Source organism: Pezoporus wallicus, unplaced genomic scaffold, assembly GCF_028554395.1.
Source record: "Pezoporus wallicus isolate ANWC-B61680 ecotype Strahan unplaced genomic scaffold, APGP_CSIRO_Pwel_v1 contig_6732, whole genome shotgun sequence".
In the NCBI taxonomy this organism is placed as follows: domain Eukaryota; kingdom Metazoa; phylum Chordata; class Aves; order Psittaciformes; family Psittacidae; genus Pezoporus; species Pezoporus wallicus.
Window position 1 is genome coordinate 1,568,756 of NW_026638638.1, and position 144,179 is coordinate 1,712,934.

At 39.7% G+C, this 144,179-nt stretch overlaps 4 protein-coding genes across 9 annotated transcripts; 1 reads left to right on the forward strand and 3 right to left on the reverse strand.

Moving 5' to 3' along the window:
• Positions 1 to 5,104: 5,104 nt before the first annotated feature.
• Positions 5,105 to 21,023, reverse strand: LOC130600419 (cytochrome P450 20A1). The gene is made up of 13 exons (XM_057411736.1): positions 20,919 to 21,023; positions 20,265 to 20,314; positions 20,011 to 20,177; positions 14,657 to 14,802; positions 13,822 to 13,989; positions 12,902 to 12,980; positions 11,124 to 11,239; positions 10,655 to 10,709; positions 9,286 to 9,406; positions 8,294 to 8,405; positions 7,590 to 7,654; positions 5,633 to 5,722; positions 5,105 to 5,455 (listed from the first exon to the last, which is right to left on the reverse strand). The coding sequence occupies exons 1-13, from the start codon at positions 20,988 to 20,990 to the stop codon at positions 5,305 to 5,307; spliced, it is 1,392 nt and encodes a 463-aa protein (XP_057267719.1). The 5' UTR covers positions 20,991 to 21,023; the 3' UTR covers positions 5,105 to 5,304.
• On the forward strand, positions 20,831 to 28,327 carry LOC130600422 (alpha-aspartyl dipeptidase-like). Of its 2 annotated transcripts, none has more exons than XM_057411742.1 (8): positions 20,831 to 20,961; positions 21,331 to 21,415; positions 22,479 to 22,553; positions 23,061 to 23,140; positions 24,533 to 24,706; positions 26,163 to 26,222; positions 27,044 to 27,126; positions 27,703 to 28,327. In XM_057411742.1, the coding sequence occupies exons 1-8, from the start codon at positions 20,950 to 20,952 to the stop codon at positions 27,779 to 27,781; spliced, it is 648 nt and encodes a 215-aa protein (XP_057267725.1). In that variant the 5' UTR covers positions 20,831 to 20,949; the 3' UTR covers positions 27,782 to 28,327. The 2 variants fall into 2 exon arrangements, with proteins under 2 accessions (XP_057267725.1, XP_057267724.1); XM_057411741.1 differs by lacking the exon at positions 20,831 to 20,961 and adding an exon at positions 21,085 to 21,246 and having other exon boundaries at positions 21,327 to 21,415.
• Positions 28,328 to 34,153: 5,826 nt separating this feature from the next.
• NBEAL1 (neurobeachin like 1) lies at positions 34,154 to 113,616 on the reverse strand. 5 transcript variants are annotated; one of them, XM_057411708.1, is made up of 55 exons: positions 112,745 to 113,218; positions 96,410 to 96,501; positions 90,873 to 91,034; positions 89,478 to 89,559; positions 89,171 to 89,298; positions 87,059 to 87,141; positions 84,647 to 84,732; positions 82,826 to 83,132; positions 81,767 to 81,873; positions 78,281 to 78,367; positions 76,729 to 76,812; positions 75,118 to 75,216; positions 74,442 to 75,022; positions 73,840 to 73,972; positions 73,175 to 73,294; positions 71,571 to 71,874; positions 70,079 to 70,164; positions 69,572 to 69,661; positions 67,278 to 67,446; positions 66,117 to 66,250; positions 65,563 to 65,722; positions 65,364 to 65,466; positions 63,962 to 64,118; positions 63,223 to 63,381; positions 62,710 to 62,869; positions 62,353 to 62,441; positions 60,930 to 61,511; positions 60,158 to 60,333; positions 59,631 to 59,784; positions 58,016 to 58,144; positions 57,000 to 57,305; positions 56,748 to 56,897; positions 55,694 to 55,851; positions 54,884 to 55,008; positions 53,874 to 54,000; positions 52,278 to 52,426; positions 51,638 to 51,771; positions 50,635 to 50,736; positions 49,495 to 49,590; positions 49,244 to 49,368; positions 47,869 to 48,009; positions 47,639 to 47,769; positions 46,333 to 46,442; positions 45,654 to 45,771; positions 44,842 to 44,939; positions 44,415 to 44,531; positions 44,162 to 44,251; positions 42,889 to 42,998; positions 42,105 to 42,277; positions 41,751 to 41,845; positions 39,912 to 40,028; positions 39,077 to 39,238; positions 37,827 to 37,975; positions 37,030 to 37,165; positions 34,154 to 34,512 (listed from the first exon to the last, which is right to left on the reverse strand). In XM_057411708.1, the coding sequence occupies exons 1-55, from the start codon at positions 112,793 to 112,795 to the stop codon at positions 34,411 to 34,413; spliced, it is 8,175 nt and encodes a 2,724-aa protein (XP_057267691.1). In that variant the 5' UTR covers positions 112,796 to 113,218; the 3' UTR covers positions 34,154 to 34,410. The 5 variants fall into 5 exon arrangements, 4 of the variants coding, with proteins under 4 accessions (XP_057267691.1, XP_057267694.1, XP_057267690.1 ...); XM_057411707.1 differs by lacking the exon at positions 34,154 to 34,512 and adding an exon at positions 113,532 to 113,616 and having other exon boundaries at positions 36,623 to 37,165; positions 112,745 to 113,042; XM_057411711.1 differs by lacking the exon at positions 78,281 to 78,367.
• A 6,410-nt stretch (positions 113,617 to 120,026) lies between these two features.
• Positions 120,027 to 144,091, reverse strand: CUNH2orf80 (chromosome unknown C2orf80 homolog). Its single transcript, XM_057411702.1, has 12 exons — positions 144,024 to 144,091; positions 143,103 to 143,184; positions 142,520 to 142,602; positions 142,285 to 142,372; positions 141,791 to 141,862; positions 135,851 to 135,938; positions 135,174 to 135,289; positions 134,315 to 134,471; positions 130,200 to 130,958; positions 128,023 to 128,115; positions 120,980 to 121,194; positions 120,027 to 120,457 (listed from the first exon to the last, which is right to left on the reverse strand). Exons 1-8 carry the CDS (start codon positions 144,062 to 144,064, stop codon positions 134,382 to 134,384), a joined length of 660 nt encoding a protein of 219 aa, XP_057267685.1. The 5' UTR covers positions 144,065 to 144,091; the 3' UTR covers positions 120,027 to 120,457; positions 120,980 to 121,194; positions 128,023 to 128,115; positions 130,200 to 130,958; positions 134,315 to 134,381.
• Between the last annotated feature and the right edge of the window lie 88 nt (positions 144,092 to 144,179).

Below are 144,179 nucleotides of genomic sequence, written 5' to 3' on the forward strand. Positions count from 1 at the left end.
CACCACTACTATCACTTATCTGTATGTCAATTATAGTTCAGATTTTGCTCCAAGTTACACTGGTTTTAATGCGGAATCCTATACGATTTGTCCTTGCAACTTTTTACTGGCCTAGCATTGATCTATTTAAACTACTTTTCCCATTAAAGAAATGATCAAGTGCTTGTGTCACAGGTGTTGGTGGAGATACAGAACTATGACTGATGCTTTTGCCTCCTGGAAGCAAGGCTTTTCTTTACAGGAGCATTAACATCAGAGCCATCGCACATACTTCATTTCTCTTGGGTTCAGGCTCCTCTGTAAAAGAAATAGGAAGGACCTGAAAAGTAGGGAAAAAATTCTTTCCACTTCAGCTCTCCCCAAATCTTTCTGTGGGAATCACAACTGTGTTTTGAATGCTAAAATTCACACAGATTTAAAAATACTTATCTTCAAGGAATGTTGCTATGGAAACTCTTATTTTCTCTCCTTCCCCACCCTCCATAAGCGAGGAACATTTTCTTCGTCTTTTTTTTCATGCATGTGGTAGTTCCTCTTCCCCGTCTGCTACTGCCACAAACCTGGCATTGAATCCTAAGAGATGTCAAACAGGCCTTTTGTTTAGTTGAAAAGTGATTGCTAAAAACAGTCCCGAGCTCAACTAGAGAGAGATGCCAAGATGGGTACATACTCTCAGGCTCCAGAGAAAGATGCCTGGAATATTTTCCACCAATTCCTGCTTTGGACAAGTGGAAAGGAGCAGCAAGAGCTGCCATGGCAATTACAACAATGCCACTTCCTGGTGACAAAACCCACAGGTGATAAAGATATTCCTCTCATTAAAAGTCTTTCTGCTCCTTTCTTGTCACTTGTGATAAAGGGGTAGGAAAGTGGGTGAATCCTGTATGCTCAAAGCGTTTCATGAAGGTACTGCATTACCACATTGCTTTTGCCCCAAAGCTACAAGAGGATCTGAGCACAAAAAAGAAGTCAATAAACTGTAGAGTGAATGCTGCTGATTAGGATATATCTATATCCAAGGGCCAATGTCAGGGAGCCCCTTCTGTAGCATTAACAGAAACCTCAGGAAATTCATACATGGTCCTGTTGAGGGGTGAGACTGTACAGAAATCTTCTGCTGTCAGTGAAAAACTGCACAGTACCCAAAACAGAAAGAGTGAGAAGGCAATCAATGCTGCTTACCAAAATGTTCATGAACAAACTAGACACTGTTTTCCCAGTTTGGACTGCCAGCAGCCCCAGGTTCACATAACTGCACAGCTAATGGGGGAGCTGGTACGAGAACTGACCAAGATATTTTAAATCAGCAAACATCCACTCTACCCAACAGCCACCATTTATTGTTGCAGCAAGGACAGAAGTTGCAAAGACATGCCTTCTATTTCATGATGGAAAATAGAACATACAGCCCCCAACTCTGTGCTGCATGCCCCAGCCACTACCAGCAAGTCCTTGAACTGCTAGGAACAGAAGGCTATTACTAATTCGCAAGAATGGCTCTATATCCAGCCCAGGTTAATTAAAATCTAGAGGTAACATCATTCATAGCTATTTCGGAGGTAGTGAGAAGCTAGCTCAATAAGCTGTCTCGAAGTTAACTGTATCACCAGTTGCCACCAGCACAAGAGGAAAAAGCATAAGGCTTTGTCAGCTAAAAAAAAACAGCCATAACAACCAATTAGTGATGGCCTGATTGCTCCTGACACCTGTGCTGGCTGCCTGCTTCTGAGAGCAGCAGGTTGTACAGGCACAGAGATATATTTAGTCTTCCACCTTCCGTGAGTTTGTAGCCCTCTGTAGAAGCTTATTCTACAATAAGAGTCCAAGGAATGAAATGACAGCTTTTCTGTATGCATTTCAAAACCATCCTGTGGAATCTGTTAAGCAGCTTTCTGGTGTAGAACAGAATATGAAGCATAGAAAGCAATAATTCCCTGCATTATAGAAGCAACCTCCCCCTCTTGGCTTTGTTCCTAGACTAAGGCATCCTGTTTTTCTACAGGCTGCAGTGCTTGCCTGCATTCCCATGTTACCGCCAGAAAGGAATTTCTGGGCTTTAGATGTGTCCTTAGTGCATGGGTCTGAGCAGCAGGACTGACAAAACCCTGTTCTCTATTGACTCCTGAGACTGGCTATCTGCTACAGTGCAGGCGCTGACTCAGGCTTTTCCCCACGCTAGCATCTCTCAATGCTTTGGCTTTGGCTGCAATCTTGTGACACATCTAGCACAGACTCCCTGTGCCAGGTCACCTCTCCCCACCTCCCTAAATTTGTAGAAATATAAAAGTGTTGAGATGTCAAACCCCGATTCCTGTCAAATGCAGCTGATTTACCTCAAAGGCTCAGAAGTTACTTCTTGTGAAATGAGAACGGGGAAAATGGTCAAACATAAGTGGGGAGGGGAGCACGTACTACAAACACAAGTATTACTTAAGAAATCAGGCCAAACAAGAACTAGACAACAGTACATGATGGACAAGGGGAGGAATGGTACAAAACCGGTATTTCAAGCTTCCAATCAAAATAGATTAAAACTTCATGAGAAAGCTCTGATCCATGAACATTCCCACACAAAAAAGGGGGTCTGCTGCACAGGAAAAGGATCCAGAGTTGGACTGATGAGTTTTGCACTAAATCTGCATAGTTAGGCTCACTGAAATGACCAACACAGAGTCAGGAATGGAAACTGATAGACTTCAGCAAACAATGTCGCTGTGACCTCAATGCCACTACAGCAGTGCATAACAAATGCTTGAGAGCACCTAACCCCCTCCCCCCCCCCCCCCTTTCCTTCCATCCTTAACACATTTCCTTAACTGATGAGTCAGGGTGTTTTTTGACAGCAGTTTTGAGCAAACACAAACTAATCACTTTGGACCACGTTCTTCTATCACTCAGGGACTCCTGTTACCACGCTTGGTTACTGGCTCAGCCTAAGAGCACAGTCTTACAGGATGCAATACCTCTGCAGACTGACAAATTATGGAGAATTACTCCCATTTCTGATTCTTGTAACTGGGGAAGGGCTGCTCTAAGGCATTTGGCCTGTACAGCTCCAGGAAGGCAGAAAAATGCCATAACAGAAGTCTGAACAATCACACTTGGGAAGCTTTTCTGGTGCTTGAAAGCTTCACCCCTATGACATGGCTACAGGAAAGCAGATCTCAGATCTTTGCCACTCAAATATACAACAGGCAGCTATTCCTTGTGCAGTTCCTAGCAAAGACAGCGCTACCCTACCATTTTTTCCCCCCAAGGCGGCAATAACTTAGCCTCCATTTTGCCTTGTCTGCACACCAGGGATGCTTTAAATTAAAATCCTTTACCTAACTGATTTCTCCAGAAGTTTTAGGAAACATCTGCAACCTTCAAGAAAAACAGGCCTTTTTGCAGAAGCAGTGAAGCAAAACCTAACATGAATCACCATCTGGGGACATGACCAACCTTCAGTTAAATGGAGGTCAGATTAGCAAGAGCTTTTTTGCAGTTCATTATAAAAATCAATGCAAGTCAGGCAGCAAGCTGAACTACACAACACTCCTTTTTCTACCCAGCAGACAAAATCCCAGTAGAACAGTATCTCTGTCCCACCTTTTCCCCAACAAAAACTGCACTGGGGTGGTGGAGATTTGAATCTCTATAGCTCCACCAAAAGCAGAGCTCACACATTAAACCCAAGAGCAGAATCTTCTTTGTCTGGTGCCCACAGAGGCTGGCATCAGATGTTACCCCATAAGAGCTGACAGGTCTGCATTTAGGCTGGCACTTGGCAGCAATATAAGAGCCAAAACATTTTTATAAGAGCAGCAGATTTCCTGACCTGGAAGGTGCCAGTGAGAGGAGCAATATCTGTAGAAACGGGAACTGCAGCTACCAGGTATGTGTGCCCTGCCTGCAGAGGCAGCAGAAAGTAGCTCTAATTGGAGCCACAGGCTTCCAGCCTGCTCTGTGGTGGATCGGTAGCTGTGTACACCACTGCAGTATGAACAACACTTCACCTACCACCACACAGCTTTGGGTGGGAAAGGGGCTAGGAACCACAGCTAACAGAGGAGTCAGGTGTATGAGGAAAAGACTTACAAAAGATCAGGTAAAGGGTGATCCTGCATAAGAGGAGTTAAAAAAAGGGAGGGGAGGGGGAGAAACACAACCTGAAAAAGAAGTCAGATGGCAATTACCCCAATGAGACAAGGAGGTAAGAGGCTCCTACCTCACAAGCTCTTCAGTGGGGCTCTGAAAAATCTCTCAGGAACTAGCCTATGATGGCCAAAAGAGAAAGAAGCAGGGAAAAGCATGTGAACACATGGCATGTGATGCTGCTTTGGCTGGCACCCATTTTGGAGCAGTAAAAAGATTCTTTGAAAGGCTTTTAAATTATTAAGTACAACATTATTCCAAAACCCTATAAAATCATCACACTCTCTTTCCAGTATTTGCATGACCAGCCTCTTGCTGACCCATGCTGAATGGGTCTGCAAGTGCTGAATGAACTGCAAGCATCTGTCAATTTCTGATGCTGATTAGATTAGACACTGCCCTCAGAAAAGTCAGGACAGAGAATCTCTCACAGCTTTGTTCTGCGGTTTTATTTCATTTCATTATATTGTTCCTGATGCCTCTGTTTTCTCAGGGGCCAAATCAATTTTATTCCTCTTGATTTACTAGCATTTCTCAGTCATCTGTTCTCTTGCAACCCCACAGCATGGCAAGATTACACAGCAAAAGAACTGGTGGTTCAATTCCCACCCTGCTTCATTTCCCTCTCTCTCACATACACTCACACATTTCACAAGATATATCTGCTCTTCCTGACAATTTTAGCTATAGCTGAAGGGAAGGAAAGACACTTTGAATAAAATACCTCTATATAGAGAAAGGATTTGTCCTTGTTTCTCCAAGGTCTTCTCTAACTAGGATCCATGAAGAAGCATTCCACTGGATAAGAGAAGCACTATTACCTACCTCTGGCTGCTGTAGAAAAGGGGCTAGATTAACCAGAGCTTTGGTCTTTGACTAGCTGACACCCAAAAGCTCATACATAAACCACTGCAAGTTTTTCTTGCTTCCTTTGCAAACAGATCCAAAAGCAAATGTAAAAAAGGCATACAGATGAAATCTACTTTAATATGACTGGTTGAGTTAGAAAAAGTACCCAAAAGAGGCATGTGGTTAAGAATGTGCAAGGTAATAAAATCTGGATGTAAAATTCCTTGGCTGAGTCAGCTTGGTGCCAGCATGATACCCCCTAAGACTCTTGGTCAGAACTTCACTGCTGGCATTTTTAGCCCCTTGTTATGCTCACTCTTAGCTTCTCTTAGACACTGTTATCCATGCTTCTTCCTTTGGTGAGGTTACCAGCTCATATTTTGTCTCCATGACTTGTCCTTTCACTGGGTGGAGAAAGAGTTTCCTTACCAGGACACTCAGGAGAACTGTAGCCACCATATAGGCAAACCTGAGGGAAGACGCAGGAGGGAAGAAAAAAAGAGTAAAACCCTTGCTATGATGTAAATCTGCCAAAGAACAACCGCCAGCTTGGACGGATTGTCTCAGCAGTAGCAGGAAGAGACTGAAAGCACCTTCTCTCCTGTCTGCCACAGTCACACACAAAGACCTCCTTCCCTGTGCTCACCTTAACTCCGGGCACTCCTGGCTTCCTGAAAAACCCAACAAGGAGAGGTTTTTCATGGCTGATTCCTCATTGAATCTCTCCGGGTCAAACCTACAAAAGACAAAACACACTCAGGCTTTCTATGTGGGCACAGGATTCTTTCCCCAGGCACATGTGCGAACGCACATGAGCAAAGAAACTGGCAACGAGATACTGAATCTCACTAATTTGCTCTCTCTAAATCATGCTGGGTAATTCCATACACATATATGAAGGCAATTGTGCATCCACTCCATTGACGTTCCCAGCTGCTCAGCTGTGTCCCAGCTTGGTCAAAATGCTGATAAACTGAGTTAGTGCAACACAGGGCTGGAACTAATATGCATTACCTCTCAGCAGTGCGTATTTAGCCTGTGTACACAGCTGAGCTGATGCTGCTACCTGCCCCCTATTCCCCTCCAGGGCACATACAATCTGATTTGTCATCTTTTCTCTCTCCCCATGTCCCTTCCTCTATCACTTCCAAAAATACTTCCCTTTTCAACTTGCCCCTCACGCTTGTCTTCAAACAGGTGGTGTGTGTATGTGTATGGGCTGGGGGAGGGAAGCTGGTGACTCATTCAAGTGAGAAAAGTGGCTTCCAGCATTAGGATGGTGAAGGCTGTGAGAAAACTATTATCCAAGGCTGCCATGAGTTAAAACAAGAGTCCCATAATCAACTAACTACAGGGAGGCTAATAAAATATAACTCAATTTAAATATATATATATAAAAAGAGCAATCAGGAAATTTGATGGATGGGAGTCAGTTCTCTTTCACTTTCAGCTAAATCTTTCTGCTTATACTTCAAGCCTTTGGCTAGCTGCCTGAACATCCAAGCTCTGCTTCTACCAAGGTGAAAAGGTATGTGGGTGCTGACCCTCAGCATCAAACTTACATTTCCCTGAACTGAAGAAGCAAATTAGAGATGTTGTAATAGGAAAGAAAATGCATTCGCCTAACAAAGAAATAGGGAGGGCAAACAGCCACGCACAATATTTTTGTACACTAGGTAGCTAGATAAAAAGATCACAAAGAGCTGATCTCTCTCTGTCACTGAAATACACATGTACCTCAGGCTAAACCACAACCCCCTTCTCTTCGGAATAGAAGTGTTCATAGAAGTGTTCATAGAAGTCCTCATGGTCCCTCCCACAAGGCCTCAGTAAACCCTTCCTAAACACAGTGCATGTCCTATCCTAGTGGGCAATCCCCAAGATACTCGCGAGTCAGTGCATCAATGCCTGACCCTTCTGTAAGAGCTACACTTGCAGGAGAGGACAAGTGCTGTTCTAAAGGCTCTATTCTTTCTTCTAAATCCCAGCTGTCTGTTCTCTCTGTCTGGAATAACTGACCCACATTTTTTTCCCAGCCCGAGTGAAGCAAGTCAAATACATGTTAATATTTGCCACCTGGAGGCCACAGCAGCTACAGCAATTTTTTCTTTAACCTCTGAAATACTGGCCTGGATCCAGTTTTGTTTTCACAGACAGAAGAAATGAGGAAGCATTTCCTTTCTCCTTGGGAAAATAAAACTTCAGACTGACATTTCCTCCTTTGTGTCATGATGACAAGTAGTGAGTCCAAAGCCATGCAAATCACTGTTTCTCTCTCACAGAAAACCTTAAAAAGAATTTACTGGCATTTGCCACAGAATCTGCATGCGTGTGTTCACGCAAAAGTAGTTTTTTATTAAACTATTACACGCACATGCACACACAGACTGCAGCACGTGTGACTTGAACTGACCCAAAATCCCACCCATGGAGACAAACAAACCAAGACCTTCATAAATTGATCTTCTTACAGACTCGCTTTCATCTCCAGGATCTGCTTAAGGCAGGTCCTGCAGCCAAACAGGCTGTGCTCCAAGATCTAAAGAATATTAATTAAAACCCAAAAGGAATTAGTTGCAATAAAAGTCTTTGATTTTACGTACTTATATGGTGACAGCCAAGATGAACTATCCTGCAGCATCACACCAAGAGCATAAAGCACAAGTGTCTGCAAAGAAAATTAGGACGTGTACGTCAGAGCAGAAAGAAACGCACAATTAAAGACATGTCTGGACAGCCCTGCTGGGTGACAATTATTCTGTAGACTACTCAGATTTATTAGGTGGATTAAAAAGATAATATGCTATATTCATATACAGATTTCCATAATCCATGGCCAGATGTTAGGATCTTAACTTCTAAGGCACATGCTGCAGCCATTAGTAGAGAGGGTCTGATCGCATTCCTCTACTCTTGAGGTCATGTGTGTATGGACTGTTTTATCCTCTGCAGTGGAAGGTACCACACTGTGTGGGAAACATGGGTGATATGATCAGGCTTGAAATTTTGCTCTTTTATGCACAACTGAGTCCATAAGCCCCTTCAAAAGTTGACTCGTCCCTGGTAGATGCAGAACTGGAAGCAAATCTGCTCAGCAGGAAAACATGAATCCACAGAGCCTCTCCCACAGAGGAACTGCAGGGCAAACTTTGAGCTAAACTGTACATGCAGATGACAGACAGCTGCTCAGGTTCAACTGCATCAGAAGAAATGGTCTTCCTGCCTCACCCCTCCACGGGAAAAAAAGGAAATAGCAAATTCCCCTACAGGAAAGGAGAGTGACCTAGTGCTCTCAGTATGGCCCTACCTCTTTGGGGATAGTATGCTGGTCAACTCTGCCCTCCAGCTCCTGCAGCTGTGCAGCAATGGGAGTGAGCTTCGCTGTCCGCACTGTCTCACACAGAACTTGCCGACAGTATCTGCAATTGGTAAGATTTGGTCACTTTAACCCTCACAGAGAAAAGCTTGTCCATGTCCTTGTGGCAGCAAGGAGAGCTGAGTCACCTGCTGTACTGAGGGTCACAGTCTGCTCTTGGAGCTGTCTCAAGCCACACTGAGGCACTTCATTTTTTTTCTGGCAAGGAGTCCCAACATGCTTGAAAGCAGCATTAAATCTCATTGTCAGCTTTTAGGGAAGGTTATCAAGATCTCTCTTTGCCACGTTTTTTTAACCAGATTTTAAACAAAAAAAAAAAAAAAACTCTGCTAAAAAGTATAAACACACCAGCCCCTTTGCCGGACCTCTCATGCATACAAGCAGCAGCAAGAAACCCACATATTCAGTACTCCCCTACTGAAACTGTAACACTAGTCCAATACAAAATACACACAGTTGCACCAACAAATGCAAAATAAAACAAAGGTACACTGCTTATCAGTCATCATCCTGTAGCCTTTGAAAAGAAGATTATTCCCTGCTTTCTCTCTAAATATGTCTAACACCAATCTAATCACTAAAATGATTACCTCTACTTTTGGAAAACTAGATCAGAAACAAGATAGTAAGCAAACAAACTGGCCTGGCAGCAAGGGCATTGATTCTGCTGATGAACCTAGAAGGTTTCCTACAGACACCCTGAAAAGAGCAGCCTGGTCCCCACATCCAGAAGCCCTTCAGCATATTCCCTCTGTGCTGCAAGTCAACTTGTGGTTCGATCCCTTCCAGACAAAAAGAAGGGAGTAGCTTTTGGACGCCTTCTTCTGGCCCAGTCTAGGCTGGACATCAGGCTCCAGCACATGAAGCCTCTGTCCCCACCACATGAAGTAACCTTCCTCTGCTGTTCCTTCCATGGGACCCACCTGAGCTGCTCGATTTTCTCATGTGTAATTGGTCCCTTCCCCAGAACACGGTCCATCTCCTTGTAGAGATTCTGCTGAATATCTTCTGAGGTTGTCAGGAAATAGACTGCCCAGGTACACACTGGGGAAGAAATCAAGACAAGACTGGACCCACAAGATTCAATCCTTTACAGACTGCATTCAGTTTTCTTACTTTCTGTATTTGCAACATTACTTCTTGACCCAGAAAAGAGTGACCTCTGTTCACAGCAGGCTCTACTGATTCTGCATTCAGTGGCAGGAGTAGAGACCCTAAAATTCTTTCCAATGCTATGAGGAGTTTGGGGAACTGTGCAGTGAGCCACTCCCCCTCACAGCTCTGGAGAAGGGACCACACAGCCCCACAGCCCTGGGGAACCAGGGTTATCAGACAAACCATGCAAATGAAAGGCTGGTTTGTCCAAAACATCAGAAAAATCCCTTATTTAGGTGGCTTCCCCAGCACATCTCAGGCAAGTACTGATGTCAGCCAATGTCTGGGGCTCCACTACAGCTCTCTGCAGCAGGCTGGCCAGCACTTGTCTCCCCTACATCTTTTTGTGAGGTACCTGACAAAAAGTATCTTCAATGTCAAAGTGAAAAAGAAACCTTGCATAAGAAAGAAGCATGTTAGACGCAGTTTCCCTAAAGCTACAAGGGAATGTTTCTACCAGTCCAAACCATCTATTCATGAGAACTATCTGGAATCCCTGAGGATTTAAGCCCCTTAAAATTAGCATATTCCTGGAGTACTTGGAGAGGATATTCTCTGGGAGAGTTTTATCATAGTTACCAAATTTACTCTGCACATTCTTTAACACCCAGCTGCACCTGAGAGGTTTTCTTTGGAGTCCCAGCCCCACTGGCTGAGATACAGCACTTGATAATCATCGAAGTAGCTCCTTTGAAAGTCTTCCACACATGGAACACACCTATCCTACAGAAATTCAAAGCAGCCAGTCAGATTCCAGAACTCTGCCTTAATTTCCCTTCCATGTGCCAGAACCTATTTTATAACATGATCTTTGTGGCTTACATCTCCTGGTGCTTTTTCATCAAATTTAGCATCAGTTGGTTCAGGTCAGAGTGCAAGCGAAACGCAATAGGAAGAAATTCTAAGGTTCACCAAAAGACTGGGAAGGCTGTCAAACAGCTTAGTTTCAGCTCACTAGCTGTGAATCTGTGTCAAGTGTCTGATGTAAAAATTAGCCTCTTCTATACACCCATAGCTCAGGAGAAAGAGAATGATGAATATAATTCTTTATTAGCCTAGAATAAGTGTCAGTGTCATCACACACAGTTTTAGACAGCTGAATGTAAGGATGAAAAGTTACCTACAATCAGTACTTACAGTTAGCAGTGATTATGCATCCTGCCAAGGAGAAAATCATTGTATCTTCTAGAATCTAGGAAATAAAATCTACTTTAGAGAATGAAGATTATAAGACTTAGAAGATCAAAAAGAAGTGGCACATTCTCCACTCAAGCACATGAAATCCCTTTAGTGCAGAGAGCAGGAAATACATCTAGAAGACATGGAATGAACTCTCTGTATAACTTCCACTGGAATGGTACATAAGACATGCCTAATATTAACATACTTCTGGTTTATAAAAATAGCAATGAAGCAGTGGCAAGGAAAGCTACCAAAGTCTAATGCAATTAAACATTGTAGGAGTGGAAAAAAAGAGCAAGAAACCCTGCTTTAGTAAGAAATCTGACTTAATACAAAAACCTAAATCAATCAAAGGTTGAAATGTAATGAGCTGCCCATCTAGCAAAACTCCATCACTGCATCATGATATAAAAGCTTCACAGACCTGCTGGTCACTCAGTTTCCCTTGCAGCAAGGTGTCTATAAAGACGTGCCTGTTGAATGATCTGCCTCGGCGTTCCTTTGTAACTTTCCTTAAGGTGGATTCCATCTCCATCAGAGCTGTGGAAGCAAAATGAAATGTGGCTTTTTTTAATGTGGTCATCCTGAGTGCTGCAGAGAAGCAAATCCATTTCCCCAAGCAGATTTTCAGACCAGCTGTCCCTGCTGGTCTCACGTACAGAAGCAGCCTCTGTCACACATTACTGTCAATTTGGAAGGTGGTATCTTCAATTTAGTTGAAAATGTAGAAACCAAGTAAGACAGGTTGACTATAAAAAGCCATCCTTACAGGTATAACTGAGACATGTAATCTATGAGCTGAAATCATGTAAGGGGCATTCAAATAACAGTTAAGTGTTGAACCATCAGAGAATGTGATTAATCAGCCCCCATATAAAATAATGGTTGAGGCAGATAACACCAGTTGCATGGGCTTTAGAGTTATAATTACTAAAGTGTGACAGCACCTCCAGCCACTGACACTGTCCCTTTCGCTAGGGGTTCTACAAGCATGGTGCAAGAGGATGGTTCTGTGCTTAAGAGTCTGCACAGAGAGAGAGAAGGTGGGGAAAACACGGGAGGGTTTTGGCACAAAGAGCCACATAACTGGGTGCCTAACTCCTGGTGGACGTTGTGGGATCTAGGGGGAGTTGGGGACCTAGATGCCATCTGCCGTCTGATTTAAATGACCTACTCAAGACTACCCAGGAAATGTAGAGCAGAAGTTGGATGTGAAACTCAATTCACCAAGGCCCAATCCAGCCCTTTTATTTTAGAACTACCTTTCCTCCCTCCTCTCCGCACAGGAAGGCCAGCAACACTTAAACACCAAGCCTCACTACTTGGAGTTTGTAAAATTGTGTCCTAATGTATCATACTACTACAACTCAGGAAGGGTCCTGAACAAGTGCCCATGGGAGAGGCTCATTTTAATGGGGCAGTAGTTGTCCTCAGGTTCTGAAATCCACAGAACTAGCAACATAAAGAAGGAAACACTGGAATTGACGGATTTACAAGCAAATCCTTAGTTCTAGATACAAGCTGATTTTGTTTAACATCTTATCAATCAATACTGAAAGGATTAACTAGTAACAACAAAAAAGATGGAATAACTGAAAAATAAAATAACTTACTGTGAAATAATGAGAAATAAAAGCACTGCCACATTAGACCTGAAAATCATATTACCTTGAAACAGCACATCAGAGGCTATCACATGAAAGGTATCCATCAAATACCTAAAATATCAAAAAAAAAACCTCTGTACTTGTGCCTTGTGAGTGACTGGCAGTGCATTCACCAGATGCTGCATCTTAAGAATGATCATACAGGCCAAATCAAGTGGCTCCTTCTGTCTCCACATTTGCCTGCCTCCAAAAGAGGTCAAAAGTGGATGCTTGGAAACAGAATAGGAAGGCAGCAAGCAAACCACAGTACTTCCCAGGATCCTCTAGCAGTCTTCAGACTGGACAGATCCTAGAACTAGACCGGGAACTACAGTTCTACTCCTACAAACTTTTTGCACAATAGCAGGCTTGTCACACAATTCCAAAACAATGATCTTATGTGAGAGTAAGGAGAACACATCTGGCAGCTTACGGCATGATGACCAACTCTGCAGAAAAGCCAAAAGAGCTTGGCAAATTAACTGCTTCCATACACTAGCTAACTCTAAGTATTAATCAGAGTCAGAGGAAGATCATGATTTTGGGAAGAACCTACCATCTTCGTAGAGCTTCTTCCTAGTCATGTTTTTGTCAAGGGACCCATCCAAGAAACCTTTCCCAACCTCTGACCAGATCTGAAAGAAAGACAGAGAGAAGAGCACCATCACTCACCACAGGCTGAGACTGCTGGCACTCTTCCATTCTTTCCTATTCAGGAAAAAGAAAACAAAAAATAAAAGAAAGACTTCCTCTGAATATGGAACTGCTCTCCTCTTTAGGACACCATATCCCATTCCAGATATTACATCTATGATAGCTGAAATTGAGTTGAAATGAAACAACTGCAATTACAACTGTAGGGGAAAAGGCATGGGAATCTTCAATGGGAAATGGAACTGCTTCTTTCTGACCCTATCATCAGCCGTTTTCACATCCTCAGATGAGGATACAGCTTGGGACTTCCTCAGATTTTCCTTTCTCCACAATGTCACAGAGCATTCAGATCTTTGAAAAGTTCCACTGGCAGTCCCAGTAGAGTTTAACTAGCTTAGGTACCAAATAGCTCTCAATTGCCATTGGATCTAGGTTACTGATCCCCACAGACCCTTTAGAAACACCTTAGACTAATGACAGCAGGATTAACAGCAGGATCTTTCTTTTTATGCTCCATCCCTGGCAGTGTCCAAGGCTAGGTTGGACAAAGCCTTGGGTAACATTATTTAGTGTAAGGTGTTCCTGCCCATGGCAGGGGGGTAGGAACTAGATGATCTTAAGGTCCTTTCCAACCCTAACTATTCTGTGATTCTATGATTCTATAGTTTAAGCTTGGGACAACTGAGGTGGAGCCTTTAAGTTCTTAACATCAATGTTAAAGTCTTTGCAGTAGCTTGAACTAAACTGTACACTGACACAAGCTGTGTGCTATTGGCATGGAAAAATACAACAGGAAATATCCTGGATCTTTGTGACACTTACTGCATCATGGTACCTGCGGAATTGGATGACTTCCGCATCATCTTCAAAGCTGCTGCCCATAGCCGTCTGCGTGACAGACTTCATGGCAAAGCCCAGCATGTGCTGGCAGAGTGGCACATGCTGTGCCTCAGGGAGGGAGAGCCATTTGGCTAGCAACTCTTCTGACAGCTTGAGAGGGAAGGAACCATTAGTTGGCAGCAGCAGTATCAGCAGCCTATTTACCAAACACACCCTGGAGACATTCCCACCCAGTTCTTAAGGCAGACCACACTTTCAAGGCTATGGCATGAAGCTACATTCTTTCTTGGATTTCCTTCCATTGTTAATTTAAACAGTAACATTTTAGCCTCATATCTTTGGCCTCTTCTCAAGGTTTTCCCCCAACAAGGCATGCCTGTCCTCATCTCTTGTTCCCTTTGTCACAAAAGCAACCTTAAACTCTTGAATTCTAACAGCTCCAGATAGGAAAACATATTCTGGCTGCTGAACTGAGCCAACAGAATAGCTCTTCACCTGTCTGTGGACCCAGTAGGTGGTTCTTTGCTCCTCCCTCCTGTCCTGGGAAATAAATCTAGAATCCAAATTCTCCAGTATATTTAACTGCATCTGGAACCTTGGCATAAAAAAAAAAAAATCACCAAGATCAGCCCTTCCCTCTAACTTACTGGAGCTAAGAGAAACCAAATATTCACACCGTGCTTGAGTGGGCAGACGCTGTTCACTGCCTCAGATGTTTATAGTCCCAGCATTAATTTGAATGCAGGTCCCTTATCCTAGCAATCATTCTCACTAAACTTTCCTGTGAACCTGTACAAAGACAGTTACAGTTACGTACCTTCTGGATGAGAGCACAATTACTCTGCAAGGCCTTGGTCACACCATTTTCATACAGCTTTCTCCTCATGTGACTCTCTCCTGTATCCCTATTCAGGCTGGACTGGTACCTCAAGAGGGACTTTAGCATTGTCTCAAAGGGATCCACTGAAAACAGATAAAGGAAATACCATTTGAAAGTCAGTCACACAACACAGGGATGATGAAAACAGCAACCTCTTTAATCAGGCACTGCTACTTCTGGCCAGTGAGGAAGGCATGGCTCCTTCCCCCAGGAACAGCTTCTTCAGGGTGTCAAGCTTCTCTTGCTCAGTGTGGGCTGGAGCTGGAACCTCATAAGATCTCTGTGTCAGGCTCCATCCCTCCTACAGAGGCTGCCTGCTAGCTCTACCAAGTAACTCTTCAGTAACAATGCCTGGGAAGCTTGTTCCAGTTCCCAGCTAGCTGTGCCACTGACCTGGTGACAACAGTGAGCATGACAATGCTCCTTTCCCTTCTCCTCCAGACTCATCTGCAGCCCTCTAGCACATTCCCCCTTGACATCTGGTGCATTCTCCTGCCCTGACCACGGCTATGCACTCAAGGTATATAAGCTTGCATAAGATACTTCACCAGAAGTTGCTCTCTACACTCCTTACCTCACTTCACAGCCCCAGCAAACCTCATTTGACACCCTACTGCTCTGCATGATTTCTCTTGTATGCAGAGTTCCCTGCTTAAGAGCCCTTCTCAAACTAACACCTACCTCTCTCAGCCAGGGCTGCCTCCAGCAGAAAAGCTCTTATAGAAAACAGTACCCTACTAAGCTACAGAATGCTTTCTACTGCTAATCACCTTACTTTCCATCTTCCTTCCATACAGACACTTGCAACAGCATATAGACAGGAACACATACCTTCTATTATCCATATCCATGGCTCACTTCAGTTAGATTTTTAACTCTGAATTTAATCACCATCATCAATTTGCTGAATTAGGTGGTAATACAAAACTGTGCAATAAAGTATGGTCTGTGTTTTTCCCTCTCTATAAACTTTTCTGTGGGTCTTGCAGAGCTGACAGAATCTTTAAGGAACTACTTGGAAGCAACAATCAAGGAGGGTTTCAAGAGGAGTGTTTTCACTGTTTACCACAATCTATTATTTCTCCCAGGTGCAGAGTGAAACCTCTGGAGCATCAGGAAACATCAAGGCTGGGACTCTACCAACTGTGGATGTATCTAGGATTCCATGTGGATGTATCTAGGATTCCCAGCAGAGATTCAGGGACTCATTACGCTACTGGACAACCATACAAGAAGAGACAATTCCCACCTGCAGAGGACTTACTAGCCAGTGACACAAAAGAAGCTAACGAAGCCAGACAGCACGAACATGGCAAACTTTCCTAAATGCTTTTCTCTCACATAATTTGCCTTCCAATGTTTTTAAGATCTGGATCTTACCCCCTTTCTCACTTTGAGTGACAAGGAGTATGTGTATGTGTCGTTTGGCACAGCAGATGGTACCTGAGGTTCTCCACGTGGAGCAGGCTGTTACGTGACTCTAGCTGCTGCTGACAATTCCTCCTCCAAGGTACTCTGCCATGGAGTGGTGGCTGCTGCTATTCATGCAACAGCTCTCTGCTGACTGGCCCTGGCAGACCTAGGCACAGTACCAGAGTAGCCAGAAAGACACACGGCTGGTGGTAAAGCCCACATAGCAAATCTGGCAAACAGAGGTGTTTGGAGAAGACAGAGGATGCTTAGCACAGTCACCTGCAGAAACTGCAGTTTTCCTGGTGCATATGAAAGAAACCTGCTGGATCAGCTATAAGCTCCACTTTTTTCTCCCCTGTCCCTAGTGCAAACTGGCAGTCCCATGCCACTGGTCCACTCAGTGTTGTGACCTCAGTACTGCAGGGCCCAGGCTGCCCTTTGCTCAGGGCTGGCCATACCTCACAGTATTTGAGAAACTACTGTTTCTCTGCAGCTGCAAGAGGCTAGTGACTCCACAAGGTGCAAACTGCTTCTTGAGACAGAGCTCTGGCCTGCCAGTACTTCAACAGACTTCTTCCTTTGTTCTTGTCTTAAAAACATCTCTAGGGTAATGTTTTCAGTCCTCATATTGAAATTTTGACCGTACTTTCCACTTACAAGGAGATCTCTCTCATCCCAAGATCCTCAGAGCAATTTCCTGGACACCACTGTAAGTAAATATGGAGAAAAGGTAACTCTGGATAGTCAAGATAGATGCCAAACAGAACTGAACATCAGAGATGGAAAGGACCTATGAAGCTGCACAGTACAAATGCACAGGCTAGGACTCATAACTCCATCTACAGCACCCAGTGTGCTTCAGGTTCATTGTCCCAACCCAAAAGGCAACATCGATTCATGGGAGTTTCCCAAGTGGGTGTCTGAACACACTGCTACTGCTGATCCTGAATTAGTCCCCCCTGTTCACATCCATACCCTTCCCAGGACTGGACTACTTCCCTTTAGCCTCTCATAGGAATCACCGGTATCAGCAGCAAAGTTTTGCTTCCTTTGAATTCTCTTCACAAATTAATCTCAACCAAGCTTTAAGAAGCTATGAAAACATACCAACTTCAAACACTGCTTTAAGCATGAGGGGAAACAGTCTCCTGGCACTGGGAACCTTTTAATAACTACAAATAAAACTAGTCCAACTTCAAGGCTCTCATAAAAGGTGCACTATCAGCACCTCTCTCTCACTTTCTCTCTCCAAGAAGTTTTGTCATATCAGACTTCTTGGAGAGAGACACACATGAGATGCTATGCTACTTGGAGCCAAACCCTACACCTCAAACTTGGAAACCAACGAGCAGGCATCTTTGAAGGGCAGCTCTGCCCTCAGCTACCCCATCAAACTGAGGAGGAGTCACACGGCAAGGGTTTTCAGGTGGCATTGGAGAGTCAGGAGTTGGATAGTCCACAGTGGCTGTCTCCTGCTCCATAGCACTCTGTGCTCAGAAGAATCACAGAACGGGTTGGGTTGGAAGGGAAATTTTCACCTAGTTCCATCCCCCTGACATATGCAGGGGCACCTTCCACTAGACCAGGTTGCTCTAAGCCCCATCCAGCTTGGCCTTGAACACTTCCAGGGATGGGGCAGCCACAGTTTCTCTGGGCAACCTGTTCCAGTGTCTCACCAACCCCACAGTAAAGAACTTTTTCCTAATGTCTAATGTAAATCCACCCTCTCTCAGTTGAAAGCCATTCTCCCTTGTCCTGTCACTACATGCCCTTGTAAAAAGTCCCTCCCCAGTATTCTCATAAGCCCCCTTTAGGTACTGGAAGGCTGCTTATCAGGTCCCCTTGGAGCAAATGATACAGAAAGTGCTTTGCTAGAGCCACTTAGCTACTATGTGCCCGTTTATACCTCAAAGCTCCAGGAAAAATAATCAAAGATTCCTCACCCCTAAAAAAGTTTGAGCATTTTCGACAAGTATCAGTGCTAAAAGGGAAGCATTGAAACAACATCACTGCTTTTTCAAGTCAGAGTTCAGTACAGCTCATGAGAGCCCTTCTTAAGCCTGCTGCTGCTGCCTTTATGAGGATGTGCCCCATAAGCTTTTCCTTCTGCTGGGCTGAACACACTTTCACTGGCTCCTCCTGCTTGACAGGCTCCCACCTTCCCTGAGAGCACAGGCAGCCTTTCTTTACATTTGCTTTATTCAAAATCATGCCTGAGTAGAGTCAGAGCCATACACAGGATTCCGGGTCTGGCTCATGTTCATCTTGTATAATAGCTGAGATGTTTTCTTCTCTCTACAGATTATACGTGACTCAACATACTCTCCTCTTTTTTTTCACCCTGCAGGCAATTAATGCAGCCTGCTTTTGCTCCTCCTCTTCCTGTTTCTGCTACCCCAGGCTCAAGGTTACCCATCTCACTCCTTTTCCCTGTACTGACAAGGGGTCTCAGCGTGATGCAATCAAGGCAGACTGCTAACATAAGTGGGAGTATTTCACCTCCCCAACACAGCATTTCACTTTCTCAACACAATCCAGCCTTGCTTCCTCTTCCACTTCTGATATCCCATTACCTCCAGCTTCAGTGACAACTCAAGCAGTATCCAAGCAAATTCTGAACCAAAACCCTGACAGCAACACAGTTCTATCACTTTCCTTGTCTGTTAGTCTAATTATCAAAGAAGTAAGGCGTGCATTCCCTATTTATCCCGATCCTTAAAAAATGCTCAGCCCTTAGCATAGCAGGACACTGGACTAGCCTGTAGCTGCCTAGGTCACTTCATTTCCCACATTTAAGTCCAGGAACTTTATTTAGTTTTCTCTAGTATTTTAGCACTCCCAAATTCAGAACACTTCAGGGAACTTGCCTGCTCAGAGGCCTGTCACCACTCCTGGGACTGTCTGTTCAATTTCCCTCAAACTCGCTTGAGTGCATTCAGATCTTTCCGGGCGAGTTTCCACCTTCTGGAGTGCCACTGCTATCTACTGTGACTTGCTGATCTTTCTTAACTCCCACTCCTTCCCCAGATTGTCACCATTTTGTTCAAGTCTGTCATGCAACTACACAAGAAGCTTACCCATCACAACCCCAGCATAAAGCAATGATAAGATACCTCCTGTGCATAAAGACAGACTACAGGAACAGGTCAGAGATGTGCAACCAGCACCTCAGACAACCTTGTAAGATGAAAACTGGAAAAACAAGAGGTTAAGCCCAAACAACTGAGTTAACACAGTGTCTGTGATCACCTTAGGACGCAAAACACACACCTAAGATGCTCACACCATAAATTAAAATACCCTCCCAGGACTACGATGGTCAACTCAGCTACCAGCACCACTCACCACTTCTGAGACTAGAAGATTATTTAAGGTTTTCAGCATAAAATTCTGCATACCAAAATAAAATGAAAGTTAAAGAACTTCTTCAAATAATACTTTAAACCTCAGACTGAAACGTACAACAGGGCTATCACAAACTAGCACAGCTGTTTCCAGACTTAATTTAGCAAAACTCCCCTCTTAAACTGTATTTCAAGCTGCTTTTAAAATGTATGTCAAGTGGTTACAGGATCTTCACCTTGCTGTTTCAAGCGACATTAATGAGCATGATGCTTTCCATAAACATTTGTCTGTAAGGAGATGGTAAAAGACACAAGCATACTAATTTCTTGACAGCCACTGAACAGCAGCAACTCTTGGTCACTGATACTCAAGTCCAATAAGCAGGACCAAATCCATACCTTAACCACCATGTCAGCTGCAAACTAAGTCTCACTTTTTCTACTTAGAATGAAACCTTAATTTCCTTTGACAAGGGATGCCCAGCAAGGCCAGAAGTAACAAGCAGACTCAAAGACAAAGTAAAGAACACTTACACAACCGGTTGGGGTTAATATGTTGTTTCAGGAGATCAATGGAGCCAAGGCTGACAACAAGACGCCTTCCAAACCAGAAAGACACCAGTGGGCCATATTTCTCATGAAGGTTCACCAGGAACTCATGCAAACTCCTGCTGGCAATGATATCTGGAAGGTTGCCGTCCCTGGAGAACAGAAAGTGTGTATCTGGTCATGAACTGTATCCTCTGTCAAAGCTGAACTTGATCGATGCGGAGATGGAAACTACTTACTTTTCATTAGTTGGAGCCAGCCCAGGGATACCTGATGCTTGCCTAGATGCCTGGAGTAAAAGGAAACGTATCAACCTCCTTGAACGTAAGATTTTATACAAGTCCCGCAGTTTTCCAGCAGGAGAGCTGGATTCTCCACATCAATACTACTGCACTACTTACAAACGTTAACCAAATGCTAGATAAGCTACATCTTCAGGCCTCAAATCGGCTAAGGCTGATGAAACCAACCGTGTGTGCCTGGTCCCGCTGGCTAAACCAGCACTATTCACCTGGTTAGAAGAAAGATCCCCGCACAAAGATTTAGAGGGTCAGGATTGCAATGCAGATCCTACACCGAGATTTTGCCCTGGGGAGCCGCACAGTGCAGCACTGCGAGGTGAGCAGACAAAGCCTTTCCAAGAGGGATTCACACAGAACGTGGCCGGGCCGCCCTGCACAACAGCTTGCCGCCGGCACCAGCCACGTCCACGGCAGGACCTGGGCCCCAGGGCACGACCACGGAGAGCCCGAAACCCCACCGAAGCCCAGGAGATGTGGAAGGGGCCGGGAACGCCCAAGGAGAGGTGGCGGCTCGGCCCCAAGGCCGCTGCCTGCTCGCCTGCAGCGGGGACCGGGCCGTGCGCCCTCCCTTCCCACTGCCGGCAGCATTACCGGGTAGAGGTAGAGCACGGCGCCCACCAGGATGAGCACGAAAGTGACGGCGAAGATAGCGAAGTCCAGCATGTCCAGACAAGGCCGGGCCGGGGCTGCGGCGGGAGCGGCAGCCGAGCCCCACCTCACGGGCCTCCGGCGGGGCAGGAAGAGGCGGGCCGGGCCGCGCCGCGCCGAGCCGAGCTGGGGCAGGGCGGGCTGTGGTTGCACGCACCGCCCGCGGCGGTATGGGGAGCCCGAGGCGTCTGCTGCTGGTGTCCAACTCCACCCTGCACGGAGGGGGGTACCTGGGCCACTGCCAGGAGCACATCAAGAGCTTCCTCGGGGAGTAAGCGCTGCGCGGGGGCTGCGGGACCCTGCCCTGGCCGCCCGCCACCCCTCTAAGAGCTCTCTCCCTCCCCTCTCCAGGAAGGTGAAGCGGGTGCTGTTCGTTCCCTACGCCCTGCACGACCGCGATGCCTACGCCAGGACCGCGAGGGCGAAGTTTGAAAGCTTGGGTAAGGCTGGGCCGGCGCCGGGTCCCTCGGGCCGCTGCCGGGAAACGTCGCCGTGGGGCAGGCGTGAGGAGGAGGCGAGGCGATGAACGCCTCTGGGCGGACAGCTCTGTCACAGGGTGTTGTACTGGGTGGGGATGGGTTCGGCTCTCTGTTGCTCCCTGCGCAGTTACGGACAGCAGGAAGTTGTTTGCTGACTCCTACCTCGAAGCAGATGCTTTTGAGGCCTCCGGAAGAAATCTTACTGTAAACACTTCTAACCACTTCAGGAAGGAAATGTTTATTCCTAAGGGGCATCTTTTTATTCTCCTTAATCACATGGGGATTGTTCCAGGACATCTGAAACCTCTGCTCAAGCCGTGCAACTACTGGTATAAAACATTACCGTAATGTGCTTCCATGCTGAGCAGCAACTGAACTTTGTTTAGAGCAATAATCTTTCCAGAGCAGCCTACAGCAACACCTCCACCTCTTATCTATCACCATTAACTTTGGATTTGTTACTGTAGGAATAGTCAGTACTCACTTCCCTGACCTGCACTTTGCTCCTTGCCTTGCAGAAAGATTGCTGCTATCGCATGTCTGTGTTCTTCCATCTCTCCTGGCACTTCCCTTACTCAGTGAACCCCAGCAAGCCAAATCTGTGAAGGCCAGACATTTTAGCCATTACTAAAACAACACTCAGATCAGATATTTGCACTAATGCAAGACATCCTGTTCAGACTCACAGCCAAGCTGAAGACTGACAGCTTTTTTCTTATTTTCTAGTTAGTTGGTAATGCTCATCATGACTTCGTGCCTGAGCCTACAGCTGCTGAGTGAAATGCTCTGCTCTTGGACACTGAGCACATATATCCGTAAAGCAGACATTTCCATTGGTACAGCTGGATGCAGAAGCCCTGTGCTAGACAAATGCTCTGGTTTATGTTGTATAGTTCTCTGAAATTTCCCTGGTTGTTTGGTGAGGCATTTGGCTTAGGGTCAGGGGTGGGTAGGGAGGAACTGGACATACCACATTCTTCCATCAAATTGAAGTGGCAAAGGTAAATACTTTTTTTCATTTAAGGTTATGGGCTGGACAGCATTCATGAATCTTGTGATCCAGTGGAAGCTGTAAGGAAATCTGAAGCAATATTTATCGGTAAGTTCTACTTCCTGCTCCCTGATGAGGGTTTATGTAGAGCACTGGATTAGGCCTGCTTAGAGCATTGACAACAATGAAAAAGTTGGATTTAGCAATTATTAGGAACTACATAAAACAGTACTTTAATTGGGAACAATAGCACCCTAAATTTAGTGGTGGGGAGGGAAATATGAGACATTAATGGAAATTCATCTCCATTAAGTTTCAATTATCAGTTCCAAGAAGATCCAGTGCTTAAACTGACCATAGTCCTAATACCATGCTCCTGCATATAAGAACAGTGTCAGTTGTCAAACAGCCAGCATCAGTGTCACAAGGACTTGGGGCATGAACCCACAGCCTACCCCATGACCATCTTTCTGAAGCTTCTGGTTTTACTGCTGCTCAAAGCAGGATACTACCCTGAATAGAGCATAGAAATGATTGAACCTGCCAAGTTGATAAGAGCTTCAATTAAAACTGGTGGTGAAAGCACACTAAATAAGCTGGGCTCTCTTTCTACAGGAGGTGGAAACACATTCCGTCTCCTGAAAGCTCTCTACGACAACAGTTTGATACAGGAGATCAGAAAAAGAGTTCTTGAGGTAAAAACTAGAAGACTTGGGCCAAGTCTGAATGGCAGGATCTCATGCATAAGCTGGTGTTCAGACTAATCCAAGTTGATTCTACATCTTTGTTTCTAATATGCTTCAAGTACTGAGCCATCTCATGCAACCTGGTGAACTCGGATTCTGTGGCCAAATAGGGCTGTCATTAGTCATTGAAGCCTGAAAAGAGTAAGGTCAGCAAACTATCTAGGGCAGTTTCCCAGATGTGGGACTGCAAGACTTTGTGATGGACAGTGCTCTGTAGTACCTTAGAAGTAAGGCCCTCAATTTACCATAGTAATGAAGAGCAGTGCAAGATTTAATCTATGTCCAGAAATCCTGATTTTCAGCTTGAGATGTCTACTTTGTTTCTTGTTAATATACTGATTTGTTCACATGGTAGATCTTTTGCTAATAAACTGATGATAGAATTGTATCCCTATGTGCCTTTTAGACATGTCCTTTTATGTCCTCTTGCTGGTGCTGACAGTGGTGTAATTACCTCTTGTACATCCTTAACCTGGAATTATGAGTTTCCATGCCATTGAGCTCTTCTGGTCAGCAGCCCCATTCTCACTGGTGAATTTTGTAAGGCCCAGCAAAGATACATCATCCATGGAGAAGAACAGAAGCGAGGTGTTCCTCTAGCAATATGGAACTCCAAGCGACTTCAGGCAGATTGATGCACCATATGTTTGAAAAGGCCAGCTGCCAAGAAGAAAGGTTAGCTAGGCTCTCTTAATATAAAGAAATCCAGTGCCAGTTTTGAGCAGAAAAGCCAGAAAATGTTTGAGTCCTCACAAAGTCTAGATAACTACTTGGTTATATTAGCACCAGTTCTCTCAAGATAGCTTATTTTTATAAATTGTTCAGCATTATCCACATACTTGCATGTTTATATGGAATCCTTCCATGTACAGCACAGTATTATGTATGTAGTAGTAATACCAAAAGTAGCCCTAAACTGGCTGCTTATAGTACTGGTAAGTTGATGCTGTGGCACCACTGTACTCAGCTTCAGACAATCTACTATTTTCAGAAGCTAGTTAAGACCTGTTCAGGTATTTCCTGTAACTGAAATGTAGACCAGTCTCTCGACAGCGGAGTCCAGTATATGCACTGACAACCTCATGAGTTCTTCTTGCACTGGGATCAGAGTTGTGAGTATAGGACACTCAACAACTAGTTCTCTGACAACCATGACATATACAATCTGTTGCCCACCTCAAAACCTGAATTCTTGTTCTGCTTTTCATCTGTAAAGTTAACAATCAGATGAGCTAGAAGGATTTTGATCTGATTGCTGAGTCTCTGAGATTGATAGAAGATGCTATAAAATGCAGTTCCTAGTTGTGATATTACATACTAATCATTGCTTTTGTCTTTCAGGATGGGATTCCTTACATGGGATCCAGCGCAGGAACTAATGTCGCTACCATCAGCATCAATACTACCAATGATATGCCAATTGTTTATCCACCTTCCCTGCAGGCCCTAGGCTTAATTCCTTTTAATATTAACCCCCACTATCTGGACCCAGATGTTAAAAGCAGTCACATGGGTGTAAGTAAAGGATGCCAGAGCTAACACAGGAATCAGGGTGCAGAGGTTTAATGATAATGTGCACTTGTAAGGCCTTACAAAAGCTATAGGATGTCTAACAGCTGCTTCCTAGAGCACCTGGAAATGCCAATGAAGCAGTAACACTTTACTCCCTCCTAAAGTTTTACTTTGAATGGGAAGAGGAGTTGGCATCAGTATTATTGACATGGAACAAAGTGTTTCTCACAAACAGAAGCTTTGCAGTATCTGAAATACTGCTGCTTCATACCTGGTATGGAACTGGAGGGGTGGGGGAAGGAGGTAAACTTGAAACATTAAGAGGCCATGCACTGTGTTTCTGCAAAGTCCTATTATAATCTGTCTTGCCTGCTGCGTGATTCAAGTTAAACATACATTAAGAGGCCTAAATATCTCAAGGTCTGAAGGAACTATCAGAACAGGGAGATCTTAGGATTGCATGCAGTCTTGTTCTGTAAGAAAATACCTAGGGACCAGTGTCCTCAAAGAGAGCATACCCGGTAGTGACCAGTGCCAAGCAAGCACATGTACTGGTACAGCTGAAACTTCAACCACAAAGATGGCCATATCCTCTGTACGGAGGAGCTGATTCTTGAATAGCTTGCTAGGAGCCAGTTCCTCAGAGAACAGTTTCTGTGGTGCATCTTTTTAACAGCCAAAAAACTTCTCTCCTTGTAAGCAAAATTTCTTCATGGTTAGAGAAGTATTAAGAATTAGGGAAGCATGAAGAGATGAAGGATCAGGGTGTGCTTCTAGAATCTAAATGAAGTTGTAGGTACCCATTTAATCAGCTTGTCACTAGATAAGCAGGCAGTCTTCTCCCTATAAATAACTTTTGCTCTTTCTCCGAGAGGACGTTGGAAGCTCTGTGCTGTACCAAGTCCCTGCTGCGTTCCTTTTTCCTTACCAACAAATCCTTCTGGTTCGATTTCTTCATCTACTGTTGCTCAGTTCAGCAGCAAGCTCTTAGGAAACATGGCAGAGCTTCTCACAGAAGTAAATTCTTCAGTGTAATACCTACTTGATGACAAGCATATACTTAATCAGTGGAAATTCATGGTTCACTAACCTCCTCCATGAAGGTGGAATCTCATTTATTTGCTTCAGTGCTCATGTTCTGAGGGTGAGCACACACAGGTAGCATTAAAACAACCAAAACCCCAGAACCAAAACCCCCAAAATACTGGTTGAATTGAGTGGAAATAAGACTTACCAGGGTTGGGATTGTGTGGGTTCTGTTTGATCAACCTGCAGCAATTACTGCTAATGATGAAGAGTAAAATACCTATCTATTAAAGTCAATCCTGTCACTCCATTCTGTTTGAGGGGAAGTGCCTGTTTTGTTTAATGTTATGAAATTGCTCAGTGTTGCACTAACTGGATAGCTCCAAATCCTACCTGACTTCCTAGGCAGCTAAATCTACATTCATTATTGCAGGAGACAAGAGAGGAAAGAATTCGCCAGTATCATGAAGAACCAAACACCCCTCCAGTTCTGGTGGGTAGTAATTTCCAGTCAGGAGCTACTACTGATTTTATATGGCTGTAGTATGGTAAATATTTATATGCATTCTTGCTACCTTTCACTGTCATTTTCCTTGCCTGAAGTTCCAAGCCTTAGAGAATTGTGGTATAGAAGGCTAGTTGTATTCTAGCCAAGAGCTTCAAATTTGGATTTTGTTCATTTACAAAAAATGGGTTAGAACAAATTAAACACATTCTGCCCATTAGATGTTTGGAGTCCTGTTGCAAAACACTGTATTTAAGGCAGCTCCGATCTTTCCAGTCACCAGCCACCAGCTGTATTCTTGTACACTGGAGGTGGTGTGCATGCAGCTGGTAAGATACCACCCTGTAATCTTTCTGAAGATACTCTTAACTTTAAATTTTGTTCTAATCTCCATAGGTTTCTGAATTTGCTCAATTCAGTAGTATGTTTATAATTACAGTATGTCTGTATGGGAGAGTGGGACCTCAGGGTTTCCTGTGTCTGTGCTTGAGCTTGGAGTATACAAATTGTGCTCTGCCAAACCCAGCTGGCTGCTGCTTGGCCCAAACTGGATCTAAGAATGGTGGTAGCAGAAGTAATCATGGAAAAAATACACTTAATGGTTTCTCCGTTAAAAGTGAGAAATAAACAAAACTGGCTTCTAAAGCAAGGTAACTCACCGAGTTTTACCTTGGCATCTTTGTTAGAAATATGTATGGAAGTCTTGTCTGTAGTCATGGTGAGCTGCACTAAGACTGGCCTGCTTGTGACAAGCACTCTAGCCTTTCAAATAGCTTGATAATGACAATAAATGTTACCACCTACATTAGGGCTTGCGGGAAGGTGCGATGCTGCTAGTGGAAGGAGACAAAGCCACCTTGCAAGGAGTGACAGGAGCACGCCTGTTTTTGAGGTAAATGCTTCATTTGAATTGATATTCTCCTTCAGATAGAAAGGAAGAGACATACTATTAGACTCCTGGTCCATGGTGCCTGTCCCCCACATCAGAATCCCTTAATCCCTTGCTTCCATTTCTCTTTGGGGAAAATATGAGTATTGCGTTATGCTCCAGATGAGTAGGCAGTATGACAGCACTTAAAGGATGTCTAGCTTACCCAGTTAGTTCTATGGTGTTACATCCACTAATGCTTATGCTTCTGAACTATAGTTACCATTCACAGAAAGTGCCCCTGTAGTCAGTGCTGTTACTGAAGGCCAGGGGAATGCCAGTTTGGCCCTAATGCATTGAACTCCAGAACAAGGGAGCTCATGCCTTTGTCATATAAACATTACTAAGAAATCTAATATGTATGTCCCAAGATGCAGGGAAACTAAGAAATCTAATATGTATGGCCTGAGATGCAGGGAAGAAACAGAGTCACAACTCTGCTTGACAGGAATAAGGATGCCTTGTTCTATCCCTAGTAACAGATGGAAGCACAGTCCTAGCTCCTGCTAAAGCTCACAGCATGGTTTTTCTTGTTTACAGGGGTAAGAAACCAACTGAACATGAGCCTGGAACAGATTTCAGTTTCCTCCTGATTGACAGTAATCTTCAGAATCTGTAGCCTTGTATATTCTGCAGCAAAAGTCACTAAATGGGGACACAATGAGGAGGGAGGGAAGGGATGCTTCTAGTCCCAGGGTGGGTGAAAAACCGTATCTTTATAAATAAATATGCATTAATAGGCTCTTTTTCCCACCCTAATTCATGTCTCAGACATCTCTCCTTCCCAGCAAAAGGACAATTTTTCTTGCAATACCTGAGTAATCATAGCTATTCTTAGCCTGAAAGGGTCTGTATTTTCATGTAGCCATTCCATTCCTTCTCCACCAAATGTTTAACACATTTAAGACAGGACACAGAGTCAGCTGTTCCTGCTGCCTAGCTTTACCTGCTAAATTAAAGAATTGTTAGTTTAGTGTATTCCCACACATTTAACTTCATTTTTCCACTATTAATAAAGGGAGAAGTTATGCATTCAATTACTTTTATTTGCTTCAAACTCATGTTAAATATATACAATGCTAATTATATACAAAAGTGTGCATGTTAAAAATTTCAGGTTACAAACTTGCAAATCCTAGAAAAGTGCAAAATTTTAAAACATCTTCCACCATGCTGTACAGAAAAAAATCCATCATTAGCCAATATACACACTCTTAAAATATACTGATCAAAACAAAGTAAGACATACAGTATACTCTTAAAGCACCCAGAAGGGAAAAAGATATTGCACAGAAGACTGACAAGCAAGTTCATTACAGTGTCTGAAGGCTCGTTTTTGAAAGTAGGTATTTCCAACACTCCTCAGACCTAACTCTTAAAAAAGGCATTTTTTGGCATTTAAAAATCCATTTGTAATCACATAATTGCACGGTCTGTAAGAATTTGAGAAGATATAGTTAACTGTTGCTGTAAGGCCCTTGCTTCCACTCCCTCATTAGCATTAGTAAAAAAGCATCAAGCAAACTGAGTAGCATTATAGCTTCCATCAAAACACTGACCAAAGGGAGGCAAGTCTCACAAGCAGCATTTCTCTAATCTTTTATTAAGCTGCTCCTGCATAGTGAAGGGTTGAACCAGAACACAGATCACAAGTTTACCTTGATCCCCCCCCACCATGGCTTTCTTTAAGCAACAGCTCTCAGCTACATATGACTAAAGCAGTACTGTCAGGTGCAAGACTATTTTACAAAGTTACTTCAAGGCAAAAAGTATGGCTCCCTCAAGAGGAAAATACTGACTAGATTGGAAGCTAAATAAACAAGTGGCTTCTAAGTTCAGTTAGATCTAAGATATATATGGCTGGATGGTTTTTACTTCAATCTCAGAACACCTTAGAAGCTTTAAACCATAACCTATACTGACAATCCTGTTTCTGTGACAGAAGATACATTATGAAATTCTCTGTGCAGAGTCTAATCACAGACCTAAGCTCTGGAAGTACTTGCCAAATTTCCCAAGTAGACAAAAATAGAAAGAACACATAACCGGAGGAATTCTCTCCTAAAGGAAACAAGTGAAACACCACCTATTTTATCTGGGCCATTTGGGTAAATGGTAACTAAAAGAAGACATACCAATTTTCTTCCACAGATGCACAGCAAAAGGTGAATTAAAACCAAACAAAGGGTACCTTTGATTAAACACTACGGGCAGTTCCTCATGTATGCAGTGTCCAAGACTGCAGTCAAGATGAATAGTGCATGACAAACTCATGCAGAGCATGCTATGCTGCCATTCAGAGGCATTTCTGCATTCAGGCATCTGATGATTATAACAGCGATGAAGGGGACAATAGTATTTTACCATTATGTTTTTTTAACTGCAATAGCTTTTCAGAAAACCCTTGTTTCCTTTAAAAGTATCTGTTAACAAGGGCAATTCATAGCAATGAGGGAAATTTGGCTTCTTGGGATGGAAGGAAAGACATCTTCCAAACACCAGTTAAGTCTAACACTGGTATACAATGAACCCCCATGCATATGACTGCACAAAAATTGTCACTTTCCCCAAAAGGAAACTACTAATAAGTGTCATGTTTACAGCTGAAACCAACATAGCTTTTAAACCAAAAAGCATGAAAAGCCCATTCTAGAAAGCACTGAAGCACATGCTTGAATTTCCACCCAATTAAATATAACCCTATGTAGTGCTTTCAGCTAACAGTATTAGATGAGGCCTTAGGTTCACATTAGGATATGTATTTATATGTAGGTTGGGTTTTTTTGGTAATTTTTTGACAGGAAAAAAATATATTCACAGCACATAGCCTCAGCACCTAACCTAGCCAGCAAGATGCCTTTCACAGTGGAAGAGAGGAGTGCCTTCAGGTGACAATACAGAGCAAATGTCTACATAGACTCTCAGTGTAGGAGTGGATGGAGGTGGACACCTCCTCTACTTCCCTCCCCAGCTCTAAAGCTCCCTACCATAATCTGTATATAGATACACATTTTCAACTAAATATACACACACACACTAAAAACTTTGTTAAGCATTTGGTTGCTGTACGTACACTTGCAATGATTTTGTTAATTGAGATCGGGAAAGACTTGCAGAGGAAACAGGGAGGAGGGAGACATGGTCTAGGGAAGCGAGGTATACAGCTCCCTTGCTTGACTAAGGCAAGAGTTGGAAGACCTAGCTAATTACTGTGCATTACAAATAAAAATGAATTTACCACTCCTGCAGGACTGTCTTAAAGCAGGCTGATGTAGGACTGTTACCAGTCCCACACAGCATTTTTACAGTGCAGTAGCTTAGTTCCTTGCACCTCATTTAAAGGACACAAAAATACAACCCTTAAGAGGATCCTTACAAAACAGCTGATTGACTAGACTTATTTAAAGCCTGTGAAGACTTTGATTAACCTGTTTTGAGATAAGTCATGATCTAAGGTACACTGGGGGGGAGAAAGCTTGTTTATTTCAATTGCAGATTAGCAAAACAATTGTAATGTGCAGGTGCAGGTGGGGGTTTTTTTGATAATTTTGTTTGTTTGTTTCCTTTTTAATCAATCAGGCCCTAATTTCCACAATGCCTGTTAACCACCAGAAGAAGTGCAGTTAGTTTAAGATCAGTATTTTGTGCTGGTGTTGTTAAAGTACATGGATGACAGAGATGTAGTTTCTAAATAATCTATGATTATTAGGTAACAAATATATTGATATCAAGTAACTTGTGTCAGATGCTAACTTGAACAGCAAGCATTTCACTTTCTGAATGCTTGTACAGTACAAAACCTGCACAGACTAGATGAGATTCCTCACTATAGATAAAGACAAGTAAAGGACTATAAAGAACAAGTAAATTGATAGAGAAGTTTAACAAACATTTTACTTGAAATAAAGGAGAAATGTCTTCTAAATATCATCCCTTGGTATGGAGAAGTTAATACTGCTAACTACTCGATCTCATTTATATATAAGTATGGAAAGAGAGTTGGGTTTCATTTTCTTACTACTTACTACTTACTCAGCTTCAAAGATAAGAATATCTTAAACTCTGATACATATCATAAGGGTTGTTCCAAAAAAATTAAAAGAAGATACCACCAAACTTGAGGAAATCAAAGTCAGTTTGCTAATTCACAGTGCACTGCATAACAGACCTCAATTCAACCACCCTAAATAGCTGATAAGAAAAAAATATTTTCTACTTTTAAAAAAGATTTATACAAATAAGTTAAAGCCAAAAGAAACAACGTACCACCTAACGCTTACACTTGTGTCCTGTATCTTTTATTTAAAGCTGGTTTAGATAAAGTGCAGACCTTCAAGTCTATGGGGGCCTTTCTAGAGGGCCTCTAGCAACAACGCTAAGCATGCAGTGGTGTTTACCTCCCATCCTCAAGGACCAGATAAAAGATCAAAAGGCAATGGATGTTGCCATTACACACAGTGCATAAAGCAGCCTAGGGCTCACCTCTGCCCCTCTTCATTCTTGCTGCTGTTTTGTCCTGAGCACAAAGTAGCTTTAAGTTTCAGAGCTCAGGAAATGCCCACAATTAGACTGATCCCAGATGCTTGTGACAACACATAATGCTTGTAACGTAATGAAATGATGGTACTCAATGTCAAAGCTTTTCACCATAGACTTTCATCCCAAATTATTGCAGCAACATTATATTTTACTTAAACTGATGCAGTGTATTCAGTATTCTTTAATACTAAACTACAAACAACCATTTATTCAACCGTTGTATAAATTTACCCAACCCAGAGTAGGATGTTTTCAAACCCTTATTTGAACCCCTCTGTGGAGGTGACAAAAAAATGAACTATGCTTTCACCAAACACTACAAAAGACCTCTCTCTTCAATTTTTCCGCTTGATTCTGCTAGCCCAAAACATCATTTCCTGCCCTCTTCCCCTGCAAGTAAACACTTAACCTCATACATGCATTTAGACAGAACATATATGCAAACTTACAAAAACTATTAACTCAATGTCCCAAATGAATTTTCCAACTTCCCATAACACAGAAAGATCTCACATTCTGAGCTGAAGTTCTTCGAAACTACTCTCGGAGGAGCTCCCCTGGAATCCCTCCTTCATGAAATCATAATGGACAAACATACTTCACATTCTCATGAACACAATACTTCCAGAGTATCCTTAGTATTCTTACTAGATAAGCAATTGATTACAAAATAGTGTTTTCACGTCTCTATAGCTTACTTGAAAGTACAGGTGCATTTGGGTAATTTCTTTACATACATGGAGGCTGGAAAAACCACACTGCTCTACTTTTGGAAATTTAATGTTCTCTTGGCAAGTGACTCAGGGAAATAATTCTTATTTCTCCTAACTTTCCAGACAATCCAGTCTGTCACAGTGATTAGCTAGAACATTGCAACTATGCATAGACCCACTTGTTCACTAGTCTGATTTATTATTTCATTTACAAAAGTTGAGAAAAAGCAGCGTAACTTTCTTTGAACAGCACATTAATCAGTCACTAGGAGGGCTGTTTGGTTTTTTTCCAGTAAAGAAATTGAGGCAGTGAAAACAGTTTAAATGAGACTAACAGAACTTGTTAAGATTATCCTTTTGTGGGGTAAGGAGATAGTTTTTCTACAAAGTTAATAAATATTGTGCTAAAAGTTAATGAAATAAGATTATACATTATGGAGTTCCTCAGGTAGTTCAACAGCTCCCCAGCCACAGGGAATATCTGATAACATTTATAAGAGATACAACACACATTCATTTCCATAAATAAATAAAAATAACAAGAAAAGTCATGGCAGAGGGAAGAAAGGGGTAGTCAAAGGGGAACATACTAGCTAACAGTCACTTAGAGCTCTGCCTTATACCTGTAATTCCTCTTACCCCATTGTATTTTCTCCTTCTAATAGACATACATACATGAATATACATATATATACAAACATACACGCATATAATACATATGCACACATACCTTTGCATGCCAATCCAAAAACCTGTCTTATTCCCTCAGCACCAGGCTTTTCTAACAGTATAGGGTTTATCATTTAAATCAGTAACATTATAAAAATGTCAGAATGATAGGAAAACACACGCCCTTCTATCATCATGTATTGCTAAACAAAACAAAAAAAAAAATCAGTAATGGCTTCTCTAAAATACAGCACATAATCCATAACTATTTTGTTGGATATAGCACAGGTAAGGATCTGACATTTTCTCATCCCATGTCTTAAACACATCTTGAAAATGGATACTTTATCTGTTTCCTTGCTTGCTTACAGAGGGCAAACAAGAAAAAAAAGGCTAACAAGTGGTTTGGTGAACACCAAGCCAAGAAACAAATAGATGCTACTTAATTAAATTATGCTGCACATAATTAAATTATGTTCTGTCTAAATTGTTTAAATGATTTTGCAGTGGAAATCTTGTTTTATTTGTAGGAGTTAGCTCACTAATGAAGCAGACTGATCTTTGACCAATACATAGATACTGATTCTTCCTCTGTATTTCTTAAAGATATTAAATATATTATGGGATTTCTTGGTGTGTGGCTTAGTCTACCTAACAACATAAATTTTCAGCAGCAAGTATTTCCTACCTCCTTTAGCTCCTTCACCACCTTCAACTCCTTTGAAGTTAGTCATGTCTGTACTTAAAAAAATTTCTGATAATCAAGTAGTGCAACACAGATGTTTCGTGCAGAACAGCCTAAAACTGAAACTACACAAAAGAAGATAGCAATAGCCATTTACAGACACAAATTGCAACAGATTGTTCATTGGGCTAAAAAAAAAAAAAAACACCATGGAAAAGGTCATAACTGCCAGCTATCTCAATTCTGAATCTGACCACTGAGACTGCCAGAATTTTCATTTACTGATGGAGAATTACAATGCTGTCAAAGCAAAGCCAAATAGCTTCTTTGCGATGAAGGAGGACCTTCAGCTTTAAATCAAATGCTGTTTATCTTAAATTCAATTTTTTTTTTTTTTTTTCTGAAACACACTTTTAGCTGCTATTTAGAGAGGGATTCTGCTGTGACCACATCGACACAGTTAAGGAAAAATATGCAAGCAAGCTAAGTTGCCTGATTACATATGCTTATTACTATACCTCTACCATAGCTTCATCATCAACAGACTTAAGAATTAAGGCTCTGAAAGGTGAGATACACATTTAAAGTGACCAAAAGATTAAACATGTTTCTGGAATCCATGAGAGAAGGTAGAAGCAGCAATCACTTGGAATCTTGAGTGTTATATTCAGTCTCTCCTGATGAAATCTGGCTGAGCCGTTTGCTTGATCCCCACAGCTTTCGGGAAAGCTGACCTGAGCGCATCTGTTTAAAAGTAATTCAGAGAAACAAAAGGAGGGGGAAGGGATAAGGTGGATAAATTAAAAAGGAATTCAGACACTGATTTTGGTGAAATGAAGACACTACAATGTACTGCATAAACAAAATCACACCAACAAAAATTATTTGAAAACAAACCAAAAGCTACATTTAGGGATGATATTTGGGACTGACAAAAAAACATCAGACAAAACACTAATCACAGTCTTCTCTGATATTGAACAGTTAAAGGGATAATGCCAAATCATGAGTATTTAATACTTAACCTACTTCAAACAGCTTAGAAGCAGTGTTAGGAAGGAAAAAAAGAAATATGAGGTAAATGTCAAGCAAAAATGAACTAAATTAGAAGAAAGGACATTTTATTTTCGAGATTTCAAACAAAAATTGCTAGAAGTGAAAAGGAAAAGATAACCAAAATGCAGGGCAGTGATGGCAGAAGGAAGGTAAGAGAGAAAGGTTATCTCCTGGTGTCAAATTTATACAGTCTTCCAAAGATCCTGTGTGCAGTGCTCAGAGTGAAATTTAAACCAGAAATAACTCATACTGAATATTGCATAAGTCAAGACAGGTAACAAGCAACCAGAGGCTGTATTAAATCCAGCATCTGGTAGGTCTGCAATCTGACAATAATTTGTAAGAAACTGTTTTAATTTACTCCTCAAGTACAACATTTATGATTGGCCAGCAGTGATCAGCCTTGCAGCTGATTAGATTAAGAAATCCCTTGCAGTTAATAAACAGGATGCATGCCTTAATAGCACAAGTTTAGAGTAGTTCCCAGCAGTTAATACAACAAATGCAGCATGCTTAGGAACTCTTATCACTACAGCAGCAACGTCCTAGGAAAGGCACAGTGCTGACCAGGATTAATGCTAACAGGTGATAATTCCTCAGAGCTCTGCAATATCCCAAACAGCTAAAGTAATTGTTAAAAATACAAAGACATTTATTATACTTCACGTCATGCTGGATACTGTCAATGCGGAAACACTATAGGCCAATCTTAATACCAAGCAGCATTTTGCACATTAAAGGTCAGTCTCTCCCTTTATCCTAAGGATCAGTATCATCGAAATCCCGAACTACAACACTGTCTTCTGCATAAGGATGAAGTTCTAGTAACGAATATATTTCTTCCAAACTACAAATAAACAAATAAATAACCCACATACACATACTTTTCAAATATATGGATGCCATTATAGAAAACTAGAAAATCTGGGATATAACATTTTTCCTGTTTGTGCTTTTTAGAAATATCTATGTACATGGATATTAACCTTGCAGATCATCTGAATTATAAACAGAAAATCCTGGAAAATCATTGGAAAGTCTCTACATTCATAAAAGGAACCCAGTATTTGAAACAACGCTTTTTCCATAGTTAGAAAAATAGATGTTAGAAAGAACTGGGAAAAAAAAAAAAAAAAAAAGAAAAAGCCTTCAGTCTAATAAGATACATAAATTTCAGCCTACAAAAAAATCTTTTCTATGCAATAGGAAGCTTAGAAATGACAGAGACTTTAAAGCTGCTGTTACAAACATATGTTTAACCATATCATAAACAGCTCTTTGTCAATTCTACAGTAGGAAAAAGCTGTCCAACTGGAACTCAGTGTAAACCTCCCCTCCCCATCTGCTGCAAGCAAAATCAGAGTACTGTATTAAACTATATATCTCCTAGCTAAAACATTTTAAAATGCTGGCAAATAAAGTTGCAGTTTTCACAATTAAAGTACAAAATCAAATGATACATCTTCTCTGCCATTTACTAAGGTCATGCAAAAGTGATAACCACATTTTCAAATAAATATACTGCAGCACAATGGAGATCGGGTTATAAAGAGAATAAGCTAACTCAAGTACTTTGAAAGTCATGAGAAGTAGTACTTAAAGCAAAATCTACATTTTGCACAAGAAAAGTTGGGCATAGCTATTCGACAGATGGATGCTCTGTATTTGATACTGCATATGCAGTACCAACAAGTTTATATTCACCATATGGAGCACAGAGCATATTGGGAACCTACACAAGTGATTCTTTGTGCACTGCAATTACAGAAAGAAGTAATACTTTTTTTTTTACCCCCCAATGTCATACAATGCGTATTAAAAGATATCTAACAGAAACCATAAAAAATAAAGTATCTTGCTCTCTTTCATTTCCAATTTTCTTCTGGAAAATTATCTCATCAAGAAGCATTTGAGAACACTATCATGTTCAGAAAAGATTAGCTATTATGACTTTGCCCATTCAGGTGTGATAGAAGTCTGCAAGTTAGTCCAGATGAGCTTCCCATCTGCGATCCCTATTATACCTTTGATTCTTAATGAGAAATTTCAGTAGAGCAGTCTCAAAAGTTATTTCTTTCCCACTGAAAACTGAAACTTGCTCTTAAATTTACCCTGCCATAGAGGAGACCTCTTGCTCAACTGGAAAGCAGAAATAAGTGAGTTTCCCATTGTTCGGTAGAAAAAGTTCTTGATGGTGGGTTTTACCTCTGCTGGCTTGCCAACACCAACGATAATCAACTTGCCATCCTCCAAGCCAACAAGGATGTGGCTATATTCTTTTGTGACAGAAATGCAATGAATTGGCAGTCGCATGGCTAAGGGGGAGATGGTCAAACCCAAGCTGAAATGAACAAAAACCACATATAGTATATTGTGTATTTGCACGTATTGCAAAGAATCACACTGCATTTGAAACTGCTGTCCACAGGATGCATTATAGAACAGCTTCTCAAGGATCCAGTTAGTGATTTCAATTATTGTAAACTTCTAAGGAATGATCTAACCGCACCCCAGAATAAAGCTCAAATAACAAGAAAAGGCATGGATGGGTAAGTTAAGCCATTTCACTGAAGAACTGTAACATTAGTACCACAACTGCCTAAGAGACAAAGATCAGGGACTGGAATGGGTTGCCCAAGGAAACTGTGGCTGCTCCATCACTGACAGTGCTCAAGGCCAGCTTGGGAAGAGCCTTGGGCGACATAGCCTAGTGTGAGCTGTCCCTGTCGATAGCAGGGGGTTGGAACTAGATGATCCTGAGGTCCTTTCCAACCCAAACCATTCTATGATTCTATAATAACTCCCATTCTGGGGAGCAATGGAGCCCTACAGGGCATAGCAGTACATGGACTTCAAAACTCCACGCAGAACTACATGAGGCTTGAACCTGCAGTTGCTGCCTTCCCAGTAACCAATGAGAGATGGGGACAATCACAGCTTTTCTCAGTAAGCCTTTATATTTACATCTCAGTAATAAATCACTGATGGTGTTGGTACATTACCTGTAGAGATCCCGTATGGAAAGAAATCCTTGTAAGCTGCCCATCACAATATACTCGCCAGTCACACACATATCTGACACTTCCTCCTTCAGAGTCTCAGAACCCAGATATTTTCCATTGACAGAATAGAGATGTAATGCATTCTTATCCTGAATAGATCAAAAATAAATCTGTCACAGAGGACTGAATGAATTAAGATTGTATTATCTGTATCTTTAGCTCTCTAACAGGAACTTACTTGGACAATAATCCACAGATAATATTACTGACAACAGCCTCCTTGCTGAACGATAAAAGAGTACCAAGCCTATATGCAATGTGTATGTATACCAGGTCCTCTATGGGAATTTTTGAAGTTATTGCTCATTACCTCATGATGCAACATGGTAACATCTTACCTATCTATCTAATCAATCCCAAATTTTCTGGACACATCCATGGATTTAATGGACAGGTCTATTTTATATGGGTTTTTGTTAAGAGAGAAGAAGGGAAAAGAGCACTCATCTTATGCCCTGCTGCTACCCTTTCCCCCAGTCTGAAAAGCAGAAGGAAATGGGTATATTTCCACAGAGCTAGATACAGAAGCATTTTCTGGACAAGGCAATGAATTCTTGATGAATTAAAGATACAGCTAACATGAACATACTAAGCTCTTCCAGCTTGACAATACCTTCCTTGGTCACTTCTCTCCCCATCTTCCCCATGCAGCTAGCATGCTTATCTCCAATAAAATTGTCTTCCAAGAGATTTCCTATGCTCATAGAAATAACAGCTCTACACTTACTAAACCAACTACACAGCTACTCAATAGATAGGATAAGGTAAACTGTGAACCTTTCAGCTATACCTCCAATCCAAAGCTAAGAAACATCAGTATAGTCACTGGGCATCTTGCACTCGGAGCTTAATGCTCCCCTTACAAGCCTCTGTATCTGTGCACAGTGGAACTCGTTTCCCCTAGTTTTACATTTCAAAGCAGCTCCCCCAGGAAGACTCATTAGTGCATGCTTGGGCATCTTCCTTGCAGCTGTTTGAAGATTTTCATGAAGCTCACAGGAGCACAGTATACCTGTGATTTATCTTTTAATCAAATTGCACTCAAAATGGCTAGCAAAATTAAAAAGAAAAAGGGGAAACAGACACAGCATGCTTAAAAAGCCTCATTACTTTACGAAATAAGGATAAAGTGAGGTACATTTATTATTAAAGTCTTCAGTGAAAGAGAGGTACTCCATGAAACTAAATACCTTAAGAGTAGTCTTTCCTTCTATGCTGGTGTGGACAACTATATGGCCTTCCCAAGACACAGCCAGGTTTGGAACAGTCAGCAGGAGAGAACTCTCACAAGGCGGTCGCAAAGTCCTCACATACTGACCTTTCCGAACAGTGCGGACAATAACAGTCCCATCCTGCAGTGACCAAATTCAGTTAAGTTGCTACTCAGCAGACACATTACCACAGCATGCAGAAAGAGTATTTAAATACAGAGAGAATACTTTGAAAGCACTTAAATCCTTAACCGGAGATCAAGACTCCTGAGCATTAGGAATTCTAAACAAAGAGGCATTCTCCTGAAGGCCATGTACTGTAGGCATACGAAAAAACAAATGCAAACAGGGCAAGATGGGAAGAGCAGACAGCAAATCAGGTATTTCATATGCCATATTTATGAGTGAACATTATGTGCGTTACAGAGTCAGAGTTCGGCAGCTTGCCTATATTAGAGTACAGTATGTAGTAGAGCATGAGTAAGCTGCACAGAACCTTCAAGGTTAAGGAAATCAGGGAAGAAACTGTCACAGAATTGTTTCTATGAGAAACCTGAGATCTCCAAGTAAGTCCACACAAATTAAAGCTCATCTGTGCAGAATAACAAAGCATGGTAGCCGAGGCCTATGCTGTGCAGTTTGAGAGAGCCTGGTTTAAGCAGGCAGCAAGGGAGATGGCACGTATCTTCTGCAAGGCTGAAGAAAAAAATAATTGTGAAATAGTCACATTTTATTGTACTCAATCAACTTCAGACACGCTCTATGGTATAAGTAGAGAAGAGGGCAAAGAAGGGGAAGGTATGAGGACGCTTACCCGGGATCCTGATACTGCCATATCCAGTTCGGTGCTGATGCCAACACTCGAAACTTCATCAGTATGCCCATAAAGGATCTGTAATGGTTTAGGTGCCAGGCCTACAGGCACTCCTCCCTGAGAGTAACAAAAAGTGCAATGACACATTCTCTTGCAGCTGAAGGACAAACAAAAAATAAGTTTCTGGTATCTTTAGTATCGGTTGTGTGAGATGTATATTTGACATAGGCCAAAACCAAAGGTACAACTCACACATTCCAATTTCAATTTTTTGCCTTTTATGTCAGCAGCCCTATTTACTGAAGTCACAAGAACGAATGAACATAGTTAATATGTGGATGTGAAAGACAGATTTACTTAGCTGACTTCTATCCCTTCAGATGTCCAGGTGTGCAAGAGAATTAAGCACTACCATCACAGCTAAGCTTAAAGAAACTGAAAGCTATTTCACTTAAAGTTACAGCAACTCTATTTTCTATTTTAAATTCTATTTTCTAAGGAAAAAGTAAGGAAACAATCCCTCTCAGTGACTACCACTAGAGTAATATGCAAAGGAAATCTTGCAATAATGTTCATTGAAAAGAGTAATTTCCCCACATGACTGCAGGGTGTCAAAATTATTTAGTACTTTGTTCCAGGGAGTGTACTGTCAGCCTATACAGACTTATTCTCACAAACCACTTCAAAGGCAAGACCTGTACTTAAAGAGAAGGTACAGAAAATAGTTCTGCAGAGCACTATTTATTCTCATTTCTGTGATAAAAATTTGACTGCCAACCAAACCCTGAAAGCCTGAAGCATGCAGGAATGCAGAACAAGTGTCAAAATACAGAGCTGGGATAGAGGGTGACAATGCAGAACAGACAAGCAGAGCAGAAGTGACAGTATACAGTCCCATTGCTGCCACATTGTAAAGACCAAGATAAAAGTCTCATAAGAAGAATTTACAATACATACAGCATCACTTATACATATGTTAAATAAAATAGAAAAATACATTAAAAGTCTTTTAAAAAGCAATTCTAAACAAAGTTAATCACCAGAGGATGATTTAACTCACAAATTGCAAAGAAATAAATTTTAAAGTTCCAACATTTATCCTTGCTTGAGAAAAACAAATACTGCACTAAGGAGTCGCACTGTCCATAACATGACAGTTCCTGCCTGTAGTTATTCCTACCTGTATATCTGAAGTTGCTTGAAGCAGCAATCAGAAGTGAACATTTAACACGCATACGGATGGAAACTGTCTCCCATTGTTGGGTGTAAGCACAGACATACATTGCACAAGCACTTTCATTACGTGAAAGCACAAGACTAATACTAAAGAATTCAAAAACACAAGTGTAAATCCAGGAAACAGACTAATGTCACTGCTAACTCCTAGTGTAGTCATCAGTACTAGCCACAGAGGAAATGCAACGCTAAAATGCAACTACTGGAGTGAACAGCAGTCTAGAAATGTAAAAATAGTCAACTACAAGCATTGTTCTGACTAATTCTGGTAGTCTCAAGCAGTGTTTCTCTCCTTCCATTCTCTCATCTGTATAATGAAGGGTAGTATTTGCCCATACTGAAAATAATCTATGAAACCTTTGAGAGTGACTCTAAAATACTGTACTTCAGCTATATAGTAACTAATGTGTGTAGTGAACATTTCAAACACAGAACACAATGGGAGTAACAAAATTACTAAGCTAATCAATTTCAGTGGACTTTCTTCCCTGCAATCCTGAAAAAAAAAGAAAATCAATAAATGATCACACCAAAACAGAGAAGCACAAAAAAAAACAAACAACATTCCGGAACTGCTTCTTTGAGTATGCCTAAATAACATACCTGATGAATTATGTGCCATATCATACAGGTAGTATCTCTAGAGCCTGAAATTAAATGAATTCCACAGTAGTCTATTGCCAAGCAGGTCACAATATCTAGATGAAGGAATGAAAACAAAGTTATCACATACATATTTAAGACTGTTTTCCCACAGAGACACAATGTGCATGCAACGTATCAACAATGTATGCTGGTTTGCAGTCAGCATTCTTCTCTTCTTAACACTGCCATTTCTTTATACCTGCTATGTTTGTCTGCCCAAGTGCCCTGGCTATAGTTCTTTCCAAAAAGACCAAAATCAAGGTACAATACATAAAACCTTTAATTTCACAATATAAAGAGTTAGTTACTAACCCATATGCCTGATGTGCTGTCCAATCAGCTTGCCTTTTGTAAGCGACGTTACTCTGATGCTGTTGTCCCAGTGTCCTCCACTAAAGAGCAGTTTTGCATCATGGGATACTGCAAACAACTTAGAGGTGATCTCCAGCCCCGGTGCAAAAGGACCGCTCACGTTGCGTTGTGTTCTGTAGGGAAATGATGAGAAGCTAAATAAGAGTAACCTTAGTCCAAATCAATATATTTTACGCATTTTGCACTTTAAAATTAAAAAACCTTAAAAATTATGAAATTCCATCTATAAAAAAGGCTATATTTAAAAAAAAAAGAGAAGAAAGGTGAAATCCTGCCTCACAAGAACCACAGCAAAACTCACCGCCATTGGCAAGCTGAAGCAAGATTTCACCTTAGATCTTTTCAATCTTTCATGCAATTTAATAACTCGTGGCTACTAAGTATTGTAACATTGAATTAAAAACAGAGAAACAAAACCACCACATATACCTGCACTATAGTGTAACAAAGTATAAAGACTGCCCATCTCAGATTCCAAGATGAGTTTTTACGATTATTAGAAAAAAAATTAGAAATAGCTCTAAGAATGCAGAACCTTAAAATGCCACTTGCGTAACTCTTCACAGTGTTACAGATTAGAGACAATGTTCCTGAACACTGGCAGATGCATTCTTAGGTGAAAATTCAGCCAATGATAACAGTAGAATCCACTAACTGTTGAACAATTACTGTATTTTATTACTGTACATACATTCATCTGTACCCCTCCTCATCATTTGCTTACTTGGGATTTGTCACTGTGGTATCCCTTATGAATGTAAAGTAGTTGGAGATATTTTTATCATAAGGCAGCCAACCATGAGTTCCAATAATGCAGTTGAGGCTTGCCGTTACCTAAAAATGGTTTGATAGAAACATCGGTGAAACTCAGTGGTATATTCTCTTCTTGCTTTGATGGTAACAGAGCTTGCATAAAATCCAGTATAGGCTTCTTGAGAATTTACCACAAAAGAAAAAAAAATAAAACACACACCCCCTCAAGCACAAATTTTCTAAACAAGTAAATAAAATAATCTCACTCAGGTGAGTTAATCCACGTGTAGTATATATTATTGAGTTAGAATAGTGAATATTTTAGATAGGTCAGAGAAGTTGAATGGGGGAAGAGGGCAGAGAGAAAAAAATACGAAACAAAACAAAAATCTCAGCCAACGAACCCCTCCTAAACATTTAATTAAAGTTGAGTCATTTAGTTTAAGCTGCTGCTTTGTTTTGAAACAGTAATCACTAACAGTTAACATACTAACACGGGAGGTTTTAAAAAAGTTACGCTACACTTCTATTTCTGAGAAACTAAGAAAAGAATCCAAATAGTTGAGGTATATTTTCAATGAGCATTTTAGACATGTCCAAATTCCAAATGTCACATGCACATATGACATTGTGCCAGGACAATAAGTTTGACCTACAAAATAGAAGTATTGAAAAAGAATATTCTCTCCTGCAACATATATTATTGCACAGGGGCCAGTATGCAGACCATACATACAGATGTAATCACAAAACCACTCTCCTCCTCTCATCATTTAGCCATCTGTTATAGTACCAGCATCTTTACTAGTCAGTGCAAAAGTTAACTTTATGAACAGTGCAGGCCTCGAGAGAATATATATGCCACATATGGTATAGGTTAATATATGATTTGGAAAGTAATGATAAGCATAATGATACTATTAATAACTCAATCCTGTCATTTTAAAGCTGGGCTGCATTGCATTAGGAAATTACTACCAGGGAAGCAGATCAAGTGGGCAACTTACAACACACCTCACTACAACTTACGCTCATGTATCATCATCAGCTCTTAAATGTCATTCGACAAATCAGCCTGGCTTCCCTTCAGAAGACAAATATTTAACTTACAGCCGACATTCATTAGAGATTAAGGAAACACATTTGAACAGGGACACTTAAGAAGTGCTTCTTTACGAGCTGTATGGAAAAAAATACACCTATTTGACTGCAATTTAAGAATAGCATTGACACACACAACTCACCAAAATCTCTGGGCTTCCCTGAGAAATAAAAGAACGTGACTGGGTCCTGGGGACAACAGCTTTGACAATGGGCACACCATCACTGATTCCCTACAAGAAAGGACATGGTTTTGGTTCATTTTATATACACTGCATTTTAAAATATTTCTATAAATAGGAAACAAGTTTATTGTCATCTAGGTTGTGATCTTTTGTTTCAAGTATAACAGAAGTTTGAGATTAGATTTAAAACAGTTTCAAGTAGCACATATACCTCTATGAAGAATGACTTTAGTTCAGTGAGGTGTTGGAAGAGATTCAAAGTAGAGGTATCACTTTTAGTTAGTCTTTGTACTACTTCTTCTGCTGACAGCCTTTGTGGATGGGGCTCCTAGGAGACAATATTTGAAGAAATATCAAATTAGTCAAATTTAACAAGCTGTTGTATGGCAATCAATGGGAAAGATGATTTTTAAATGCCTAATTTTCCTTCTTAAAGTTAATTAATTTCTTCTGAAAATTGTATGCTACATTTCCATCAGTGTGACCTTTACAAATGGTAATGTGGCAAAGACTTAACATTCCTAAAATTCACAACTATTATCTTAAAAACCGTTACTTTTTCACTTTCTCAGAAGTCCTGTGTAACTCAATTGGATTTAACCACAAAGGTCTGACTGAAATGCAACAAAGAGCATTACCTTTAACAGCTGACAGGGAGTTTGCCCAAAATTGTTTATCATCCCTTCTAAAGCTTTCCTTTCTTTATCATCTGTTAAAGCATCCAAATCCACAGCCCCTGGATCACAACCAGAATGATGAAGAGTAGCAAAAAGGAAAAACAACATAATCCAAACAATTTACCGAGAATTAATATGGTCAACAAATGTTGCAGAACTTAATTGCACCATTATCATCTGTTACCCAAGAAAAGCCTCCAAACAATGCCTCTGTATAAAATATGATCTGAAAACTCCAGTCTGCATTTTAAGTATACGTAAGTGCAAGAATTGCAGGCTTTTGTCTTATCAAATGAATTTAATATATTTCATGCATGCAGTAAGTTGCACACAAACCACCCAAAATTCCAAAGAATTAACAGACTAACATCTGTCTTAAGTATTTGTTGGTTTTAAGTAACTTGCCTTGACTCCTAAACCACAAGAAGCTTCTTCCCACAAAACGCTTTTAAGCAAGCAAACGAGAAACTAACAAAAAACCCCAAGCACCTTTAGAAATAAAAATACAAGCAACTGGAACCACCCCCTTAAAGAAAAAAAAACCCAAACAAAACCAAAACATCTTTATTAATATTTTAGGTTTATAACTGCTGATCAAAGCATCAAATATTCTGTTTATGGGATGATAAATTGCAAGTTATGCTGCCATATTTCATCTATAATTCTGCTACCTTACCATATGCTACTGTATGGCATGCTCAAAAATCAAGTGTTTTTAATACTGAAAACCCACAAGTCTGATGATAATGACAAGAGAGCATACTGCTTAGTACCTTCATAAGTACAATAATAGAACACATTGAGCGCCTCCACTGCAGCTGGTCCCCTCTGCTTGTAGCCAAAAATCAAATCTATCCATTCATGAAGATGAGCAGAAACATACTCAGATTCCTAGAAGGAAAAAATCCTCTTGTAAGAGTAAGGTAAGTACTGCTCCCCTCTTGAAGTATTTTCTGTGGAAGAGATATAATTACTAAACTCAGAGTGTCCACAACCAGGTATATACCAATGTACAGGGCAGAAGCATAAGAATATCCATGTGTGTTAAGGGCAGTAACTGCCAGGTAAGAAGGAAAATAAATACAGTGAAGCAGCACATTTAGACTACTGAAACACAACTATGCAAGGAAAGGTAAGCTGCTAGTTCCCTAGCAGCACACAGAACAGTCTTCAAAAAACAAGGGAAGTCTTATTATCTAAACCCACCCAATTCTGTATGCTATCTCCTAGGGCAGCAAATTCCCAAATTATTGGTATCTTCAGGATCTTTCCTTTTTTATTTTTGAACATTTTATTGACATGCACAGTGCTTTTAACTGAAAGTTCTAATGCTATCTTTAAGTCAAATGCAACCACAACTCTAGTTTGAATGTAGTCCCAGTATTTTACACAGTGATAATGTATAAATGAGCTTTCTTTACCATCTCTTCACACATACAAACATCATCTTACCAGAGCCTTCCTGTGTTTATAAATGAAGTCTTCTGGGGAATGGGCCCATTTGGGGAGAACAACATCATTTACCACCTCTTTGGATATTTGAAGCTGACCTAAGTTAAAACCTAGTGAATTATTTGGAAAAATACATGGATTACTACAAAATATTATCTTGATTTCTTAATAAAGATTAAAAAGCATTCTTTTCTCAATGAAGGATAATGAAAAATTCTAATGCAGATCTCCAATAACCCCACCACTGACATAGGAGGCTAGGGTCTGCTCTGAGTGTTTAAAATGTGACATGATACAGGATGACAAACATCCAAAGATCCCAAGTAATTTTGAAGCTAAAGTCCCAACCTTTAAAGTAGTAGAAATATTTTACACATCTATCTGTAAACGTATCTGCATTTGCTTTAACACATTTCAATGAGGTTATCCATAAGAATTAGGTTACTTACAGGTTTAAATGATTGTATAATCAAGGCTTTCAGTAAATCTTAAATACCACTAACTTTAATTGGAAAAACTCTACTTCAATGACTTTTGAAAGCATGACTTGGATGTTTTCCATTTTTATAGTTTAGAACTCTAGCAGATTGTTGTGAGCAGACTAAATCATCAGCAGCACAAAAATACAAAACCGTTTTTAAATTGAATTGCGTAATAGGTAGAGAATGAATTCCCTATGCAACAAATACGAGATGCCATTTTTTCATTCACATCAGAATGCAGGATGCTGCCTTTTCAATCAGCATTATATTTGAGTGAAACAGCTTTCTTTTTTTCCTTCTTCTGATGGGTACTGAAACCTTACATGGCTCTAAAATCAGGTGACTTTCAACACTGCATTGGAAGACAACAGTAACAAGCAGAAAGCATGTTTGTTGCCTGGAACAAATAGAAGACCTCACATGTTTCAAGATGTCCAAACTCTATCATCCAATCAGCCTAGTAAAAAGAATACTAATTAATCTGTATTAACTTCTGCTAACCATTTAGTCAGTATTAACTCTTGCTAACTTTTTCTTTACCAAACATCCAAATGAGCATCTCTGATATTTTACACTAGGTAAACACTACTTTTAGCCATTCCTTAGCCCCCAGTCTGAATTTTAAACAACGTTTAGGCTGCTGCTTTGCACAGCTGGTGTCTTTGTTAAACAGTCTGAAGCCAACATGAGTAAAGTAATTTCTACAAGCATACTATAAAGCTTAAACAAGAAGTGTTCCACAGTGTTCACAAATCGTGGTAAATAAATATTCTGAAGAATACAGGAACACTTTTCTATGGAAATATTCTGAGCAGTCAGTTTACCATTCTGATTCTCCAGGAACTCTGGAAAGTAGAAGAACTCTGGGATAAGTTCCTTGACATCATTGGGGTTGTCCATGAGTGCTTGCCAGGCAGCAGGAATAGAGTGGAACTGCCTGTCAGCACAGTCGAATCTGTGGATTAGAAAACTCAGGTCAGACTTTAATCATTCTCTCAATAAAATGATATGAAAGAGAAAAAAAAGACGTGCTGCTTATTTGCTCACATCATACCTGCCACTTTGGAGTTGGATATGAAGTGTTGTGAAAGGTTCTACCCGAATGAGGTAATGCATGACACCAGCAGCATTTGAGTAATGTGTCCCATAGTGAAATTTGTCAATCATCCCAAGGGGATCCTCAAAATTCTCATATCTAAAGAAATAAATATTTGTGAATACAGCTGAGCCATACAGCTGATTCACATGTGGCTTATGCTTAGCGGAGGCTAGGATTCAAAAGAAACAAGCACAGCAATCTATAAAAGAACAATACATTAAATTCTGTTAAATATGAGGATTCCAAATATGACTTAGTCCCTAAGCAAGGCTGCTGAAAGATAGAAACATCCACCAAATGAAGCCTTTACATACCTATTCTTATACTATTCCTTAGGCATTTGCTATCATCTTTAAGAAACTGGATAAAGGGCAAGACAGGACTGATTTAGCATGCCTTTATAACCACAGGCAACCCCCCCCACATCACTAAGCTGAACATTTATTATTGAAAGGACTTGCAACAGTTTCCTGCAAGATTTAAGGGGCTGGTGGTGTGTGACGGGGGAAGTGTGTGTGTGACTGTATCAGGATGCAGGAAGATTTCCATAACACTCATGTCCATTTCCTTTTCTACTGGTAAACATACTCTACAGTACTATGCCACCATCTGGCTGATATATTCCTCAGTGTCACAAGGCTAGTAAGAGAAATGATAGCTAAGCATACTGCTGGAACCAATTTCATTACAGTCAGGCATAGAGCCTAATAATGCAAAGAAAATTCTCTTATGTTCCTCCAAGTATTCAGAAGAAAGCTGGTTTTGGAGGATGCCTGATAAGCGTAATTTGGTACAACAGCATGCTCACTTTCCACACTAGCAAAAAAGGAAGGATCACTACACTGATGTGTAGGTGTAAGCACTTGTCATTCCTACCTGCAGAGGATTTGCCAAAAGTCATTGAGTTATATTTTGTTTTAAAGCTAATAATCTATGCTCAAAAAGAAGAGCAGGAAGCACAGATTTAGGAACAGTGCTACCTCTCAGCGCAAGCAGCTCAAGTAATCGGTATGATCTTGAATCAGACATGGACACAGTACGTTTCTTTAAGGTGCTGGGCCATTAAATTAAGTGTTTCTACAGCCTTTTTGTTTTTATTCTCCACCTCTAAGAAACAATTGAAAATTTACAACGACAAGTTTTGTCCTTTCACTGCCAGATAAGCTAACTAAGCTGAATGCAGCAGGAACAACAACCTTTGCAAATATATCTGTGATGTTATAAAACTAGCTTTAAGAATTTCACTGTTACAACTTTACTTTTCTAACGTGTTATTGGCCTGGAGATTCAGAAAAGACTAACAAATATAATTGAGAGGTCAAACACATACTTCTCTTTCACAGCCTTAGCATTCTTTTCATTTACCACCCCTATGGGTTTGGACAGATCCCTAAAGACTTCAGGATTATTCAGGTCCAATTCTTCTGAAGTATAATCTCGTAAAATCCAGGGGAACTAAAACCAAAAAGAGTCAAACATCAAACTGAGATTAAAAATACATCTTTCAAGATAGAAAAATACATCTCTTTGGTAAAAAAATCTTAAAAAAAAAATTTTTTTCATAATTTTTCTTTTCATTACCACAGGGTATTGAGCGAGGTCATTGTAAGTTCGTCCTGCCATTGTGTTCAGCTGAATAAGGTAGTCAAAGTTGGATATTTCTCTATTCACCCATTTCTAAAGAACAAAAGAAAAAAAAGATACAATGGAAGTTACTATAGCAAAGATACCACTATTGCAAATTACATTCATCTGCCAGGGGATAGTACTGGGAAGTGAAAGGCACAAGACTGTAAGAATGGTATGAAAGTCTAAATTTATTTTCTCCTAATAAAGTTAATTTTTCCACTGATTCATTGACTGTGCTACCTGTATTTCACTGAAATAATGTCCCTGATTGATGCCAGTACTGTTTTAAATACAGGGCAGCAGAAAATTAGCAGGTTCAAAATAAGAAAAGAAGAAAACCAGGAATTTGTAAACTAACACTGCCGTTGCACCTTTGCTCCACTATTGTATTTCAAACCAAACAACAGAGCTCTGTTCAGAAGATCTCAGTATCTCTCTGTAACGTGATGGAGACATTTCATTACAGAAGATATTTTCTCCATGTAAATAAAAAACATGGTAGCTTTTATTGTTAAGGAAAAAAAAGAAAAGGTATTTGCCATGTTTTAAAAGTAAATTGCAAACCTTTCTCAGAGAAGCCTAAATGATCTCCCTCAGAAGATAAAAATACATTTACTACGTTTAAAAGTTTGTCCATGTTTAGTGTAATACAAACATTTTGACTTTGTCCTTTTATACCAATATTATTAGTTCCTTTAAAGACTGTATTTCCCGCTTAATCTTCACATGCACTTTGAGGAAAGCCCCATCAAGAAAAGGTAGCATGGAAAATTATTTGCAAAGATAGTGAAAAAAGTTCCAAAAATGTGCACTCAAGATCATGCACTAAAAATAGAAGCAGGTTTTCCATTCTTGTTGGAACATTTGTCATAATCACATCAACAGAGCCTGAGTCCATTTACCTCACTGACTGCAAAGACAAAACACAGCAGTTCTAAAAAGTATGCATGTGAAAGTTCAGGGATCAGATTGAGGTACAGAAGTTGGCAGTTGTCATCTAAACACTGAGAGAAAAAAACAACCTAAAATCAGTAGTCCAGGACCTTCCAGGACTCCTTCAAGAAGCAGAGGAATGCTCTAGATGGCCCATACCTGCATCAGACCTGAAGCTTTAAAAAGTTCCTGTGGAGATCTGGTCCCAGAAATATTTGGAGAATGCAGCGACAGTATTCTACTATATACTTTGTTTCGCACCTGTTAGAAAATAGCATTAATAAAAACATTATTCTGGAGATTGAAGCTTACAAGTAAACAGCTTCCCTGCTAATTAAAATGTGCAATAAACAGAGCATAGTTACACTTTTAAACTCTTTATCTCTTGCTGCATAAAACATCTAGGATATGGATGGACGTGACATCCTTCGGTTACATGTTATAAAGGCAATATATGTAATGTTTTTGTGTGTGTAGATGCTACACAGAAAATCATTATTGCCAGAGAATTTGTCTGGGAAACACTGCTGCTGTTCAAATAAAATTACACCAATGTTTTCCCTACAAAACTATTGCAAAGATTTATTTACTTAAACACACACATTTTATAGGAGTTATTCATAAACTCACCTACTAGTATATAACTCATCCTAAATTCTAATACATTAGTCCCTCATACAAAGGGTCACTGACAGTGACGTTGCTGGGACGGATGTGAGAGGAGAGGGAGTGAACGAGAATGATTCACTTATCCTAAACCATGGAATGTAGACATAGCAACAATTTCCAGTATTGTGGTAAAATAGAAAGTCTCTTTTGTGTTGTAATTAATTTGCTCAGAATACTTAAGATTGGTTAAGTGTGGGCTTCAAGATATTTAGATTACTATTCATGTAATTCTAGTTAAATAATTGTTGTGTATCAGAGAGAGAGAAAGATAGGTAAAAGAAGAATCTCGTTTTATCCATCTTTTCATAATTAATCAGTTTCTAGATGCCAGACTTTTCACAGTCTAGTTTTCCATAATGGCTACACCTAGCAAACCTTTTGCTACTGGCATTGCAGTATGAAAGACATCAGCTTCAAATTAGACATGATCAGTGAACTTAAACTTGATATTTGTGCTAATTATATAAATCAAGAAAATATAGGAAACCCATACCTCCTTATTGAAGTTGAGGAAATAGTTGGTTTGATCTGTAAGGAAGATCTCCAAAGCTGACCTCCTCAGGTTGTACCGACGCAAATGTATCTCTCGAATCTGAGAAAGGTGCCATTTGAAATCAAAACCTACCCCTAAGAACAGCACTTTGATTAGTGGCCGAGGATATATCAAAAACTTTTCATAGACATAATGCAGTCTCATTTCCAATCATTTTGCTAGGAAAATATTACTAACTTCAGCTACTGCTCTGCTGAAAGAAAGAGGCAGCAGGAAATAGCTGATCAAGTACAGAATTTGGTTTTGCCTTCTGATCAAAAACACATTTTAAATGTATAATGCTGACAAAAAGAGGAGAGAGGTGCCATTTAAGCAGCAAATTAGAGTTAATAATTTTTTAATCCAGCTTAATTTTTTTTTTTAAGAAATACTAAGAATAGTGAATCAGTTTAACAGCTCAGCAAGTACATTTCCAGATTCCTGATTCTGAAGGGATGAGCCAGACACTGATCATCAAGTACAACATTAATTTTAGGTACAGATTCACAACTTGTCTCTTTGCAATTAGTTTGACACTCATCCTACTAAAAACAGAATGCTGAACTGCACTGAAAAGAAAGAAATAACGTATTGTGCTCACCTTCCTCTTTTTCAATGCTACCATCAAAGAAATAGATGTGCTGGGTAGTGATCTCCAGCCTGCCAGGTATCACATCAATTACTGTAATGAGTTCGCAGTCTTCAGACAGTATTAGCTTTTCTTTCTGACTTTGCTCGTCCTTGTCATCCCTACAAAAATACCACCAAGCATTACACAGCTGGGTAGATAATACAGTTGCTTAGGTGCTTGGGTAAAGAGTACAGTTCAGAAAATAATCAAATTTGAATGGCATTAAAAGTACAACATAAATTATTATATGAAGCTACTTCTATGAGAGGTCTTGGATGTTTCAGACTAGACTACCTAACATCATTTAATAGCATCACTCTTCAGGTTTGATATTTCAGTCTCAGGCACAATGGACTTGACCTTCTTTGAGATATGAAAACATGAGGCTGCATTTCTCTTATTTAATTGCTAGGTGCTTAAATGCTCTGACCCAGAGCACAGTTGAGTCCTGGTTCATGTGACTAAAGTTATCTTCAGAAGCATTTGAAGAAATGCTTGCTCAGAAGTCTACAGACATGACACATCACAAGCAAGCATTTAATAACCTTTAAGATATAAGAAAACATATTAGTATCACTCAAAGAAGTGCCACATCTCTACTGTGTGGAGACAGTGTTCTCACAGGAGAATGCATAATTGGTACATAAACTCTGAATAATCCTGAAAGATACAGCAAGGCCATGAGAGGCCCGAGGAAGCTTAAGCAAGCAAGATAAGAAGCAGCTGGAATTCACCGAGTTAATGAGAACTGTGGACTGTTGGCAAGCTTTCGAGGTCAAGTTCTCACACCTGTGCTTAACCAATTATATGTTAGTCACTAAGGGTCTCCAAGACATGTATCCAATTATAATATGCCAAATCACTGTAAGTGCATGTAAGAAATAGTATATAAGGAATTAAGGCTTTGTAATAAATTTGGCAATCACTTGATCACATTGATCATCTCTGCGTTGTCTGTGACTCCCACGTCAACACTACTGGACTTGAACACATGAATGCATGCACAAAATCATATGTCCAGTTACTGAAGCAAAGCATCTGGTATCTCTCCCTGCCTTCAACGAAAGCACATGAAGGAAGCACAGCAAGTCTTCTCTCTGGAATGCTCTTAAACAGAGAGGACTCCAGCAGATTAATACCAACTAAGCAACTATGCAGATGACAGTATAGCAAATGCCCCTGGCATCTATGAACAAGAGACAGTTCCAGTTTTGTCTGTGCCCCTACCATGCAGGCCACTTCTTGAGAATTATAGCAAATGTACATTATGGAAAGCCTCAATTCTGTAGCTGCAGCTTCAGGCCAGCTATGAGGAATGAACCACTAAAAGATCCTCACAAACCACAAGCATCTGCTCTGCCTTATAATCCCTGGGGCTCTCTCTGTTCACAATGATAAATCCAACAGCAACTATTCTGCTATTCAAAATTACAACAAAGCCCTGGATTATATTGTTAAGGCCAGAGAAGAAAGAGGGAAGCTTTGCACGCTAATCAACTCCCAAAGTTGTTCCTTTCTCCTTATCCCTAGCACAGAAACAGATTTCAACTCTTCTGTTGTACTTACAAGTTGGAACCGGCTGCTGTGTCTTCTTCAGGTAGTTCAAGAACATCATCTTCCAAGTCACTCACTTTCACCTGCTTCACCACCTCCAGAAGCAGAGACTCACTAGAGGGCTGTGTCTGATGCACACCTATCATAAGTAGACATTTGAGCTCAGAAAATTTTTTGATACAATGCTTTGGAAAGCTAAACTACCAAGTGTATTTTCTACTGCGGAATGTTGGTTTTAACTGAATTAAGAAGCAACCAGACTTCTTAAATACTTTCGGGGGCAAGCAGAACTAAAAATACACCCAAACTGCACTGAAATATATGTCAAGTTTTAACAGTATAAAGGGAAGTCATAAACATGTAAGAAAATTTTAAACTGAATCCTGATGCGGACATTTTCAATAAAAACACTTTTCAGTGTTCTGCCAGACACTTAAATCATGCAAACTTCATGGAAACAGACTGCATTTGGTTTTGCTTACTTGGGTTTACAGGAGTGAAGGTTATTTGTTTGAGTCTTAATATCCAATACACCTACTTAAAGGACCACTCAAGTAGGTTAAACTCGGCTGTTTAAACAAAGTACGTCATATCTACACATGTTAATAGCAAGCTCCAACAGGTTTTAAACAAATACGGCCTACTTCCTCTGATCTCATTGTTTCCTTTTCTTGAAAAATGCCTTAGGAAAGAAATCTATGTGACTGCTTATTTTTATATAACAAAGGAGTTTGGCAGGTTCGGTGGCTTGTTTTGGTTTTATGTTTTGGTTTGGGTTTTGTTGTTGTTGCTTTGTTCTCCCCCCAAATACACATTTCAATGAACAAGGGGAAATGAATTCAGTAGGAAGATGCTGTTTCGGGTCAAAGCACCACTCTCATGTTACGTATTTTACTAAAGAGAAAATAGAGAAAAATCAAGATTTAGGTATCTACCATCACAGATTCTTAAAGACAAAGAGTAAGGCATGTATCTTTTTTCAGATTGAAGAATACCAAGTAAAAGATCAAATACAACTTTACCTAAATTATCTCTCAGGTCACTAGCATCCTGGTGAGAGTTGAAGTTGTAATTCTGTACTAGTTTTAGTCTCATACGTGAAAAATTTTCCACGTTTGATAGTTTCCAGTGAATAGGATGCCGTTTCCTAAGAAAATGAGAATATTCATAAAAACACTCAAAAAGCTAAAGACCTATATGAATGAACTGATTACAAAAGAGTACCCATTTAGAAAAATACTGGTTATCCACTTGTACATTGTAAAATATAAAAGCAACAAACTGCATTTTAATTTCATATTTTACACTGCAGCTCTTACCATCCTAAAGCACTTTGTAAACACTATTCATTTTCTACTGAAATGTATCAAATTGCTTACACTTCCAGAACTTTATCCAGAATTTCCCCAAAAAGCTAAGACAGACAAAATGTATTCTTTTAAGTTGAAATTACCTATATGCATAAAAACCTCATCTTTATTATCAAGCCTGGTCTCTGTTTTCCAACAGAACCATCAATACATAGGAGCTCTCAAAAAGTTTTTGCAACACTCCATTGATAAATACTTTTTATTTGTCGCAAGAAAATTTAGTTTTCAGGTGAACAGCTCAGCATTACACTTCAAAGTTTGCATTTTGGTAATTAAAGGCAGAAAACATTATAAAAGATGAATTCAATATTAACTTCGCATCTCAAGAATGGCTATCAAAGTCAATTTGACAAGTTTTCGTGTGATCCTTGTCAAACTGACCATATGAAAGAGTAGGTCAGCCATGTGAAAAAATAGGGCTTAAGCATCATTTATGGTTTGACTTAAGAACTTCAGCCTTACATTTCAGACCAAGGACCACATTCAGAGAGCAAGTAAAGCTGTGCTGCTCTCCACTGTCTCAGAGTAGCTGTGTGTTGACTGTTAAGTTGCCTTAGCATACTGTTGTACCGCAGATTTTCCTGTCGAGCCTTTCTGCTGAATGGTTCCACAAAATGCTCCTGAAAGACCATTAAAAATATATCTATCACTGAAACAACTCTGACCTTTGAAAACACAGTTTTAGGGCTTCCAGGAATTCTCATAAATTAAGAAGGAACAAAAGTTTAGCAGTAAAGACTTCTGAAAATTTAAGTTAATGACTATGAGAGAAATTTTAAAATGCTTAGTACTGGAAGAAATGGAGTTAAATTTCTCCTTAAAGATACAAACTAAGAGTTATCAATGCTGAATCCATACCAAAGCAATTTTTCATGATGAGTATAGTTGTCATTATCTGAAATCTTATTATAATAGGTAAGATTTTTCTTTAATATATTCTGATATTCTAGAATGTGAGTCAACAACTTACTACAAGGATCCTTGCTAAGATGACAAAGGGAATATAAGAAAAATTTAACTTAGCTATAATATTTGCTGTAATTACCAGTTAATTCTAATGCTTAGCTGAGTCTGAGCCTTACATAGAAAGATCAGTTCAAAAAACAATTTCTCCACACATTAAATAGGAACTATTAAGTTTCAAATGTTTTCATTGTGAAAACCCTCCGACTCATCTCATAATGGAGAATGTTTTAATACTACAAAATAGAAATCAGAATAAAAGAAGAGGTAGCTTATAGCTAAGCATAATTTTAGGTTGCTGTACTATGAGAAAGGCCTGCTCTCCTGAAATAACTCTGCTTACAGATAAGACTCTTAAATAGAAAGAGCAGAATCAAAAAGCATATCTTAGAAGTGCATAGAGTCACACTGCTCACAAAAACCTTAGAACAATTAACCTGCCTGCTGCAATCACTTGAATTGGATCATCCTGGAATTCAGTTTCTCCATCTCTGAGAAGAACTGTCTCAGGAGTTGCCGTCTAAGACAAACTTGAACTCACTCAAAACCTTACCTGAAATTTAAGCTTACTTTCTCCTCTCTCACGGTCTCGCTTGTGCATGTTCACCATAAATGCTTCATAACAATCTTTCCAGTAAAGTGCCATCTGCTCGTGATCATGTCTGAATGAATTCTCTTCATACTGCTTCATATTTGGAATAATCTGGTCTCACCAAAACAAAAAGCACTATGTGATTTCTGAAGGAGTCCTTCTGCTTTCGTGGCTAAGAGGGGAAAAATGATACAAAAAGAATCTACTACTTACATATTTGTCAATATAAATTTGCCACTCATCAGAGCCGCAGTATTCTTGAAAGTCCTCAAAGAAAGATGGGCTGCCATTCGTAGGAGGCAGCGAAGGAAGATGCAGGTTCATGAACAGAAGTTCATAAATCTTGGATACCAATGTCCGAACAAGGGGAATCAAAAATGAGTAAGTTTCTGTCTTCTCTTCAATTGATCTACTCAAGATGCCTTCCAGCTTCCCCAAGAGGTAGCATGCTTCAGGCTGACTCTCAATTACCTTGGTCTGGAGAAGGGTGTTTAGCTTGGCTGCTGCCATAGCACAGACCTATACAGAAACAACAAAAAATGAATGCAATTCTCAAAATAGTAATTCTGAGCACCTATCTATTTATCACAGAAGTATGTACGTATTCTAACTGTATACCAAGTAGCCTGAAGGCACACCTGCATCAGATGGTTTACTGCGAGGTGTCCCTCCCCATGGCAAGGCGGGGGGAACTAGATGATCTTAAGGTCCTTTCCAACCTTAACTATTCTATGGTTCTGCATGGGCACTGATCACTTACTCGTCCTATGATGACCAAACCTGAGTCAGCTGCAACTTTAAAGTCACACAGCTGCACTGAGACAATCACATACTTAAACTAATAATTCTGGCTTTATTGAAGGGCTCATATTCCAGACTAACTTTGTCACAACAGTCCAGGTTCATACGCACCTAATGTATGTAAACCTGGAACAGCTAATAAATATATTTTATGGTAGAACCAAAATCTTACTGCCACTAGTGCCTTTATATTCCCATCTTCAAACAGCTTGTCCTCTACCTCTTTCTCAGGCTCATGAAGTGCCCATTGACAGGACTGTAGAGGAAATTTGTCAATGGTAAGAACCAATAAAATATCTTCCCTATAGAAGGGTGAAGGACTGCCATCAGTTTGCTCACTGGTATGAGCAGCTCCCCCGTTAAGTCAAAGCAGTTTCATCAAACATGTACTTAGAACACAGTACCACCTGCAGGCATTTATAACAAACCTGTAAGTTATCTCGTGCAATGAATCCAAGGAGCAACTGGACTTGTACTTGTGAAAGCCTACTTGCTTCTAGGCCAGCAGAGTACCAGACTGACAGGCTATCCATGAGAGTCACTAGTTCTTCCAAGAGCTATTGTAAAAACAAGAAGATTTGCATGAAATAAAATTAGCAACAGATACTCCAGCTGGAGACACAACAATTTCAAACAGCCAAAGAGGCAATCGGCACAGTCCCCCAGGAAGGAAAACAAGGCTTCTTTTATGAATATCTGATTTAATGAAATGCTTGAAACTTCATAATGTCTTCGAAGAAAATATTAATCTATTTCAAAAAATACTTCAAAATAAATAAATCAGGAGATACTCCTTTCTGTCAGTAATTCCATACTAGAAGTGCTGCAAACTTTCTGAAAGGTAGGTACTCCCAGGGCAAATGACATGTTTCACTATCCAGATGTGTTAGATTAAAACTAATATACTTGATACATCCTCTAGTAAATTCTTCAAATGTAAAATCATGCTTTTGTTAAGCCATGGAATCACATGAATGCTTCTGTGGCAACCTGAAAGCTGTCCTGCTTAGAATATTACGGTGATTTAAATTTTCCTGTTATTTTCAATTCAGAATTGGCAATTAGCACAACCCTCATTGCTCCAAACCTCCGATCTCATTTCTAATTAGATTTCAGAATTCTAGACCATAACAGAAAGCAAAGGTTTTACCAAGACACTGTTCAAAACCAAGCAAAAGCTATAAGATTAAGCCATGTTTACTTATAAGCAGGCATTTTACAACGTTGATGACTCTTAACGTTACTTTCTTTTACTTCAAAAGTAGGCTTAAACCACCTGATTTTTCTTTAAGGATTTATCACGACAGTGATGGTTTACATATAACACCTCTCCCCTTCGGCCTTGAAAAATAGAAAAATCAATAGCAACTCAGCCAGTGAAGGAAGCAAGACCACTGCCAGAAATTACATGAATGTTGAGGCAAATTACGGGTGTCTACAACATAAATGTCAAGAAGGCAAGAGAAGAAGATAGATGACGGAAAGCTTCTTTACCTTACTAGCTACTGTGTTTGCTAGTCACTTTCTTCCTCAGACCTCATGTTTCTGGCTCTGATACATAAAATTGAGCTATTTGAATATATATGCACAAAATCACATTTAAACTCCAATATGGGTCAAAGCCCAGAAGTGACATTTCTCCGCTTGCAAGTAAGAGCAGAGTTTTGGCTAGTCTTTTATTCAGGACATATACAATGTAACATGCAACACAGGCTGATTAATGGTGCAAAATCTGTTTAGGCTACAACTGACATGGTTTCCTTAGCTCCTACATTTTCTAAATATTTCTCCAGTCTGAAGAGACCTGGATTTTCAATAAATTGTACCATTTAAAGTCCTATTTAACTTACAAAATTAACTATATTCCCTGTAGTAAGTATTCATTCTTTTTTACTCATTAAGGGGCAATCCGTTCCACTATGAACCCTTTAATAGCTATAGTTTAAAAGCATATGCCTAGAAGGGATGAGAGTATCTAAGCTGACAACATTTTCATAACTATTTCAATGTAAACACAGTGTTTCTATCATGCCATTACTATACCTTTTCAGTCCACAAATTTGAATTAACCAGTCCTTCTGCCTGCAGGAAATCCTGTACAATTAGCAAGAGCTTGAAGGCATTTTCAACATGTGTAGGGAGAGCTTTTGAATCTCTGTTATCAGTGACTGACCATTCTAACATCTTCTCCAGCAAGCTGCATAGAAAACAAAATCCCAAAGTAATTATTATATGTTTTAAATGTAAGTGGCTTTAAAAAAAATCCAATTAAGTATTTAATTGAACTGCCTAGTCTGTAGTGACATAACTGCCATCTCCTCAATAAGCCAAAGAGGTACAAGAGACTTTGAGAGGCTCATGAAACCAGCAATACAGTTTCAAAATCTCATTGCCACATGACACTACTAAATAGGTAGCAGAATATACTTCTGACAGTAGGTGATGAGAGAGCAACAAAAAATACACCTTGTTGGGAAACAGCCACCTCTTCCCAGTATCACTATTGCCCCTTATTTTTCTGTTTTTCTTCAAAAGGGATGAAAGAATCTGTCCTTGAACTGTACACTCACTTGAGTTTTATTTCATCAGAAGGCCGCAGCAACTCATTGGATATCCCCAGTTTGGTCAGTGCAGAAAACACCTGTCCTCTCTCAATCCAAGCAGCATCATCAGATTTCTCAATGCCTTTCCACATTATACACAGTAGGATGTCTGTAAGTAACTGTATGAGTTCATTATCACCCCCCTACAAAAGAAGATAAATGTTTACAGCCCTTCTAGAACACTTTCAAAACATTTCTTGTTCATCACAGTCCTTATGCTTGCATGTTTCAGCATTTTTGAAAATTCTGCAGTCTGAAGTCCAATTGCCAAATACATGAACATGCAAATACCAGAGACTGTGGCTTGCTTGTATGTTGCAATAGATATTGACTTGACTTCAACACTGTTATTTCAACCTGACCTTTAGCTACTCTTGAATTCTTCACAGCAAGCCTGCTCCCTGCCTCCTCTGGATGATACAGAATGTTGAAATATAGAGGGGTGGGGGAGCTGGTAGGTTTTTTTATTTGGGGGAGGGGGGAGGGACAGAATCTCATATTCTTTATGTTGTTGTTGTTATTCTTTTAACATCAAAGCTATTCCAACTACTCAACAAAAAAAAGACATTACAAAACAAAATACCCCTAATTGCTGTAATAGAGATATATTGTTTGCTTTTCTGTTGGAAGATGGGAGGAAAAAAAAAAAATGGACAATAATTATCCATCAGAGAGATGACTGAAAATAAAGGAATTGCAGACACTTATAAAAACTAACCACACAGAGTGAACTACTTACTCCTTGGTTTTCAAATAAAGAAAGATCAGCGGGGAAGGCCACATCATTTATAACTCCCAGCTCTTTGTCAGGCTGCCCAGAGAATGGTTTCCTGTTCTCTGTAGGTGATGGTGTGCTGGGCTGGCTATCTGTCATCTGATTCACAATGTCAGCCAATTCATAGGAGTCCACACTGGACAGATCTAAACTTAAATGTGAAGGGTTACTGTGCCACAGTTCTTCTCGGTCCTCCAACCTAAAAGACATCTCTGCTGTGGATGCATCCTCCAATGGCATAACAGAGAAATGAGCAGGGACGTTCAGGGATTTGTTGTCTTCTAAACTCCATTGATCAAACAGACCATTAACAGATGCAAAGCTGCCAGTTTCGTCTCCCTCTGCCTTATCAGATTGATGTTTCTGAAGCTCTTCAGCAGGAGGCTTTTTTTCCTCTTCCCTTATGGAATCAGCCCTGTTCTCTTTAAAGACAATCCGAATGTCTGAGTTTTCTTTCAGGAACAGTCTAATAAAAGTGTCCTGCCAGCCCAGCTGCTGAGAAATCTGTTGTGCTGCATCCAACTGGGAATGCAAAAGGTGCAAAACCTAAGGACAGAAGATATCCCACACCTACACATTACTTTTTGCTTGTAACTGCATTAATTCTGGATTTTCAATAATCATTTTATGATCTCACAGTGGGTTTTTTTGTGGTTAATAAGAAGCAAACATGCCGTAAATTAATTTTTCTCATTAGAAAAATATATTTGAGAAAAAATAGAAAAAATCTGAGGAGTAGTGGAGAAAAGCATATCAAAGATTTCAGCCACTTTTCTGCAACAATTCCAGCTAAAGCCAGTTATCACAACAAATAATCCTATTCAGCCACTACTCTACAAGGAAAGAAAATCTAGAACAGAAAATATGGATGATTAGGAACCATTAAATAGATAAAATTAAGAAAGCTGCAGTATTAATAGCTTACTGATAATACACATTATCATTTCACTTCTTTCACTTTGAGAAACCTTAATAGACAATATAGTGCCTCACAGCTACATTCAGTACTATCAATTCCAGTGATACAACCAGACAGGGTTTAGTTTAGGAAGAAATCACTGTTAAGTCACCATTTTTTCCCTATCATTTCTCTGAATCCCTGACCACTCTCATGAACCACAATATGACCTATGAAAATAACATATTAAAAATGCAAGCTATTTGAGAATCATGATAGACATTTTGTTTTTCCTTTTGTTTTTTAAAAGGACTTGAATACATAAAATTCAACATTAAATGACAGATGAGCTTCATTTTTAACATAAATCATTGCTTAGGAGAGCAGCAGTGACAAATATCACTCCTGTGTCTCAAATAATTAAGATACCACACTATGCAACTTATAGGCTTAAAGGACAGTATTTCAGTTTTAAAGGAGATGACTAACCTTTCTACAGATAACCACTCTCACATTTATATCCGATCTGTGAGCCAGATGCACTACAGCTAATAGATCTTTATAATTCACAACAGGATCTGTAGGGGAGAAAAAACAAACACAGTATCATGTAAGAGAATGTAAGAGACAAATATTAAAAATTGCCTTAGAGCTCACTTCTACATTCAGGCGTAGTAAGGGAACAAACTTAAAGGAACTAAGAAAACATTAGTGGAGACTAATGAGAACTTCAAATAGAACAGCCCCATAAGGTAAGAGCTCTAGTTTTCCTGAGTAAAAACTCAAATATATTTGCCTTCCAGCAGCAGCAATTTACTAATGCTAAGCACAACACTTGCTAATTACCTGCATACAGAACTTGGTTAAGAAGGTTTTTAATAAGAGAAACAGTAACTGGCGATTCATTCAGAAGGAGCCCCAGTCCAGAGTATCCCACTTCTCTGAGTCTCATACGGTGCTTACTACGTTCATAAACTTTAGTACATTTCAGCATCTCTTCCACAATCTGCAATAAAAAGTCCGCAAGAATGCAAAATAAACACAAGCGAGCATCCAGATCTCTTAAAGTTAATCGTATGTAACAGGCTGATGCACTGTTTTTAAAGTTTACTTTGTATGTCAACTCAAACAACATGGACTTCTTTTTTTCCAGATCCCAATACTTTATTTCAAGAAAATACTAACTCCACCATGACTATTTTAACAAACAATAACATCTAGCTAACATGAGAGAAGAAAAAATTAATAGAACTTGGAGGCTTAGTATCTTTGCAATACACTTCTGCAGTCAGACCATTGAAAAAAATGCAAATTTATATTCAACTGATTATTTTAAAATCATAGAATTCAATTCATTACCTTGAACACAAGTTCTCTAAGCCTGTCAGAGTACCTTTGATGCAATAACAGAGCATAAAGAATATCAGCATTCCCTGGTTCAAAAAGCAATAGAAAAAGTTGGTCTGGGGTTGGGCTGGAATGAAGTAGGCTGAAGAGAACATCCAGAATTCCACAGAGCTACAAAATTAAGACAATTGCATTAATCCACAGTTCATTCAGGCTTTGTGCTCTGTTTAGGAAAAAAATTCTTGGCTTTTAAATTTTACCCTTCGCTTGTTATAGACATATTAGCTGCTGTATATTATGCATTTAAAATTTTAATAGTTTTTTCATATACAGAACACCTTATCAAACTCTAATCAGAGCTACAAAGGAAGTTCAAGTTCTCTTGATGTCTACTAAATAGAAACTACATCATTACAGCTTTTGAGCAGTTTAAGTCAAATTCATTTGGGTTTGTAAACTAAGAGAACTTTTCTAATGACAGTATTACAAAACATGTGCTTTCTGCTCTCTTTAGGGGAAAAGAAAACCAGTAAAAATATGGCCATCTGCAGAGCACTTTGTCAAGCACCCAGACTCCTTCCATAACCTGCCTTAGCTACAAATAAAGAGAACCACATAGAACGCTTTGCTCATTGTCTTTTCCTTTTTGTTCCCCCCCCCCCCGTTTTAAGCACACAAGATTTCCAAGCACCAAGAAGCCAAATCAAAAACATGTACAGTTTAAACTACTAATTTATCCCATCTTGGATACCTGCTCCTCTTCACTGGTGGCAGCAATGTATCCTACAATGCTCTGTATTTCTTCATGTGTTCCACCTTTGCTCAGGAAATATTTGATCAATCCATAGAGAGATGTCCGTATTGTTCTGAGGTCATCAGGAGCCAAATCACTGTCTTTACAGCTACTCCTATACACCAATAGACAGGAAGGCAACCTAAGAAAGTTCTTCATGACTCATTAATAGCAGCTAGACTGTACTAGTTTTGTAATTTTTCATCTACCCAGATAGCATGGCACAAGCTATCAATTTTTACTGAAGTAAGGCAACTGGATAGTAATAAGCAATAGGAGACCAGACCTACCAAGTCTGAAAAAAGCCCTGAAATGTAGACTTGTACTGATCAGGATATAGGTCAGGATTTCAGGTTCCCCTCCCACCCTCTAAATGAAAGAGCCAATCTTCATCAGGGACATAACTATACTCGTAAGCAGATATAAATCACTGAGACTGAAAGCCAAAATGTTATATTCCTAAAAAAGTCCTACTTAAAATTCTACAAGAATATAAAAGAACTTAAAATGATAGTCACCCTCTCTTTTTATAATGGTAATGATGACTTAACTTGCATTGTTGATAACAAGTTCTTCACTTTTGTAATTTTAATGACTTCCAAGCATTTCTAGTATAACTGACTTGAATTTTACATAATCCTATCTGTGCAGGTTTTGGCTGGGGTAGAGATAATTTTCTTCATAGTAGTTAGTATGAGACTGTGTTCTGGAATCGTGCTGGAAACGGTAACACAGGGATGCTTTCATTACTGCTGAGCCATGCTCACACTGAATCAAGGCCTTTGCTACCCCTCATAAAACCAACCCAAGGAATATTCCATTCCACATGATGTCATGCTCAGCATATAAAACTGGGAGAAGGAGGAAGTGGGGGTGGAGGGGACATTCAGAGTGATGCCTTTTATATTCCCAAGTAACCATCAGGTGTGATGGAGCTCTGCTTTCCTGGAGATGGCTGAACACCCACCTGCTGATGATAAGTAGTGAATGAATGCCTTATTTTGCTTTGCTTGCATTCAATGGCTTTTGCTTTACCCTTTAAACTGTCTTTATCTCAACCCATGAGTTTTCTCACTTTTACTCTTTCAGTTCTCACTCCTAACCAACTTGGGGAAAGTTAGCAAGCGGGTTTGTTGTGGGGTGGGGTTAAACCATGACACTATCGTAAAAATTAAAGTCAAGGAAAAGTATTAAGTCAAATGGAAAAAAAAACAGTGCTATTTTGAAAATTAAATCAACCACCAAAAACCAACCTGCAGCTTTATTTTTTAATTTTCTCACTAGGATGATGGGTAAAAAAACAAAACAAACTAACAGCCACATACAATAAATGAGGAATTAGAAGAGGTAAAACTCATACCCATAATAAATCCTGAGTGTATCTAGAAGAAACTGCACACCATATTTCTTTCTGAAGAGTCTTCTGCTGTCTTTGATGATTGTAGAAAGATATTGTATGTGCCCTAAAAAGCAAAGTTTTCTATTAGAACCGACATACAGGTTTATGTCAAGTGAAGTATACTGTGTCTTTGCACAGTTGCCCAAGTCCAAGAGCTCACCAATTCTGAAGGGGAAGTCCCCACTGTTCCAGATACTGAAGTCAAAAAGTAAGTGTTGATACATCTGTTGCAAAAGTTGCATGTTCTTTTCTACAGAGACTTGTTCTATCAACAACTGCACAGCCATCAGGACATTCACGTCCATTAAGATGCTTGGCACCTTTCAAAATAACAACAGGTGTTAGCACTAAAAATATTGAATGTCCTAAAAAACTACCATTTTTTTAATCAAATTTTGAGATTCTTTTATCTTCTACAGCAATGTTTGCTTACATTAAAGCAATACAAGAAACACGAAACCAGTCCAGTTTGAATAATCATACAAACACAGTATGTATAACCAAAAAAGTAGAACATAAAAAAAAAGCCAAAACACAGTGTTTCACTTCACAAATCAAGATCAACTCCTCACACTTTTTTTGTTTTCAGAAACATGAGAAAGGAAAGCACATACTAAGAAGACCTTAGCATACTGGCTAAACTAAGAGTTCTAAAGTAATCAGGACCTCATCCATAACATTCATTACTAAAGAATGTTCCTCTAACTTCCCCACCTTCTGTAACAAGGCTCCGAGCGTGGCAACTCCATGGGAGTGAATGAGATTTTCTTGGTTAACATGGTGTCTCTGAATAAAGTGTTTTATCATCAAGATAAAAGTTGCAACAATGTTCTTCTCCAGGCGGGCTTCTGCAAAACAGAACAGCAGTAGCAAAAGCCTCATGGTTTATTGTTGGACCACTGCACAAAAGCAGAGGGAAGAAGTAAAATCAAGTGTTCAGATTCCTCGCTATTTCCTGACCTTCCCAACTTCTTTTCTGTTTGCTCCCTAGCTGAAGGCTGTCTTCAGATTTTTCCAGTGCAGCATCATAGTTGTCCCACGTCTCTTCAGAACCTGACTTCAGTTGCTTTATCCATCTGGCTGTACACTGGACATTCTCTTTCAATTACAATCTTTCACATAAGATGCTGTATTCCCCCTCTCTAGTAGAAAACTGACACTTTCTAGCCATGCTATGCAAAAATTTAAGATTTTAATTTGAAAATTATTTACTTCATGTCATCTGAAAAAAAACAAACAAACAAAAAAAAACCAACCTTTTCCATTGCAAGGTCTCATTTCCCCCAGTTTTCTGTTAAGATCAAAATTCATTTTCAGGGGTATTAGCACAGTTTAAAAAAAAAAAATAAAATCTATCCTTAAGGCTTCCTTCCCATATGTTTTAAATTTTAATACTAAAACCTGAAAATCTGACTGTATGGAATAGGTAGGAGTCTGAACATTTTCTTACTAAAAGTTTGGCTAAAGGCTAAACAATACTGCTTTGATGCTGCAAATTATTTGTGTGGCTGGCTGATCCAGCACTCAAGATATAGGAAAGCTCTTCCTATTGACATTAGTAGGCTTTGCATCAAACAATTTCTCAAAAAGATCAGAACAAACCTTTCAGAATTACACTAACGTAATAGTAAATCATGAAAAGAAACATAATACTATTAAACATAGCTATATTTGAAATACATAAGTTAATTTTACAGACTGCGAAACAGTTCGTCCTGAGTACCTATGTCAGGTATCAAGGAACATAAAAAACCTTTCAGCTTTACATAGGTACTCTGCAAAAGCTAGCACATAATGAAATGGCTTTCTGTCATTACAGGGAGATTTTTAATAAACAAGCTTAAAAATGACTTCAGTTCAACTGTAATTTCCTACCTGACGCCTTCGTGGATGACAACACCACCCAGTCTCCCTCTACAGGAGTAACTAGCTCTGGAGGTAGAGTTTCCCCTTCAGGCTTCTGGGGCACCCTTCCACCAAGAAAACTGATCTGCTCCAGCAATGGAAACAGCACATTTATTCCACCAATGCAGTTGATCATATCCTAAATCAAGAGAAAAAAAGCAGGAAAAAACATCACCATAACTAAAATCCCCTAATCTACATAACATAAATTTACTTCAAATACAAGAAACCTTACACACTCACAAATTAATCAGAATGTTTCACATACCACTTTGAAACTGGTTTTAAACACTGTTTAACAGAACTCCCCAAGTTTCAGACACTGCAATTATATACGTACCTTCCTGTCAGCTCTTGTTTTGAAATTGCATTTTCACATTTCCTTCCCCCTCTCCCCATATAAACATGGGAAGTGAAAGATACAAATCTTAAAAAGAATCTTCTGATAAGTATATTTGAAAACTAGGAAAAACATTTCTCCTATTTCTCAGATACTCGCAGCAAGCGGTAAGAAAACACTGTACATGCTTTAATCGCATTCCTGCAATATTTCAACTTCAGACAGTTAATAAATAATAAAATTTGATTTCCACAAGTAACTTTGCACATACTTCAGTTCTAAGTCTCTTTAAAATTCAGGTATCCTAATCCCCCTTTTTTCCTCCCCCCTCAAGCAGGGATAGCATGAGATTTCACTTCTTGTGGTGAGGTATAAGATACTCAAATCAGATTTCTAGAAGTGATTCACAATGCCACTTAGAAAATTAGGGTCTCAGCAAACTAGCTGGACACACCTATTAATTTGCCCAGCTTAATCAAATGAAAACTATTGCGTAGTAAAATTTTAACAGCCCAAAACCCCCAATATCCTGTAAACCAATTTATTAATGTTAGATATTATTCTCCTGTCCCAGTCAGAAATACTGGGGAGAAGTAAAGAAAAAAAATCATTTTAATCTTCATTTTTTTGTATTTTTTCAGTTGCTCCATGTGCCTTTGTGGTGCTCCCTCTCCAGCCTATGTTTATTAAGGTGAATTTAACAAAAGTGAACAATTATATTAAGAAGGTTCTTTATATCTGCAAAATTTATCTCATGGGTGAAGACTTCTGGGATGGTTGAGCAAAACAAGAGGCATGACAGACCTGCAGCTTTTGGATACAGAAACCGACTTAAGGTTCAAAAAGAGAATTTGAACCAGAAGACAGCAGTAACTGTCGCTTCTTCTAGGCTGTCCCTATCTCTTCGCGAGATCCTCATCAGCTCTCAGGGGTTTTTCCACACTCTAATCCTCCTCAAGAGGGTGCTAAACGCCATCATGTTTTTTAATGAATGATTCTCCTAAGGCTTGTACTCACAATATGCTTTCCTAAAAAGCCAGAGATATAAATACTCCTCACTCAACCCTCTTCCCACTACTGGATGAAGAGAACAAATTGCAGTATTTTCAAACTATTCATATCGTAGCAAAATTAACTAGCAAGTATCTGAATTTTCTTAACATTCATCTTCACAAGTCAGCATACTCACAGTATAGCTTCAACAGTATTCCTTATTAGTTTGCTAGAACAGTTGATTGTGCACTGTTCTTAAACATAAAAAGCAGCTCATATTTACTTGTTTGTATATTTTTTCTCAAGACAAAAAAGATAGGGTAATTCACTGACAAGTTTTCTACACTCAGACTTTGAGTGCAGAAAACTATAGTGAATATTTGGTTTTTTCCTCTGAAATGAGGCTTTTGGACTGTGAGATCATCTAGCCCTGCCAACCCAAATAAATAAGATGACTAACTTATTGCTTAAAATAAATGATGGGTGCTTGTGATATTTGAATTCTAGAACTTGCTTTCTGCTGGAGTTAGTCTGCAATTCAAAAGTATTCTTTATGACTAACACAGCAAAAGTCACACGTGTTAACCCTACTACTCTTAATCTAAATCAGAATTTAAGACTACCACGACAGAACTCCCTAGAAATGATAAAATGCTTTCAATACAAAACATGTATCGAACAGATTATGAAAAATAGATAGCCACCACAAAATATCTCAATGCATTATCTATGATAAGAGCAATAGCCCTTTTAAATTATCAGTAAATGTAATGTAATACTACTCCAGCTTCAGCATTAACCCATTAATTCTCATTACAAAATCATGCTGTATCTGCATTATGATAATGACCTCCACATCCCAAAAATTAATTGAACTTATGCAACCACTGTCATATTCACAGCTGGTTCTGCTTCTTCGGAATGAATTTACCTTTATGTCCCAGTTCACTACTTTGTTTCCAGTTAGCCTTCCATGTAAAAGATTTGCAGACAGGTCAAGACAAATTGGGTTTCTGCAGGCCTGTTAAACAAATGAAGAGGCTACAATATCATTTAGGAAACAAGTTACAGATACGTGAACACAAGATTTATAAATGATGCGTAACACGTTTCAAGAAGTTTGTGCCATTGTGTTGATACTGAAGTATTTTAACAATTTGGAATTCCTGGAATATCATACATGTTATCTTAGATTTGACATTCAAAATTGTACAAGGTAATTCTGTCCTTTTGCCACACAAAAACAAAACCCTGTGCAAGGCTATACTTTAAGAAAGCTCTCAATGATCGTTACCTTCCCATAACCACCACAGCGTAAAGATAGTAAGCTCACCTGTTCTATGAAACAACAATCACAAAGCAAAACAGACCATCTAGAACATATTTTTAAATCAATGCACACTGTGTAATCAAAGAGAAGTTACGTATTGTTTCATACCTTTGGTGTATAATGGAGCAACACCTTACTGGGGAGATCTGCTACTTCAGCCTCTTGAGACTTCCATGGAGTTAAACAGTTTGGACCTATTAAAAAATATATTAAAATTATATACATATATATAGAAGCATAGAAAAGTTAGGATTGGAAAGGACCTTAAGATCCCCAAGTTCCAACCCCCCTGCCATGGGCAGGGACACCTCACACTAAACCATGTCACCCAAGGCTCTGTCCAACCTGGTTCTCATTCACAATTTCCCTGGGCAACCCATTCCAGTGCCCCACTACCCTTAAAGTAAAGAACTTCTTCCTTACATCTAACCTAAATTTCTCCTGTTTAAGTTTGAACGCATTACCCCTTGTCCTGCACTACAGTCCCTAATGAAGTGTCTCTCCCCAGAATCCTTATAAGCCCTCTTCAGATACTGGAAGGCTCCTATGAGGTCTCCATGCAGCCTTCTCTTCAGCCTGTCCTCATACGGGAGGTGCTCCAGCCCCCTCATCATCCTCGTGGCCCTCCTCTGGACTTGTTCCAACAGTTCCATGTCCTTTTTATGTTGAGGACACCAGAACTGCACACAATGCTCCAAGTGAGGTCTCACGAGAGCAGAGTAGGGGGACAGGATCACCTCCTTCGACCTGCTGGTCACTCTTCCTTATATGTGTTAAGAGTCCACTGGATATTGATTGCAACCTTCACAAATTTTATACTATTATGCTTTACTGCAGCAACAAAGAGGACACTCTGAACCATACCTATTTGAGATACGCTTTGAAGCGGTCTCTATGACTTAAATAATCATTCCACAGGGTCTGTTTAAAAAGAAACACATTCTTGACAAAAGCTAAACTATACAAAGAAGGGGTGTTTCAAACAGATCTAATGTTTCTGTCTTTGAAATACCTGCCTCATATCTCTCACAAATCTGTCATCAAGCCCAAATGTCCACAAAACAAGTAAACTTTAAGAGAGGTTTTTTTTAGTAACACAAAATATTTCTTTTAAATGATGGAAGTGCTTTTATGCTAATCTCTAACAACCTCAAGTCATTATGGAACTTAACACCTTAATACCTTGAACTGTAAGACATATTTCATCAGATTTATTTTTTTTTTAAATGACCCCTTATTTACTAATTGATTCTTGTGGAAAAATCCTCAAGCATAAATTACCTTTAACTGGCCTATCAAAACAAGAGCAATACTTTGAGCAAAAATTAAGAACTTGCAAGTGAAAATACTACTTAACATTTTGATTTAGACAGGTCTGTACATATGACAGAGGAGCTAATGCAAATACATTTTAAATATAAACTTCATAAAGTACTTATAATTCCATTTTAAGCTTGTTTTAAGGCCCTCTCACTTAGGTCAGCTCTGCAGTTCTTCTGGGTTATAACTTCATTTTGCATCTGTGTAGAGCAAAGCTCAGTGGGATCTTGTCATAACTCATACCTTTATTCCACTAAAAACCAGTATAATCACCACTTACCTGCTAAATATAATGCTTTCACCTGAGGAGGTTGCAGTGCTTCATGAAATATGATAACTGACCCAAGTTGGCCCTCCAAAGATGTTGGACATCCCCATTCACTGTCCTGAGTCCCTGCTGAGATCATCTTGGTGATGAGCTCTGGTTTTCCAAGCACCCCACTCCAACTTCCCGTAGAGAGAATGCCCCCAAGTGATGTCCGATGGGGCATAATGGGGGAGGAAAAAGGCGGATCTGGTATCTGAGATGGAGGAGGAGTTGTTGTCCTTTGACCAGCTGAACCAATGCAGCAAGATGTAAAAGACTGGAGAGTCATACATGGAAGAAAACAAAACACAACACATACTGTAAATCTAACCTGCTCCTTTCCACAGTTTCCAAAATAAATCTTTAGACTATCTCTAGCAAACTTCAACTAAATAAATTAAACCAAGACTTTAATTTACTAAACTTGTTGCATGCCAACTTGTTACATGCCAACAAGTTCTGGCATGCCCCGGAAAAGCACCAATCCAGCACTAGGCCAAAAAAAAAGCATACGCTTTGCACAACAGCAGAGTGCCCCTTTTCCAATTAAGAGCCATTTGATCACCTCAATCATTGTCTGACCTCCTGCCAACCTCTAGTGGCAGCAGAGCCAAGAATTATTGTGCTCCAAATACCCTGATAAATGTTCCTTTTCTGGATTATATTCCCACATACTAGCACAGCATATCTGCTTACTTACATTTCTCATATCAGCTATTCCACTCAAATAGATGCTCTCATGAGAGGCTTACTTGCCCTGCTTTTAGCTAGTTTGTTTACAGTGCTTATTCTACAGATGAGCCATTATCCAGAGTTTTATCCTGCAACAGCAATTATTTACTCTCATTTTTCAGTGTTAAGTGGACTGTGTCCAAATTAAGTGTTTGATCCACATATTTAACAAATAAAAAATTAGGATTTACAAAAGAGGGAAGAATGCTTAGTGCTGTAGCCCATCTTAAAATGGATTTGTTCCACAAAAGGAATGGACAAAACTGACAAAAAAAGCTAAACATGACATATACTTATTTTGATGGCTAGTATGTTTTTTTAGGCTAAATGTGAAATATTCAAAATAGTTAGATTATCTGCATGTAAACTGCTTATCCAGCTAACCCAGATGAGAGATTAGCACACAGATGAGAGATTAAGCATATTAAGGGAACATCCATAAAATACAAGTTAAAAAAGTTACTGCTGAAAACAACAGGTAATATTCCTCATTGAGGACTGACACATCAATCCTACTAGCAGAGTTGTGATTTATTATGATTTACTAAAATTATGTCAGTATGATCAGATGATTATTTTGAGGAAAACCTCACAATCTAAACTAATCTCACTGGGAGTTTCTGTTTGGTTCTTAAATTGAGATGACTAAGCAAGCATTAATGAATGGTTAGTTATATTCCAAACTGATACTCTGGACACTGTCCAAAGTTGAACAGAAGCCTACAGCAATAGGCTAAGGTATCCTATACTCCTATGTAGTTTCTAAATTGAAAAAAGCCAACTCCGCTCTCATTGTTCTGTAAGAGCTCAATACAACAGGAGTATGATTCAGAAGGTGAACTTACTTCATTCATGGCAGGGAATCGAAGTGGGGCAGAGACCTTCTGCTGCCCATTGACATAGATGTACACAAGGCTCTGACCAAAGGGCCTCTTTCCAGGCATGTGAACAATAGTTATGTTGTGCTGGTTAAGCAATATAAAATAATTGGGTCATTATTAAAAAGCAGCGAAATGACTGTACAGAAATATTTAACTTCATCCCCACTAAACTGGTGAGGAAACCACTTAAGAAAATTAATCCTAAACAACAATAAAATAAGCTGTTTTAAACAGGTTTCATGATAATGCACATCAGTCCTTAAGTATGTGAATAGAAAAAACCAAGGCAGAAACACAATAGCACACTTAATTCATTCACATAGCAACCACAGCCACCTATACTTGTTTTAACTTAATATATAAAAATCTGCATGTTTAAAAGAATCTCAAATATAAGCTGGTTACAGCATTGTGCGGTAACAAATGCTTATTAACATAGGCATAATTTAGCTCAATCAAACACTAATCTACATGGGAATTGCTTGCATTATTTGAGATCAGATCTGTTCTTATGCCATGAATTATTTAAATATAATAGACCATTTGTAAAACAACCAAAAAAATCGGAATTTGACTCCTGAGCTAACAGAACTATCCTAATCAAAATGGTTTTTAGTATCAGATCTTACCCAGAGAGAGTCAAAAAAACAATGGTCAGGTAGCATCACTGTCGCATATTCCCTCTTCGTGCAAACTGCAACCACCAATACCCCAGAGTACGTAATAAACGCTTCAAAACCCATACCGCTTCCTGTAAAAAAGCTACAGAAAAAGACAACAAAACACACAATCAAGGACTTACTTCATCAAAATTACTGGAAATCACCTAACAGTACATTAAGGAGAGAACCAATTTATCCACTTGTCGTTGGTCCAACATTTACTATTTGAAAAGTGTCCTTTTCATTGTGGTCTCATAGCAAGCCACTTTTACAGGAAACAGTGAAAAGGCTGTTCTGAGGTGGTTTTTTATCTTGTTTTGTTTAAGCTATGAACCTTAAAAAAACTTGGTATTATGGATATTGAAACTGTAGACAAGAAACCATTATAATGGAGAAACTACATGCTTGCTTCTGCAACACAGCCTGGCTCAGGTGACAGGTAAAACTGATCCCTTTCACAAACTAAACACTATATATTGCATTCTATAAAGATAAACAGATAGGGTATCATGTGCACAGGGAACAGATTACCAAGATTTGTGCTGTTGATGTAGTTACAGTAACTATACCTATAGAGTTGCTTCCTCTTGCCGCTTTTGCTAGTTGTGCTAGGGTCCACCCGGTCCTGGTCAAGGCAGAGCCAAGCATTGAAAGAAAACGCAGAGCCTGGCCACTTGTGAATTGATGGAACAGCAATTCCAGCCATGCTGTGGTACAAGTTGAAATATTGCAAAGCACTAGCCATGCCCTGCTTTCGGGCCATTGCCAGGATGGCTCGCATCACTGGAACAACGTAAGGGTGAGCTTGTTTTGGTTCCTCAGTCCTCAGGAGCCGTATTAGTTGAAGCAGTTCTTCTGAGCCCATTGACTGGCTCCCCAAAGAGCCCAGAAGGGCAATGAGGTTCTCTGCACAAGTAGAGTGGAGTGCAGAGTAGGACTTCAGTGTCTCAATGATACGGATGACCATGTTCGCATTGACACACGTGGCACGACTCTGTCTGTTAATACAGCAGATTCGCCTCAACCAATTTGAGATGAAAATCTGCAGGTCATGTGATTCTAGTTCTGGAAGCCACTGGATAAGCAGCAATAAGGGCTGGACATTACTAATGCCTAGTATCCCAACAGCCATGTGGTCACCTTCAACAGCCTGAAAAAACAGCAGACATGAAATACAATAAAATAGAGCTAGAAGTACTGTTGAAAAGATGTAAGCATTTTAGTATTCAAAAAAGCACATCTCACCATATTCATGAGTTCTTCCAGCAATTCCCTTGAGGGCTGACCCAGCGATTTCAGTACCTCATAGATATGTGCATAACCAATCCTCTCTTTGAAGACCTCCTGAGGATAAAAATCCCAGTCTCACTAACAAATAAAATGGACAAAAATTGCTCGTCTACTGCAGGAGGTTTTAATTTAACACAATATTAGACACAGAAGAATTAGAATGCAAGAATAATGCAGGCTAGAAGTCTCTTTTCGCTATGTCCAATGTGTAATCTCTAGCATGCTGCAGATGAGAAGTATTTCACTGCAGCATGCAGATAAAGACTAAAAGTTATACTTTAATAATTACCTGTATAAGAATATAATTGATTTGGTATAATAAAAATGTTAGTTCTGTCACAAAATACTAATAGCTTCATTTTTTAATGCAAACTACAGCATGAAATGGTTACACTGAGAATTAGAAGTATTCAGATATTAATCTCTGAGTGAAACACTTTCCTAGACTAGCTTGATGAAAAACCACCCATTCTGAACACTTCAAAAAATTAGAGTTTTCCAGGGAAGCTTTTCTGAAAATGAACTGATTTTACAAAAAATATCAAGATGCAAAAGGACGAATCTGTCAGAAGTGAGGTGGTTTCTCAGGTAAATGCAGAAAGAAATAAACTTATGTTGCAGTGGAAGTACAACTGAAAACTTTACTGACCCTTTGTGAATCACAGCCAGTCCCCACCTCCAACATTCAACTCTTCCCAGGCTTTCCAGAGTCAGTGGAGAAACAAGCACTCTGAGTAATCCTCTGGAGGAGCATAACTATCACTCTGACTGTACTGCAAATAGCAACCAAAACAGATGACTCCCACTCTCCACTGTGCAGCCACATCCCTTTCCCTATGCCAAGACTAGAGAATCATTCAACCATGGTGTGAATCTAATGAACTCAGCAGTCTAAGAATAAATACACTGGTTTTCTGTGGGCTTACCTTCCAGTCAGATTCACAAACCAGCCACAGCCTATCCATTTATCAAATCACAAGAATAACTACAAAGGAAATTGCCAGAGAGGTTGTGGAATCTCCTTCCTTGGAGATATTCAAGAGCCACCTGGACACAATCATGAGCAGAGTGCTCTAGGTGACCCTGCTGAGCAGGAACATTTGACTAGATGACACCCAGTGGTCTCTTCCAACCTCAACCATTCTATGATTCTGCAAAAGTCAGGGGAATGGCAAAACCACCATTTGGACAGCAGTACTATCCTGGGTTAGTTTAAAGCCATAATAAAACTACAACACAGACCCCTACCTGAAAACTCCTGCAAACATCCATGAATTCTACCCCAAATATTCATGCAGCAAATAATGATGTACTTCCTTTACAAAGGTTCCAACTGCTATTAATACTTCAATCTTCCAGTTTTGTTAGAAAGATGGGTCATTGTCCACCCATTAAATGCATATAAATGGATAAAGGATGCTAATCGCTATTCCTATGTGGCAAGAATGTGTGACCACAACCTGCTCATCTTCACTAGCAAGATTCATCAAGATACTGTGATAAAAACACTAACTGGACACAAGACCAAGAAACCTACTGCAAACAGACCTCTGCATAAACTGTTACCTTAGCAGCCGGAGAATTGTGCATTACTGCAGTGAGGGCTTGAATGGTTGAAACTGCCAAGCGGTCTAGGTGCCCCTGAAACACCTGAAAGTAGCAGGTACAGAAGTTATATACTAATATACAAAGACAGTTCAGCTCCAAAATCTATACTGTGCCCTCCTGCTAGGAGGGAAACCAAGAGTTTGTTAACATGCTTCAAAAATCATTTCCCCACTAGGCAAGATTTCATCATCCCATGGCCTACGGTAATTACATGACAGGAGACAACTAGCCACATACTTCAAGAGGAGAGAAGCACTCACAACACACATTGCACTTCAAATATTCTGATGGACAAACAGGTTTTCCTCATGCGTCTAATGGACAACCTCAAGAGGGAGGGAGGAAAACAAATTAGAAACCTCTTGCAGTATGTGTGTGTGTGCTGCTGGACAGTCAGGCACCTGTGTGTGTTGCTGGACAGTCAGTTCATACAAAGTGTTTCTTTTTCCATCCAAGCCCCTACACACCAATACAGCACACACACACAAACAAAACATAAGAGAGAAATTACACCAGCACAGTAATGTGGCTGCCTCACTCATAGCCTCATTGCATGGATCAACATCTTTTTTTCCAAATTAAGCCATCTTTTGAGGTCTGGTGTTTTTTTTTTACCCTGTAATTCTTGCTTATATTGGTATTTCTATGGTGGTTGTACGGACAAAAATGTTGGAACACTATTTCACATCCATCAGTAAATCTAATTAGCAAAACTGCAAACAAACATACTCTGTTTCATCATCCCTGAAATATTATATGCATATCAGACTTATTCTGAACATGAAGCATCAAGAATCAAAGACAGTGTCAGATGTGAAGAAACATTTACATGCGGTTAGAGTGCTGCACTGAGTTTCCACAAAAGCCAAAGCTATTAGTTAGAATCACAATTTGTAATTACCATACCTTGAATTTAGCATTTCTTTACATTTTAAATCAGAACAAAATCATTCTACTATAAAATTAATACAACAATTTGCATTTGAAACTTTACACAGTATTTTGGGAAAAATTAAAGCAACAGGCTATTCCTACCTCCCTGATTCAGCCTGTCCATTGTTTTGTTAACATCTGCTCTTGATAACAAGCAAAAAATCAGGACAAATACAACCACTGAGATTCACAAACAAGGCCCCAGAATCCAAAACACCACAGTGCTGAGACAAAGAAGCAAAAAAGAGGAAAGGGAGGGGGGAAAATCACCACCAGGTTGACAGAATTTACTTGGATTCCATTCATGTACTTCACCTTTTCCTTAAAGGAAACGTAACTGTTGCTCAGTATTGCAAATATCTGTAATTTGAAGCAGATGAATAAAACTGACATTGAATTCAATAAGTTTATCGGAAAAATTATTTTCTAGAGGCAGGGAATATTGGTGTGTGCAGCAGCCTATGTTCATCTTGCTGCAGAAGGCTTAAAGAGGATGGTTAAGGTGAAGCACAGGAATCAACTTTCCTGTGATTGTGTCTTGACTTCAACTGAAGCAAAATAGAGGTTAGGTAGGTACCTGGTCCTCATTCATTTCTGTCAGTAATTTGTTGGCAAGGTCTTTCTCACTCTTGTCTGCCACTTTATTGTTAGCATTTAAAAACAGCTGTTAGAAACAGAGACAAGAACAATGGAAATAATTGCATTAAACAGTTGCCTGCAGCCAAACCTGTGGAGGCTGCCTTGGATTTGAATTTCACAATTAAAAAATAGAAAATATAATAAAAATTCTCCCACTGGTGAGACACAATCCTCCATTACTATCAGTCTTCTGTTGGTCTTACAATACCAAAGATTACATGATATTTTTCCTGAATAGTAATTGCCTTTTTTTTTCCCCCCAGAATTAAATGAAGATTTGTAATGGCTGAGACAAGGAAACAGATCTATCTGGAATTCATACTGGTCACCGGCTTAGCAACTGGGTTTTCATTTAAGGTATGCAACATGACAGGAGGTTCTCAAACATTTACTTGTAAGAAATAAACCCAACAGTGGGGCATTAGCAAAGAAATTGGTGCTGAAGTTTCACCATTTTTGCACTCATGTTTCATCCTAGGTGAAGACTGAAGATACACAGAATTTTTTTATCTTCAAACAGCAAGAGGAACAGAATTTGTGGGGCACATAGTCTTTAGGACGAGTAAAATACCTCTGTCATCATCCTAAGAATCAGAGAGGTTGTAAATAGCCTTACATCAAACATACACCTATCCTGCATCTTCTGCTAAGAAACTGCTCTGAGTATAGTAGCTAGATTCCCGAGCAGTTCCTGAATTTATAAGTTTAAAGCTCAAATTCATAATCAATTACAGTCACTTTGTGTGCAAAGTTTAGCCATAACCTAGTCAGAACTATATATTATCTTTTTCTGGTTTTAGATTCTACTGATCCCTGATCAAAATGTTTTAAAAGTCACTTAGGGGAAAAAAAGAAAAAAAAAAAATTTAACAATAGTTGCCCTGAACGGGTAAGAATTCAGCATTTGTCATTTTTTTTCCTCAGACATTTTGTTTTATTCTCTGCTGGGTAGTCTCTCTGAAAAGGAACAACCTGAGAAATCAACTTGCATAAATTAAGGTAAAACAGAAGGACAACACTCAAGATATTATTTTGACTTACATAGGTGTGAAAGCACATAGAAACACATGTCATTTTGAAAGGTACATTACAGTCAAAAGAACTTAGCATTGCAGAATAACTGTAACATGCCTCAGAGGGTTATAACATTAACAAGTAGAAATAAGAACATTAAACAGAAGCAAATGCAGACATGCAAAAAAAAAAAAACAACCCTCATTAGATTTTTCATATGGGTTACTTCAGTTCTGATAATACATGTCAAGTAGAAAAAATATATTTTCATTACAATGTCCATAAGGTATTAATTCTTCTATTTAAAAGCTGTTTAGAAACTATTTTTTTTTAACCAGGCATACTGCTAGTGGTCATTGTGCTTTGCTTAGTCTGACCTCTCCAAGAGAATTTGACAGATGAAAAAAGATTCAGGGCCAATAACACAGCTTGTTAAGTGATTTTGTGTAGAACAAGCACCTCCTGATACCTCTAAAATACAGTCCCTCTTCCAGATGTGTGACAAAAAGCAACATTCAGACCATCAAAACTTAACTAAACACTTAAGTTTTCTGCAGATCTCTAACCCTAGAGCATAGTTAAGGGAAGACAGTTTGCCCATAAGTATTATAACCTGTAAATATAAGGGAGATTTACATTTTGGAAGATTGTTGAATTGCAAATGACTAAGAAGTATGACTAGAAGTCTGGCCTTGAATATCCTGAGTTCTTTGGGATATCCATAGCAGAAATAGTGGCATGGATTTCCTTTACCCCTTCTTTCCATGGAAATTTTTTGCACTTCAAATTTGCTGAAGATCCAATAGCTTCCCGAGTTTCAGGTGTGTGTATGGACTCTCCCACTATGTGAAGAACATTTTTCACACAGCTTGCTGTTGAATCCAATAGCAAGATTTTCATAGGTAAAGAAAAAAAATCTAGAAATAGAGTCTCCACCCCAGCTAATAAGAAGAAATCCTAATTCCACAGCTAAATTCATCTTTGCTTTCTGGCTTTGAAAAAGAATAGAGACAGAGTATATTGGAAAATAAACATACAACACCTTCTCAGCGTCCATCCTCTCCCCACTTCTCATCTTTAGGATATTCTAATTGTGAAAGGATAAAAAATTCCCACCACATAGCAAACTGGCAGCACTGAGTGACTATCACAGGAAAAAAAAAATAAAAATTAAAAAAAAAAAACCCAGAAGCAGAATAAAAATAAAAGGAGCAGGTTGTAAAAATAGAATAGCTGTTCCTGCCTTCTCAAATTCCACCACTTGTTTATATAAGAACAGAAACATGGCTAGAGCCTCCATGAATAGGTAAACATCACACTGCTTAATGATTTAAGGAGAAACCAAAAGAGAAATTTCTTATAGAGTACAAGGTCAGTATAAAAATAAGCGCAGATTCCCAAACAGAAGGAGGAGAATGGAAAGGTCATTTATCTTCACGAGGAGATAAAAAAAAAAACACTACAAACACATTTGAACACTTCAAGTCACCTGGCATTCTGCCATTGATTATAGTTACAGTTATAACACAATCCAAACACATTTATTTTTAATTAATCACTGCTCTGAAGTATGATCTAATAAAAAAATCTAAATGGATTTGAATCAAATTGCATACTATAGCTAGCATTAAATGAGCTCAAAATAGCTACGCTACCAATGTATCACAGACAGAAATACAATAGTCCACAAAGTTACATCATATCTATGTTCTTCTGCACAGGGAAAAATGAAATCTACAAAGCAATCAGTGGAAGACACTATCTTGCAAATTATCACCATCTGGGACTGAGATGAAAACACAACATCTATGTAAACACTAAGTCCTATGTAGAAGGAGAAGAACAATTGAAGTACATTTGTAACAGCTTGAGCTTGTGTTTTATGTCAGCTACACAAAACTAATATTTTGAAAAAATTACCAGGCAGACCAGCAAGGGTTTCAGTTTTTTCTAATGGAAAAATATGCTTCCAAAATTAGAATTCACACCTCCATCTGGCAGCAGTTGTGACTTCCTAGCAATCCAGTGACAGAATATAGAAAACAATACCAAAACAAAAAAAAAATGCCAACCCGAAAGATTCTTTATGGAGGTTGGTTCCAGTAAGAACCTCAATAGATTTTAGAGACCAAGAGGTGTCTGTGAAGAGACTCAAAATAAGCATTCATTGTTTTAACCACAAGACAAACAACAAACACCATTATTTAATTAAGAATAAATATTCTAGAGTGACTTGAAACTTTCAGATCTTTCATAGCATTAGTGGCTCTAACCATTCCAAGTTTTAGTTCCAGTATGCAGACACTATAAAATTGCATTTAATTCAGAAAGAAAACATAAAGTTAATAAATATACCTGCAGTATTACAAGACAAGTTTTGTTAAAAATATGCTGATAAGGAAAAATTTACCTTGCAGTTCTGCAACAGTCGAATGAGATGCTCAAAGCAGTTACTGTTAAGGAAAATTGCCTGCAGAACAGGCCTATCTGTGCAGTCTAACATGGCTGTGACGGTATCTATAAAATTAAAACAGAACTGGCATCAAAGACAAAACATTTCCCAACAAATTTTTTTTTCAGCACATTACATAATAAACATGGGGGAAAATTATACAACAAACTATGTTTTGTGAATTCTTTGATCAAGGATAATGCACATGTTAAATACAAAGCACTAGGCCTAAAGCTAAACATTTTGATGCTATAAAAATTATCATGTAACCCACTATTTCTGAAGAAAAATTCAGCTACCAAGTATCTTTGATTGCTCCAGGGCGCTGTTTAAAGTCATTGCTACTTGTGAGTACATAAGCAGCCTGTCTTTTATTTAAAGCACACGAATACTTGCTTCCTCATGAAGCAATTACTCTGGAAGTTTGGGAAAAGAAATACCTTCATTTATATTTCCCATTTTGTACATCAAAGTAGAAAAAAATCCCAAATCCTGAATTCTTATCCAGTGACTTAAACCCACCGTTTCAGACCATCACTTTCAGCCAATATTTACAACAATGCCATTTGAAAAGTGAACAATCACCAAACAGCCACCACAGACCCACTTTACTATGCAATTATAGGCTGATGTCAGCTGTTGCCTAGCAAAAGGGTTTTGGGTTTTTTTTTTGGTTTTTTTTTTTGGAGTGGGAAGATTTTGTGGGGTTTTTTTGTTGTTTTTGTTTGTTTGTTTTTCAAATGGAGACTGGCAGTACATGAACCTTGACACTCTGGTTAAATGGTAGCCATCTGATAGTCTCTTCTGTTGTTTTGGGTTTTTTTTGGTAGTGAATGATTAAACAAGAACACACCTAAAGTGATGACAATGAAGAAATGTTTGCAATTTTTGGATTGCTCACCCAAGTGAACGTTTTTTGGTAGACATTCAGTTATACTACTATCACGGTTTAATCATTACTTGCTTTAGAGTTATTATGAAGAGATACTTAAAGGAGCTGAACAATTGACTACTCACTCAGCATTTGGATCTGTAGTGCTATGAACCTGCTCTCCCACTGCCTGCATCGCCTTGGATTAGGTAAAGCTGAATGGTCTGAATTAAGCAACTTGAAATAGTTCTCCAATATTGTACTTGTTTCCACTTGCCGCTGGTCAGAACTGCTTGTTAGAAGGATATGGACAACTTCTGTCAGGCACTTCAGAGTCAGCTCTGCCTTCCTGCTCACTTCCTCAGGGTTCCTGTCGTCCCAGTTGTCACAGTCTGCTAAAACACGCATCAAGACTTCCATGGTGGCAGGAGATACTGCTTGAAGAGCATTCCTCTGAAACCCATGGGGTACAGAAGTGATTAAGGAACTAGTAATAAATAAAAATCAAACCTCTTCAAACCAGCAGTTTCCGAGTTGAATCATTCAACATGCATTATTATGCCTCTTAATGCCCTGTAATTGTTAAATATTAAACAGTCAACTTGGATTGTATCGACAGCTACAGACGAAATGCATCCCATCTTGTTCACTTTTTCGAAGAGAATGCATAAAGGGAAAAAGATATATAATTTAAATGCATGTTAAAAATTCTTATAAAGCAGCCTTGATAAAATTCTAATTCTAGGTAAAGCTGCACTTGAAATTTCATTCTAGATCATGAGATTCATGATACTTTAAAAGCTTTGAAAAGAACATAGTAATTTGCAAACACTTGTCCAGGCCCCAAATGCATTTTCCTAACCTCTCTTCCTGGGGGTCTGACTGCATAACCTGAAGGCTACCTTAAAGCTGCGGCAGGAGCCCAGCCTTCTAGAGAGCGCTTTGGCACTTAAGGCGCTCCCTGCCTTAAGGAGCTTCATTCAAGCTGTGGTTCCCAACCTTTTATTTGCCTGAGCTATGCTGCAGCTGGGCCTATGCCAGGCCACATACTGTCTTGAACCCGACCTAGTGTGTTGAACCTTGACTGCTCAGATTGACCTTAGACCTGCCTCATCAATATGGATGGGCTGGCAACCACTGACTTAACTGACCCTAGTCACCATCACGAGACCAAATCCCCACCCTGATGTGCTGACCAGATTTCCTGACTTGATCTCAGGCTTCATCACTACAGAGTTGTTTAGTGATCTAGGCTGGCTGATCCTGGTTACCACCTCCAGACCTACTCATATCCCCCTGTTCAACTACAGTGAGACTGCACCTTTTGCCAGTGAGGTCAACTGCCTCTACGTGCCTGGTCATCATGCTCAGTCACATGCTGCCTTCTCTGGTGGACCTGTGCCTGGCTTTGCTGCTCCCTCTCTTCTGGATCATTGTTTGCTTGTGACCTGACTAAGTAGCACATTACAGAAGTCAGCCAAGAGAGTGGATGTTGGCTTTGCTGATAACGAACATTCTCTTTTCTTCACATCTTCACATTCTTTCAAAGACTTTAAACAGCTTCCAAGCTATAAAGGCCCCACGCCTCTTACTGAAACAGCTTCTACCATTGGGAAGCAGGCTAGATGAATTTCACATGTTGATACAATACTTGTATCTCTGCAGACAGAAACTCCTAATCTAGTTATTCACATTTTTTTCTTTATGATACGAAATTATTACAATAAGCTCATACGAATGCATGGTTATCATAGACAGCAAATTCCTACTGTTATCTGAAAGCAGGACCTAGCTTTTCGCATTTAGATACTATTGAACACAGAATTACCCTAAACTTCATAAGACAAACAGACAATTCATAGTTAATAATAAATTTTTCTCATTTGTGGGTTATGGAGTATTTATAAGCCTTAATAAACATGCATTTGGAGGCTTCAGCACCTGAAAAGAGTTCAAAGCGTCCTTACCTGACCACCAGCCACAATAGCTCCAAAAAGATGCAGCAGGCAACATTTTAGGCTTTCCTTGAGATGTTCACTTTCTTGAAAGCATTCTGATTGGAGTATATAAAAAGGAGGAAGACTCCTTACTTTGGTCATATAAGTTATAGAAAGTTTTTCCTCTCAAAAAAAGAACACCAAACAAAATAACAACAAAAAGCATCTCCACTCCCTGCCATCATGTAAAGTTTTATTTAAAAAGTTTTCAACTATATAATCTCCACCTTCTTTCACATAAATCAGACACAAATACATCAATTCCAGCATTATCAAAGTAACAACAAGACCACACTTATCACGAATTCACAGAGCCAGACCTTCAGGTTGCATAAAACTTTTCACGCTGGCTGGCAGAACTATAGACAGAACAGCTGTTGAGCTGATCCATAATGTAACATGATCCCATTTTGTCCATACTAATGGGAAATAGGAGGACATGTTAAAATGCAAGCAGCTAGCAAGCATGACAAAAGCTAGAGCAATTTTGGCACAGAATATCTAATGCTATAATGCAGTGCAGGTAGCTCAATAAAAACAGTCTCTGAGCTTGTTCCCTTTATACCAAACTTCCCGGGGAAGCCTATGCAGGCCTGTAACCTTTCTAGCAGTAGTCTTTTTAAAGGCCATTATCCTGCATCTCTTCTCAAGCCATATCTGATATAAATCAATTATAAACAGCCTCAGTAACTCTTCTTAGAAAGAGATGTAACCTGGATATTGTTGCTATAGCAGTAACGCTAGATTCAAAGTAGCTGCAACAAAGTACAAAGGATTATTTTATTTGGAATTAACCAAATTAACCGAAACTTCCAATAACTTCATGAGGTAGAACCAATAATGACTTGGGTTTGCAAAACAGTGAGATTTTACACAAACAATAGAAACTGAAAATGCAAGAATTTTATATTCATTAAAATAATAATATAACCTTTAAGGCAATTACCAATTACTGGCAAGTAAGATTTCTAACTATATACTGAATTAGTAAGCCTGTTTGAGAAGAAAATTGCACAATTATTTTTTAAATCTGGTCTTCCAAGGAAACAATGCTTAGATGATCACAGTTATAATGGTAGTCCCACCATTCCCATGACTTACAGTCTCTGAATCTTTTGGGGAAACTCGGACAAATTCAAAAGAGCAGCACCCAGCAGATTGTGAGTAAATTGTTAGGGTGGGTAGACCAAAAAAAAAAAAAAAAAGCCTCATGAGTGCTGCCACAGCAGAATGCCTAAAGCACATGCTTTGCAATTTCTTGTTCTGACTCTGCCAGTTGGCCAACCAGCAGAGCTGTATCTGCCAGCTAATTAGCACACTTGTAGCTCAGCCACAGTATATAATATTTAAGGGATATAGGAAGAACCAGGGTGCAATGCACTGAATGGGGAAGAAAGAACCTGCAGATGATATTCCTCAGAAACAACCTTTAGAGAGGGTTTCCAGTACTCTGGCACTAAGATAATGGCATTTTACTGGCATCTGCTCTTCGGTCTTTTGGCAACTAGCCTATTTTATGTACATAGAGAGAGAATCTCAAGGAACAGGACGAGTATGTGACTCGAACCTAGAGAAACCAAATTCACAAACAAGAACAGAGCCTTCCTTTTTTATTTCCAATTAAAGCTGAGTTGATAGCTGCAAAACAGATCAATTTCACTTATACCCCAACTTCAGCATATTCCTGCCACCTCAATTCTATTGGCACTTAGCTGCTTCAACTCTGTTGTCACCAGAAATTTGGTGTGCTAAACTGGGAAACTAGCTGGGTACCCCACTTTCCCAAGATTTAAGTACAGAGCATGCCACGTAAGTCCTCCTTTTCCACACAGCCAATCTGTAATGGTGAGAACACATGAATTCCAAAGCAGCCATCATGATATTCAATGGCTTAACCAGAAAAAAAAAAACAAAGAAGTTTCCCAAACTTTTAGTCCAAGGAACACTTACTCACTGGATGGCACAGAGGTGCCTTCTTTCTAGCTATTAAATCATATTAACATACAAAATGCATGAACATTTCCCTGAGATTATTTTTCCATGTGAGTTATCATTACAGTTGCTACAGGGATCTTACATTCAATCGCTGTATGTACCCTAATAAATACAGAAGTTGGCAATTTAGAGAACCAACCCTCTTCAATTACATTAGGCAATGAAAGAAAGTCTGAAAACATCCAAGCTTTCCAAGATGAGCAAGAATGGCAAGGTGATGCTCAGAGCATGAAACAAACAGACAAAGCAACCCACTTCATTCAGCCTCAGAAAGCAAGCAAGGTGCTTTCACATCTATCAGGCATTCTTAGGGGAAAGGAACTTGGAATCACTAAGTTGATTCCTTTAACAATAACTATTTTTAAACATGCTGTGAATGATACTTACGGTAAAAAAAAGGGACAAACTCAACAGTGAGAGAAGCTGGTTTATACTTCTGTCTGCTCTTCTCAACCGTACTAAGGAAACGTCTGCAAGTACATTCAAAAAAGATACAGAAATCAAATATGAGACCATGGGTATATGGTATCATATACCATATTATATGATACTATAAAAAACACTACCAAACACTACCAAAAATCAGGAGTTACCTTTCACCTACAGGATCAAGAAAAATAGCATAGTAATATTTTATCCTGAAAAAATTAATCATAGCTAATCCCATATTTACTGTTCTACTGCTAGAAATACCTTAGCTCTATATGGTTTAGATGCCAGCAAGCTGTTATTTAGTCCTTGCTTACTGTAACTAAGCTACCAGCTAGACTGCCAAATTTCTTAAGCATGCAATTTGAAATGGACACAAATCATTATTATGGGTTCATTGGAGGAGGAGGGAGCAGAATGACATGACAACACCATCAAATTAAAGGGGTTTAATTCTACTGATACATTTTTGAAAAGGTTATAAGTGTAACACATATATACTGTGATCTTCAATATTTTCTTTTGCCCTAATTCAACCAGGTCTGCCTCCCCATCCCTTCTGGCATCCCTGTTCCACCAGTTTACAAAAATGGGCCTGTTTCTGAAAGAAGAAAGCAATAGAAGGACCTTCATGTTGGTCAGTTACAGCCAACGACCTCTTAGTATATCCTTGAATTTAATTTTGTTTTAACTCCTAGACTGCTAGTAAATATAACTTTAGAAAGGTATTTAAGTCATATCCAGTTTCAGAAAGCATAATACTTTTCTGTGGTGTGATTATATTGATTCATTGCCAAAATCTACACCTTCACTGGTTGTAAATTTACTTATTTTGGGTACCTGTTCTCTACCTAAGATACCATGAAATGTGTTGGTACTGCCTACATGACATCTGAAATCAGTTTAGCAGTATGCTGGCATGCCATATGTGAGAACTGGTATCAATTCATGCTCTGTCCTAGAAAAGGGGAATTCTCATGTTGCACATTAATACCAGAAGTTGTGATCCCTACATGCTCCTTAAAATTTTGTGCACAATAATTCAAGCTGTTATTGAGAATACTATCCTCTGTTTCCATAACAGCCTCATAAAACCTGCAGTCCGTGCAGTATTATGGCATACTGCCGGTTTCAAGCTACAAAGAAACTCCAGCAGCCAAGGTAGACAGCTCATATCATTTCCATTCTGTTTGCATGATGTTGCACGCAAGTGACTTGCTGCACAAATGCAAGTCACCAAATGTATGTTGTGAGAATGGACCTGATGTTTTACAAGACTAGGTAACATGAAATATGATCTCTCTATCCTTTTAGTTATTTGTATGCACAGGTCTAATATCTGATGCATGTCAAAATGGTCCTGATGGAAATAAAACTGAGGACCTAAAGGAAAAGCAGCTCTGAATAACAGCAGCAAGGGGCAAGCAACAACTTCAGCCCATGACAACACTGCAGAAAAACATGTTAACTATACAAAACTATGTACATTTAACATTATTGCCATCAGTTTGGGGCTAATAAGGGAGAACTGTGCAAGAAAAAGATCTCTCAGAAATTTGTAAGAGATCTCTGATCCTCAGTTATAGGATATAAAGTGAATCACTAGAAGGTTCAACGGCCAGGCCCTGTACCTAGAATGACAGAAATTAGGCATCGCCAAAAGCCCATTTCCTGGCTCTCTACACTTTCCACCTTACAAAAAGCATCACAACTCAGCTTTCCACTAAATTAAACAGGATTTACTGGTACTCTTAGGATATATTACTCTGACACCTTTGGTGGCAATGAAGTTCAGTTCCTAGCATGCCTGCTTCAGGATGTTAGTTTAGGTAAAAAAATTATTTCATTAATGCTATTCTAAAGAGTGTGTCTTTGAGGGAAAAGAATCCTTAAACATACTATCAAGTGCTCAAGGCTATCAATTTTAACAGTTGTAAAATGTAGTAATATAGAGGTAACAACTTTTTTAGTTTGATATCAGGCAGTAGTTCTGTCAGAAACTTGACATATTGTTCATCTAAAGTTATCATCAACCACAGTATTTATAACCCTGTTCCAATCCACATATACCCTGCAATTCGCTGCCTCCAGTTTCGATATGGATCGTAGAGGCTTTCACAAAAAGCCAATGCATGTCGCACAAATTCTTCTATAGGGGTCTGATCTGCCAGTTCTTTTTCTTTTGTTTTGCTTTTTAACTGAGGAAAAAAAAAAAAGCAAGCTGTGGTCAGAAGTTGAAAATTCATCTTGATCACCTTCAGAACAGTTCTGAGCCCATACATTGTTTCCCACACAACACTAGTATTGAAAAAGTGGATCATATTAACAGGAGCAGGAAGTATTGGATGGCAAAAATTGAGAACTGTTAATCACATACCTGTTGAATGTATAACGTAGTCATGGTGATAACATGGTTAATGTATGAACACATCCCAATCTCTTCCACATTAGCCAAATTTCTATGAAGACAACATAAAAACCACAGAAATGTACACAGTGTACCATTTGAGGCTAGTTCAAACGATGTCTGTTTTAGCATTCTGTCTATAACTATAAAAAAAGTATAACAGCATTTCAAAAATACTTGTCGTGTACTGAATGTACTCAATTGTTTATTTCTGTCACAGTAAGAACAGAGCCCACAAGTTTTCTTCTACTGGAAGGAAAAGAAAGGCCCCAGTCACTCTGCTGTAGGCCAATTCTATCTGGAATTTGGGGTTTCAAAGGTTAAGCAGATTCCCAGGACACTCTAAATAGAAAGCTCTGAAATGGTATCTGAAAATAAAGACAGCAACTTCCACTTCTCCCACATTACTTGTGCATAGACTTTCTAAAACTTTAGCAAACACATTACCCAGAAGCATTTATTCACTTTAAAGTCTCCCAATGAAAACAAATATCTAATAAATTATTTTAGAACATAAATAAATCAAGAGCAATAAGGAAACAGCATACACGTTATTTCTCAGTCTTGAGAATAAGTCACAAAGATCAGATACTGAAGTGATGACATAAGGAGAACTTGACAGCAATTAAAGACTGACAATAGCTTGTACTTCAGAGGCATTACCACCACCTACTCAGCTTATATTTAATATTCCAGGAAACAAACACTGCCCTACAGCTTTTATATTGTTTCATGGGAAGGAGAGACAGTGGTCTTCAAAGCTGCTTCTAATATTCCTCAGAAAAGGAGATCCCCTTCCTCTCTTAATGCAGTTTATAATAGAAGACTGAAGAAAGGGAGGACTAGATCCCTAAAACCAGTTTATTCACCTGCTTCAACAGAATTACAAAATAAGGCACAAGTTTCAGAAGGAATCCAGTTGCATTAATAGTGTAATCAGTCAGTTTCTTAAGCTGTTTATGGAATTACAAGCACGTCAAGAATGTGAAACAGTTCTTCCTGTACAATTCTCTCTCAAGTTACTTCACACCCGACACTTGTTAAGAGTCTGTAATTTCTTTTAAAAGTACTTCTTATACCAGGTACACCATATCTTGAATTCCCTTAGATATATCTTATGTGACTACAAGGATATCCATTCTATTTCTCATGGCAACCATTACTGCCAAGATGACTCCCTTGCTTCCTTCTCTTTTTTATTCCCTCTCCCTTTACTTTGAAGACTGTGAGAAGTGAAATTTCTCCATTTCTCCTGGAAAGTGTCAAATCACATTGTTTGCGTCATTACAACTTCTATTTATTGGCTGTACCACAATTTCTTTAACAAAACAGTAGCGCTGCTGAGGTAACAATAAGAACAAATACCTGCAAAGGATGATAAAGAATTTCACAAGTAAAAGTGAGAGAGCCTGCTGCTGCTCTTCTAGTCCATCTGACATTTTCTGGACACACTGTAGCAGCTGGAGCCTGAGGACCTGAAGAATGTTATCAGGAAGCAGTGATATTCCTGGAGGAATGTCATCCACCCTAAAGAGAAAAACCACATACAAAACCGTTAATCATGCAAATGATATGCTACCAATCAATTTAAGGTGCTTATGTAATGTTCCAATAAGCCTCTAAAAGAAAGGTTGCTGAACGGATGGTTCACAAACACTTCCTAATGAACCAAAAGGAAAAGCCTGGTGGCAATATGCCACCTTGAGCTTCCTCTTCCCCAGCAACAAACTCCACTGAATAAAAAGGTGTTAAAAATTCATTAACTGGATTCCTCAGTGCTCCTCCATGCAATGATCTGCCTTAATTGCCATGGAGAAATTGCATGATTTTCATCAGGTAAATGGGTGGCCTGGGAAATCCCTAAATAAGGAAAGGGATGGCCACAATGGAATGACACATGAAAACTAAACTCAAAGGGAGTATTTTCAACTTTCTACTGAAGATTAGGTGCCCAAATAAATGAGATACCAATTATTAAATAGTTAATGAAGCCCAGTTGGTAGACATCCACAGTGAGCTTCGTGTCTTCCTCGCATGCATTAAAAAGCCATAAAAGCTAAGATTAAATACAAAAAGAAAGATGTTCACAATAAGATTGAACAAAGGAAGATGTGAAAACCAGGGTCTGAATGTGCAAGAGAGGGAGCTCTCAAAAATCCGAGTCTTGGCACACCGATTTTGCATGAAAAAAAATCACCCATCCTTATTAGTTTCTGGATATCATTAACCCAGGAAATAGGGATTTTTTTCTGCTATTTAATTATTTTTAGGAGTCAAAAAGACTGTTGCATTGCTGTTAAAAGTAACAACTCTCCCAAGGCCAGACATGGCCCTGAAGAACATGAGGTATTCTTGCCTAATATTTTTACTAAACTGAAACATCTTTTAGAAATACACTAGTGAGAACCAAAGGAAAGAAAGAAGAAAATCACAAAACCAGTATTTAAGCCACTAACCCAGTTACAGCCACATAGAAACCCACTTTCATCAACAGTATGGAAATATGTAGGAGTGTTAGAACATTCTCTTGGGTGAATATTGTTTATCTACTGTTGTACATGCTAAAGAGTTTGCCTCTAGCATCAGCTGTGTAATCGACACATTCTCTATGAAGTCTACATAGGAAAATGAAAACACAAGCAGAAGCCTTACAGCTTACAAAAGCCTTACACATGGCTAAAGTTGGGGAAAATTACAACAAAAATTCAGCTAGCTCAAAAACTTGCTAATGACACTTGCATATGTATATCCCTGTAAGAAGCAGCATCAAAAAGTGTGGGGAAATGCAATGAATGACGCTAAATACTGTGATACCACTTATTTGCAGGAAATGGGGAACAATACGTCATTTAGATCTTAAGTTGAAAAGGAAGCTTATGCAGAAGGGAAGAACTGACACCAAATTTAGTAAAACTAGACAGGTGTGACAGCAAGCTCCCACATCCTAGAAAACAAGTGCAACCCATAAATATACAAAGGATCAAATACTGTTGATTCCTTTGCCTCTTCACAAAGTTGTGCAATTTGCTTTTCAGATCCTGAGATTCAGAATCTTCAAATTTGTGTTAAAAATTTCTGAATTATTTACAGGGCCTCAGCTTTAAACTGATAGAGACACTAACCACAAAATTAAAAGCAACTGCTTTTTTCCAACACAACTGCCAAGAAAGAAATCTCAATTTCTGTGACAGCAGCTTCATCCCTCAAAATGCCAGCAGATCCATACCCTCTGGGACTATGAACATGGCTCCTCATAATCTGCTAATTCACCATATCTCTGTATTAGGAAAACCATACTTTTTGACAGCTGAAATTATATATGCAGAAGTAATTTCCCTAAAATGGCCATCAAGTCTTTTTCAGTAAGATCATAAAATGCTTTACAAGAGAGCAAACTGCATACCCTTCATGCCTCATGTCCCAGAGAATGTTTTCTCTGCAGTAGCTGCCTGACTGTGCTATTGCACAACCCATGAGCATTTACTGCCTTATGCAAGACTGACACAAGAAATACTAAAATTGAATATACTACAGAGTATACAAAAAATTATAAATGTTCATAAATAATCAAACTTTTTTTCATCTTGGAGCAAATTACCACTCTATCACCACAAAAATGAGGAAGTTACATTTGTGGACATGTAGTTCTAATTTTTCCCAGCAAGGCTACTTGTGTGAACTAAGTATTCCAAAAGCAGGCAAGCTTAAAACCCCCATAAATCTCAAAAACACATATCTTAACGGACATTCAACTGCTGGTACTCTACCTCACATATGAGGAAGACCTTGACACATTTGGGCTCTTTTTGTTTATCATTTCCTTGCATTACATTAACATTTTGCAGCAATGTAAACTGCCATCTCAGGTGTCTGAAAGGAAGTTAAATTACTCTCTGAACTGTATTCACCTATTGCAGCTCAAACTCACACTGGCACTTTCAACCGCTCCTCCACCAGTGTTAAGCCCTTTGGAACAAAGGGCTGTAGAAAACCAGGCTTTACTTTTCAACCACCACGAAACCATGTAATCAGCATTCCCATCATGATTCCTGCATCATTTTTATATGGGTTTGAAGTCAATAAATTGGTTTCTATGGTACTTTGCATGAGCTGCCTTTAAGCTGCTTTACTTGAGATCATGCAAACCAAAAGCAGAAAAAGAGCATGAGAATACTCTGGAGGCCTTTGTTGTTTCTAAAAGCATTAACCCAAATGACAATTCCTCACCTTCAATGAGGGGAAAAAAAAAACCCTCCCACCAGCTGGCAAAGGTTTTATCCTTTTCACAGTAAACACATATAAAATGAATAGTAGAGAAAGAATAGGCACTATTAATCTTTCATGCTCAATGCTCAAAGCCATCAGCATACCTATTTTTACATTTTCAGTAAAATCACCTCACCTTTTCAGTAAAATCATCAAGAATACCATTAATGAACCATTACATTTAAAAATACAGGGTATGGATGGAGCTGTATAAGCCTATAAGCTGCATAACTGTATAAGCTCTACTTATACAGTCAAATCATACCACTGGATACACTCATCCTCTATATTTAGAGATTTCCCAATTCTGCACTATGTAGCATCTTTCAGATATCCAAAGCAGATTTCAGGAAATTATATAGTTTAATTTGTAGAAGAAATACTCTTAGCAGTTAAACCAGCATCTGACAGTGCCAATCAAAGAGTCCTTCTTTCAAGAAGGAAAAAAAAAAAAAAAAAAAACACAAAACCACTAATAGTTTCATTACAATTCTTAAGTGGTGTTTTCTTGTATGCTACAAAAACCACATATGTTTTACATTGACACAGAACTTCATGCCTGTCTTCCAAAAGGTTAGTTTTGTCCAGCAATCTGTACAAGCTTTCTTCTCCCTACACAGTTTCTCATTATTTCCTGGCATTTGCCCTTCAGTACATCAGGTCATTCAGACATGCAGCTGTAAAGCATACTAAGATTCATCTAGGGAGAAAAAAACCCCAAGTATTAGTCCACTCAGTTTCTCATTTACAAGCATTATGCATTATTTCCAATATCAAAAGACAGAACTACTTATTCAATAACTGGGTTTTACTGGAGTTGCTCGAGTGTACAGGTTCCTATGACCCAAAGAAAAGACTCACTGGAAATCAGTATTTGTTGGCTCCACACTGACCTACTTCTTTTCTGTGGGCTTAGTAATATCAGTTCCACAATGCAAATGCCTGCAATATAAATTGACAAACTCCAGAAAGATGCCACTTCTCACACACCTGGTTATCTCATAAATGCCAATAAGGGCAGAAACTGCAATTATTTGTTAATCCTAATATCTGCTCTCAAAAAGTGTAATTCTTATTACAGCCATAAAAGCACAGGACTGATCTGCCTTCATCCCTGTATTGTTTTGATAGGCCTTCTCTACATTTGTTACACAAATGAGTCTAAATCCACATGGGCCTATTCTTCCAGCCTAAATCACTAATCCTGTCATTAACCTCAGAAAAATACACTATTTTTATGCTCACTAAGCCATCATTTAGCACAACAAAGATGCTGCTATTGTTCTGCACAACTAAGCTTCATGTGTTTTTAAGTTGCTGTAAAAAACCATCACTAAAAAAAACAAAACCCAAAACTCAAAAAACATCAACAGAGAGAAACAAAAGAACTCTTGAGAGCTTTAAAGTACCAAGGCATTCTTCTCTTCCATTGTTCAGATTCCAACATTAAGTAGTATGTTAAAGATAACCTGTGCCAAAGGATAAAGCTTTTTCTTTAACACAGTAAGATGCATTTTTGACACTGCAAACAAAACAGATTTTAAGAAAGAGTACAGAATTAAGTCGAAAGTCTTGCTTCTTGGTAATTGCACTATATATTTTACATCCGTATAGGCATTATGCAGAAAATTTTAATACAAAAACCCAATAAGCCCAGTTTTTATTCACCAAGATCCAGATGCAACATTCTTTATTTCCTTGTTAACAGTAGAGGCTATCACACTTCAAACAGGATCTGATCCAAAGTCCATTAAAGAATTTCCATTGATTTCAACAGGGCTTGGACAGCAGCCATCATGCAGGGAGAGCCATTCTTTGCGTTCAAACACCAGTAGCTGTATCAGCTATAATACTGACACCACTTCTCATGATTTCTGAATTCCACAGCTTTTGTTCTTCCTTAAAACCCTTAGTTCATGCAAGCATCTCAAAAGCAAAGAGAAAACATCCAGTGCCTAAGTTTCTATTCCTCATTTGCAAAGTTAGTCTTCAAAACACAACCCTCAGAACAGAGTGAATTCAAAATACTAAATATGGAACTCAGAAATTAGACTTCAATACCACCTCACGATTATCTCTGAGAACTTGTGGTAAGCAACATGACTGAAGTCAGCAATATTCTTGCCCTGAACTGAAGTCTTCATGATTATAAAGAAACCACTTTAAAGCGTATCATCTGTACATATTTAAAAGGTTTTCAATGAAAGATTCTGATATCTTAGCTAAGCATTTCATCTCATCCTTACTTTTAAAGCAATCCCTGAAATAAAATTACAAACCCTTTGCCTACATTTTACTTCTCTTCAGTCACTGCTGTACCAAGCACTAACACTGACTAATAGTATTTTATATGCAACATTTAACGAATACTTATTTAAAAACATGCACAAGGAACAATATTTCTATGAGCAAGAGCAAGTGAATACTCATGCCATCTCCTGATATAATGCAAATACCAGTATTTGCCTAGTTTCATCATTCCCTTCCCGATTTGACCTTCAAAAGAATGGGAGTGCCACTCAACAACTGAAAAGTCTTTCTTTTGTTTAAAGGTAGTATTGACATTGAACAAGACTGGGCTCTCAGCCAGGTCTGTTTCAGGTATCAAAGATGAATGGGTCTGTAATTCTACATACCGAGTTGGCAGCTTCTCGAAGTCCACATCCAGAAACTGTTCATAGCTAGAAACAAAGCTATCCAGCCACAGCTTCAGGTAATCTGGATCTTTCTGCAAATAAGAAGAGAATGTTAAGCAATATTGCCCTCAGGAAAATCTGTCAACAACTCTGAAAAACTAACTTGAATGGAAAGCTTTCCTTTAATGCATTTCAATGGGAGAAAGGAGGGAATATGCAGATTTTTAGAATTAAAATTTAAAACCCAGTGTCCTTTTAAATTCTCAGCCATGTGGTGCTGATGTGACATTTTAATGTATTCATTAGTTCATGTGTTTCTACTTCCTGGTACCAGTGCCAACCAAAGCATTTTAGCTTCTCCCCTACACACAGCCAATCTTTACATACTCTCCAGAGTAATACATATCAGGTTTACAAAACTACTAGTATATTCTAGTCTAGATAGCATAAATGTTAGTACACCACATTCTTTATCATTTATAAAATTAAGAACTCCAATGACAATCCTAATCACAAAATAATTTGCTTTTTGCTTCAGTCATTGATCAATATGGCAGCTAGCAGCAGATCAGAGCCAGACTGAGTGTTCCAAGAGACAAAGCAGAACTTGTGACTTGTATACCAAATATCTACAAAACAAGATAAGAATTTAAATTTAGACTTCCTAGTTGTTCTTTGTAGAGTACACAGACTCTGTTCATGACCAGCAGTTCCTCAGGGCTGGGCACCATTGACAGAAGGGAGGGTAGATACTAGACCACGGCAAGTCACCACAGGAAAACTCTGTCAAAACATGCCATTTGAGATAGTGTCATTTTAGAAGTCAAGCTGCTTAATTTTCAAAAGCAAGCTGCCAGACCATAGGCAACGTATTCGTCCTCAAGGACTGTACAGTCACAGCCATTAATACACACCATGCAGTCCCACATTCTATGTTATAAATAATCTTCAAAATAACTTTCAAATATTTGCCTGAAGCATTACAGATTTTAAATTGCTTCTGATATGCTCCAAATTTTATACGAATTTGCAAGAGGCTTCAACCTTTTTGTTCATCCTTCTCGTTTCCCTTTTCTGTATCTCCTTCTTTTTGCTTGTTGCCTTTATGTTACCACAGATATTCCCTAATAGCCAATTATTTCCCTTCAGTGTTAAGACCAAAGATTAACCTCTGAATAATTAACACACACAGTATTCTGGGGCTATATCAAGCTAACAGAAAGAGTTGCCAAGACAGACTGTCCGACAGAGTACTGTCAGTGCAAAATTGGCAGTACAAAGGAGCCTCTGGAGGGGAGGGCACGCAGAATAAAATAAAAATGGGAATCCAGAATCTGAAGTGCTGCAAAATTCTTCTCAGAGCATCTTCCCACATCTTTGAAGACATGGGAATCCCTTTCTCATTCTAGACTTCACCCTTCCCCATACTCTCAAAAATCACTCCTAACTCAAGCAAGAAGTGTCAAAAATACCCTGACACAATTTACCTCACTATCACTATTAATTATATATGAAATGTGTTCAGATACTGTGACAACAGCTGTCAAATAAAACCCTCAGCTAGATACATACCTATTTGCTTTCACTGCCTTTAACGCATATTCTTGTTTATTTTTTCTAATTGTCTTATTTTTCCTTCTTCCACATTAGTCCCAGTTTCTCCCTCATTCATATTCTTTCTTCCTCATCTCCACTTTATTCCCTTTCGTTTTTTTAAGTCACCACTCCTTTTCTGTTAAAAATTTGTCAAAAAAGTATTATGCCCTGTAAGTGTAGTGTAGCCTTGTCCTCATGCTTAATAGGTATAGAACTACCAAACAGTTATCTTAGACACACACCTAGTAACTGCCTTCAGGATGCAACCACAACCTACAGAATGAAGCAAGCTTTGAGATAGAGTATAAATTCAATGCTTCCAAGTCACCTCCACAGAATTAGACAGATTATTTCAATCAGGTGAGTACAGAATATTCATTTCAAAGGTTCAGAGATAAAACACCTTGAAAATCAAACTAAAAAATGGGCAAGAGGTAAGACTTACTAATACCTAAAAAGAATGGGCTCAAAGTAGCAGATGTTGTCTGCCGACACTAAAGCTTTTAAAAAACTGTTTCATATTTAAAGCTTTAGCATTCTTGTAATTCACAGCAAGTTACTTTAGCCACATACAAACTATTTCACAGCATCATAAAGATGAGGAAAACCAGGATATGATTTTACCAATTACAGTATAGCTCAGGCTACAGAGGACAAAACAATACCACCCATAGCAAAGTAACCAACAGCAATTTTGCCATATGCATGGTTCATGTCCCTAATGATAATGTGCAAAACTGAACATATTTGACTTTTACCTGTTGAACAAACAGCTTTTTCTTGGCATGAGCAAGTTCTCCTTGAAATGTAACATGAATTACTAAATTGATCCTATTCATATTCCCAAACTAAATTTGTTACCACAGGTAAGGCTCGCAACTAGCTGTTGACAATAAACTTTTGTAGGAAATGTCAGATTTTCTTGGTCGCGTATCATGAAGGAAGTTGTGCAAATAATGTCATTATGAGACTTAAAATTGCATTAACAAAAGACTGTGAATGAGAGGAGAGGAATGGGAGGACAAAAGACAAAATTAGATTAAATGCCTGCTTGCTCATTTTTAACAATATAGCCTAAATCAACTTCAAGTTTAAGATTAAATTAAGCCTCCTTACCCTTAAACTATAATGCCTTTGCAAGACTATTAGTGCAAGAGAGAAGACTGGCAGACAAAATATGCAATAGAAAGCAATTATGTAGATGGCAAGAACAGGGCACTGATGTTATAAAAGGCTAAATGTTTTTGCTCACCTGTAGCGCACATACTACTCAATTCACTTTACCACTGAACTCCTCCCAATTCTGGTAAAAACCAAGAACTGTAGTATTGTTTGATCATTACTTGCAGCACAGTATTTAACTCCCTTGTACCTCAATCCCCTGCCAGCCTATTAAATACATATTATTCCGAGCTATTAAAATAATCAAGCTTTGATATCAAATTACAAGGTAAAACTACTGGAATGTGCCAGTAGCAAATTGCTTACACAACAGTTGACTCATTCTGAGTCAAATCTAGGGAGGCACATCCAGGCAATAGCACTTGGGGAAAAAAAAAAAAGAATAACAAAATTATCAAGGTGAAAAAGCAAACAAGATCACTTAGCAACATTAAGAAACACTAATAAATAAATCTCCATTATAAACCACCTAATAGAAGAATGCCACCTTTCCAGAAACAAATATGGAGACTTACAAACTAAGAGTACATCATTCCAGGAAAAAATGACCCAATATTCAACAGGTTTGCTACAGACACATAAATTATTTCAAAGATGTTAGAAACTTCAGTTAAAATCAGCTTTCAAACTTTGAATCTGGCCCAGGTTTTCTGTTTTCTTTATTAGCAGCAATCAGCCCAGATCCGATGCACCAGTCACCTGTGGAAAGCTACAAGAAATTTAAATTTTACTGAAGCAGTTTTAAGAAAGGAAACTTACAATGGTACATGTTACCCATGGCAGAGTATACAAATATGTTGATTCCTAAAACATAGCTAAACACACACCTTTCTGAAGACCAGCCTAGAGTGTTTCAGATGCATCTTATACTTTCCTAAACCAGAAGAGCGTTGGTTGAGGATAAAAACTGACTTTTTATATTGGTTTACATTTATAATTTCAGAATTAAACCAGACAGTAGTAATGGGTATCAGCTGCTTCCTGCACCATGTACACCGCAATTATCCTACCCAGCACCTTTATCTTGAACTGAACTTTTTTTTGAGGTCAGCTGCTGCCATCTAATATGAAGTTTACGTTCAGTGGATTTTAGAATCAACCGAGTTCCCTCCCTACCCACTTTTTCAACTATTCTCTTTTTTCCCATGACAGAAATGGTAAAGCACATTAACAGCAGAACACAAATTGACCTAATTTCAACATGAACATATTTGTGTTCTTCAATGCCAGATCAATTTTCCGAGCCAGTATATGCTGCAATCCAACAAGTATCTGTGTTACCACATGGCAGAAGATAGCATTCCATGTGTACCGCAATACTACAGATCTATGTTGCTACTAACAGATGTCTGAACAGCAACCCCAGCTCCAATTGATACTCTATAAATTGTTAGCTACTCCATTGTATCTGAAATCCTACTAAGGAAGCAATAACTTAGCCAGACCATAGTAAGGCATCTTAAATGCTCAGATGCCTTATTATCAGTAAAAGCCATGAAACCTATGGAAACCTGATTCCCCACTTTCATAATTTCCCTTTGTTGTCATTCTGCAGACTAGTAGCTGCAGCCCATACCCCAGACAACAGGTCCAAGGTGTTTTCTGTAGTGCTGGTTGAAGACATACCATCCTTTCAAAGCACAGTTTACAAACCAATATACGTTTTTATAATACACCACAAGGATAAACTGGGATAAACCAATTTTAGGTTGGTGCTCTTTCCCAGCCCTTCCACACACAGTCTGCAGACATGCCTTATGAGATCAGCAAGAAATGCAAAGGAAACATTTGATTTGTGCAAAGCAGTAAAAGCAGAAAGAAGCTAAATGTGGTAATAAAACACCTGTCACCAGTTACAGCTTTCCAAGCACTAGAAGAAGATAAGAAAATGTTGATTTTCTAAACCTTGCTGCCTTCTAAGCCACAAGCCTAAACTTTTCATTTATTTTATGTGAAACTTGCCTTATGCCATTTGGTAAATGCAAAACAAATTTCTTTATCTTATTTGAATAATAATTCATATATGGAGACTGCATGCCTTAATACTTCTGGAAGATAATTTCCACAAGGATTAAAATTCCAAGAAGCTAAAACTCCAACTTAGTTTAGCCATTTCACTATTTCTCTTCAAAACAATAAACTGAAACAACCAGAGTTTTGACAGGGCTATTTTAAGAGAGTGTCGTTGTAAGGATACGTGCAAATCTAAAATAAATAAATAAATAATTTAAAAGGTAAACAGTCCTGTAATTGATATACACAAGTCTGAAGAGCCTAAGCTTAGGCATCCGAGCTCAACACATTGTAATAAATGTCTGTGAAACTGCCATAGCAACAGTTATTCACCTGCAGTAATGAAAGAAAAAAATATTTTAAGCCTATTAAATCAAATGTTGATCAGAGCACCTAAAAGTGAAAATACTTCCTTGTTCTGCCTTTCCTTAAATACTTCTGGTTTTCTTAAACAAAACACACCCAAAACCAAACAAAAAACCCCGAACTACCAGCCTTTAAGCCTCCATTTTTATAACATCTTGGCACCATAATAGGTGTCATAGTCCTTTACATTTGGAAAGGCTGCCAGGCCCAATTAGTATTGCGCTCCTAATAGGAACACCCCTTTCCCCCTACCTCCCCCCAAAAAAGCAACCAAACAAAAAAAACCCCCACACTCAAAAAAGCACAACAACATGAAAAAAAGAAAAACCAAACCTAAAAATCGTCATAAAATACATCCAGGAGAGGCTGGTTCATTTGTTTGTTTTTTTTTTAACACAGTTAATACTACACTAGAAAGTTAAAAAAAAAAATTGCTAAATAAAATCCGTCTCTTAGTGTACAGTATGGATAGCAATACTGTGGCTAAACACTGCCAAACATTATCAAATTTTCCAGGAAGTCTACATTTTAACAGTTGCAATATATAAACTCTAGCAAGGCTACCCTTAGACTTGGTGGAACTGAGAAACGAGCTCTCAATGCTAACACCAACTTTAAGTTTAGCTACACTGAACCAAAGCCAATAGCGGAGAAGTTTAGTCTTTCTGAAAGACACCTTTCTGAAAGATACAACATTCTCTAAGGCAATGAAGTAAAAAGAAACTATAAGCAAAAACTACATTAACTTTGGACAGGCTCTTGTCTTTGATGTACTAAATTATCTAGAAATTATAATAGCTTTCTCTACTCTTTATGAAGACGAATGAAATGATTCACAAAGAAATGTCCTGTCCCCCCCCCCCCCAGTAACTATTTGCTTATACAAGAAGGTCAACAGGAATTTTTTGCACCAATAATCACATTTTTAAAACTCGTAACAAGCCAGATAGTTTTTAATTCTTACAGCTAAGTTAAACAAAAACATCTTACACAAAACTGGCATTGAAATCCTCCCACTGAAAGTGTTTAGACCCACACCTGTGGAATACAGGCAGCACATTCACCCAAGGTTTCAAATCAGTATAAGTGCTGCTTTTAGATTTAACCATAACTTCCAGCCCTACTAACACTCCAAGCAAACAGACACAACTGGAAGAGCAAAGCTCAATACAATTTTTATAGCCACATCCAGGAAGTATTAGTTGTTAAAACAAAAGCTGGACCCACCCGAGGCTATTTGCAGCATCACATTCCATGCTCCAAAGGCAAAAATTCCCTGCAGAGCAGTTCAGAGTCAGACAGGGAGACAAGATCGACTTGTTTGACAAGACAGTTGTTTGAAGTCGTTAAATTTAACATCAAAAAGCCAGCCTGGTCTGACTACTGTGCATAGCAGTCAGTCAACCTTCAAAGTGGATTTCAGTTTAGAAGCACTACCATGAAATCTCACTGGCACTAGTATTCCGGTAACTAATTCCCCACCCCCAAGCATTATCTTTAAAATAAGAACAATTCCTTGGTGTTAAGGCTGAATTAGACCTATCAAAAATGACATCAGGAAATTAAACATCAAATACTACTTAGATCACCAGTGAGTTTAATAGTATTAAAACTAACTGAAATAGTCTGCATAATACAGAACGGTTGATCATTTCTCAACACTGTTTGAAATAAACTCTTCGTTGAGGGATTACAAGGTTTCCTTTAAGGGAGCTTTTTCCTCTTCATGTTTTCAGACATAAAAAGCAACATTTTCAGCATAAAATCTCCTAGGAGCCTTTGTTCCAAAATATGCCAAAGTGTTTATACTTTTCATGAACCTTTAAAATCTGTAAAATGCCAAAATAAAACCTGAAAAGCCTCATTATAGCAACAACAGAGTTAGAATTAATAAAAGCTTTCATGATAAACTGCCTGAAACTGGCTGAATTGCCTTGACAAATTCAATCAATTCTAATTGTCAAGGGAAACACCTTTGGGCACAACTTTTCCCTTTGACCGCAATACTAATTTCTGAATCAGCTGTTGATCCAAAAGAAGGAAGGCTCCCAGCAAGTCATTATAAACATCCTTTTCCAAAATTCACACAAGCCTTCTGCTCCATTTCTGGAATTAAAAGAAAAAGGGGGATGTGTTTTGCTTTGTAAGTGCGAGTTGCAGTGAAACAACAATAGAAACAACTATTTTGGGGCAAGTTTAAAATCTCCATTTGGCATACAGATTTATACCAAAAAAAAGCCTACAGCTGTCAATCACTATAAAATTTAACTCACAAACATCAGAAGTCAAAATCAATATACTTTCTCTCTTTTCAAAGCGAGGAAAATAATTATAATTTCCCCTAATCTTCCATTAAGGCCCTAGGTTAAAGAAAAAGCCCATTATGTGAGAGCTGTTATTTGATTTCCTTTCTACTTCAACTCCCCAACAAAACAGGGAAAACAAAACTAGTTTTATTACTAAAATGGAAGGAAAGCCTCTATTTTTCTCTCTTGCTCCTTTTTTGCTGTTGTTTTTAATGACAACACAATTACAGCCTTGTAGCTTGGAACTGGCATGTGACTGAGGCCATCCATAGGATGAATCTAGTTAATCTAATTTCAATGTCTTCACATTTGATATAAAGTACCACTTGGCAAGTTCCAGGTACAACCTGATACATAGTATTTCAGCCTTTTAAAGGCTACTGCACAGGGCACTTACCAGGAATATTATATTCTATTAACATTCACTTTTTCCATCAAAGTTGAAATAACAAACCAACAGTAGTAAAATCTGGAAGCTGAATTTTATGCCTAAGGGAACAAGAAGCATCTTAAACAACTCCAAGAAAACTAAAATCACATGATGTCAAAAGTCTACAGTGCCAAGAACAACCTAAACTTAATGAAAATTCAAACTATAGTTTAGGGAAGGTTTAGAGTTTAACACTTGATTGCTTTGAAACTCGGTTATGTTGCTGTTTTACATGAGAAATGGGCCAAGTTTTAGCTACAACACACACGAAGACTGCTTATGCACCATCAAGTTTCTAACTTTGTGTGATGTAGAAGCTTAACACAAACTGAAAGGAAGTGGAATGGTGCTACAACAGTAAAACCAGAATATTATTTCACCCAACCAACAGCCAAATATTGTCAAGTGTTTCAGCAGATAAAGGCTGAGAATTTGCGTACAGCTTGCCAAAAAGTCATCTGTATTTGTTTCAAAGTGTTATGACCATACACCAAATTTAACTAAAGCAAGTTTTTCTTTCTTTAGCTATTAATTTCACTGGTTTTGTCTTCTCAGCCTCACCAGGCAGCTGAACTGTACTGTGAAGGTATAAAACACCTCACCTAAACACACTTTTCAAAAGCCCCTTAAAAAAAAAAAATAAAAAAATCAGACTCCAAAACTGGGCATAGCAGAATTTGTGTTACTTGTTCAACTGCTCTTTAGTATCCCTTGCACTTCTGTCAGTACAGATTTAAATGATTAGGACACATAGATATTGAGGTCAGATTTTGGCAAATAACACCACTGTCTTTATATCCTGCTTTATTTCCAAGAGCTTTAATTTATACACAACAGCTATTAAAGGACTATTCTTCTCATCATGGTATTTTCTCTCCCCAATTCCAAGTTTGCCCTTGAAAGCATGTGAACATTACATATCTAAACAAAAACTGGTTTGGTTTGGTTTGTTTTTTAATTAAATTATGGAACATCAAATAAAACCTTTTCTCTCCTTGCTTCTCAGAACATGCTCAAACATTTAGCCTACACACCCCATGAAGCTTCAGCCATTTATCAAGAAAACTGTCCATTCCAGCTAGTCCTAAATTCAGCAAAAGCACATGTAAATGAATACCAGCTTTCGCATAGGTAAGTGCATTACACAATCATTCATTGACAGAGCTGGTAAGGCGACTTACAAGCAGCCTGCACCTAACATAACCACTTTCTACAAAACTAAGATTATGTCACTGGAAACTCTGAGCTGATACCCCACATATACTGTCAGTTAACATTTCCACCACTCTTCACAGAAGCCAAGCATTTACTCTTACTGAATGATGCTTTTAGGAAAAGCAGTGTCAATAACTTTTAAAATTGTTTTGGTTCCTAAATTCTCCTTCCATATTGAAGTGAAAACTGGCCGTAAGCCATATGAAGGTGCAATGTTTTCCTAGAATTATTATTTATTACTAACAGAATAATCATGCTATCTTATTGAAGGAGTCTGACTCAAACCACTTCATTTTTACTTTGCTTTTAATAGATATTTCTGGCATTAATGTTAAATCCTTTTTTCCAAACCTTTCCAACCTCTGATTTCACTTCTTTATTATTTTTTTTAGTGATACTCCTTCAGGCTCTCAGTCAGGTTCTGGTGAATGACAATTGACAAGACAAAGAGTACCAATTCTCCCTACATTAATAATTAAATGCAAATTCATTCACTGTTTTAATTCCGATTTCAGGAATATGCCCTCAAATATTTGGATTCATCCCTATTCCCCCCACAACTTCAGTTTAAAAGCCAAAATTACTCAAAATAGTTATTTAAAGTGTATTTCCTATGCCTAAGTGCTATCTATTGAATAATTAAAGGTTTAGCATCTGCTTTGATTTTACGCTCTCTCTGTACTATGTAAAAGTAGTACTTAGCCATTAATTTATTTTAAGGTCTTGTTTGTGCCTTCCTCAAATATCCTTTATCTGAAGCAATCAAAAGCCTTTAAAGCCTTTGGTATTTAACCTCTTAAATATCCTGACTGTTTTAAAATATGCTCTGGTTTTAGATACTGGTATAACTAGCTATTCTTACACTTAAATTTAATTCCTAATTTTACTTAGCCATAGTTAGCCATGTTACTTAATGGTCAAACAATTATTTAATGCCACTTACTCCTAATGCTTACTATACATGCAATCCTCAACCATAAATCAGAGAAACAGATTGCCATAAATGCCCTAAATATCAGAGGAAACATCAACACACAAATATTTATCAGTACATAAATCTAAGAGCTAATGTTTAGATTTACAGATGCACAGGGGAGCCTTAGTGAGATGTCCAACTTAAAACAGCATTTATGGTGAGAGAAAAAAAAAAATCACTAAGATATAGTTTTAATTTCTTGGTGTTTCCATCATATCTCCCATCCTCTATTGCAGCCTCACATTTACTAGAAGATAAATTGGAAAAGTTAGCAGAACAAATGATTTCTTTTAAAAATAAGATGTTTATCTGTACTGTTGAGACATGTGCATGTTTTGGTGGTTTTCATTACGTATATTTCTTTCATCAAGAAAAGCTCAGTAATTAAAGAAGCTCTTCTCTCTTCAGTAACAGCTGGTTAACCTTTCTGAAGCCTGTAAATATTTTAACAGTACCTACTGACAAATTGGGATTCAGGCATTAAACTACAATGCTGTTCAACAGGCAGCTGGCAAGCCTTTCTCCCGTTTCCATATTACAGCACAAACATACTGCACATTTGAGTTGGTTCGCCAACATTTTTTTATCAGAACACATGCTATCCCTGGATCTGAACCACATGACCAAATTAAAAGTGCCACAGCTCAGATACCACACAACAGCCTTGTGTTTGTTAAATTCACTCTAATATTAGTACATCAACACTCAGAACCAACAGCCTGTGTTTCTAGCTTTGCGATAAATCATTCCATTTAACAGACATTAGATTCTTTCACTTCTGTAAAAACTTGATCTGGAATACATGTGTTGGTATGTTCAGAACTGATGTTTCTCATTAATTCCACTTAGTTTCTCATTAATTCCACTTAGTTTCTCACTAATCCACAAACCTGTGGACATGTAGGAATTTCAGTCTCATGCTGAACACCAGTAAAACCCCAAATCTTAAGAAACAAAGCCTGGACAAACCTCAGATACTTCTTTATCTAAAAGTAGCAGCTACATATAGGTATTGCCAAAGATGCTATAGGATGGTAAGAATAAAATATAGTTTCTATGTAGCTTTCAGAATATGATGGTTTTCTTACATCTCTGTCTCTTAGATTTATCTGCTGTCTCATTTCAACCTGAAGTCTGCATTCTTTGTGGCAGAGTTGCTGTTCTGTCTCTGAACAACCATCAGCACAAGGTCGTCCCTTGTCCACAATTAAGGAACGTAGTGGCTACTACAAGTTAAGAGGCTGATGTCTCATATATACATCAGTTATTTATATGAAAAGTTCTATATTTGTAGATATCAGAATTGTATTAGTTCTTGGGCTATGAAACAGCTCTGTAAATAGCAGACAGTAAATTCAGAACTGAAGTCCAACTGTTCTTGTTTACCTATATCCATTCTTAGTTCAGCATCTAGTAAATAAAGACTAAGATATTTCACCAACACATGGCCACCTGTGACTTGTGACATGCTCTTTTACAAATTACACTCCCTCAGAATACAGAGATTTATTTAAAACTATGGGCAGAAAAGTTATTTTAACACAGCAATTGTTTAATAAATCTTCATTCACAAGTTTTAACAGAGGCATGAATTTACATGATAATTGTGACTTAACAAGAAACCACTTTTACTGAACACTTTGTTTGCTCAAGTATTCATCTAGCTGTAAATTGAATACTTCTTTATCTAGCATAACAAAGGCAATATATAGTTATGCAAGATGAATTGTTGACAAATTAGCAGTTGCACAAGAAAGAAAACAAGCGCAAGCCAAGTCAAGATGAGATCATATTTGGGATGCAAAGGTCAGTGTTTCACACGAGGCTCACAGTTTCATGTCAAAGATTATATTCTTGTTGAATTACATGTGCTTCACCATAACTGAGCCTAATTTTGCTAAAACCACATTTCTTTGAGAAACACAACTACTATATCATTTAGGTGAACAAATTCAGTTCAATCATATTACTTGAAGCAGCCCTACAATAATCATGTCTATAAGCTGATCTGATCATAAGCTTTTTTAGCTTATTTACAAATACTCTCCAATTTTATACAGGGACAAAAGTTAAAAACCCCTTACAAGCAAAAACTCACATTATTTAATATAAACTGATGAACCACCCCTTCCCCCTTACACCTTTGAAACCCCACTTTTAAGGCAATTGGGGATTTTTTTTCTTTCCTTCTTTTTTGATTGAGGAGAAAATCTCTTTCCATACAAAAGGGTATCTGATCACTTTCCAAGTAAAATAATTAATATCAGAAATCCTGACATGCTTTATGCCCAAGAGTCTGAAACACCTACCGGAACAACTGCAGATGAAATACACACAGTTAAAAATCTTACAGATAAAATAGAAATTGAACCTCTTTAATTTAAATCTGCAGTAATGGTTACTTCAAAGGATTATAAAACACAGATTATTTTGGTATACGGATACATACTTAACATCTAAGAAAAGCTTAATCAACTAATATTACAATAGTAATATTGTTACAGCTATGCTGGTCTAAGGCTACACGGCAAAACTGGTAGAGATCACTTCAGTCACATGAACATGAAAAGGTCACAGATACACACGAAAGCATGTCCTTTCCCCAGACTACTTCAGTTCCACTAAGAGAGCTCTTCTGCTGTACATTTATGTTAGTAAAGCCTTTTCAGGTATCTGCTGCGTATGCACTTTCATGAGAAATGTTTCAGGCTTCTGTGTAGATTATTGAAGGCTTTCAACTGACAGTCAATATGCTTGATATTACTATCGTCTACCTAGCCTACTGCAGAAAACTTTTTCTAGTGACTTCTACCACTAGGAAAAGTTTTAGTCCTTTTAGTCTAGTCCTTCTAGAAAGGACCCGTGTTACGTGCTCTACATATAATTCAATTATCTTAAAAGACACCACACTCCTACATTTGGATGAGGGGAGAGTAGCTTACATCCACATCAATATTCAAGTAACAGCATTGTACCTTAACAGATAATTGAACAGGAAAAATAGAACAAAAAACGTTTGAAAAGCATCAAAAAACATGCAAGTTGCATCCTTAACAATGCTTTCTTTGCAAAAAATTCGACATCACCATTTAAAAGAAAAAACAAACAAACCAAACAAAACTAAAGCATTAACAGCTCAGACTATCAACAATACAGTGCTGTGATACAACCCCAGTTGTATCACAATTTCACTAAGTTTAATGAATTTTTAAACTGCTTCCATGCATAAATCATGTGTAGCATGATTAAACACCTTAAACAGCAGATTGTAATATGCCACTTTGCAGCAACTGCCCTACAGGATAGCTTTTAGGGGAACAAAAGCTAAAAAATATAAATCCAAAACCAAACCTCAACCTTAGATGAGAAACCGCCAGAAGAAACACAAGTGAATACCAACTAAAAATGAACTTTTTCAGCCACACAAACATGATCTTAAAAAAAAAAAAAAAAGAAAAAGAAACCACCTCATACACAGTGTCATCCAAAGACCGCTTCTGCAGAGATCCCAGCTACATGCTGCTGTCTGCCCAAACGAGCTGAACTGCAGAAGAGGCAACGAAAACAGAGAAATGCCCTCCTAATGTTACTTTGCACAAAATTAATAGGTGTGGCTGACACCTGATGCTGCCAGAGATGTTAGGTGATCACAAAGAACAAGAGTCGTGACCTCGGATAGAAAGTTAGATAGTAACACAGAATTACCCATCACTCTGAAGTCATGAAAAACCCTGCTGCTGTAGCACAGAGTGCTATATTTAACATACTACCATGAAGGACCCACCTATCTAAAAAAGGCAAAGCAAACAAGTCTATTTTTTTAGCAACAACGTGAAGCATCACAAAAAAAAAGGAGGTTGGATTTCACAGTTTCTTTAGCTAGCAAGGCTGCAAAAGCTAAAACCACATACTTGGTATTTGTGGCACAACAAATTCCCACCTTACTCAACTGTGACTCTCCAGCAGTTATTGTAGTTGGGAGGAACTGCCTAGCTTTCTTCCTTCCCAGGATGTCAGCCACAAAGCCACGCAAGTGCAACATACAGGATATGCTTCACTGGGCAGTCCCAGGTATAAGGAACTTCTTAAACCACTATATCCTGTCATCTTACGCTAGATGCTCCACGGAGAACAAAGTATAGCACACAGATGTTTTCAATATATAACTGAACAATCTAATTTACATTAAGGCTTTACAACATTTTACATCCTCAGACCTAGCTTCTTCAGTTGCTCCTAACTTCAGCAAACTTAATCCAAGATAAAACACTTATGCTGGATGCCTGCCCCAAGCAGAATGAGGTAAACCAGTTGAGAGAGAGAAAGAAAAACCAGTTTTGTGTCCAGCATGTTTTGAAGAAGTGAAGATTCCTCTTTCAGAGTTACTCTAGTTGCCTTCAAATTTTGACAGTTAGGGTTTATATATATATATATATTTATATATATATACATACACACTTTGCTACTTAAAACCTAGTCCTTATCAACATATGAACCCATTAACTGTGCCTTTAACATACGGCTCTGGGAAAAAAAGGCTAAAAAAACATCACCAACAGCTCATATAGGATAAGTATATAAAAAGATACTTTTAATATGCCATTCTCCATTACCCAAGAGCTGACTGAGTCAGTACACAGCATTCCCATAGAGAAACTGAACGTCCTCTAAGTGATCTAAAGCACACAAAGCACACAAAGCACACACTTTAACTAGTACTCCTTTATTTATGCAAGCTTCCTGCTAGTAAGAGGACAATATGAAGATGGAAAGCATACAATCTGAATGAAAGGTTCCGGCAAAGGATGAGAAGGTGTAAGACAAACAAAAATTTTATAAAGAACTAGGGAGGAAAGAGACATAGACCGGCTGGGTAAAGAAATTCAGAGCTTGGCTCATTTGGCTCATTTCTGCAGCCCTGTCTCCCAAAGCAGAGGAAAGCCTGGATTCTTGGGAGTCTGTTCCAAGTGTCTTTGCTCTTCTCACATCGATGAACTCACTGGCAAAACATCCATGTCCTCCAGTGCTAGGCTATTTCCTACTACCATTGGCAGTACTACATTAGTTTAAAAGGCAAACGCCTATGCAAATATGTTTCAACCCAACAGATCACCCACGCTGGTAGCAGCAAGAAGTCATACCATGCTATTATGTTTGCACTAGTTTTATTTTTAACATCTAGAGCATTAGGGTTGCAAACTCACACACAAAAATTAAGAAAAGCTACAATTAAAACTGCTTTGTGCAATCTCCATCCACTGCTTTATGCACTTGTTCAGACTGCATGTACTTAAATTCTAACATTTTATGCTCTCAAGATAGGCCTTCTGTAGAAATGAACTGGGAAGAAGAACAAGAGAATGTCTGTTTTACCCTTGGTGTCCTACTGGTTTGAAAAGTTAAAGGAACTGAGATACCTATGAAGCATGAGACTGCGAAGAGAAAAAGCAAAACAAACCCAATGATTAAGGCCACCAAAAGCTAGCCTTGCCACTGAGTGTCTATATGACAGTAGGCCAGTCCTTTCCCCTGCCTTTAGTCATTTTTTTTTTTGTTTTTATTTTACAGATATCTATTCAGATCATCTGCAATCCAATTTGTGTACATACTCGGCAACCCAGAAGCAATTAGGCTCTGTTCTTTAAACATATCAATTGCTTTACACTATAAAATGCAAATGGAAACAGGACAGTATTTTAATAACAGTCTTGCCAGATGAAGGAAATTCATTATTATTAATGGAATACTTAAATGTTCTGATGATAACCAGCAAAGGAAGACTTGCAAGTAACTTGATAAATCTGCTCTTTGGGATGGCTTTCACTAATATAGTTTAAAAGAAACTGGAGCTTCACACAAAAAGTATAAAGCTAAGTACCAGACAGCACTGAATGAATACATTTTAATGCCACGGCCGTACAAAGAATTATGTGAACATATGCATTCACATAGTTAAAAGATATACCTAGAATAACTGCTTAAACTGAGCCGCAAACACTGTGCAATTCACACCGCACACACAAAAAAGCCCAACCTTAAGGGCAAATAAGAGATAAGGTTAGATGCAGTCTAAGAATATTAGCTGGATATAGTCTGCAGTTATATCCTTACAGAAACCAGACAAGTCTATGCAATTTGTGAGGAAAAAAAAAAAAATAATAACAGGCTAAAAAATGTTACAGACACATTTTAAATACCTGACTTCCAAACAGAAGAAGAAATAGACAAACAACCCTCCCCCAAATATTTACCTTATTGCAATAAAGCATCCAAAGCTCATACAGCCTCTCTCGGGATGCCATTCCTTCCCTTGCTCTTTTCGCGATAGCAGCTACTTTTGTTCAAGATCCTACCATGCTCGGTTCCCAGGTGCTTTTTCCGTAGACTTTACTTTATTATTACAGTTATATCATAACCCGAAGAGTCAAAGATGAAAATAACAGCGTCTCAGTCTCTCCTTATCGGGTAAAAAACGTAGCACAACACAGGCAACTGCAGGCAAGGGTCAAGCATGTCCGTTCTTCGCCAGCGCCTCTTCGGTTTTAATCTCTGAAAGTGAAAACATACCCTTCAGGCCTTTGGCGGAGGAAGGAAATAACAAATCCGCACTTAAAGCCCACAGACGACCTCGGGAATTACGCGGCGGCAGTTCGCATCGTTTTCGTGTCTGACATTACCACCCCTACGACGGAGAACTCTGGTTTCTGATCTCCGTGACGCTTTCTCCTTTCCTGCAGGGAAGCAGCAGGGCAGCTGTCCCGGCGGAGCTCTGAGGTGGCTATGGTAATACCCGGAGGGGACGGAAGCCGCCTGCACGCCTGAGCCCCAGCCCGTCAGTGACAACCGCTGCCCTGCTCGCCCCAGGCCCGGACTCCGCAGCGGCCTCGGAGCCCGGCGGGCCCAGGCAGAGTGGTCTCCCGCAGCCCGAGGGATGCCTAGGAAGAGACGCTGCCCGCGGCCTCTCCGCTCCCCGCAGGGCCCCGTGCTGCCCCGCCGCCCGCTCCCGAGCGAAAGCAGCTGCCCCGTGCCGCCACCTACCGCGCCCTCAGCCTCCCGCAGCTCCCACCGCGCTACCGCGGCCTCTCTCCCCGCAGCCTTCCCGGGCCACTGCGGGCGGCGGCCGGGCAATGCCGCGCGGCAGCCGGACGGCGGAGGGGGCCGGACGTCGCCACATCGCCCGCCCCGCCCGCATTCCGGCACACGCCCCGGGCCGCTGCCGAGGGGCGGGGAGGCCGCGAGCGCCATCTTGGCTTCGGGCAGGGGCAGTACCGCCAGTGCCGGCGGAGCGCCGAAGGCCGGGGCCGCTGGCTGGACAGGGGGAGGCCTGTGGGGTGGACTGGGGCCGCTGTGGAAGCTGCGATAGCTGTGTTGGCAGAGCCATACTCAGCACACGCCACTTCACCCGAGGAGCAGGCGGTCCCCGTAAGGTGACGCGACCCTCTCCTGCCCGAGGGGTCTCCTTGCCTGTAAAAGGATCGGCATTCCCAGTCCTTGCGAGACCGAACACCTCAGGAAACGTCCGCGTTGCTTTGTAGGCAGTAAAGCTGAGGAAGCACGTACATGTGTTTTACACACAGTCCAGAGAGGCCTGCCTCCGTAGCCAGAGTGTGGACATGTATGCACATACAACCTGCTACTGCTTTAAAGTCTGTAGCTCATATGCAGAGCTTGAGTAGAACTAAGAAAACACTCCTAAAATAAAGTCAGATTTCTAAAGGAGGAATGTGAAAAGATTCTTCAGCTTGCTGGTGTTGCTCTTCCCAAACGTGTGGGTAGTGCACTGACCCTCCCGAAGGCACAGTGCTCCAGCAAGGGACTTTTCCTCCTGCTCTGCTCACTCAATAGTAGGATCATTCTAGCACGGCTTGCCAGGGAACAGGCCTCCCTCGGAAAGTGGGGAGGGAAATTAATGCTGTGTCAGGCTCCAATGAAGGGAGAAGGAGATTTAAGGAGGCCTGGGCCTTCTCCTCCAGGTTGCTGTGAGGCCCTGCAACCTCTGAACACAGCCCTGCTCCGCATCAGGTGATGAAGCATTCATTGCACTGTTGATTCCTTTGCAGGGGATTTCCGCACCACTGCAATGATTTCACGTGAGTTTTGAAAGTCCTTTGCAAAGGCATTGACTGTGCAATGTCATTGTACTGCCTGCTGTATGAAAAATTGCTAGGGATGGAGAAATGTCACCAAAAGCCCAGAGATAGTCTGATATTGGTCCCTGCGATATCGCTTTGTTTTTAGATGAGTGAACTTTCCCTGGAGAAATTTAAGGGCTAATGTGTGCTTGGTGTTGTATGATCTAGATCAGTATTGTGATAGTGGGAGAAATATCTTTTACTGCAGTGTCTAAACATAATTCCTAGCACGAATGGAGAGACACTGACAAAAAGGAGTCTGTAATATTTTTAGTTGTGTGAGACACGTGCTGTGGTACTTACTGCTAGCCACCATGGTCTCCTGGCTTAAGGCTGCAACATGATGTTTTCCATTAAGAAAAAAATAGGAGCTCAGAGACAAGCTCAGTCCCAGGGCAGGACCTGCTAAGCTTAAAGCACCCTGTTCCTCCAGGAACAGAAAAGATTCTGCCTCGTTCTTGAGGGACTTATCTCAGGGCTCAAGTTAACTGCTAGGAGGTTCTCCCTAACAGCCAGCCTGTATCACCTTTGAAGCAAATTCAAATATTATTTGTCCTCTCCATAGTAATATGGAAAAAGGACACTCTTTGTACCATACTTTTTGAGTTATATTTTACCTATCACACCTTCTTATAGCCTTTCCTATGCTAAACAACAGTCTTATTTCAAACTTCTCTTACAATTTGCTCCCATTGAAAAAGTCAGGCCCAATCAAAACCATGCAAAACCACCAATCCTTCCTTGAAATACAGCTCAGTATTCTTGCATTATTAGCTTTTACCAGCGCTAGGAGGTGCTCCCACATAAAGAAGTCCTACAGTAGACTCCACTAAAACAACAAAAACCACCTACTGATAGAGATGGGAGACTCCTTCCTTCTTAAGTGCTGCTGCCTACCTAATTGGGATGCTCACAGAGTATAAACCAGCCATTTCCTACTCTGCTGGAATTGTAATGACGTAGTTATCCTAGTGGGCTTAAACAATTGCTGCTGCTTGTGTAGATAGTTCTTGCCTTTTATAGGTGCTCTGAGGGGAGAGTAAAACATGTATAGCCTGTTCCAGCAGCATCCAGGGTGAGTAGTCCACTGATCTGATCTTCCAAAGGTATTTCTTTAAACAGCTTGCTCACTGTAGAATTGTTATGATGACTTTTAGATGTCTGTGTTGCCAGGTATAGGACAAGTTTAATATTTCCCTGTCAGTATAGATAAACAGGCAGTATTCATTGAGTTCTTTCTTGTATGTAAATATGAGCAACAAAGAGAGGTTAGTGGGGAAAGGTGAACTACAGCTCTGTCCCTACAGGTGTAGTATAACTCAGAGTGAAATTATAATTCCATATGCTTACTGTGATAAAGATTCAGCTAAGGATGCGGGAGTCAAAGAATGGAAGGAGGATGTAAAAAAAAGCATTACTAGCTATGTATGGGTACTTTAAAGTGTGACTGTGTATGAACTGGTCTAGCAATGAAAACTAATTACCTGACTTTTCATCATCTTTTCTTCCATAACTATGTATCAGTTGTTTCATGGATCTTAAATAGCCAGGTAGGCAGTGTTCATTTGTATTTCATTGTCCCTTAGCTGCTGTCTTGTGGTAGCTGTCTGTTTACAGCACTGGTTGTTTTTCATATGTTGTACATTATTTGTGGTTTTGTACTTTATCTCTTTTCAGTGGCTGCATATTAGTAATTTAATCTTGCTATGAACTTGTCAGTCAGCAAGTTCAGGTAACAGAAAGGTTACAGAGAAGGGTGTGAATAGGGAGGAAGCATGAGTTTGACGTTAAGGAAAGACAATAGAGGAGTGGACTGCATTGGATTGCAGCTTTGAGATCAGGGACCTCTGAAGTGGCAGGAAAAAAACCACACTTTATAGTAAAGCTTTTGTTAAGTTATACTTATTTTTCATAGGAGGTAATGAAACAGATACAAATCTGTATCTGACTTTCAGATACTCTGAAACATGTTGTTTGACTGTAAGGCTTCTACTGAGATCATGCCCAGGAGCAGCAAAAATCATGCTGGGGTACATCAATGGCAAAGCTTTTATCTGAGGTTTTTCTTGATGTCTTGGGGCTAACGCTTTGTTTACTAACAATGAAGACCTGAATTATGCTTAGAATTGAACCTGCCTCTCAATTCTTCCACCTTCCTATACAAACAGACCCTTGTACAGAAGCAAGGTGTAGTCTGTACATTCCAAGTAAGCAAGTGGCCTTCGCAGCTGTGTTTAAAACTCCCACTATCAAAATACCTCTTGGGTATGTAAAGAAGTAGGGCTTTGTATATACGAGTTTCTAGCCATTCAAACCTAATTAACCTGAGACTGCATTTGGTGGGCTACTAGAAAGGAGGAAGTTGGCCCTTGCAAGATGCTACAGCCTCTGAGATGGTGTTTTGCAGAGGGTAGCACAGGATCAGCTTGCCTTGAGTTTCTCTGACTGTGATTGCACAAAATGAGTGTGCAATTATTCTATTAGGTAAGGCAGCACACTTAATTGGTGTTTATTCTTTGTTCTGTCACCATATTCACATTGTACCCTGGGCAGCTCAGGGCTTGTTAGCTGCTTGCAAAATTTGGAAATGGGAAGGAATTTGTTTGCCCCTTGACACATAAGCTGATATCTAGGCATTTTAGTTGCTTTCTTTCAAAGTGTTGGAGACTGGCCAGAGCTAAAGCTGGGAGGTGATGGTCTCTCTAATAGCATTAAGCCCCTTTGGCCCCTGGCTGCTCTGTTTCATATATGCAGGGTTAAACCATTAACCAGACTCAAATTCAGGAAGGAATTTAGCCCAGGGTAGCCTGGGACCATGGTGAGTGTTTTTGTTGTTCTTTGTCCTTTCAGCTTGTTTCCAAGGGGGGCCTTCATGATAATGAATCCCCTGCTGTAAAAGGCCCAGGATCTCTTATGCTGCTTTTCTATAACATAGGCTCCCTTAGCAGAGGCTTTAGGTTTGCAGCTGTGCTAGGAATGTTCTTGTTTAAGGTACATATTAAAGATTCTTACAGCCTAATTAAATAATATGCTTTTGTCTGCTTAGGTTCTTACAGGCTGTAATAGCCAGTAAAGATTCATGGATGGGTGTTAAGGCTTAGAACTTCCCCTCTCCTCTGCTGTCATTTAGGTTATCTATGCTAGAGCTAGCATGTGTAGACTCACGCTATAGAATCATAGAATCATAGAATAGTTAGGCTTGGAAAGGACTTTAAGATCGTCTAGTTCCAACCTCATGGTATAGCTGTCTTTGTTTTGCAGATTCTCAAAGATATCAATTGTTAGTGCACAAATTTGCGTTGTGAAAGTGTTCTCCTTCCTTCACCAAACTCACTTTTCACTCAAAGTAAGCCCTTACTCGTCACTGTTTTATGGCCAGTGATCAGTGAAGTTACTGTACTTGGACTTCAAATGATAGTGCTTTAGTTAAGAAGCTGTTTAACAAATGCTTTCATTATGTTGCAGAGCTCAGCAGATTTGGATCTACAGCATGACTCCTCAAAGCAATCTGTATCAGGAGAGAAAAAAAAACTAACATGGCAGCAAGCAAGGTTTAAAGATGTGTAGGTGTTGGTAGTCTCTGATGAGCTGTCTGTACTTAATTCCCTCTCAGCTGACATGGTAAGCATGTCCTGAGAATGGATGCTATAGCAACTTGGGGCCTAACTCCTCTTTGTGTGGGGAAGAATGCAAATGAAGGGAAATAACTGAAGGGAATTGGGCTTAAGAAAGCTCCGACCACTGCTAGACTGTTCCGACCTTGCTGGGGCTCTTGCAAAATGTTAGAACTGTGACCTCCCAGAAGTTAGATGTTGGTTGCAGCACAGTGCCTGCTTTTGAGTGGGATGTGAAACTGAGGGTGTGCCATTCCCTGTGTCCTTGTGAATCCTACAGGGACTCTGCTAGCTTAGTCCTGGCACAGGCAAAGTATAGAGACCTGAATGATGGCTAGTGTTGTGAGACATGAAAACAGAGTTTTAAAGATCCTGCAAAGTTATGTCAACAACAGTGTGCCCTTAAAAGTATGTGTGAGATTTGGGCGGGGGCCACTTGCACACTGAATGAATTGTAGACTCTTTAACATAATGGGTCTCTCTTCTGGTTTTTAACCCCAGACATTAGAGAAAGCTCCTACTTCTCTGTGCTGCTGTGGGTCAACATGAGTTCATGACTACAGACAGTGTGAGGTCCTGGCTAAACAAAAGAGCATAGTGTAGGCCGTGAGCTGGAAATAGGAGCCATTCAATCCTGTGCAGGACTCTGGACTTAATGCTAAGTGGCAACAGGAACTACTGGACCCCAGGACTCTATTATCACAAAGTGAACAAGCTATTGAGAGATTTATTTTGATATCTGTAACACTACAAATAGTAGTTGACAGAGATAATTCTAATTAATAAACATGGTAAATACTGTAAATGCTTTGCTTTTTCTTAAGTCATCTAGTGTCACAGATGCAGGTTTGGTATGCAATACCTCCATGAGGATACTGTGACTGTGAGCTTACCAGCCTATTCACAGGAGAACTACTTTGGAGAAGGACATTGCTTTCAGGGGGACATTCAAGATGCAGGGTACACCCTATAATAAATTAAAGTGTAGGATTTGTCCCATGGAATCAGTGACAGGTGGATTTTTGGATTTTTGTTATCATAAATGAATGGTTTCCATTTTTTCCTCTAAGGTCTGAAATAATACTTACCTTCAAAGATGCTATTTTTAAATTATCTGAGACTGCAAATAAAAATTCAGTTTGGAAATTTAGATGCAGGTTTTCTCTGAGCTTGGGTGTTACCAGCTCATTTCCTCTGACTTCTGGGGAATTAGTCCTACCAGTAAAGCAAGCATACAGGCTCTGAAGCCCACTATAGTCAGGACTGACTGGTGGATTTTAAATCAAAAGCTAAAAGCATTGCAAGAAAAGGGAGCCTTAGGTGGCAGGTTTTTCTCTGCTTTTCCTCTAAGATGATAAACTGTTTGAAGACTGTCTCTGACTCTTGTATGTAGCACAGCTAAGATCTGATGTAGAAAAATACTTCTTGCTAATGCTCAACACAGTTTCTGCCGGTGTTCAAGTGCAGTTGTATAGACACAAGATTACTGCTGCTGTACAAAGACCAACACCTTAATTGCTTTAAAAAAGCAAACAAAAAACCCCAACCAAACAAAAACCTACCACAACTGAGCCCAACACCACTTTAGTGTCACTTTCTATGACCAAGTAGCCTGCTTTTTTGATGTGAGGTGCGTAGCGGACATTGTCTACCTGGATCTTTCCAAGGCTTTTGATAGTTTCCCACAGCCTCCTCCTAGAGAAACTAACACTTTATGGCCTTGATGAGTGGTCTCTGCGCCCAGAAAATTGTGGTAAATAGCTCCTTAGTCTCTTCCCAGAAGCCTCCCAAGTCAACTTCCCTTCAGTTCATCTTGTTCTCACCCTCATCATCTTTGACTTCTTTCCCTCTATAGCTTGAAAGGACACAAGTGCTTGCACTAGCTTTCAGCACTTCGATCCAGAACTTGGCTTAACTAAGTGAAACCCAGAACTGCATGTCAGTGAAAACAATAGCTGCATTATCTTATGCAGATGGAATGTATTTGGAAACTTGCTGTGATGGTTTATGAAGCTTCTACTGGACAAGCAAACTGAGTTGTACATAAAGGTTACAACATGGGTGAACTTAATTTTGCATGAATATTGGAAGGATTCATTCCAGCATGAAGGCTATTCCTGGGCCAAATCTCAGACCCTTAGCCTTATGTGAGAGTACTGAAATATTTCACATCTTGGCAACCTTTTCCCTCTTAGTAAAACTTTTCCAGGGAATGAGTCTAGAAGAAAAAACACAGATTTATTCTGTGCTGAATTCTTCAGAAAAATCTATCATGAGGCAAACATGCATTCATTTGCATCTCAAATACATGGTGGTGTTTCTACAATGGGATGTGTCAAGTTGCCTCTGCAGTAGTATAGTTACTATCTTTGCCTACCTTGAAAGAAAAACGTTGACTGGGGTATGGAGATGCTTAGTTCTCAACTCTGTACTAAACTTCTTTGTTTAGATCATGTATAGCCAAAGTGGTTTTATATATATAAGATAATAGATATACTCCTCATCTGCTCCCTAGCAAGCACTAATCAGCCATCATTTGATTGGGAATCCTAACTGATTTATTTACCTCTTTGGGAATCTAAACCCCATTAGGTGAACTTTGTAAGTGTCCTTTCTATTGCCCTCCTTCTAACACAGAGGTGTCTGGGGAAGTTGTTACTTGTGCCAGAGTTGTCAAAATGGCGTGTAGTGCTCTGATTCCAATATAGGCAGTAGCATACATGGAGATGGCATGGAGAACTCCTGTAATGATACAAGACTTAATGGAGTCATTGAAGCCCATCCCATCGTCTCAGAAGTACTGGTGGCCTATGTAGCTGGGACATGCATGCATCATCCAGCAGCCATTTTCCATTGCGGTAGAGTTGCAATGGTTGAGGTGGGCACGCAGGTGTGGCTGGACTGTGGGGCTTCACAGGAGCAGCCCTGAAAGTCTCTGTCATCAAAGAAAGTGATCTGCAATAAAACAAAAGTAGCCCTGTCACACTGGAAAGTATTTGAAAGCTGGCTTTGTTTGCATAGATTGTACAAAACAATCCAAAGACCTGAAAGATCCATAGGGACACTTGTACCAGGCCCAAAGACTAGCAAAGCCTTTATGTTCATTTTCTATAGGATGAACAGACAGTCAGTGGTGTTTTCATTTGTCTATTACTACAAATGACAGGTGGATATCCCTTTGGGACTCTGGGAAGTGGGGGGCATCTCTCATCATGATGATTTCATGCTGGAAATAGCCTGTCAGCAGTTTTATGACAAGTTTTTTTAGCATTTGGAGAAAGTGAAACCCAAATTGCTCTTTGACTGAAAGCTTCATGAATGACTTCTGTGTATCACACAGCCATTCAAATTTTGCCCATCTCCTGCACCCTGTCCTGGGCTCCTAGGAATCTTCTGTAATGTAGAACGCAGAAAAGGGAAGAAATAATTTTCCTACAGCTGGATTACACTGAAGCTTTCACCTCTCTTAATGATACAGCAACAAAACAAGACTGTTATGCATAACCCAAGTTAATCATTAAGCACTCTGGGTCATGTTGGGCAGCTGTATCTTAACAGCAGTAAAACTGAGTAAGAAAAACTTAAATTCAGTGGCATTGTTTGGTGATATTTGTTACATTTTGGGGGATAGAGTACTTAAAACTTATTTTCCTGTACATCTTAGTCTAAGATTATATAAATTTTAGGTCTCTTTCAGCATCTGACAAACTCAAAGGGAAACTAGAAAGACAGAAAAATAAAGCCAAAAGATTTCTTATGCGTAAATGTTTTGGCATTTGAAAGTTTCCAAGGACAATATAGGCTTTCTTTAGGAAACTTATCAAAGACCTAGATAATAAAACCACCACTTGAGGTTTCCCCACAGGTAATTTGTTGGTAGATCACCAAGCTATGTTTGCAAACATACTTGCCTATAAGGAGCTATGCAGGTGCTAGGTTGGTTGTCAGTGCTCCAATCATTCAGCCTTTCTTACTTTTGCAGTTTTTATTATGATTTAATTGTGAGCTCTCAGCATGCAGGAGTTGCAGCAGTCCTTTGTACACAGTGCTACATCCACAGGAATTGGATGAAAGGTAATTTTTTGATCAGCAAAGAGAATGGATGTTTTTTCCCTTCCCTTTCTCCATTATCATTCTCTAAACAAAAGTCAATAGCAGTAGTCTGGGGGGGTACACACTTTATTGGTACTGTCAGTAAGCAGAGAATCAGACTAAAGGGGAGGTCAAGTAATATTTCTTTTAGTTATTTTACTGATGGAAGACGTGCAAGTGATAGTGCTGGAAGTGCTTCAGCAGAATTGTTTCATGTCACTGTTTTTACTCTCCTCTGTTTTACTTGAGAGATGTACCGATATCTTAGTCACTGAGGTGAAATGCAACAGCACATTAATTTCTTCAGCTGAAGAAACTTTAATTGCAGTTGAACGTAAATAAAGAAAAAGCTGTTTAGGAAGAATGCTCTAAGTTTTCAGTCTGATCTGATTAATCCCAAAGATGCTCAGGGCTGTTCATTCTGGGCCTTTGCTTGGTGAGGTGTAGTACAATTCTCATTCAATTCAAAACATTGTAGTTGTCTTTAGAAGCCTGGGCAATAGGTAGCCTCAAAGTCAGAGCTGGTTTGAATTTATTTGAAGGGCAGGCTGAAGCTGATGTACTTTGGGGCTATGCAGGTATTCTGCTGATGGCCATCTTTGGGTTCTAGCAGGAACTTTTTTCTTAGCTTGTCTCATTTGAGTAATGGGAGGTAACCCAAAAAAAAGTGCGTTTTCATATTTCCTGCTCATACTGCATGGAGCAACAGTAGATCTTTTTGTCTCACTGGCTTCTTGTTCAAACAAAAAGCAACATGGTTGTACTTTCTTGCTTGAGTCTTTCATTATGAGTCTTGTATGGTGATTTCATGAAGCTACAAAACTTTAGGGGTGAATCTTTAGCTGGTCTGGTTTTGTACTCTAGTTGTGCTCCTGATGGGTGTTGTAAATGGTATCACTCCTGCCAGCCTCTCTCTTGGAGGTGCTTCCTCAGGCAGGAAATTGTAGCCTTTAACACTGGAAGCAGAATGAAGGAAGAACGTGAATTAAAGTCTGGCAGTTGCTTTTGAATACCTCCATGCTTTGTTTGGAGCAAAAATAACTTCTTCCTGATGGTTAACGCTAAGCAAATTGAATTAACTTACAGGAACAACTATGTGCAGGCCTGTGCTTGCATTTCTCACAGGTCTTTGACAGGCTCAGAAGTGTTAGACTCTTTTGGTTCTTTCTGTGGTCATGCCTGCTTTGTGGAGCCAGTTTTCCTTTTGGGTCCTGAATGGTCCTTCATAGTTAATACAGTGGGCACAGGGCTTGGTTATGAAGCCTGGAGTTTGAGAGATGAGAGTAGGGGCAGTGATACATGAATTCCTTCTTATAGCTACAAATGTAGAGCAGCCATCATGAGTCAGATCAGTGGTTCAGCTAATCAAGTAACTTGGCAGCAGCTGTGACCATGAGTAGCCATCATGGGAAGGGTAGATATGAAGCAAATACATATGATACTTTCTTCAGACTTCAAGACTGCAGTAATTTTAGCTCAAGAGGTTTCCTGGTCATGAGGCTGCTTCTGGTTAATAATCCTCAGTGGATTTGTCTTACAAGTACTCATCCAGCTTCTCCATGAATCCTGTAGACTTTCCCCTTCCAGGAACCTATGACACAGATGGGCTGGGCACTGCAGGAAGGGCTTCAGTTTGATTTTTAAACTCTAGAGCCAAAATATCTTGTTAGCCAAATGGTATCCGTGATCTGAGGAGTCAGGTTATTCATGCCTGTTTCAACTGCTCTCATCTACGATGCTGCTAGAACAGCTGCTTTTACATGGAGATTGCCTGATTCTGCACCCCGGAAAAACTCAAGCATAGGGATACTCTGTAAATAGCAGCGAGTGTTTATGTAGAGAAACCTACCCTGCATGCCAGCAACTGGAGTGCCTGCTACCAACCATAAAACAATCCACAGGAACCTGGAAGACATGTCAGCAGAAACTTGGATGCTCTCTGTGGATTTCCAGTGTTCCTCTCCTCTGACACCCTTGTGCTTACTGTATGTTTGAGGTTCTCTGAGCATTTGCAAGCAAAAGCAACTAAAACCTTCTGGTGCTCCTTGAAAACTAGGGATTCCAAACATTCCTGTCTCGGGTGGAAAAAATTGGAGAGGTTTGGCCATCCCCAAACTCTTGGATGCAGCAGATACAAGAATCCAGACATCCTAAATATTGCTCTGATCACTGTAGTATATTTCTGTTCATTCTTGCCTTTGACCAAAGGAATGCCAGCATGTAACCTACACATCAGTACTATACATCACATATTTCTCAATTGCACTAATTGAACTAGCTACTTTGTTGAAGTACATATGCATATGTTAATTGCTGTTTGGGGGCTGGTCTGTTTTTTCTTACTGAAGGCAAATGAAATATTTTGGTTCCCTGTTCTAAGCAGGCAAGTGGATACTGCACTTGAAGTGCTGTATTATTTTGCAAACTTTGGTTAGCACGCTAACCTAAGCATGCTAACACACATATTACTTATACGATGCAGTTCCTATAGATGCAAATATTAAGCATTTGTGAAAAAGAGGAAACATGCTTTTGTACACTTCTGCCTTGAGAGCTAAATTGTTCATGCTCCATTTCTCTCTGGCTGAAGCATGGTGTTCTTATGCACACCAGACATTTGCAGCAGTTCAACAACCTACTTTGTGCAGTAAAGCACAGGTGGGAGGGCACAAAGTGTCCCATGTACAAAAAAAAAAAGATAAGAAGGGCAAAGAAGGGTTCTATTTTCCTCTCCAGTGTTGTCAGGGAAAGGCTGGAGAGGATCACTAGCAGGCTATTATTGATGGGTCACGTGAGCATGAAATAATGGCTAAATGAGGTCTCTGACATTAGCAAGTAGAGATGTTGAATTTTAAGAAGTCTACCTCACTGCGATAGAAGTTGCTGAGTTTTATTCTAGGACTCCATTATCAGGATGTTTATTAGGCAAAACCAAATCACAGCCTAACATTTAAAGCTCAGATGGAAGGACTTAAAATTAAACATGCACTAGATAAGGCTGCAGAGTGTTCTAGTATTTCTATGCTCTCTCTACTGCTTTCTCTTTCCAAAAGTCTCCAGCACCTTGCTGAAGAGCAGTAGTATATTTGCCTAACTATGCCTGGGAAAAAAATTCTAGACTCCACTACCTAAATGAGATCTATGTTAAGATGTAAGATCCTTTAACTGTTTTGTATTTTATTATGGCTCTCATTCATTATTGCACAGAGTGCCTGCTGGCATAGGATTCAGTGATGATTAGTAGGCATATACATAATTATTTCAATGATAATTAATGCTGCAATAGGATTTTTTGAGCACAAGAAGATGTTGTCCTGTTTCTAATCCACACTGGTGTGCTTATTTAGTTCCTTTTGCATGCAGAATAGCCTGGCAATTGAGGGATTTAGCTCGATCTCTAACTGCTGCAGCAGATCAGTGCAGCTCTGAAGTTAGCAGGGGCAGGGCAACTGACACCAGCTGAACATTTAGTTCATGAAGTAGAGATTCACTGAAACGTGCTATATAAAGGTGGTGTGATTTTTAAGGATCTGGAAAAAGTATTTCTGGAGGAATCAACTGGGATAAGACTAGAAAGTTTTGCTGGAACAGTGGTAGCATGGAGCAGCTTGTTTCCATGAAGAATTTGATGCCAAATGCAGCATTCACCTTGTTCTGAGTTTGTCTGCATCTTTCTGTCCTTTTCCTCCTCAGTCAGTACTTCGCTGGATATAACTATTAATGGGACTTATTTTCCTATTCCACAGTACATGATAATTTAAATGTTAAAGGTCCAACTGCATATTGTTAACCTGGTAAGTGCAGAACTGTAATCTATTCCTAGATCAAAACCTGTAAAACTGGAGAAAACTTTGATGAAAGAATCAGACCTCCTCCTACACTTACCAGGGCTAGAAATATGCAGCTGGACCTTTAACAATTATTTAAATTATCATGTAACTTTGCAACAGCTGGATAAATGTGAATATTTTTTTAAAGTATATCCCATCTCCCCCTAAAGTGTGAGAGAAATTGGATTTCCCTCTGGACTGCACAGTTTTAATTTGTTTGTAGTACTGAAGGAAGATTCATTTGAACAAGGATTTTGAAATGCATTCACTATTTGTTTATTGTGTGAGCAAAAACTCAGTGCAAGTCAGCCAGCCTCTGCAAAGAGACAATTTTGGTGTTTACTACACCCTGGTCAAGCAATCTTCTGTATTCCCTGGGCTTCAGTAAACACTATTGGCTCCTGAGGGTGGGTATTTCATACAAGATCCAAGAACCACCTAAAATATTGAGAGCAGATCTTAGGGAGATGGATGTAGCCTGGGACTGATAGGCAATCATTAGTGAGCTCCAACTTTTGGCCTTGCAGCTTCTCTCTTTCAAAGAGCTGAATCCTGTAGGAAACAGATTTCTGCAGTGCCAAGCACAGTAAAAATATAGGAAAGACAGAAATTTAACTGATTCTGACATTACTGAACAAGACATACATAAAGAGCTGCTAGGAGCATTTCTGAGAAACTGTGTTCTGGAGATGGGATTGTGAAGAGGTTCAGTCTTTTGAAGCTCTCACCCATATGGAGGAGCTCAGGTGTGCCAGCAAATGGGTATGATCACGTGTGGTAGGAAGTAAATGGAGGATGCTTTATGATTTATAGATTTTGTAAGGACTCTATTTTGTGGTAATAGGAGCAAATGTATTCAGGTGACTTTGAGATGATCTGTGGTGCTTACTCATAACCAGTCATGAATATTGTGGCCTTTTCAGAATTACGCTATTAAAAAACATTAAACATGTTATTCCATATGCTCCGATTATACACTGGTGCACAGGCAATTACCATGTGGCAAACTGCTAAGCAGTGTGAAGCATGGGAGTGTTCCTGCTGCTATAGCTTACACAGTCTGGTATACCTTACTAACCAGAGAAGTATTTCAGCAAGTATTAGTTCTTTGCCTGACTTTAACCAACACAATTTTTGTGTCAGGAAAGCTGTATTGATTGCAAACCTGATTTAACATGTTCTTGTGTCACTGAATCATAACATAGTATGGTCATGAGCAAGTTGCATACATCAACCTATAGCAGAACTTTATCAGCTGGCCCTGCTAGACCTTCCCTGCATATTGTCAAAAACTTTTCTACCTAGAAATAGTCACTCAGCTTTCTTTTAGCATCTCCAAGTTACGAACAGGCCCTGGAAATAGCACTGATATTAAACAGATTATTTCCTTCATTTCCAGTGAAACTTTGCATTGCCTTGCCGAACTTTGCCTGTTTCTCAAGTAACTTGAAGAGACTGTATACCTATATTCTTAAAGGATAAACTATACCAAACTTCTTAAACTGTGATACACTGTGAAGTAGAAATTATTTGTAGGATTACATGGCAAGACCTGATGGAGTCATAGATAATGAACAACTTCTCAAAGTTAGTACAGTCTTTCCTTTTTACAGTACTGGTGTTCTCAGTAATTGGGGTTCTCAGAAATTGTTCAGCTGCCTTTTTCTACCTGGATGGAATTGTATTTTTTCACATATGACCACGGATCAAGGTGATCACTGCCACATTCATAGCAGTGACCCTAGAAGCTCTTGTCTTCATAAAAAAAAATGATCTCCAATACAAACATTTGCAAAGATTCATAATCCATCCAAGTGTCTATGTCAGAACAGGGTACTGGCATACTGGGGCTTCTACTTACCTTTCCCATTTTTGGCAGTTTGCTGAGGTGAAAGCTGAGAGCTATGAGCAAACACTGTAGTTGCTTTTATATACCATAGTCCTAATGCTGCACCTGTAAAAAGTAATACAAAAAGGCACGTTGTAAGCTGTGCAGAGATCTATGTTTTGTCTTTGTCGTGGTTTAAACCCTAGCCAGACAGCTTGTTCACCCACTCCCAGTGAGTGGTGCCGGGCTGAGAGCAATCGAGGACCACCCCCCCCACCCCCCCCCAGGGCTCTCCCCTTCCCCGCTCCCGGAGGAACGGGGAGGAGGATCGAAAGGGTGCAACTCCCATGGGTTGGGACAAGAACAGTCCAGCACCCAATGTACAACACAAATCACCACCGCTACCACCAACGACAACAATGATAAGAGAAAATAACAAGGGAAGAGAATACAATACCACCGGCCAAGAAACGAGTCCTACCCGGAAGCCCGTGTCCTTCTGGGTAACTCCCAGTTACCCCCCACCCTGGGCATGATGTGCTGTGGTATGGAATACCTCTTTGGCTAGCCTGGGTCAGGCGCCCCGTCTCTGCTTCCTCATGGCTTCCCCTCCTCCCTGGCAGATCATGAGCCTCGCAAAGTCCTTGGTCAGGATAAACATCACTTAGCAACAACTGAAAACATCGGTATCACCAGCACCGTTCCCAGGCTGGAAGTCAAAACACAGCACTGCCCCAGCTACCACGAAGGAGAAACATGACTGCTACTGCTGAAACCAGGACAGTCTTTATTGTAGTTATGGCATTATTTGCATTTACCATGTAAGATTCTTATTTTTCTGGGGTTTGGGCTGCATTTGCTGGTGCTATGTGCAGGTGAAATACTGTGCAGCTGTGGAGTGCACTATATTTTCATCTGGTATCAGCAGTTTCATGTGGTGCACCTGACCCAGTGGTGGATATATGTATAAGCACAGTTCTTTACACAACCTCCTTTGCCTGAAAGCTCTCAAACTCAGCGGACCTGAGCAATTTCTCACATAGGTCTCTTCCTCTCCCACTGTGTTGATTACCTCTTACCTAATTTTGCCCTATAGTAATCTTTCCTTTTTTGAGAGCAGATGAACTTTGCTTTGGTTTCAACTCTTTGTCACCAGCTTTATCCTGGAAACAGGAAAAGTCTCCCTGTCATGTGGTATTGTTAGCTTTTCCTTACTAATCCCCTCTATTATGTACAGATTTTAGCACAGACATGATAGGAGGAAACAGTGACTAAAAATTTCAGTCTCTTCCTGGTGTGTGGTTAACTATTGCATTCCTGAAGGCTAGCAGTCAAGTGGTTCTTTATTAGATGTTTATCAGCGTATCCAAATTACTGGCTAACATTGTAAATCAGTTTGGGTCAGTTGGTTTATTTCTCTCTCTTTGAAAGTCTGTTTTAAAAAGTCAAAGGGAGCAAGCAGAACTTAATTTACTCTCTATCTGAAGCAACGAAGGATTGGTTTTTAGTGCTAAAGTAGAGTGCTTTAATACTAAAGCCCAGCTAGCAGGTTATGGAAAACTGTGTTCCTCTGTTTTGGAACTTCTTGTCTGTTATTTTTCCCTTGTTTGGTGCAGAACTGGAACAAACTGTGACTTGTTCTATTCTAATTATCATTTTCTCACACCTAAATCTTAGGCTCTTAAAAACAAAGCGCTTCATGGAATTTGCAAAGCTGGTTATACAAAGGTCTTATATCGCCAGTAGGTGAGGCTTCAGATCAAAAGAAATTACAGCACTCCAAAACAGAGATTTATAATCTTCTGTATTTGGGGAAACTCTTTCAAGCATGTAAAGACCTTGTCAATATGATTCATCAGTTAACTTGGCATGCAGCTGAACACCTTTGCAGATCTAATTTATTTCAGAGTTCTCTATTTGCAACTACATAGACTCCACTCAGTGGAACAAATGAGTGTTTGTGACATAAGAAGGGAGAGCAGAGCAAGGTTTGGGAGACTTAGTGAAGCACAGCTTTGCTTACAAGATTTCTGGCCAAAGAAAAGGGCTTTCAGTACTGTAGCAGGGAAGTAAAGACAAGAGTGTCTTCTGGGGAAATGGATAGGGAGAATATGAAACCTCTGCTTTCCTGTCCTTCCATCACAAGCCACTTCACTAATGCTGTTTCCAACTGTATCCTTATTAGATGACAGAGGCTAATGTGCGCTCACCATTTCCAAACAGATACTCTCCTTTCCTCTTTATATTCAGACCCTTTCTTCCAGGCTTTCTTGGTTACCTCAGACCACTTGTGTTCATCCCGATGGATTTGTTTGTCATGATGTTTGCTTGACTGTTGTACTAGATTTATTGTTGCTGTCACTGCAAGTACACTCTTCAGGGCTTTATTTTTGTTTGCTGGAGGGGTTGCTGACCTGGACTTGATGGAACTGGCAACAAGCAGTGTGAGCATGCAAGAAATACCTAACACCAAAAATTAGTGCCAAGTTGTCACAGTGCTCTAGTGTCACATCCGCCTCTATTTCAAAGTGTAAACCCTTGTGTATAGAATCATCTAGGTTGGAAAAGACCCTTATGATTGAGTCCAGCCATATGGCAAACTGATGGTGGATCTTTGGGATGTTGAATGGTCTAGAGAAATGGTTATATGCTGCATAGATTGCACACGAGTTCTTTGAACAACAGATGTTAATGCAAGTCCCCACAAAAGGCCATGAAGTCTAGCCCTGGATGTCTTTGGCGACAACATCACATACTTGCTTCACATAAATGGACTATGTGTTTGGCTCTGGCAGTGCAAATACCTGTGTGCAAGAACCTGGCAGATCACTTCCATAACAGCACCCAACCTGGTGACAGTCTGTGCAAGATTTGGCAGTTGGTGTTCTCTCTGACTCAGCCTTGCTGCAGACAAATTCCTTTTTGGAGCCAGCCTGGGCTAGTTCCTGCTCTGAGCACCTGAAGCCATTCTAAGATGTAGAAAATGCAGCAGAGATGCTTGATTGTAAATCAGAACACCCCTCATGGAGCCACCATCCTTTACATTGTTTTAGAAAGATTGAGTAAAAGTGAATTTCTCATTTTGTTGACTCTGGTATTTGCTCTTGCTGCTGGCTGCCTCTTGAAGATATATGGTCCTATGAACTTAATAGATTAAGTCTTCAGACAATTACATTCCATCCTGACAAAATTGATTATTTTCCTAACAGTTTGGTTATATTTTTCTCCTACAGATAAACTGATCTCTTGCACACAAAGGGTGTTTTGCCATTCCAAGATGGATGCTAAATGTTTCCACCCAACATTTGCCTAGGAAAAAACTCTTCACCAAAATGAGTGAGAATTTCAGGAATAGCTAGAGAATCAGTAGTGACATGTCTAAAGTCAGGATTACTGTAGCAGAAATAGGGGTTGCTTGTATCACAGAGCTCTAGTAACTCTAGCTAAGGTCTAGAAACTGAATCATAAGCTTGTGTTGGGAAGTTCAAAAAGTCAGCACCTCTGGTCCTTCAGGCAGTATGCCTGTGCCTCAGCTACTGTGTTGTTCACAGTCGAGAGCATTAGCTGAAACTCTCTGATTTCAGTGTCATAAACTGGGCTGTGAATTGCAGCACCAAGTTGCCACCATGAGTTCTGCTACTGGAGTCAGTCTCTGGGGTACAATGGGCAGCTCTTAAATTGCCAGAAGGAAAGTGGATAATATGATACCCCGTTCAGTTCCCCACTTGCTGCACAAGACCTCAGTACCATGATTTTAGGCGTTTGGAAAGAACAGACCCAAAATGGTTTCTTATCTTTCCTACTGTGGATAGTATTACAGTGCAGTGGTAGGCACAAACTGTATGCATGTGACAGATGATAAGCGTGCACATATAATCAGAGGTCTCTTCTGGGTCCTGTAGAACAAATTCATGACTTGGCATCTCATCTGAGCTCTGAACTATGTACACTGCTTTTTTGCATAGCCAAGAAGAGAGTCTGAAGCGTCCTGGCTAATTGGGCTGGTCACAGCAAAGCCTTTCCTCAGGAAAAGAGGAAACTTCAGCCAAGGTGACAGAAGGCTATCAATCTCACTGTGCACACATCTGCAAGCACCTTTCAGGTTCCTGATTTTGGCTGTCTGAAAACGTGAACAGCAAACCACCTGATCTGCTGGGCTTGACACAAGCCAGCCAGCAGGAGAGGGAGTGGCAAAAGGGGCAGGTATATGCACCCTGAAAATGAAACACTGTTTTTGTGCTTATTAGCACAGCAACATTTCAGTTGCTTACTTGTCTTAACTCTACCAGCCTTATCTAAAATCCCGGAAGTATTAGCCAATGAAAAGTGAAGACCATGGCAGCACTGTAATAGCAAAAGCAGCATTGGAGTAACGTGGCTAATCACCTATTTGTTAGAGTCTTACTGTTTATTTTATTGCCGGTCAGTGAACAAAAAGCAGTCATGAGATGTTAATCTCTCTAGCTGTTTAATCTTAACCACCCCCTCACCATTGTTCTCCTCATGTGCTTAGCAGCAATAACACCTCTTCCCCTCTTGTAATGACCTCATTTCAAAGTAAAGTTTCTCTCTGCTTTGGCTTAAAGAGGTCACACTGATGCTGTTTGAGTCGAAATTAAATTTGGTCAGGTCCTGGCACTGCTCTACTGAATTTGTTTGCAAGAAGAGAAGACTGTTTAGAAGTGATGGGTGGTCTAAGCTCTAGGAATGAGCCTGTGCTGACTGTGACACAGGGCCTGGAAGGAGAGGTAGGAGCTGCTAAATGGGATTGGATAGTGTGTTGCAGTAATCCTGCTCCTGCAGAGTGAACTAGCCAGGGCAAAACAGGTGATGCTTAACAAATCCATGGCTGAAAAGTTCCTGTGTGAGAGTGATGTTGCTGTTGATCTTAAGACCCCTCTAGCCTTCTCATCTGACACCCTTAAGACCTTCAACTTTGGCTCACATGGCTTGAAAGGCAAGTGGGGGATGCACTATATGGCCAAGAAGACCCATCAATATCAGCACAAAGACTCACCAGTTAATCTGTAATTTTTTGGAATGTACCAATATGTGGATTTCAGTTGGTTTGGAATGTACCAATAATAGGTCTTTCCCTATGGAGAGCTCAAAATTGGAAGGCCAAGTGTTTGCAGCAACTACATTTTATTTTAGACTGATTTTAAACAGGAAATATGTGATATGTTAAAATAAATAGCTGTGAATATGGTAAACTGAAAACAAGCTTTGAGTCCATGATGACTTCTAAAAGACCCTTTGAGTCACTAAGTATAACCATTCTTTCTTGTGTAGTGCTGTCTTTTGGCATCTCCATATATCAGCTCAGTGACTGACTAAGAATCAGCAGGCAGAAGAAGAAAAATAGTATTGCTTCACAAGTGTTTATTGTCTTTTTTTCCTTAAGCAGATATTTTGCATTAGAGTACAGGACCATCTCCAGGGCATGGGTTAATGCAGCTGTACAATGAGACCATACTTTGGATTAATATCTATTTCATGGCTAGATGTAGCTGGGAATCTTTATTTCTATCATTTTCATACGTAAAGATATCTAATGGAGTTAAACACGCTTCTCAGCAGTGAACACTTCTACGACTCCACTGAGTCCTGAAACTTGTATGGAACTAAGTATAAAGAATCCTATAGAAACACCCCAAGCTGTGTGCCTAGGCTTCCAGGCAGAGGAGGAGAGGGATGTGGAAGCAGAACTGCATGCACCCAACTCGTAACCCAAGGTAGAATAAGTACAAGGATGAGGGTTGTGACAGTCCATTTAGGAAACAGAGAGTGTTCTCGGGCAACACAGCACGAGCATAGCGAGACCAGCAAGCAGGGAATGGAAGACAGGCTTCAGTGCTACACTGGCACTACGGAGAGAGGCTTTTTCTTTAGCTGAGGCCTCTAAGGAAATAAGAAAGCAGGGTGATTAGAGGACAGCTGAAGAAAATGGGATCATCCTGAGAGGCACAACTCTTGTGTCACATGCAGGGAAGCTCATTCCTGCCCCACTCTGGATCATACGTGGGAGCTGCACAGCACTGTGGACAACGGGAAGTGTGTACTCCCTGTCTCTGAAGTGCTGGATCCTCTCTTTGGCTCCATAAAAATAGCATGGTGTGTTGAGAAGCAGTAGGGGTGTATTGGGAAAATGTAAGCTCCCAACACACTGTCAGGGAAGCAGAAAAGAGGTGGCTAAGGGAAGAAGAGTGAATATCAGTCTTGGATATAAGTTATAAGAGGCGGGAAGGAAGGAATGACTGCTAAGATTTAAATACAAAACAAAAAAAACCAAAACAAAACAAAACATGAGTTGCAAATGTATTACCAAAGCTAAGGCAGCAGACATCCATTAGCTCACCTACAGCTAAGTGAGGTACATGAAGTCTGGGTCTTTATGTCTTTGTTTCCTTTGCATTCCTTGCTTTTGAATCAGTTCCAGGCTTCTCCAGAGGGATTCCTTGTTTTGCTTCTGTAACTCCCTGCTGGATGCAAATGTTAATAAATGCAAGCACAGCATGCATGGCTGAATCCATCAGGAGAGATGAGGACTGCCTGGCAGATCAGCTTCCCCCCTGCTGTGCAACATGTGATACACATTGAACTCAGGGTTGTGGGGGAGCCCCTTTACTTGGTAAAATCCAGCCCTGCTGCTGGAATGTTAGCATTCTAGCTCAGGGGAAGCTACATCAAATAGGCTTTAGCAGATCGTGGACAAAGGGAAAGGGAGAGCCCAATTCATGTGCATGTTAGGCTCATCTGATATTATTGGCTTCTTTATGCAATCATTCTTTGTTATTTAAAGAAAATATAGTTTCAACTTTTTGGTTTGGGTTTGTTTTTTTTTTCTTTTAAACCTAAAAATAATAGTAGTGAATGTGTTTTGCAGGGACATAAGCCAGAAGAGTGGCTTCCATGTCTTTGTTTAATATTACTGGAATTGATTTTCCAGCTCATGAGTGACACCTCCTGACAAGTTGTTACACAGCTGCCTTTAAAGTACAATTTAGGATTGACTGTTATAAATTAGTACTAGTATGAAATGTCTGCACTTCTCAGCATGTTTTAGCATGAGACAAAAAAGGTTTTGTGGGCTCTGGGTGGCCTGAGGTGTGCTCTAGCTGTGACAGTCAGTGCTAGCGTTGCAAAAATAGTTTCACTGGCTTGTGTGAATTCTTCAGACCTGCTTTGCCAACCTGTTGTTTTCCTTTGGTCAGTGAGTCCAGTTGCTTGCTGTTCTTTTTAGCTCTCCTTGAACCAGGGCTGGTCTTTTGATATGCTGCTGCTGTCTTGAACTTGGTGCCTTGTGAGAGAGAAAGAGTCTCGCATCACCTTGGGCTTATACAGTACCACGAGACTGGTTTACAGACCTACTGCATGGGATCAGCTGCAATACGTGGTTGGAGGTAAGGGGTCCCAGCTTCAAATTCTCTAATGCTCCTGAAGTTACTCTCATTTTTGCTGCACTTGGAAATGAAGCAGGGAAGGGAAGGGCGGCTCTTTCACTGGCCAGTAACATAACTGACGTTTGCAAAATTCCTGCTATTAACTGAAACTTAAGAACAAGTGACTGTCAGACATAAAGGCTGATTCTACTAGAAACATGTAGTCTTACTGTTTAGCTCAACTTGAGGAAAATGCTCCCTTTGCAACTGCCATAAGCTTTAGGAGCCTGAGCTAGACACTAATTCTAGGCTACAATGAGAAAATGCCTGTACCTTCCCTCCCTGCAAGAGGATAGGCACAGACAAAGGCATCTGTTGCAGTTCAGCAGGCTGTAACTTGGTGGCTCTGCTGGGCCAGGCACTGCTGTCCCACATACCCCTGCCCTGGTCTTTTGGGAGTTGGGGTAAAATGTGCTCACTTTGCTTGCAGGCATACTGTGCAGCTTCAGGGGCAGTCAGCATGGCAAACGGATGCAGGGAGAGCTTGAAAGGCTGAATCGAGTGGTTCTGGAAAGACAACAATTCATGGATTAGTATATCTGCAGAAACTATGTGCCTAGCCAAATGGGCAGTCTCTGTTGGAGTCAGCAGAAAACAGAATAACTGCTTAAGAGGTCCTGGTAGATAAATAAGGACAGCTTTGCTGACAGTTTTTGTCCTGGCTGCTTGATCCACCCAGCTTCTTGAAGTGCCCATCCCCACTGGCCAGACATTTCAGTTATCCGCATAGTAGCTGAGCTGCTGCATTTTATAGCCATGTGTGTGCTGGTGCAGCCTGGGGATTGTGGTCTGGAATAGCATCCTGGCAGCAGCCTGCAGCTCCTCAGCTGTTCATATAGCAGCTCCTGAAATAGCCAGACAACAGAATAGGAAACTGAGAAGTGACAGGCAGTCAGGATAGCAACCATTACATCCATTTCAGGTCAGGATGTGCCTTCTTATGAATCAGAATCCCACTAGGATATGACATATCTATGACATATCTAAGTATCTACATATCTTTGTGTAGCTAGTGCTTGATTTTCAAGGAGAGCTAAGCCAAGGCTTCAGAATTGATGGAGATTCTCCACCAATTTACTTTGGTGGGAAACAGGGAACAAAAAAAAAAAGGTAACTAGAGAGCCACAGAAACTGAATTTTGAGATGGGCTGGATTCCAGCTCTTTGAGTCTAGGATTCTTAAAGAGGCACAAGCTGTGCTCCAAAGTTACAGTTAATGAAAACAGTAGATTTAACCTCTTAAACTAATTAAGGCTTTGCAAAATAAATTACCCTCAGTTCCCAAATTCAGCAAAGCATTTCCATTCCTTTCCCAAAGTGGAAATGATCTTATGCCCATGATTAAAACTAAGCAGTGCTGTTGTCTGAAATAGAAACTGGAGATCCTGATAGCAATGGTTTATCTTCCTCTTTAGAAAATTTTGTAACTCTGCTGTTGTCATGGTTTAAGTCCAGCTGGTAGCAAAGTACCACACAGCTGTTCACTCACGCCCTTCCTTTTTCCCTGCTCCAGGTGGGTTAGGGAGGAGAACTGAAAGAATGGAAATACCATGGGTTGAGATAAGAACAGTCCAATAACTAAAGTAAAATATAATACTACTACCGCCTATAATGATAAGGGAAATAACAAGGGGAGAGAATACAATTGCTCATCACCCGCCAACCGATACCTAGCTCAACCTGAGCAGCAGTCTGGGCCTTCTGTGTAACTCCCTCCAGTGTATATACTTGGCATGATGTGCTGTGGTATGGAATACCCCTTTGGCTAGCCTGGGTCAGGTGTCCTGTCACTGCTTCCCCCCAGCTTCCTGTACCTTACTGGCAGAGCATGAGGCTGAAAAGTCCTTGATCAGAGTAATAATTTTTTAGCAACAACTAAAACATTGGTGTGTTATCAGCATTGTTCCAAGGCTAAAGCTGAAACACAGTACTGCATCAGCTACTACAAAGGAGAAAAAACCCTGTTACAGCTGAACCCAGGACAGCTATCTCATGAGCAGCAGGGAAGTATCCAGAAGTCCACTAGGGACAGGATCTAGGCAAGTGCACAGTAATATGAGATGAACAGAAAGACTGTTTCTGTTCTTTCTTTGTCTCTGATTGCATAACATCAGAATATAAATCAAAGGTAAACACCCCACTACCTCCTCCCCCCCCAATAAAAGCCAAAACCCCAAGCAACAAAAAACACAAGAACCCCCCCCCCAATACCCCCAAATCCAAACCAAAAGAGAAACCAAACAAAACTGAAAAAAAACCAAAACCCAACCATGAAAATAACCCAAACCAACCCAAACTGACAAACAAACCCCACAAACCACCATGGGAAGCAGCATGAGTAGGTGGAACACCTTCAAGAAAACACCACTCCTCTCCACTGTATGCTGTGCACTCAACATGGAGACTTCAAAAAATATCCTGGGTTGGGAATTCCTAGAGAAAAGGGTTCTTGCCCATAAGAAGCATGACAATAAAAATGCACAATGTAATGTCCACAGAAAAAGAGGGAAAGCTGATCCACCCACTTATCTCAGGAGCAGAGTGGAAGATTCCTCCTTCAACCTAACATGTGAAATGCCCCTACATGGCATCTAGTGGCATTTCTAGTTCTTGACATGGGAAAATTCAACTAAGAGGTTACGCCCAAGGCTGTTCTGACGCATGTAACTGTGAGTTGGAGTGTGCTCTAGCCCTTTCTGGACATCGGGTGGCAGTCTGTTTTTAATATTATGGCTAAGCATGACTAAAGTAAACAAAAAATAAACTAAGTGCACGAGAACCACTGTGAATTACATGTGAATCATCTTTTGTACTCTGATTACAATTCCACAGCAACTTTTAATGGTTGCTTGGGAAACATCAATAAAGTCTGTGTTACTGGAAATGAAACCTATATATTCCTGCTACAAATGCTCTTTCATTAAATAGCTGGGCCATATAGAATACTTTCTTTTGATTTGAGTCATGAATTAAAGAGTATAATACCTCCCCTGTGTTTTTGGTGTTTTTTTTTGAAGGGCAATTACACTTACATGACTAAAGCTCTTCTGCTAGAGAAACTTGCTCTGAACACAGGCAAAGCCCTTTTGAAGCAGGCTGTATCTCCTTGGATCTTCATAGCCTCTTGTCCATTCCACATTAGCGGTAATCAGAGCATGCTAGTGGGAATGCTGCTCTGTAAAGCACTATGCCAAAGGCCCAGGAGCTGGGTTACATCTTAGTGTGATTGTGAATAATTGGGCTGCCCTTTTCTTGCCTGGCACACTGTGAGGTAGAGGAGGAGGTTTAGTTCAGCTTTTTGCTCTGTTCAAAGAGAGAAAGCTGGAGCTAGTTTGTTATTACTAATGGGGCAAAAGGAGCAAATGACTTAAAATGTAACATCTTTTAAAGGCACAAGATATTATAGGATCCAATTGCATTAGGCCTTTGTGCAGCAGGAGCTTCCTTCCACTTCATTGCTTGCAGCCCACCAGTCTAGGCAGTAGGCTGGTGGGAAAAGAAACCAAGAGTGTATCATTGCTATGGCCAAAGCTAAGAGTCACTAGTACCACCAAATGTGGACCTAAAGGGCAGAAGATGTCAAAAAGTGTGGGATAGATTCTACAATGTGTGTGACACTGGCAATGATGAAAGCCTTTTAAGTATGTTTGGGAATGGGATACCACTTGAAGACTAAGGGGCTAAGACTTGGGGCTAAGGTAAGAATTAGTTCCTGGGCAGAGTATAACTGAAAAGCTTTAACTGGTGAAATTTCTGCAGGGATGAGACCTGATTATTAAGGCTGGACAAAGTATCTCCTTTTTGTCTACTGAAGGCCTTTTTTTTTTTTTTTTGTATCCATCTGGTTGCTCAGTTACACTTTTATAGAATCATAGAATCATAGAATTGTTAGGGTTGGAAAGGACCTTAAGATCATCTAGTTCCAACCCCCTGCTGTGGGCAGGGACACCTTACGCTAAATCATATCACCCAAGGCCTCCTCCAACCTGGCCTTGAACACTGCCAGGGATGGAGCATTCGCAACCTCCCTGGGCAACCTATTCCAGTGCCTCACCACCCTAACAGGAAAGAATTTCCTTCTTATATCCAACCTAAACTTCTCCTGTTTAAGTTTTAACCCATTACCCCTTGTCCTGTCACTACAGTCTCTAATGAAGAGTCCCTCTCCAGCATCCCTATAGCCCCCCTTCAGATACTGGTAGGCTGCTATGAGGTCTCCACGCAGCCTTCTCTTCTCCAGGATGAACAGCTCCAACTTCCTCAGCCTGTCTTCATACGGGAGGTGCTCCAGTCCCCTGATCATCTTCATGGCCCTTCTCTGGACTTGTTCCAACAGTTCCATGTCCTTTTTATGTTGAGGACACCAGAACTGCACACAATACTCCAGGTGAGGTCTCACAAGAGCAGAGTAGAGGGGCAGGATCACCTCCTTTGACTTGCTGGTCACGCTCCTTTTGATGCAGCCCAGGATATGGTTGGCTTTCTGGGCTGCAAGCACACACTGCCAGCTCATGTTCATTTTCTCATCGACCAACACCCCCAAGTCCTTCTCCACAGGGCTGCTCTGAATCTCTTCTCTGCCCAGCCTGTAGCTGTGCCTGGGATTGCTCCGACCCAGGTGTAGGACCTTGCACTTGCCATGGTTAAACCTCATGAGGTTGGCATCAGCCCACCTCACGAGTGTGTCAAGGTCCCTCTGGATGGCATTCCTTCCCTCCAGGGTATCAACTGAACCACACAGCTTGGTGTCATTGGCAAACTTGCTGAGGGCGCACTCAATCCCACTGTCCATGTCAGCAACAAAGATGTTAAACAAGACCGGTCCCAACACCGATCCCTGAGGGACACCACTCGTTACTTGTCTCCAGCCAGACATTGAGCCATTGACCACAACTCTTTGTGTGCAGCCATCCAGCCAGTTCTTTATCCACCGAGTGATCCATCCATCAAATTGATGTCTCTCCAATTTAGAGACAAGGATGTTGTGTGGGACAGTGTCAAATGCTTTGCACAAGTCCAGGTAGATGACATCAACTGCTCTATCCCTGTCCATCAGTTCTGTAGCCCCATCACAGAAAGCCACCAAATTGGTTAGGCAGGATTTCCCCTTAGTGAAGCCATGCTGGCTGTCACCAAGCACCTTGTTGATTTTCATGTGCCTTAGCATGCCTTCCAGGAGAATCTGCTCCAAGATTTTGCCAGGCACAGAAGTGAGACTGACTGCTCTGTAATTCCCCCGGTCATCCTTCTTGAAAATGGGGGTTATATTTCCCTTTTTCCAGTTGTCGGGAACTTCACCTGACTGCCATGATTTCTCAAATATGATGGCCAGCGGCTTCGCAACTTCATTCTCCAGCTCCTTCAGGATCGCGGATGGATCTCATCAGGACACATGGACTTGTGCACATTCAGATTTTTAAGATGGTCTCGAACCAGTTCCTCTCCTACAGTGGGTGCAAGGTCTTCATTCTCACAGTCCCTACATCTGCCTTCCAAGACTTGGGTGGTTTGGTCAGAGCCTTTGGCAGTGAAGACCGAAGCAAAGAAGTCATTCAGAACCTCAGCCTTCTCCAAATCCTGCGTAGCCAGTTCTCTCGAGAGCTTCCTGAGGGGGCCTACATTCTCCCTAGTCTGTTTTTCATTTGCTATGTACCTGTAGAATCCCTTCCTGTTACCTTTAATACCTCTAGCTAAGTTTAATTCTAACTGAGCCTTAGCTTTCCTAACCTGGTCCCTAGCTTCTCAGATAACATCCCTGTACTCTTCCATGCCACCTGTCCTTGCTTCCACTTATTATAAGCCTCTTTCTTCAATTGAATTTTTCTCAGGAGCTCCTTATCCATCCAAGGAGGTCTCCTGACCCTCCTGCTGCACTTCCTTCTGGTTGGGATGCAACACTCCTGAGCTTGCAGCAGGTGATCCTTGAATATCAACCAACAGTCTTGGGCCCCTCTGCCCTCTAGGGCTGTATCCCATGGAACCTTCCTAAGCAGGTTCCTGAAGAGGCCAGAGTCTGCTCTTTTGAAGTCCAGGGCAGTGAGCTTGCTGCACGCTCTTCTCACTGTCCTGAGGATCTCAAATTCGAGCATCTCATGATCGCTGCATCCAAGGCTGCCCTGGAGCATCACATTTCCAACGAGCCCTTCCCTTTTGGTGAGCACGAGGTCAAGCATGGCACCTCTCCTTGTCGGCTCCTCTATTACTTGCAGAAGGAAGTTGTCTTCTACACAATCAAGGAACCTCCTGGATTGCTTGTGCTGTGCCGGGCCGTACCGTCCTTCCAACAGATGTCAGGGTGGTTTAAGTCACCCATGAGAACAAGGGCCTGCGAGCATGAAGAAAAACTGATAAATCACTCACCTTTGCAGAGCTTTGACAGTGTGTTGCTGAAGGCCTGTAAATCTCAAAGATCTCTTCAACAGGAATGCTGTTCTGTGAAAGGCAGGTAAGGAGGCTCAGCTCTCAGAAGAAGCATTCTTTAAAGTGAATGTATGAAATCCAGCTTATATCCCTTTCATTTCATCTCCTTCATGTGAGCTCCTAGTATTGTTCCATGCTGCTAGTACAAATCTATTGAGATCTGGTTCTGAAACTTGCTCACTGTTCTGGACTTGGGTGAAAAAAGGTAAGTAGCCTATACACGCACACAGATCACCTACCAAAACTGCCTAATTTTTCTTTTTTCTAAGACTGAGCAAAAGTTAATGGCTACCTGATAAAAATGAGACAGATTTGTAATATCAGCACTGTCTGTATACTGTGCTTTCAATGAACACAGTCATTCAGAATACAAGGAGTGTTCCTAAACAGATGGCATAGAGCAAAAGGTATTTATATCTTTCTTGCCTGCTTACCATTAATATTCCAGCATACGAAGATAATATCATAGCTTCTCTCTCAATTCGGTTGGGATATGCGTATCGGTTGTGAGCTGCAAAATTCCTGTACGGTGTTTTAAACAAGAAGATTATTAGCCTGGTGTTATATATCCAAAAACTAGTCCTGAGCCTGATTCACTGCTGCTTTTACTCCATTTTCACACTGGTGTAACCCACCGCAACAGCAGGACCTTAGCTTTGCAATACTCACGTTTTCTCTCTTGTCAGTGCAGTTTGAACACCCAAGTCAGATAGCCACAGCAAAGCAATGCTGAGGGCTAAGTTGTAATGGACCTGGAAAGGCAGAATAACCTTATGTGTTTTGTTTTACTGTAATTGCTTAACTAGGGATGACAGAAAGACCAGAGAAATGCAGGGAAATGTGAGCTGAAGGCCAGTATTGTCTCAACTACATTGGGTACCTCAGCAGTTGTAAGACACTTGCTGAAGTTTGAGGGGTTTTAAACATACCAGGAAGGTTTTCTCATCTTAGCTGAAAGACATTTGGTTATATGTAGACAGCTTTAGTTTGTGAAGAATTCCCTTTGGTTAGCTGACTTGAATGTTCCCTGTGGATAAGTTCAGCCTTGCCGAAAAATCAGCAAAAGCTTGAATTATATTGGATACATTACACCTGGATGCTATTCACAGCCAGTCTCTTTTGATACTCATTTCAGTGATAGGCTTTTACTGATGATTGTAGGAACAGATTATTTAGCTGTACCAAACAGCCATCCTTCAGAGTTCTCAGTAGCCATGCAGTTAAAAAGGATAAGAAGAAGTCTGGTGATTACCATGTCATCTAGAAAAGTGGGCTGCCTTTGTCCTCTTGGATCAAATTTATTTTCTTGCAGTCTGATGCCAACATAATCTCCCCTTAAAGCAAGAAAACTCAAAATTACAACTGGTTCTAAGCAATCCACTGCATAAGAAATGTAATAGATTAAACCTAGTGCAAGACTGGGGCTAAATTTGCTATGATTCAGGGCTAGGAATCTGCTGCAGGATTTCTCACAGACACCTCCTAAGTTGGAAAGCTGTTCATTTTCTGCATCACTGCTAATATTAACTTCACTCAACCACACTGCTGTCTTCCACAAAGGCTCCAAAGTACAGGAATAAGTACAAATATTAATTAAGTATTTAAAGTCTGGGGACTCACAGAAGGATTTCACTATGTGGCAAAGAGACTGAAAGAGATGCTTTCCTGGTGCTTGTTCTTCTCATTCAGGGGAGGTCTGATTCTGCAATTTGTCCTTAGACTAAATACTACTGATCCATCCAAGCAGTCCTAGAGAAGATGGGCACAGGACTTGTATGGATTAGATGCGACATTGCTTTCATCCTCTAGGAGTTGTCTGCTGGGTGCGTCTGAATTGAGAGCATGAGATCCTGATGTGTGAACGAGGAGACACCTTACAGCAGCTGCACTGGCTGCATGGCAAGGGAAGAACTCTGCACCTCCCTGGTCACTCCCACTGACACAGAGCAAGTTCTAGGCTGTGACATCTCTACTGTCACATATACAGTCAAGTGTCACACTGCTGACCGCATTTGAGAAAATGAAAACGTCTCAAAGGATGTCTGTTCCTACCTCCCAGCAAGAAAAGACTACGGTTTTAGAGTTGTCATCCAGCTAGGTCATGCAACACTTTGACACAAAACCAAGTCCATCTCAAATGCAATGAAGGCAGTTGTGGGCAGTTGCTACTTACAGGAGTTTTTCAACCTCTTTCTTCAGGTGTTTTCTTTCCATACTCTAGCTCCTGTAGCAGATACTCAACTCAATGGGATCTAGGAGAGAGGAAAGTGTATCCTACCAAAATATCTGTCAGTAAGTGAACAGGAATCATAGATAAAGAGTATGGGAC

Coding starts and splice junctions, on each gene's coding strand:
- LOC130600419 (XM_057411736.1), bottom strand. CDS start 20,990: ATGCTGGACTTCGCTATCTTCGCCGTCACTTTCGTGCTCATCCTGGTG. Junction 14,803..20,010: donor TATTAACCCCAACCGGTTGT/GTAAGTGTTCTT, acceptor ATCTGTTTTCAG/TGGATCCCTTTGAGACAATG. Junction 13,990..14,656: donor ATTGTGCTCTCATCCAGAAG/GTACGTAACTGT, acceptor TTCCCTCTCAAG/CTGTCAGAAGAGTTGCTAGC.
- LOC130600422 (XM_057411741.1), top strand. CDS start 21,146: ATGGGGAGCCCGAGGCGTCTGCTGCTGGTGTCCAACTCCACCCTGCAC. Junction 23,141..24,532: donor TCAGAAAAAGAGTTCTTGAG/GTAAAAACTAGA, acceptor TTTGTCTTTCAG/GATGGGATTCCTTACATGGG. Junction 26,223..27,043: donor CAAACACCCCTCCAGTTCTG/GTGGGTAGTAAT, acceptor CACCTACATTAG/GGCTTGCGGGAAGGTGCGAT.
- NBEAL1 (XM_057411707.1), bottom strand. CDS start 112,795: ATGGCATCCCGAGAGAGGCTGTATGAGCTTTGGATGCTTTATTGCAAT. Junction 89,299..89,477: donor CTACGTTATACATTCAACAG/GTATGTGATTAA, acceptor TTTTTTCCTCAG/TTAAAAAGCAAAACAAAAGA. Junction 73,973..74,441: donor AAGAGGAAGCAACTCTATAG/GTATAGTTACTG, acceptor CTTTTTCTGTAG/CTTTTTTACAGGAAGCGGTA.
- CUNH2orf80 (XM_057411702.1), bottom strand. CDS start 144,064: ATGGAAAGAAAACACCTGAAGAAAGAGGTTGAAAAACTCCT. Junction 143,185..144,023: donor AAAGAGGTTGAAAAACTCCT/GTAAGTAGCAAC, acceptor TCTTGCTTTAAG/GGGAGATTATGTTGGCATCA. Junction 135,290..135,850: donor ACAGTATGCCTGCAAGCAAA/GTGAGCACATTT, acceptor CTCTCTCACAAG/GCACCAAGTTCAAGACAGCA.